The following is a 144179-nucleotide window of genomic DNA, read 5'->3' as shown; positions in this document are numbered from 1 at the left end:
TCCTTTTAAGATTTATTGTGGTTTGACCTCCTTCACTTCACTAACCACCCACAGAACTTATATATAGATTCGTTAGGCCGTGAAATATCAACATGCACAATATGGGCTTCATAACTCTGCCCCACTTTGCTTTTTGGCTGGAGAAGAAAAGCTTCTTAGACTTTGTGGTTGAGCAGTCACTGAGTCACTAGTATTGATCAACAGCCTCTATCGACCTCAGTTCATTTTGTTCTATGGAGCAATAAAAGTCTAACTTGTTAATCCTTTTAAGTGGAACTAAATGATTTCAGGGAGGCATCTCGCAGCAGGACAGATCTGCTTGATTTGTGTCCAAGCATTGCAACTTTAGGTGGTGGGACGAGATGAGCTGCGGCCACTGCAGCCGTCCTTCAGTCTGCCATATTATGTGTAATGAAGCCCAGATTTTCATTCTTATTTGTCTTAGTCGGACTGCAGCCAGCGAGCAAGTCAAATGTACGTCACGTGTCGGTTGGTTAAGGTGAATAAAGTCTTTAGTATTCCTGGCGTGAGTGGTCTCTGCCTGCACAATTATGAAAGCCTGATCCAGTGTTGAAAAGAGAAAAGGCTCAGTAACTTGTCTGATTTGACTGTCAGCATGTTTGTCCAGCAGCTGGAGGGACACAGTGAACAGAGCAACACAACTTCAAAACGCGAATCAGGTTTTATATCATTGGTTAGTCCCTGTTTTATAATTGAATTCAATTTTAAGGCCTCTGTAGCTACCATGTTGTTTACATCGGCTCCTCTGTCTTCTGTTCGGGTTGTTTAGACTGGACCTTGGTGAACTCTCTCTTCATCATATAACTGAAGCGAGCCATTTCGCACACAATTGTAAGGTTAGTCAATGTTCACTTTTCTTTATTATTTAGAGGGAGAGATTATAACATTTATCTGCTAAACTTAAAAAAATAGCTTCCAAATCATTATGCTTACTTTCAGGAAAATGGAAAGTAGACACATTAAACCTGTGGCATCTGTTATTTGATAACATACATGAAATATCACCATCATTATTGGCCACCCAGCACATCTGACAGATGGCACCCATCTCAAAATGGCTGTTGTTGTCTTATCTGGGCAGTGGCAGACTGAAATGTTAATGAGGCCTTTTGATCAACAGCAGCCCCGTCTGTCAAGCTAGCCTTTAAACTGATCGGTTTGTTTGTCCAGAAGATTAAGAGAGAAAAAATAAAAATCAAACCTTCAGTCCATTGACCTCTTTGCTGAATTAAGAGATACAAATAGTTTTGTCTTTGCTGCCAGTGATTGGTTTCATGCCCCCTGCTGTATCCAGGTATTGACTTGGTCTTAAAAAGAAAGACAGAAGAACAAGAAGTACTTTGATGGGAAAAGGGATTTGTACAAGAAATCCCAAATGGAGATGAGTACTGGAGAAAACGCCAACATCAGCAAGCAGAGAGTGACGGAGATTTAAGCCTGAAAGAAAAGCAGAAAGGAGAGAGGAACTGCCAAGAAAGAAAAGGAGGAAATTGAGAAGGGAATGAATATATTCATCTGAAGTTGCGAAAGAACAAAGAACACATCTTTGATGTTTCTCATTCTCCACTGTGAAGATTATAACTTCATTATGAATCACAATAGAGATAGGGATGAACGGCTCTAGCTACGTGTCTATCATCATAACTGAAACCCCCAGAGAGAGCATCCGCTGGTCAGTGTTAATATCAGAGATGATAGCAAATCGGTCCCGTGGGACGTTTTTAGAAATCCTGTTTAAGCTGTTCTGTTTAAGCTATTAAGTTTGTAGAGTCAGGTGAAAAAGAAAGAAAGCTGCAGGGACTGAAGTCTGGATTTTGACAGCAACTTAATTTCTTTTTCAGCCATTCTGTTGATTTGCTGCTGTGTTTGGGATCATTGTCCTGTTTCATGACCAAATTCGGGTCAACCTATGGTTGTTTGACTGATGGCCTCACATTTGACTCTACAATACAGAGGAGTTAATCGTTCACTTGAAGTCTTCAAGGTGTCCAGGTCCTGTGGCTGCAAAACAAGCCCAAATCGTCACCCCTCCACCACCGTGCTTGGCAGTTGGTATGAGGTATTTGTGCTTAAACGCTGAATTAATTTTTCTCCATGTGTTGTTGCGCATTACTGCTTTTCATCTCATCCAATGTCCAAAGCACATTGTTCCAAAAGTCACACCAAGGAAAACTAGTCACATGGATATAACAGATAACATCTCTGTGCAGCCACAAGGATAATGGACAATATTTTGGGGTTTCCTGTCTGGTTCAAGACGTTCTGTTCAGTCCTCCAGCTATCATTTAAGAAAAGTTAATAAACTGATAATAGTAGACAATAGCTAGTGGTTGTGAGACAGCATTTTGGCAAATGCAACTCTTCTAATTCTCTCTGCATGGACTGTTTACCGGCATGCAAACAAACCCTGATCAAATGTGATGGATCTATAAAACTGGGTCTACAAGTAGGCCACGTTATAAACAAGAAAGCTTCCATACCAAAATCTTGTCCCTCACCTGTATATTCCACATACTCATATGAAAATATCTAATTATGGAAATGAGAAAAACCAAGCAAGATTAAAAGCCAATGCCAAGAAACTAGTGAAGAATTTTCAGACATCTGCATGATCTCCAGGAATCTTTAAAGACGCATTTCCAGTAAGAGAATTATAAACTTCCGTGACCAGCTTCCAATTACAACACCCAAGATGTCCTCGTAAACTGAAAACCAAGTCTGGAAATTAAATTAAGAAGAGTATTTGACAAACTTCTAATTAAATACAAAAACATAGTGGGGGATTGCCTCCAGTGGAGCCAGAAGAACAAAGCATTTTCAAAGCTTTAACAGGACCTAAACCTCAGAGAGAAAAGCAGATTTTACTGTGGGCAGAATACATTTCCAAAACAAGATTTGACATGTATCCAAGCATCCACCATGATATGCAACAACAGAACGTCACAGGGAGAAAAAGATGGTGCTACTGACTAAACCACAGGATCGACTTAACATCTTCTCTCCAGAAAAACACAAGTATGAACTCGCACTGGAGACACCGTGGAATTGGCATCGCCTTGCCATGCTATCAGAGAGCTCAGCCGGCCAAGTCGTCATTTGACAACATGCTGAAAAAGAAATTCAGTAAAACCTCTCACTTTGGGTGTAAGGTGAGTTACACGCATTTCATTTACAGCTAAGTCACAATAAATACTCAATGCAATCTTATTTTAACCACTAGACTAGCTGTGGGTTCCTATCATCCATCCATATTATTTTATTTTACAGGCACAGGTTTGCTTCATAGAATCTGATTTTCTTCTTGCAACAGAAATATTACAACATCTTATAAAATAAAATTTAACTTGTGCTAATTTAGCATTTTTCATGGACGTTGATCCAGTGGCTGAATGAATTTGAACCTTAGGTCATATCTCTATGAACCTCTGTGCTATCTAAATATCTCAGTCATATTTCATCAAGCAGAGTGCATTTTTCTAATTTCATTTACAGTCCCCCTTGTATATGCATAATGCATGAGCTCATATCCTTCACTTGCATAGACCGTATACAAAGTCCATGTTCATGTTGCAGGTTTTGAGAGCCCTAGAGTAGTGATTCACATATGAAAAGATACACCTGCCTCCTTTGGAAAAAGATCTCACAATTATTCTTATACTAAATAAATATAAAAAAGGTTTTCTACCTACATAGTACATACAAGGGAAGTATATTTCTAAATTCTGTATCCTTCTTTAACTATATCCTTAAGCTAATGCCTCAGTCAACAATAAAATACAAGGTTTTCTCAGGTAATTTTACTTATGTCCACGGCAAATTCTTCAACTTCATTTCAGACAAATCCTGTTTTGTCCCTGAACGTAGCTGGCTTTATAGATAAAGCCTGTCAGAGGCACGTGGCTGAGCAGCACAGATTAAAAACACTTCGCTGGTGAGTTTGTGAATAAAACACAGTGTCACGGTCGCTGGATTTCACACACAAAAAAAACAGAATCCAGAATTTACTGAAAATACAGGTTGTCATCACTTTTTTCAGCATGGTTATGTTCAGCTTTAACCGCGCTCCCCATTCTATAATAATACTATTTTAAGCTTTCCGTGTTTACGTTTTTTGCCGGTCTGCAAAGTTCATGACAGTGAGTTTAACACATTTAAGCACATTACACATCCCTCTTAGGGTTTTATTCAGTTGTTAACATTTTGCACTAATGATTAAATCAAGAGAGCTTCGCTTTAATTAAACTGATACGAGTACTCAGATGACTGGGTAGCACTAGTTTGGCTTGCAAGGTGCATTTATAATTGCTGCAACTTTGGCAGCCGAAATGTAAAACACAATGTAATTACTGGAGATATTGATACACTGACTCTTTGGAGTACAACTGAACAGCTAAACAACACAATGTCAAGTAATATCATCTATGGAAATAAATGGGAATTTTATTTTATGATTAAAAGACCCCCTAAACACTTCCTTCCACTTTGCACTTGCATTGTAGCAAAGTGTAATGATGGTTCTCTTTATTACTTAGATAAGCACTTACACATGATTATCTTTGATAGTATCTGAATAAAACCCATCGAAAGAGGTTTGTCATGTTTTATTGATTGATGTTTTCTGTACTTGATTCCTTGCTGGTAGCCTGTCAGTTACTGTCACCAGTACTGGTGAAGCTCTGCCCTAGGACTAGAAATATAGATTAGTACAGCAAGTTTGGTTAGGCTAATAGAAAATAATAGTTTTAATACAGTGTTTTAATATTTATATAGTAAATTACTATACTATACACTTTATAGAATCTACAAAAGGGGCTAAGAGTCTCCAGACATCCTGAAAGGCTTTTACAGGTTCCAGTTATCACCAAGTGTAACTGGGGAGGGGATGGAACGAGCATATCAACCCTTATTTTACATTAAAGGTTGAGCCAAGGCCAAGTTAGGCAATATTTATTCTTTTTCTGCAGTCATGATTTAATATTAATAAAGATTTTTTTATGCAAGCTGTGTGTTAAGTATATCAGTCTAGTTCAGAAAGTAAGTTTTGTTATGATTTGGTGAATTAACACACGATGGTCTGCATCTCATCTCTGCCTCCTACTTCAACGAACCAGTCACATCAGGATGGGCAGTCGCTACTTTCTTTGTTAAAACAAAACAAACCACAAGTGACAGTAAATGCAAACATTAGTAAGAGAAAGCTCATTAGCCTGCCTTATTAACTAGTTACATTTTTCAAATGGAGTAACACAATACCTATACACAACACTAACACAATACTATACACAGTCATGTGAATAAGAAAGTTTTGACAAGACCTGCGAAAAACTAAGCCCAACAACTAAGTAACTAGCAGCCAGGTGTTGATCATCAAATGTACGAGATTAACTGATGATCAGCAAGTATGACACCCTCTATTAGCGTTTTGGCACTTTGCTGGTGTGGAGCAGCAGACCAGGTATCTGCCACAGTTTTCACAGGAATCAACAGCTATTTTGCTGGTAATACCTTAAATGACCAAAGAAAATCAACAGCCTATTTATGTAAGATAATTCATCATTTTACTGGGGGGGATTATATTGGTTGGGTCTGATTATTGCGGGGGGTCATAACCCCCCTAACCCCCCTGGAAATTACGCCCCTGCTCTCAGTACAAACACCTCATACTAACTATTAAGCACGGTAGTGCAGGGGTGATAATTTGGGTTCATTTTACAGTCTCAGGAGCTGGGCACCGTTCAATCACTGAACTCATCTGTACACCAAAGTAAATGGCCATAGCTAGACCCTTTAGCTAATAGCTAAAGCTTTGCCCAAACTGGGTCATGTAACAGGACAGCGATCCCACACATTGAAGCAAAACAGAGTGGCTGAAAAAGTCCAGACCAAAACCTGAGATCTGAAATAAAATTCTGTGGTGGGACCTTAAGAAAGCTGAGCATAAACAAAAGTCCACAAACGTTAATGAACTAAATCGATTCTGTAAAGAAGAGTGGGCCAAAATTCCTCCCTAACAGTGCGACAGACTGGTGAAGTCATATAGAAAGTGATTAATCCGAGTTATTGCTGCTAAAGATGGTTTTACAAGCTACTGAATGATGGAGTGCAATAGAGTCCTGTGAAACCTCCCACTTCACATAACTGTATATGTTGTAAATGGACAGACATGAAGGCTTTATGAGGCTGTGTTAATACAGTTTCTTTTTATTTACACCAAAAAACCACCGAGAAGAGAGTCCAACAGTCCTCCAAAGTATTCCCGGCAATAAAATCAACGGTACACATGCTATTTGTGTGCTCCTGGTGTAGAAACTGGTACTGGGTGTTAGATTAAAGGGTGAGGTGGCAGTGTCACAAGGTTATCAAAACTGACACCATGATTCATTGAATTAGCCACTGATATCCCCTCCGAGGGTGCGACTGTACATTCTGCCAGCCCGGAGCTGCCACTGTCCCTGCTTATTAGACCTAGATTATACTCATCCACCACCACGGTGACACGCTGCACCTATACATAGCCTCACCATGTGTTTACGCAGTGAGCAACATGACTACCTCGTTGCTGTTGCCCATCACATTTCCTGCAAAGCTGGAGAATGCGCAGAGACATCCATAAATAGTAGCTTTTCATTACTGTGAAAAGCATCGGCCCATTTGACTGCTGTTACTAATGCTGTCGCCAGATGAGTACATTATGACTTAAAATTAAAGTGACATCCAATCTTTTTCACTGTCATTTGGTGATATTCCTGCTGCAGCTGGTGGGTGAAAAACCACGAGGCCATGAAGCTTGAGCTTTACAATTCCTTCAAACTCCACTATATAAATATCTTACGAGCAAGATAAAGAGAGAGTGGGAGAGTTATTTTTACGTCCCCGAATCGAACTTTTGAAGCCGAAAGATTTTCTTTTCTCTTGATGGTGACAATCTTTTATGTTTAATTGAAGGACTCTATATTCCCCCGAGGGTCCTGAACTTTGTTCAGCTCTTGGCTTTTGAAAACATTGATTCCCGGGATTGTTTGAAGCAGGAGCTGGTTTTCACGATAAACAGAGAAGCGAGAAGGCCACAGTACCTATCGCTCGGGTACAAAGACCTAATCAGCACTCGGGAAAGGGAAATGATAACCTCTATTATCCCCATTCAAAGAACATTTTTAGCGATACCTCTTCAGTGCTGTTGGGATGGGTGGAGAGGTCATGGGGAAAACAAATGCTTCAAGTGCCCCTCAACTGCACATCTAATGTCACTCTATCATTGTTCCAACATTAGATATACAATGTCTCATTTATCTCACTGTGCACTCCTCATTAACCATGCTAGATTCTGAGACGGTCTCTGGAGGCCTAATAGCTGCAATTAGCAAAAAGAGCTGCTCTGTAGCTTGAGTATCATGGCGCAGAACACCCAGGCCCTCCTCCACAGACACACACACACACTGAGGCTGGAAACCTGTCACTGGGAATTGTAGCCCTGGTGTGTTGAGTGAGAGTAAGACGGAGCGAGAGACATATCCAGGAGGCTAAGGCAGAGTTTCTTGTGCATTTGCTAATAATGTTGGGCTGAAGGTGCCAAGCTCGATTTCATTGGCTGTCAGGATGAGGAACACCGGGCCTGGATTAGCAGTGGGTGTAGAGGGTAGAAAGAAAAAACTAATGATGAATTAAAGCCTTTTTTTTAATAAGGGCTATTAAAATATTCACTTAAGTGGCCCCCATTAAACTGCTTTATCCGTTTATATATAATCTCAGCCCTGATGGATAAACAATTGACTTTGTGAAGGCTGCTGGCACAGATTTTCCACAATTTTAGTTTCATTAGTTAATCCTCATTTCATTAAGTGCTTCTAATTCACAATAAAGGGAAGTGACAGGTCCGGGTGAACAATATAATCCGATTATGGAAGCCATGACCTGACTTTTAAGTGATCAGCATAGTTCCAATGTTTTGGATCATTGACTTTTGATGCATTATTGGAGGTTTTTGTTTTTTTAAATTGTGAAGTTGTGTTTATTTGCAGATTGATCAACTGAAGAATCAACTACCAGGCATAGCTCATTTATTTTACCTTAAACTGTGCAGTGAGAAGCACACCAGTGTTAAACCCACAAACCAGTGTCTAATTAATGTGTTTCTAGCTATAGAAAATATTTACTTGGACAGCATTTGGACAGCATTAGAATTTTTCCTCTATACCACCACTGTAGTAGAATTTAAATCAGACAATGAAGATGGGATTGGAGTGCAATAAAATGCAATAGTGCAATAATTGCACTGCCTTATTGCATTTTGCTCTCTTTGAAGGGAAATATAGGGAAAGATGACATCCGCATGCTCACAATCATGATGTATCAGAAGTATACAAAGTGGCAATACAAAATGATCTTCCCATACCATCAGAGATGCAGGCTTTTGAACACTAGCGCTGATAAGAAGAGGGACCATCTCCTCCTTAGTGTGGAGGATGTGGCATCCATGCTTTCCAAAAAGAATTTGAAATTTCGATTAATCTGACAGCTCTTCTGCGGTCAGATGAATCATTTTGCCTCAGTCTATTTTAAATGAGCTTTGGCCCAGAGAAGACGGCAGCTTTTCATGTTCACATATGGCTTCTTTGCATGATCGAGCTTTAAACTGCATTTGTGGATGGCACGGTGAGCTGTGTTCACACACAGTGAGTGTTCCTGAACCCAGGACTATATAGCAAAAAGGGAAAAGCATAGTAGGTTCCCTTTAAATTTTTGATTGAAAAGTTGGGTTTTGAAAAAAAAAAAACTTTATATGAATTCAGAACATCAGCATCCCAGAATAAATTTACGATATTCTAAGAAGCTTCTTGTGTGAAGTGCGATGCTAGGCCTCCTCAGTTTGAGGTCAAGTGACTGTGGAGGAAAGTTCGTAACAGTCAGCACACGTTGGTGTTCTTTAGGTCTGAAGAAATTCTTGTAAACCTTTGAGGTGGGTGAGAACTCATTATTCTGCACCACAAAGATACAAACCAAAGGGTGAAGCAAGTCTCTGAGGAATACAGTTCTGGATCTCCTTGATCTGAGTCGGGTCAATTCACCGTAGGTGTCCAACTCCAGAGTCACAAAATCTGAATATTTCCACCACTGCGGTTCACTGAGAGTTTGCTGTGATGTCATTTTCTCTGGTCTTAATCCCCTTACATACACCTTTCTGTTGCTGCCATGAATTGCAAACATGGATCAGTCGATCAACCTTTTCTCTGGTAATCCACTGTAAAATCACATCATGTATAGTCTTATTTCCCCTCCTGAGAAAGTGTTTTATAAACCATGGCTCATGCTTTGAGACACTCTCTTGATTCAAATCTTTGATTGGAATCTTGGGTTGTTTTTTTTTTTTTTAATTCAGTAAAGTCTGTACCCGTGATAAAGTTGCTTTTCTAACTCTCAGAAAACAAAACCCATCTGCTGATGGTGCGCTCACGTTTGGTCTGCTTGATTGCGCTTTGGATAAAAGTGATCCAGTTTCCACAAAGTGTTTTAGAGGTCCATGCGCTGCCTCCTGAGAAGACCCTCACTTAGCCATGATTTGACACAGAGAAAGCTTTTCTTAGCTTAGAATAAAATGTTGACTTTTGATACTTTAACAGATGCAATGCCATGTTTCTCACTGTCACAATGCTACTTAGTGAGCATTGTTCTGCTGGGAACTTGAGGCACAGTCAGGTGAACAATGGTGGTTGATTTATTTGAACAAGCCTTTGATGAGTAGATCTGAACCCCATTAGTCTCAAAATGTGAACTTGTTAACAAAAAAGTTAACATTATCAGTGGCATACATATTTCTTCTTCATAATACATGTAGCTTTCAGCGAATGTAAGTGTGAGTGTTTGTCTGGCTTCCAGATGATAGCTGAGATAGGCTCCAGCTCCACAGTGTCCCTAAGCTGGATAATGATGGGTGGAAGTCCTCAACCTTTCTGATTATTCTCATCTTATACGACAGATCGTTGATGTGGTCTCAGACACCACTATATATGATACCTTGCTTAACTCTCGTAATCACTTTTGTGCTCACCGTAATATGTAAATGGACTCCACAAATTAGGGAGAATTACACAAGATTAAAATTAATCTCCTGTCTAAGTACCGTACGGGCTTAGATGCAGGCGCAAGTTAGCTTAGCATAATGCCTGGAAGCAAAGTAACGTGGCTCTTTTCAAGTGTCTTTTAGAGGTGTCTTTTTTTGGTGGTGTTTTTTTAAAAACAAGTGGCCGACTCCGGGGCTGAAAAGTGTAAGTCAGTGTATAAGTGCCAAAAACTGCAGTTCCTAGAGTGGCTCAAAGAGCAAGTCAGTGCCCAGAGACTCAAATATCAAACTGCCTGATTTAACAGCATTAAAAAAAGATGCTTACATGTTCTTAGTACATTAAATGGTTTTTGGTCTCTACAGATACTTTACCTCTGCCTGACTTCCTAACGTTATTATAACTTATCTGTTTGATTTTGCAAAGGCTTAATTTAAATTTACCATCACTTTGATTGACAGCATTTTACTGGGCTCCATCTCTGCTAATTCCAGTCTCTGAATCTTTCAGTCAGGTTTGTGATATCAAGACGTGATATTGAGAATATCACTTAGCACAAAGTAGGTATACAGTACTGGGTCAACTACACATTACACCTGCACATGGTTTTTGCACTGATGTTAATGCTAGAGAAGGTTTGGAACGCTGCATTTATTGCGTCACCGCTTACAGTTAATCGTAGAAGAAATTTCACAAGCTCACTTATTACAATGGTGCCATCCTATTACAGTACATTCAAAGTGAGTGAGCTCTTTAGAACGACCTGTTCTTACAGAAATGTTTGTAAAGGCAGACAAGGCTAGGTGCTTGAGTTTATATGCCTGTGGCAATCAGACTAAAAACACTTTAATTAAAGGATTAATAGTTACTCAACACTCTTTTGTCTGTATAATCTATTTGTTTCTGCATGTTTCGCTAATCAAGATTGCTAACATTAGCACTACACCCTCTTGTTTTAAGATTATAACCACACTCCCCCAAAAAAGGTTGGAGTCTTACCAATGTGGAGTCCACAAACCCGTGGTGTTACAGCCATCTTTTTTATGCAGTCTAGGGTTAAAAGCCGACCACATATTTGCTGTTCAGTGTGTTACACAAATACTTTTTTTTTTAAAGTTATGCTTATTAAACTTTAATATATGACATAGCAGCAGTGGACATTACCAGACAAGCTAGTTCCCTCATTCTTTCTCTTCGACTATCTTCCTGCCTATGTGATATTTGACCCACGCAGCTGTGATCAGTCAGGTGATCTCAGAGTTCATCAGTATGAGTAATATCTTTCACATGTAATTAGTCATGTGACTAACTGAAAATGTAAAATTATGCATTATAACTACTGAGCATTCTCCAAAAGCAGCAGAGTAACAATTTATGGGGTCCTTTTGCTTTAAGTCTTAGACACAAAGTGCATGATGGAAGTTGCCAGCATGTGTATTTGTCTCAGTCTAAGCTGCAGCTCTTTGTATGAGGACAGCAGTCAAGGTCTGGCATAAAGGAGAAGGATAGAGAGGGAGCGAAGGGAGAAAGGGATGATAAGAAAAGGCAGAAGAAAAGGAAAAAGATGAGAGACTGATGCCCAATTTCTCTCTATCGGAAACCTTTACAAGTCTGTGCACAGGTCCTGAAACTGGAAGAAGGAAAAAGGTGGAAGGGTGAGCAAAGGGAGAAATAAAAATAAAGGTGACAGGGGCAGTGACAGGAAGGGGATTTAATTGCTTGGACAACCTTACCAGTCAGGTTTAAAGCAGGAGCTGGAAGAAGAGGAAAAACTAAAAGCTTGATGGGGACAGAACAAGGCCCAGTAATTTTCCATAGAAGCTCCTATTATCTGCCATGCTGTCTCAGAGCCAAGAGTCCAATCCCTGGGGTATAGCTTGTGCCTCCCTTTAGACACACATGTGCACACACCGGGAGAAAACTCGCAAGCGGACAGACAGATAATCAGAGAAACACATGTGCAGCCATACAGAGAGACAGGCAGGCAGGTAGAGGCGGGCAGGTGGACAGACAGACAGGAGGGCAGGCCGGCAACGCTCAGGCACCCAATGTCCCCAAGCAGCTAGAGATATTGCTGCTCCACTGAACAGCATAATGACAGTCTCTTCTACTTCACATGGGCTGGCCGATGCGAAAATCTACTCATAGTCGTTCTTTGCTTCAATTCCATCAGGAGAATAGACTGCTGCTGCTGGCCCCTGAAAGGAGCAAATATGGCAGCATATGACTGTATGGCTAAATAGAGGGGAGGGGGGTGCCTAAGTAAACTTATTTGACGGCAGGTTAGTTTGGATGGTATCTACATTGGGTTAAATGAATAGACAATTTTTGTTCCTGTGTTTGGGCAGTACTGCTGGCTGGGCAGCCAATAAAGGATGAGGGTTTGTGCGGTGCAAATGAGCTCAAGAAGCACACTGCTCTCCACGGGGAGCTCGGAAAGGAGAGAGCTGTCTGCTAGTGAGGCCCCGCCGCTACACGGCACGCACACACTCGCTAAAAAAACACAACTCATCCTCGATTAAGACTAATGGGTACTTTGTCAAAGCAGAGGTTTGAATCACAGCTCGTGATTCCTTCTGCGTTCCATCGTACGTGCACACACCCACTCACATTTATGTCAGTCACTTCCTCGTTTCGTTTTCCAGATGATTCACAGGGAAATTATATCATCTGGCGCAATGATGCAGACTCCAGGGTGCGATAGCGCGTTTTATTTGGCCTGATAGGGTGGCAATTAGCCGCATAATTGATGGGCAGCCTATCATACAAGGCTAATTAAACAGGCATTCACAGTATAGAAACTGGGCTTTGAGTTCACAGAGGTACCCAAACTGGTTAGCGCTGGTGCAAGGTGTCAGCTTTCATCATTTTTTCAGTGTCGTTTTGCAGTGTTTTTACTTGTGGTGACTTACCTGAATGCAAACTAGTCACAGCAGCCCTGTTTGATTTGCTCCTGCCTGCTACTGGCTCATGGTAATTTCTGTGTTTACTTGGACGTATATTTGCTTACAGTATGTTTCTCCGAAGGAAAGTGTGAACCCGCGAAATGACTGAAGAAGTGTGAAATGAATCAATTAGGCTGCGACCACAGATGGGTAAATGTTACTCTTTCTTTGCCTTGTTTGAAGAAAAAGAAATTTTATGCACACTGCCCGAAGGCCTTTATTTTTCATTTTCAAGATTGCATAGAGGCTATTGTGGTTTTTAAATTACAGGAGTTGCAGGATAGTGTGTGCGTGGTTTTTTTTTTGTGTGTGTGTGCAGGACAGACTCAAACTTTTAATGCACTATTCATTAATGTGCTTCTTCAGCAGATAGTGCGCTGAAGATAACCTCAGTCACTCACAGCTATGCCTCCTGCTTTTGGGAGGGAACCGAAAAAGACAAGAAAGCAATTATATCTCTACCACCATACTCATTTTCAGGTACTCTCTCTCTCTCTCTCTCTCTTTGTTCTCCCAGGCTGATGACAAATGGAGGAAGAGGAGCAGAGCTGAAGGTGATGGTGTGTATGTGTGTGTGCTTATGTGTGTGATTGTGGGTGATGGTAAGCGGCGGTGGTGGGGATCATGCTTCATTTCAGCTCATGTTATGGTGGGGGGAGTAGTGCTGACCAAGAGCACTGACAGTTTTTAGGGCTTTTAGCTTCCTCTCTTCCCTCTTAAACTCAGACTTAATGGCTACATTTTAGAGTGATGTAATGATGTGGGGGCCGTCTCTGTTTGGTGGTCAAGCTCTGCTTTCTAAGTGAGAACTTTTTCTGGTTATGCCGTGTACCTTTTGTGCCCTGCATCCCTGTAGCTGTGACTGCTTATCCCTGGAAATAAACCAATTAAAAGGAATGCTTGCCAAGAGATGTGCAGTGGATAAGAATTACACACCTACATGTGGTACTTAAGGTTACTCCACTGTTGCCAGTTCACAAGACGGCATTACTCAGGCATCGTATTGCACCTGCCAAACAAGACTGACCAGTATGAAAAAATCTGATGTGTAATCACATGATTGCACAGGGGACACAACCCTGACCTTATTATCACTCTGTTTCCTCTTTCGTTTTCAACTAGTATTAAGCACTTAAGTCAGGACAGGTCATTCAAAGACGTGAAGGCTATGCAATCTTCACAGAGTAAGTCTTCTGTTGTGTACATTGTAGATCCCTCTGAGAGGATCTTGTGATCTGAGCTGCAAAACGCTGACAGGTGATACTGTGTGTGCAAAATGCTAGAAAATGTTCAATGTTGTTTTCAAGCCTGGAAAAAGTACTTCTTTTTTATTTCTACTATAAGCAGTTCCTGACACACTTTAAATAACTATTCAAATCTTTAAAGGTACAGTGTATGAAATCTCACCACTAGATGGCAGATTGCAGTCAACTGATTTCTATTTTCTTTACCCCTCTCAATTCAAGAGCATAATCCTAGCTACAGTGACCGCCGTAGCACAATCAGTTGGTGTATTTTAAATAGCTTATGAAGGCTTAAAACAGCTTTTTGTTTTTTCTATAAGCCCACACAGGGTGACTCCTGTAGCTGCAAAAACTTCTCAGCTGATCTATAACCTATGAATTCTCTAGTTAAGCTTCCTGTCTCACTTAGTAAAACTTTTTGTGCATTATATAAACTATATATAGGTCAATAAATAGATAGATAGATAACATAGTTTCACTTTGTAGGGTAGGATTAACTGTGATCATCAGTGTCTAACACTTCTTCACCTGAAGCTATCAACACTTTAACATGATTTTCGTTTTTTTCTGAATAAACCTGATTTACTGCAAATGTCTAAAAAAATAGTCCTGAGAATTAGTTTTCATTATTTCTTAATTTAACTGATCTAATTAGGTCATCACTGCAGGCATACACGGGCCAACTCTTGCACGAAGTAATGCAACCTTGCAAAATGGTCTAAAATTCACAAAAAGTTGATCCTGACTTCAAAGATTAATGTTACTTTTATCTGAATTTGGTGATGGATTTACACTTTTTTAATACAAAATTTACATTTTAGAAAATGTCAGCTTGAAACAAATTTTGCAACAAATCTGCAAGTTTGAAATGAAATAACAGAATTAAGCACCTAGGTGCTAGCTGGTAATGTGTGCCGGTGACAGTTCTCATTTCATGCAACAAATTCCACCATTGTTCGCAAGAAATGAGAACCTTGCTGTCTTTTCAATAACATTCAATGAAAACAGAAAACACTGAAAACGCCCGTGATTGGAGCTTTTGTATACCTTTGCTTCAGAAGCTCTTAAAACCAGAGTCAACAATGCGCTGCTGCTCTTGAATAATTTTCTGGCGGCTTCGGAAACATGAAAGATGCTTGTTGAGCTGCTTTTGTACCCTGACTGAATGCGAGGCTCAGCAGAGAAGAATCGGCTTACTCCGTGCTTAAGATGCGGCACATTTATTTTCACAGATGTTGTACGCTAATGCAGCATTCACTCGACGACGATGCCGCATTGTTAGGAACATAAAGAAGATGCAAGATATCATATACTGGTACACGTAAGGGGAGCTGATGGCTTTTCATATCCGGTGTGACAGTGCAGTGATACTCTGCTCTTTGCTCAGAGAAGAGAGACTGAGAGAGAAAGAGAGAGAGATGGCTGGAAGAGAGCCTTTCATCTTGAAAAGATTTAGGGAAGCTTAGACAATGACTAAATTAAAATGATTTTTCTCTCTCTCTCTCTGTCTCTTCCACTCACTTCTTCTTTCTCATTTCTATCTTTCCTCCCAATCGTCTTTCAATCTATGTCTCTGTGTGTTTTCTGATTGATACACCCATTTCACAAAGATTTCATGCTTGAGGAATCCCAAATGGGTCTGGTCTCATGACAAACAGATCAATTTTTATAGACTTGAAAGTTGCTGGTCTTGAAAATTGTTTGACTATCTTCAAGACGGCTGCAGAATTTTGTCGCGCTCTCTCTCTGAGTCATGGGCTTCATTTATTGTTCTTGTTGTTGTGTCGTTGTCATAAACCATGTATGAAGGCGCTAATATCCGGGACTCTGCAGAACCTTTTGTGCTAAAAAGAATTTGCCAAGTTGAACTACAAAATGTGTCAGAGGTTGGGGAAAAAAATTAAAGGTTTCATTTTGAGGAGTCTGAACCATTGTTAAAAATGCTGATACAAAGACCTGCATGATGTGCTTAATGGTCTGGAGGCTTGTAATGTAAACAGCAGGTGGCAGAGGCTGTGAGCATGGTGGCTGCTCCTGGGTGGGGGAAGATGTTTTGAAGCGATCCACCTGCCTCTTTGAGATACCATTGGCAGCCTGGAGTTACACTTTAACCCTGTAACTTATGCACACACACATGTGCACCTGCACAGTCAGTCACATACTGAATGCTTTTTAAATGTTTTTTATTTTTTGAATAAAAACACATTCATTTGCATGCATGTGTGTGCAAGCACCCGCAAACAATGTAATTAAAATGCCCCGCGTCTCCACCTGCAGTGATATTCTTCAGAGCAGATTTTCACAGTGAGCAGAGCAGTCATGTCTCTAAAAGTGCTTTGATCACAGCAGGGTTTGCAGTGGCAAGGTGAGCAGCACATTTACATCTCAGAGTACACAGCAAGGTGAGCCTCCAAGCCTCACTGCTCCTTTGTGTGTGTGTGTGTGTGTCCGTGCTGGCTTTTTATTCTCTTTATAATGTCTCCTTTCTTTTATTATTTGTATGTGTGTGTCAGGACCAACGATTATATTTTATTAGGGGGATTTTTACAGTGGGATTTCAAGCATATCATCAAGTAGTTCCTGTAGAGTTGACACTTTTTTTTTCTGCTACAGTAGTCCCAAAATTTTCCACTGCTTCAGACTGCACGCTTTTAGTTTTCCAGTCAAATAAAGGACTCGACCAGTGCAAAGAATTCTTGCATTCTTCACCCGGTGGGCACAGATCAATGAGTAACCAAAAAAACTACAAATTTTAACCTGGACTTCTCCCAAGTGCTTCAGCGACAACAATGTAACTCTTAAACAAAAGGAAACAAGAATGAATACACTGCTCAAAAACATAAAAGGAACACTTGATCATCACAGTACAGCACAAAGTGCAGCACACAAAGTCCTGTACTGTAACTTAAGTGATTCCATTGTGATTTACTGTGCAGTTTAACTGGCATTTACCCAAGAAGGTGAAGCAGGTTCACACTCATGGTGCTGGATGACGCCTGGATATATACCTCCACACCATCCAGCATGATCAGTTTGGCACGCTGGATAGTGTGGAGGTATATTCTTGCTGAACGCAAGGATGTAAACCATCAAGGCCACCCTCATAAAGTCTGTTTCCATAAGTAGCCTGCTGCAGGTCATTTTGTAGAGCTTTTGCATGGCTCGTCCTTCTTGCACAAAGGAGCAGATACCAGCCCTGCTGCTGGATTGATGCCCTTCTACAGCTCTGCACAGCTCTCCTTATGTAACAGCTGATCTCCTGGTATTTCCCCTACACTCTTGATACTGTGCTGGGGAGAGACAACAAACCTTCTTGAGATGGCACGTAATGGATGTGCCATCTGGGATAAGCAGGATTACCTGTGCAACCGGAATGGACTGCACATACTGCCTCATGCTTTCAGCAGTGACTAGGTCATTACCAAAAAGCTAAATTAAAGAAAAATCAGGAGGAGGGATAAGGAGAGCGTTATGAACTGTAGTCACCACCCGAAAAAACATTCCAGTTTTGAGGGTTTGTTTGATGTCGCCTCTTCAGTAACCAGCTGTTACTGTCTTTTATACCCAAGCAAGTGAAATGGATTCCTGACTGGAGAGACTGATTCCCCAGAGTCCTCTCTCAGCTTAATTTTTGAGCAGTATAGTTTTTTTTCCAAAATATTAACAGCAATAAAACACTGAAAAAGAACTTTTTAACATGTTAATGTTTTAACTGTTTCTAATCTAAAGTCTAAAATTCGAAATCGAAACTATTGCAGTGATAAGATGAAGGAATAGAAGTTAGACAGTTAGTGGCATTTAGGAAAAAGTGTAACATCTGGACCGATCAATTCGTTTTGATTGTATTGATTCGTATTTCTGTACCTCATTGCATTTTCATTTATTCCTCGTGGGCCAAGTGGCAATTCAAATTTTACGTCAATTCCCGACAGTTCATGGAAGATTTTTGCGCCACCTACAAAGTCATGTGGACAATCGTTAAAACTTCCACGGCGACTTGCTCTGATGCTCACTGGCAAAGAGGAGCCTTTAAGGGGCATTTCTAGCACGACTAATTTCTGGCGTGCTTTTTCGTTCAGGCTCCGCTCGGGAGCGTGTTCCCAATCTTCAGCGCTGTAATTCTCCATCACTCTCACTAACAAGACTTTTCGACGCGACAAACAACAGAGGCCTTGAGTGTGTGTGCTTGTGTACCGTGGATGACAACATTTACCAGTCTACTAAATCCTGAGCGGGCAGCCACATAAGCAGCCAGAATGGTGGATTGTGCTCCTGAGAGCAATGACTCGTAACACTGATGGGGGGGCAGTAGGTGGAAGGACAAGTTGAGGTTGATTTACTACTCAGTGGAGTTGCTCTCCCTGCTGAGATGCTAGCATTCATTTACAGTGTATGCTTTCATCTTGCTTGCAATCAGGTAAGTTTTTTTTCTTTCTTTGCTTTCATATAGTGCACAATTTGGACGCAGTGGTAAAATTTTAATGATTTTTGAAGGAAAAACAGGTTAAAGAGAGACAGAGGTACACAAATGAATCAGCTAACTTGCAAAAATAAAGGAGCAGAAAGTCCTAACGCTGGTTTATAGAGCAGAAGAAAACAGGTGCACGGTCCCATGGTGGGTATCTGCAGCCAACCAGCTCTAATCAGACCAGGTAATCATTCTCTACTTGGTTTGTCCAGTCCCAGTTGGGGCCAAAAACAGGTGAGTCTGATTAATCAGGAAGCGGCTACACATCTCTGACAAACAGCAAGCAGACACAATTCATCTATCACCGCATGATTGTTCTCAGCTGGACGGGATGGAGTTTATTCACCTTGAATCACTTCCATCCCTTTTAGAGTTCGAGGATTTGTTGTGGTTGAGATTTTCTCCTTTGTTTGAAACGCTGCACTGTAGACACTCGAGGACATTTTAAATATTTTCACATCATCCAGGCAAAAATCTCATCAACTGCTTCACAAGCCACTGACATCCAATACTACCCTTCAAGGCCAGTGGCACCAGAAAATCACACAAATCTAACTTTTAAATACATTTCTTCCAAAAGAATAAGCAACGACATACATACGTTATCAGGGAGAGGCTTTTTCATACTGAGCAGGTCTCCAAAGGCATATCAAAGGTGTAAAATATTGTAACATAATTCTCTGTATGTTCGCTTAATAGAGCCAAGGCAGTGCACAAATATGTATCTTGATATAGAGCAAACATCAATATGCTTAGTGGACATGCTTCCTGATTGATTTTCAGCTGCAGTGGATAGATGTGCACGCAGGCACGCAAGGTTATATAGTCAGACAACTGAAGGAAACATCAGTCTGATGGCAACTACTTTTAATAGGAAACAAGAAGAAAAATTCTGCAGGTGCTGTTGAGGAGGAGGAGGTGTGGTTTATTTCCTGAATGTCACATGCCAAACAGAAGAAAATCCAGATGATAAAATACTGCTTTTAATTAGATGCACTTCATCATAGTAACAGCCCATGGACTAACTTTGCAATGCTCTGTCTCCTTATATAAATTACCTAAGCACATATGTCCTCCCTTATGAACCTCAACAGGAAAACAAGGTACAATTTATTTCCTTAAAGGTACCATGTGGAGTTCTTGGCCTTTACTTGTGCAGTGGATAAATCTCTTTGCAGTGGGTACCCTGCTTTGTTAATGTTATGCAAGCACATGAGGATATATGTGCAAAACACACTACCTGATGTTTTCTGTTGGCGGTGGTAATGCACAAAGAAAAGTAGCAAAGGAAAACTGAGGAGAGTCCAAGTTAACAAATATAAATATGATATCAAATTGAACTGAAGCACGGCAAAGTGTTACACAGCACATGTTATTTAACGGTAACATAATTTTCATCAGTTTCAATTAGGAAATTTTAAGAACGCATTCTGCTTGACCTTCTACGATTTCCATAAAAATTTGATGGTGCGAAGTTTGAACATATAACTGTCAGAGCTGTGAAATTTTTGCTTCATATATCAAAAAATGTTCAAGTCATTTTTTTATATTTACAGTTATTATTTTATGTGTCCAAACTTTACCACAAAAGTTTTATGTAAAGTGGAGCTGATTGAGCAGAATTCAATTCAATTTTATGTATATAGCGCCAAATCACAATAACAGTCACCTCAAGGTACTTTATATTGTAATCTAGACCCTACAATAATACAAAAAGAGAAAAACCCAACAATCATATGACCCCCTGAGCAAGCACTTTGGCGACAGTGGGAAGGAAAAACTCCCTTTTAACAGGAAGAAACCTCCAGCAGAACCAGGCTTGGGGAGGGGCGGGGCCATCTGCTGCGACCGGTTGGGGTGAGAGAAGGAAGACAGGGCAAAAGACATGCTGTGGACGAGAGCCAGAGATTAATAACAAGTATGATTCGATGCAGAGAGGTCTATTAACACATAGTGAGTGAGAAAGGTGAGTGAAAAAGAAACACTCAGTGCATCATGGGAATCCCCCAGCAGTCTACACCTATTGCAGCATAACTAAGAGAGGATTCAGGGTCACCTGGTCCAGCCCTAACTATATGCTTTAGCAAAACGGAAAGTTTTAAGCCTAATCTTAAAAGATTAGTAGAAGGCACATGTTGATCTAAAATCAGCCTTTCTCTGGCCAACCCAGACTCTTTTCATCATTTTTTAAAAAAATGGTACGCTTTCATCAAAAAGTTTTATAAATTCAGAAAAATAAAATCTGTGCCATTTTTTGCTTCCTTTTTATATACTTTAATTTTAAAACTTCCTTTTCTGTCATTAGTCGGTCAATTTAAAGCAACAAACAGAAACCCCAAAAATAAATATAAAGAATTATTTTTCCCAAGTGGAACATGCTGGTTACCGTGGTTATACATCCCACCTTAATGATGAACAGAGGCCTGTTGGCTGCATTCACATCTACTTTACTACACGACACTACAGGAGTCCCCAGTGTGTTATAATGTGATGCCTAAGAGCACAATGAGCTACACTCGCTCCAAATTTGGAACCATGTCAGTGCCCGCTTTTCATCATCAGCAACAGTTTCTGTTAAAGATTTGTCTCTGGCATCGAGCTGTAAATTACATACATGCACACAGCAACAATAACATAACCAGGTAGTGTCTCAAGTAGTAAATTGTCCATATAGTATAGTATACTTCTTTGTCCCTTTAATTTCATGTGTGATATTGTCTTGTGGTGAATAGAGGATGATGAGCAGCCTGGTGTGACAAGTAACATCACCTGAACTCCCATTACTGCTGTCAATATGAAGAGCATATTCTCCTTAATGTATGTCAAGACATAGTAAACTAGAAAGACTAGATAACTTGGGGCTGTGCCACGGCTAACAACATATTTCATAGGTTGCATCATGTGTTTCAACTCTAAATATATCACTGCTACTGGCAGCAGTGGTGAATTCACTGCATTGCTGCATATTATATATACATCGCTGCAAAAAAAAAGAAAAAAAAGAATTGTAGAATTGGAAATGGGTTTTTTTACATGGAATATTTTAGGTTCAAAACTTCCATTTAGTTAAGCATGAAAAAATACAGAAAGAGATGCCATGGTCAAAATCACATAAAGGTAGGATTTAAACACCAGTCATGACTAATACTGAGGCGCTCACAGTCCTGCAGAATTTTAAGCTGTCCATAAAGGGATAGGATCACTGTGCGGATATGATCGCTCTCCATTTCCCAAAGATTTTCTGTCCAGGTTGGTGGATAACACAACTTCCATTATCTCCTGAAACTCAAGAGCACCACCATAAACGACAATTTTGCCAATCAATACAGTAATTCCATACAGGAATATACAAAGAGTTACAAAAGGGGTTGCAAAGGAGGGGGTGTTCAGGGAGCAATGTCACAATTTATTCCCAAGATGCATCGGATAAAAGCAGACATCAGTGCATCTGTCTGGCAGCGAGTATCAGTAGGAAAATGGACAGTTGGACATTTTTATCTCCTGGCTTTGATGCTGGTGAAGAGGCTGATGGAGGTTCAAGGACAACTGCTGCACCGAGGGAGGGGAGGGACTGAGAAGGGGTGGGACAGCGTTGGGGGGAGGTTAAAATATGGTTGTGTGTGAGAAGAAAAAGAGCAAGGAGTGGATGGGATAAAAGAGACACATAACAAAGAACGTGAGAAAGGAAGACACAGCTGCCTCGACACCTACTGGTCTACATTTACCTGTGCCTGCCTGTGCTGAGGGGGAGCAATGGCTGTTTGATTCCATTACACTTCTATTACAGCTGTAGTTAATGGCTGCGTCACAGTCTATTAACTGCATTCATCTTTGCCTCTGATATATAACAGGACATCAGCATTGAACAAAGACAGATGACTGTGGCTCCCTGCTACACCATTACCCTACATCCATGCACATGATGAGGTGGAGGACATGTGTGCGCACACACACACACACACACACAGAAGATTTACTACAAACCAAGAGGAAATGCACATAGACCAAACACACATCGTAATATACTGTACACTGTTACAAATGCTGTAACACAGACATTCATCTTTCTGTCCTCTCCTCACTAATGTAGCAGTGACAGCCACGCAGTCTAGTGTGATAACAGGAAATGGAGCGAGGTACTTTGAATCTAAAAGAACTGGCACAGATACGTCTGTATCTGTGAAATCAGAAGACGCCAGTGTAAGCATATATTCAGTTTAGCAGATATGGCATAAACAAGAGAGGGGGGAAAAACAGAAGGTATGCATGAGTGAGCGTGTTAGCGTGTGTGGATTTGAGTTTTCATTCACGGCTCAGTTCCAAACTGCTGCCTCTATCTGACCGATCTGAATTACGGAAATGAACGTATCTATTCCAGGGTGTAACCTACTCCATATCACAGCATATTAAAAACATTACAATGCTGATAAGAGGTATGCAGTGAGAGAGTAAAAACACAAATTTAAGCTTTTACTGAACTGAATAACTGATATTTTCCTCTCAGTTTGCTGCTCTGTGAAATAAACTGAAAATAGATCGGAGCAATACGAGGACAGCCCAGCCTGAAAGAAATCCTGACAATAACACTGTATATGTAGGATAAAAATCAGATTTCTGATATGACATATATTACATTTTAGCTTTTGCCCTTTATTTTTCATGTACTGTGCCATGAAAAAAGTATTTGCCTCATTCCTGATTTTTTGTAGTTCATATTCGTAAAAGTTAAATGTTTCGGAATAGCAAAAAATTTAATATTAGACAAAAATAATCTTTTTTTTCTGCAAAACTCAGCTAAATTTCTGTAGCCACACCCAGGCCTGATTGCTGCTGAAGAAACTCAAGAACACCTGACAAACAAAATCATTAAGGGTTACAAAACCATTTCTAAGGTTTTGGGATTCCAGTGAACTACAAACGGAGAAAACTTGGAACAGTGATGAACGTTCCCAGGAGTGGCTGGCCTACCAAAATAACTCCAAGAACTTATTGATGACTCATGCAGGAGGTCACAAACAACCCAGAACAACAGCTAAAGAACTGCAGGACTCACTTCTCTAAGAAAAAGACTGGGCAAAAACGGCATCTGCGGGAGAGATCCAAGGAGAAAACCACTGCTGACCAAAAGGAACACAGAGGCTAATCTCAAGTTTGCCAAAACACATCTTGATGATCTCCAAGACTTATAAAATATTCTGTGTTGACGAGGCAAAAGCTGAACTCTTAAAGAGGTTTGTTACCTTTGATGTAAAACTAAAACAGCATTTAATTAAAAGACGGTTAAACATGGCGGTAGATGGCCGCTTCCTGACCTGGACGACTTGCTGTAATTGATGGAACCATGAATTTTGCTCTCTATCAGAAAAAAAATAAGGAGAATATCCAGCCATCAGTTCCTGAAGCTTAAGGCCATTTTAGACAGGACAATGATCTGAAACACGCCAGCAAGTCTACATCTGAATGGCTTAAAAAATAAACAAAATAAACATTTTGGAGTTAAAGTTTGGAGATGCTTTGGCATGACCTTAAACAGACAGAAAAAACAAAAAGCGGGCCAAAATTCCTCCACAGCGATGTGAAAGACTCATTGCCTGTTGTTGCAAACGCTTGATTGCAGGTTTTGCTGCCAGGGTGGCACAACCAGTCGTTAGGTTTAGAGGACAAACAGAGTCAGGTAGGTTTGGATGCCTTCATGAAAAGTGGGCAAACACTTGTACACGATGATGAGTGAAATTATTATAGTTTAAAAACAAGTGGAGCAGTAATGAGTAGCTATCACTGTCAATGCACCTGTACAGCCTTTTGACCCAGCTTGCTAACCAAGCTAGCTTGCATTAGCTGATGACTTAGGCCTCTAGTGTATCTGCTAAATTTGGAGCGTCAAAACCTAAGCCGACAAATCAATAGATTTAAAAAGCTACTGCCATCTTTTATATACAGTTTATGATTGCGTGCACATTTAACTTTAATACACATTAAACTTTAATATCAACTATCTTTTTGCACTGGTGAAAATTTTTTTAAAAATCCAATTAGGAGTCAGATTGAGGCTTTAATTCTTAGTTGACTTAGTAGCAGTGTTCACATTGTATATGTCTGCACTCAGGTGAGACAAAGGTAGATCAGGAGCTCCCTGCACGTTTAGTTAATTTCATAAAGGGATTATACATGGTCTCAGCAGTGCCTTAACCGAGCCACTCTGAGATGAGACTCTCATTGCTTCTCTCCTCCCTGCTGGTTCTCGCTCTCCAGCATTAACCTATTTAGGGGAGCTTTCAGACCTCTCCATCACCCCTATACTCTTTCACTATTTATGAGGCCTGATCAATACAGAGTGGAGCACCTACATGAAAAATGGTTCTGGAGAAACCGCAGAGGAGAGCACATCAAAGACAGGCCTCCCTTGTTTCCAAGAGATACCACTCTCCAAATTAATATAACCTAATACACAACGTGAAGAGCCCAGACCCCACAATAAGAAAACAGAGCCCGGAGGCTAACACCCTGATAAAGCAGTTTTATTTTACCCTTCTTCTTCCCTGTCTTCGTCTACACACCCCCTCATAAAGCTTTATCAAAAGCTAATTAAGCCAAAAACAATGAAATAACTCATAGGATGTCAGCCTCTACAGAGCTCATTGTATGAGCCTCTTGGCAATAGTACCCCACAAAAATTATATTGTCACTTACCTATTAATGAAGACAAGTTTGCATGCACTCTGTGGTCTATTTTAATTTATATTAATTCTCTGCCAGCCCTCATTATGAGCATTATTAAGCTGCACCCGGAAGCAAAACAAGGCTTTTGACCTGAGCAGGAGTTGGAATAAATCTCTCTTAATCATTTAGCAGCTCTGAGCAGGCAAAATACCTTAACAAACAACCTGACAGAAAGAGGTATGTGAGGAGAATTTAAAGGAAAGTGTTTCTATTTATTTATTTAAAAGTAGGTCCAAATGGCAGAGAATGAAGCAGAATCTAGAAGACAGCTATAGCAGGGATGATAAGTGAGCTGTGCTAATTTACTGAGAATTTCTGCACAAATTTGGCCGGAAAAAAAGGACTCACTCAGTACATCAGTGAGTATGCCAGATCCTTTGGTTTAAAATTAAAAAATTAATTTAAAAAAAATTGATTGCACCATCAGAAGTTATACTAGGTAGATAGGTAGCACTGCAACTTTGCAAGCTAGCAAAAGAGAGAATTTAACTGGCCACCTTTTTGTAAATGCAAGCATGACACACGTGTGGTTCAGAGTCTACAGTATTTATTAGGTCTCAAAGCAAAATTATGCAATCAAAATCACAGCTTTGCTTCAGCATTTATCACATGATGCTCACTGGCCTGAAATGCATTTTCCCTTATACACAATCACGGGAAGAGGAGCAGTGAAACAGCAAAGCACATTTTCTGAGACTGACAAAAACATTTTCAGTCTTTTGTTTTCATTGTCAGAACTGGGGCCATTCTGTCTGCTGGCATTTGAAATGCCACATGTTTTAGGGTGTGATTCCTCTAGAATTAAATAAAATTTCTGCACATTTGATCTGAAATGATGAGGTACAGATATGCGACTACACCCCTAAAAGTACAGCATATTTTATACAAGATGGGAGCAAGTTTGCTTGTTTTTCCACTAAATCATCTAAAAGTTAGACATTACTTAAAATTACTTATGCTATATTTATTTCTTCTTTCCTGTAAAATTGTAATTTTAAAATACACTGAAACTCCAGGAGAATCACACCCCTAAGTTGCGGTCCGATTATTTTATTTATGTTGAAGCTCATTCATGTGTGTGTGAAGCCAAAAGGAGGTTCCTTATGTATCTCATAAGGAAGTTAAAGTGCTCTGTGAGGTGCAGAACATCACCACGCATCACTGAAAAAAACTTTTTATGCAATCCTGCAGAGTGATTTATGATTTTACAATATTGCAGTTTTACTCACCAGTCTAAACAGGACAGGCAAACTAACATTCATTTTGTCATGTTTCTAGTTAACTCAGCTCTGCTGCAGTTACATCTGGTGGTACAGCTGGCACAGCTGGGTGCAAAAACTGTAAAACATCTGTGCAAATATTGCAAATGTAACAACCTTTTGTACAAAAGACCTAGTTTTGGGGTGTTTGAATCCCCCACGCGCTAGTAGCCTTAGATCTACTGCTTCTGTTTCTTTCTAATCTTGCTTCACTGAGGAAACCTAATATATTTTTATATGAAAGCCTGATCATTAATGTTGTTGACAGTAAGGTCACAGATAATGTCCACACCAGAAACCTTGCATCACAACACAGATTCTAAAAGAATTAATGGGCAACGATTGGCTAATGAGGCTGAAACTGCATCATTCTAGTCAATTTAACCAAACTGTTTTGCACTGTGATCACCCAAACTGCAAAATGCACCTCAAAGTGCACTCGTGATTTTCAGCAGCCGATTCTTTTCCCTAACCGAGGCAAGCCTCGCAGACGCTCTTTCCTCCATCTTTCACAGCAGTCAAATTAGTGAGCCTACCTCCATCCACTACAGGAAGAGGAACCTGTTGTTAAATGATCCATTCATTCTTTGTGGGTGTCTGCTGTTTCCAGTCAGTGAAGAGTGTCTATTCTGCCCTGCTTTCTGAGTCTGTGGGAATGTAACAGGGCTGACTGAATGCTGGTGCTACTCTCTGATCAGAGCGCCTGCATGTCTCTCTGACTGGCACAGATATCTGCACTGCCCACCTAACTGGTGAATTGGCTGACCACCTGTCCGAGCACCTGATTGTGTCTAGTCTGACTGCATCAATGTGGAATTTCCTAAATGTCCGTCTCTCTGTGCAAAAAATTGAATTTCTGCCTTAAGGCAGATGTCTGTGACCTGTCTGTCTGACAGCTTGACTGCTTGACTCCCAAAAATGCCTGAATATTTGACTACTCGCTTGCATGCGAACACCTGTCTCGCCTCTCGCCTGCCACTCTCAATAGCTGTTTGCCTGCGTGAGCCAGAAAGTCAATCACAACACAATCACATCAAGTGACAGGAAAATTGGGATGCAAGGAACAGCCATTATTGATGGTTTTATTTTTGCGAGTGATTAACACATTCCGCAATCACCCATCAAATGTCAGAAATAAAATATTACAAAGCGTCTGACAGCGCATATGCTATATGGCTCCGTTCAAATCGCTTCCAAACTTTTTGTCCTTCAAGCCAAAGTCATTAACTTTTTACATTACCTTTTACTGCAGATACCAGTGGACATTCAAGGTTAAAAGCTCAGTGCCACTATGATAATCAGAGCAAGGGTAACTGGCCACAGAGTGGGCTGAAATAGATCTCTTGCTGAGCAAAAAAAAATGCATATAGTACAGTATTATTTTTTTTATTAGGTCAAAAATGCTTTGTAAAGCATTTGCAATGAGAGACAATAGCAGGATGAATTTCTTACTGGGATAATGTGCAGCGGAGCTTCTTCCTCTGCGTGTCGTCTCTATAAATATTCAGAGCCACAGTCCCGGGGTCATGTTTGGTGCTAGGAAAGCAGTGGTTGTTCAAACAGGGTTTTGCTGGTGTGTTGCAAAAGGTTGACAGAGGTCATGTTGACTGAGTGGCCCTCTGGCCTGCCTCATTTCTTCTGTACATAATATTTAAAAGTTTTCCTGTTTCACTGTCTCTCACGCTTTACTTGGCTAAACCCTCTATCTCTTTATCTCTATGCTCATCTTACTGGCTACACTTTTTCTTTTATGTTTTCCCCTATTAACACCCTCTCAGTGCTTATTCCTAGAATTCCACTTTGCCTTATGAGAGAATGCTTGGACAAACCAGAAGCATGTGAGTTTAGCACAAATAGTCACCTGAGATGTCCCTTTTTCCAGTTTGTTTCTTTCATTAATCTCTTAATAATACGCTTCAGAGGTGCAAGTTGCCATTATTTTGTTGGACTGTACATGTAGCCACTGTGATGTCACCCATGTGTTTGTGAAATCCTATTCTGAAGCCTCAAGCTGAGAATTTTGGTCATGGACATCCAGTTTGTTTGTTTTTTTAAACTTGATGTGAAGAACAGGAGCATGAAGACACTGCACTCACGGAATTTCTCCGTCTCTCTAAAGCAGGGGTGGCGAACTTCAGGCCTCGAGGGCCGGTGTCCTGCAAGTTTTAGATATCACCCTGGGTCAACACACCTGAATCAAATGATAAGTTCATTAACAGGCCTCTGGAGAACTTCAAGACATGTTGAGGAGGTAATTTAGCCATTTGAATCAGCTGTGTTGGATCAAGGACACATCTAAAACCTGCAGGACACCGGCCCTCGAGGCCTGGAGTTTGACACTCCTGCTCTAAAGCATAACGTGTTCATTATCTATTTGACATGAGATCATAATTTACCAAACAAATATAAAGACGGCTTCAATAAGACTTGAAACTAGACTAAATAAGACTTTAGGACATGAACTCCTGAACTCCCAGAAAAAATATTTACTTATATCGTAAAGCAGCTGTAAAGTAGAGTAATTTCCCATATATTTCTATATATCCAGAGGAGTCACCCTCTGCTGGCCATTAGAAGAAGTGCAGATTTAACTCATTTTGACACTGGTCATGTATCTCAGCTTACGTTTTCTATAGGTTCAAACTGGTAGAAAGATCTAAAACATCACCACACATCTATGAAAAAACTTGGACTGTAAAACTGAATAAGGCAACATCTTGAAATTTATGATCAGTGCCTGTTTTAATGACCAGTGTAAACAGAACAGGCAAACTAACATTTTGTCATTTTTCTAGTTAAGTCAGCTCTTCAGCAGTTACAGCTGACAGTACAGCTGGAACAGCTGGGTGCAGATACTGTAAAAGTCTGTGCAAATGTTACAAATGTAACAACTTTCTGTAGCAATAAGCTAGTTTAAGCTAGGGTGTGGTGCAGTCTTTATCTTTATTTGCTATCACAGCATCAAGTCGAGTTTTGACATCAGCCAAAACATCTGAATCCCCCACATCACAGCGGCCTCAGATCTGCTTCTATTTCCTTTTAATCTAACTTGACTAAGGAAATATCTCTGAAGTGCATATTTTCCCATGTTATTCACTATATCCAGGGAAGTCGCCCTCTGCTGGCCATTAGAAAAGGCACACTGACACACTGACTCAAATCTGGCACCTCATCAGGAAGCTAAAGTGCTCGATATGTTCAAAATTGCTCTTTAACATTGGCTTAATTTTCACTGACCAGAATTCTACGTCCATCTTTTATTTACAGCCTGTTATTAAGCTATGTGGTCCTTCTTAATATTGCTGCTGAGCTCCTGTAAAAACCTGCACTCTTTATTCCTTCATTAGTCCTCCCTCTGGCTATCCTTTGTCCCTCCGCTTCTCTTTTTTTCTTTTTTTGGTTTGTTTGTTTGTGTGGGTATTTTTTTTCCCACCCTGCTATCTGCCTTCTGAAAGCCTTGGCCCATTCAATTAGCCATCTGGTAGCCTGGCCGACAGCAACAGCAGCAGTGAGACCGGCCGGTTTGATGATGCGACCTCTGGGTTCAGGACAGGTGAATGGTCCACAATCAGCCACTTTGATTACTCCCTTAACCACTGCAGAGCAACCAATTTACCACAGGGTTACCACTGAACCTATTAACCTGTTAGCCCACACAGCCACAGCGAGGAAATTGGATGCTGAAGGAGAGGATGTAATGTGGTGTTTTCTAATGGAAATCCTGTTTGATTTCCATTAGATTTGCCCTTCAGCTGTAGAAAAATAAGAACAGGAGCCGGTTTGTGTCCATGTGATACACGATTACCTGCGCTACAGTCACCAAATCTGCAGTCAGGAATCCAATAGGTTACAGTCATTCATTCAAACACCACTTTTGTCCTCACGTTAAATGATAAACACATTAAGTAACGTGGAATATCTTCAGCATGGATCAGGACACAGCCCAAGAGTTTATCTCTGTGTAAGCGTGTGTGATATTAAGGTCAGTAAGAACAGGAACCAGTTTGATTATGCTGCTATTTTTTTCCAATGTGTTTTCACTTTTCAGTTACATGTTTGAAGGATTATTTTAGTGCTCCTAAGTACAAAATTGAAGATAACACCAATGCCCCCTAATAGCTTTACAATGATAGTTATTATTACTGCGAAGGATAGACTGAGACTGGCACTAGGCTATAGCTTAAGCTGTTATAAGATGAAACATTATAGAGCAACCATTATAAAACATTCCTCAAAAGCTGCAGAGAGCCAGGAAGCACGCACATCAGGGAGCCAAACACACTGTAAAGGAGATGAAATGACCAAAAAAAGGAAAAATAAAGAAAAAGGAAATTAACTTCTGGGCTTTCGCCTGCCTACAGTAATACTGGAAATTGTAGCTCTACTGTGAACAATTTCGGCTCTACTTTGCACTTGGAGTCAATTACACTAAGCTACACTCCAATAGGATAAATGAGCCCAGAGGGGAAAAAAGGAAAGCATGTCGGCGGAGATGTGCATGAAAGAAGGGACGGATCTGTTAGTTGTAGCAGGCGATCAGTGCTTTGTGAGGGATTTCACTGAATGCCAGATTAAGCTTTGAATGTTGGAAAACAAAATCCTGCTGTTACACCGTTCCAACGGGGTCTTTGAGTGATGCCGCAACTTCAGCGACACATTTTGGGAAATCTCGCACATAAAAGTTTCAGAGCGGCAGAAATATGATTGTTTGAAGCGACGACAGAGAGAACTTGAAAAAGTGGGTTTTTGTAATCACTGAGACAAAGAGTGGCAGCAGCACCTGCAGAAACTCTGAATTCAGGACAAATTTCAACACAAAGAAGCAATTATGTGGTATTATGTGGTATTATACTACTGGCTATTGTTTTAATGAGCGGTCATGTACCATGCATTTAAATGCCCTGTAACTTCCAAGAGCTCCACACAGAATATGATAAGGTGGAGACATGACACATGGATATCCCAATCCGTCAAAGAGTTGGTTGTCTGTTCAGTTCAGATTCAAATGTAAGCTGGTGCACATATCTACTCGTTACCATAATAAACACGCACGTACGTACCCTTACTAATTATCTGTATCCGTGATGTGATGTGGCATTTGTCACATCCTCCGGAGTGTGAGTCACAGAAACTGATATTTTTGGCACTCATAACATCAGCAAGTGGAGGTTTCTTCCTCTTAAAAGGGAGTTTTTCTTCCCCACTGTCGCCAAATGTTTGCTCATAAGGGGGTCATCTAATTGGGTTTTCGCTTTATTACTATAGGGTCCGTTCACCTTATAATATAAAATGCCTTGAGGAGACTGTTGTTGTGATTTGTTGCTATATAAATAAAGTTGAATTGAATTGAAGTTAATCTGTGGAGGTGGAAAAAGCATCTTAAATCTTCTTTTTGAGCCCAGGTTGTGAAACCTTTTTTTTTTTAACAGATGATGATCAGTGAGGATTCTTTGTGACCAGTTTAATATCCCAGTGGAAGGTAAAGTTACATTGCTGTCCCCATTCATTTAGACTGGAGCTCGGTCTTCATAACCCCTAAAGTTTCTGCTCAGAGTCACGAGGGTGACTGCTGAACAGCCAGACGTGTTTCTAAAAGCCTTTTGATCCAGTCCTCTTTAAAAGTGTCAAATTATTGACTGGAGTGCCCCCCACTAATATGTATGCAAGTGAACTTCAACACTTGCTAAATATAACTTCTATTTCCTGATCCTAACTATGTGTCTTTGATCTCTAATCAGAAATAGATATTTCAACGTCCTTAAAACACTCTCATACATATCCTATCTTGGCAAGTCGAACTTATTAACTCTAAGTGTCCTGTTTTTCATATTGGTATAAAATTTAGAACGACACTATCCACTCTGTGCATGTCATGAATCCATAAGTGTCTCTAATTTAGGACGGAGGAAAAGGAGGGCTGCAGGAAGGTGACCCCAGCTGTGTTCTTAATCATCAGCTGGTCCAGATGAGGTTAAGAATGGAAATTGGCTTGGCTCTGTAGTGAATCTATTATCATATCTCCTCACCCTCATCTACCCTTCCTTCTTTGTTTCTCATCTCTGTTAGTCGCTGTTTTACATCTTCACTCCCTCGCCCCGTCTATCTGCCTCCTCATTTTCATTCACTCGTTTTCTTTACTCTCATCATCTTTTTTTTCTCTTTGATGTTTAAAAAAAGGCCTCAGCATATTGATAATGGGATTTATTTAAATTGTCTTTCCTAAAGCGAAGGACATTCTGTGACATCTGCAGTAATTACGTTGAATCATGTTGGTGATTGTCCCGCTGGCCTGTGTAATCCTAGAGACACTTACCGACCAACAGTCAGACTCTCGTGGTTTACTTTGGCTCCGAGCCGCCGCCAACTGTGGTCGGCATTATGTTGACCATGTGTTTGATACTTCTTTAGGGAATTTTGGCACCAGGAATGATAAAATCTTTAGAATCTGTAAGTTAGAAGGTCAAACTACAAGGACATTGTGAATTCATATGTTTTTAGTACATTTGCACAATACATTTGATCAATGGTCATGAAAATTTGCATATTAATTATCAAGAGACTGACCTCACAGCCCATTGTTCGTTCAGGAGGCTAGTTTCAGTCATTGTGCAAATGTACTGTTTATAAGGTTGGAGAAACCTGCAGTCAGCTGCGACTGAAGAAGTCACTTGTACGAGTGATGAAATGTTTCTCCCACTGAAAACGCTACGTCCAGATGAACCGAATCAACCTTTTGGGGACTAACAAAATGATAGTGATATTTTTTATGGGTAACATATTTTTAGGGTGTAGTGCGCTCTAAGCCTAAATGCAAAACTTTTTCATTTTTCAAAAAGCCTTTTGATTCATTGTATTGTATCTCAGTTGGCCTAAAGAGTCGCTTGTTGTTGTTTTAAGGCAAAAAACAAAGAAAAGTATTTTTAAAAAATAGTAAAAGAAAAAGTTTTCTTAACCTCCTAAGACCCACACTCTGTCATGGCATGCAATTTTAATTTCTCTTTGCTATTTGGCTTTATAGTGTTCGATAGAACATTATAAAGTCACAATTGAGTAATGATACCCAAAACTATTTGGTGTCTGAACACAGCAGCATTTTACCTGAGTACAAAAACAAAATGAGAAACAACAATTGTGCTTCTTTGAGCAATATGGCTCATTTGAAAGCAATTTGAAAGAACAAAATTTTGTATTGTGGTCTAGACAACCCAAAATGTGATGTTCCCATATGTGGACACCAGATCCTAGGAGGTTAAATCACTGATGAGGTAGACGACTGAAAAACGCATGTATCAAATATAATAGTTTTGGTGTTACAGGTCTAACTATATGTGCCGCTGTAGTGAATCAATTCGAAGGCTAGATTTTAGGAACAGGGCTCTAAAGTGCAAGACCACAAGGTAGAAAATGTTCTTTTCTTCCTTTTTTTTAACAGCATAATCTTTGTCAATCTTGTTTTTCAGAAAATTCACCAAATTTTCCAGAAAGTCACGCCGCTCCCTTCCCCCGCTCAGAGGACTCAGAGGCTGTTCCCACACAGTATGAGATTTCCTTTCACTACAAACACTTGTTGGTTCATTAGGAACCTGTTGGAATGACTGACTGCAGCTTGTTAGGCTGATTAAAACATCACGTTTAATTAGCGGCTGTATCACGGCTCACTTCATGGCTGCTGTAGCATCAGAAAGATACAGGATACACTGGAAGTGTTAAAATCCCTGCGCTCTGTCTGCCATGTCGGCATGAAGCCTGACAGTCACGAGAGAAGTGAGTGACAACACAGTCTCCTCCTTGTTGTATGACTGTGCTAATAATCTATCCAGGGATTCCCAGAAGTCTGGACCTCCGGTTCTTCCTATTTAAGGCTGATTTTTCCCTAAAATGAGCAGTTACTAATCAATTACCAGTCAGATTTTCTGTAGGAACAGAACAGGTTCATGTATGAAAAGTTTGACGCTTACAAAGAGGATGAACAATCAGGCATACTCATTATGTTGTAGGTACAAATTTTATTTACTTATCACTTTTTACAAATTCTTATTTTCCAAGAAAACGTGGCCCTGGTGGCCCTACAAGAATTACCATTGGTTACATTGTAATTAAAAAAATATTGAAAATTGCCTTAATGCAGGAAACTGCATGTCTGAAAGTCAACTGTAAATCTCATTTAAACCCTATCTGTCTGCAGCAATGCTCCAGGATACATATTGATGATAGATTAATATTCAACTCCTTCCCTGAAGTTCATAGCTGTAGGTCAATCCACTTTATGTAAACACTAAATGATTTTTTTTAATCAATAAAGCAATGTAATCAAGCAGTGCTACTAATTAGAGAGAGTTAGGGAAATGAGAAGCTTGCTGCAGGAAGTAAATAAAACATTTGATTTAAATAACATTTTAACCTGTGGGGCTGCGTTAATTTGTTCACACCGATTATCCCTATATGCAGCCGGCATAGATTAATGAAAACTGTGGCAGGAAGAATGTGTTGAACTGGAAGATTAGGCAGATAGCTTGTTATTGTATACTGAAAACACTGAAGGTTTTCAGGAACACAAAACATATCCCTCCATTGCATTCAATATTATTAACTATGTGTTTGTATTTTCCAATACTGATAATAACACATGTTCTTGTTCTTGAGCAATAGTTCTCCAAACTTTCTGAAGGTCCTTCTTTGGACATTGGCTATTTATTCAGTCATTTTCAGTCTAGTCCTTGAACCAGACCATTTTCAGAGGAATGTGTTATCACTGACCTATGAATTATTCAAAAATGTATCTAAGTCAAGGAATGGCATTTTGTAACTAGCAGCCTGTAACAAAAACAATTTGTTTGTTCCCATTTTTTTCATTGAATCTATGAAAACTATTACAGATAACACAGTTTAAGAAACATAAAATACTGTTTTTGCATTAACAAGGAAATTTACAAAGAGCAAATCTCAGCATGGTGCGCAGTGTGCCCTTAAAAATCTGAGGAAAGTGGACAAGTGAGGACAAAAGAAGACTTGACATGTGATCTTGAACAGGTGAACAGTATTTTAAAAATAGCAAGTAATATCATCTTGAAAGCCTCTGATTGACAGTGTCAATATAGTAAAAGCATCAATCAATAGAAAATCACACAATACGACACTATCAGTCATGGACTGGCCTCGTCAAAGCTCGGACCTCAACATTGTTGAAGCAGCATGAGATCATCTCGCCAGAGAACACAACAAAAAGCTGCAAACATCCAAAGAAGAGCTTTGAATATCCTTCAAGAAGCGTGAAATTACAAGAAACCTTCCTAAGAGAGTTCAGGCTGTGTTGAAGAACAAAGGTGGTCACACCACAATATTGACTTTATGGTCATCCGAGGCACACAGCTCTGGATGTGAGCACAGAAGCCCCACCCACCGTCACATGTTCTAATGTGAGGGGCAGCCAATCAGAAGGAAGTTGAGTTAAATAGACAGGTGTTAAGCAGTGCATGAACTCTGCAATTAAACTAAAGTGTATTATAAGTAACTCTGGTATTCCAAAATGACCATAATTGATGCCATTTTCCCTATGATTCCTAAACACATCCATTTCTTTAAAAGCTAAAGGTCAATTTAAATAAGTTTTGACAATGAGACACTGCAGCTCTGCTCATGTGAGAAAATAAAAAACACGAAAAACTTTGACATTTTTCCTTTAACATTGCTGAAACCACTAAAAGATCATTTAGAAATATTCATCTATCATTCTTCTAACTGCTGGTCCTGTGATAGCCTGTACCACCTCTTGCCCGGTGACAGCTGAACTGGATTTTAATGTGTTCCTAATTATTTATTTGAGGCAATCTTCAGCCCACAAGCAAAACCAACAATAGCAGATGTGCAGAGGATAAAAGATCCTGTTAGGACTAAAACTGCAGGTGATGAGCGAAGACTAAAAAACTGAGTTTTGTGCAGCACCAGTTTCATAGGAGAAATGGACAGCCCTGTCCAAACTAATGTTCTACTTTAAAACAGCAAAGACATTTTCTGATCTCACCTTCTTTAGAAGTTTGTTTTCCCCACAACATCACAGGAGTTTTCCCCCAACTTTGCACATGTGATACTCACCTAATCGGACATTTTGAAAGCTCTGTTTTTGTTCACATCTATTGCGCTTGAGCTGTGAGAGGTTTTGCGGTGGTTTCTGAGTAATCGTTCTGGAGTCATAGTGTCAAGTGGAGGTGAGATACAACACTGACCTTTCGTGGCCTTCGCAAACACAGTTCTGCAAGGTGAAAAGGTTGCAAAACATAACTCAAAGATTGTTGGTACGCACACGGCCAAGGTTGTTTTTTTTTTTCATTTGGAGTCCTCGGGGGTTTTTGACTGTTAGTTCACCTTAAGCCTCGTTTCTGAAACCAACAGGAATCCAAAAACAGCTAAAATTGTTCACATTTCTAGTTCAGAGTACAGCTTTCGACCAGGCCCCCGCAGCATGATAGCTAGTTAATCAATATATGACCTGATGTTAATTGTTACATTATATCCATTGATTTGGTGAGAGTTTCTCAGCCTCGACCAGCATCTGATACAAGTGCAGAATTGATTCAAAAGTAAGTCAAAAGCAGCGAGTGAAACAACCTGAACAGCTTCACAGCAGAATGACACTATAAGTTCTGCACATACAAAACATCTTTGACTGTTCAGACATGTTATAATCCAGGGACGTCAAATTCATTTTACATAGTGAGCCACATACAGCTCACCTCGATCCTAAATGAGCCAGACCAGAGAACTCCCCTTTCTGTCTGCATAAAGATGTTTAATTACACATTTAGAAAAAGACAAAGAAGGAAAAAAAACTGAAAAAAAAACTGAACTCAGTAGATCATAAAAACAGGAACCTTTCTGTCATTTAATTGTTTATCTATTACTTAATTACTTTGGAGTCGGTGGCCGAGGGGGAGGTTTTTGTCAGTAGGAGAAGCTACAAAAATACAATTTAAAATACAATTAAAAGTTCAAAATTTATGCCCTCCAACTTATTTTCCAAAGCTGTCCCGTGGAGTCTTTGTCTTTGTATAATGTCACTATCACTGTGAGATCTGTGTGAGTGCAAAACAGATACCCTTTTGAATGTGATTGTGCTGATGTCACATGTTTTGTTTATTACGTTGCCATATGTTTCCACTGTGAACAGCAGGATTAACCAGTGACTCAAGGTCCGTGCATTTCTTATGTGAAGATGGAAACTCATTACAGGGAACAGACTTACTGGTGAAAAATAGCGGAAGAAAAAACAAAACTTAAAAAAAACAACTGATGAAATTTAAACTGAGCTGATAAATTTGATCTTAAAGCGGGAAGTGTTTTGATAAAGGCCTGAATGGTGGATTAAAAGACAAGTGATTTAGAAAAAGAAGATGCGATGTTTGATCAGAAGCAAATTAATCTGGAAAACATCCTTATCTGAAATCTTTTCGCCGTTCATGAGCTTTAAATGTTTTTGTTGGTATATTTATGATCATCTCAATGATCAGATACTATCACACAGAAAGCTCCTGTTAATATGAATGAGCTAGGGCCACTATAGTTAAAAGGACAAAAGAAATCTTTCCAGCCACAGTCATTTATTCTTCATGGTATGAGCTTGTAGTGGACTGCTCTGACCTTACATGTGCAAATGTGGGAAGCTAGAGGTGTGGAGAGTGTTAGCAAACAAAACAGAGCAGGCATCAACGTACTAACCTGGCATCTTTTAGTACTGCCTTAATTCTTCATGGCACAGATTCAACAAGGTGCTGGAAGCAGTCCTCTGAGATTTTGGCCCATATTGACACGATAGCATCAATGTAAATCTCCCGTTCTATCACAACCTATAGGGGCTCTGGATTGAGATCTAGTGACTTTAGAGGCAATCGGACTAAAGTTACCTCACTGTCATGTTCCAGTCCAATTTTGAGATTGAGCTTTGTAGCATGGGGTGATATGGTTTGAAGCAGACATCAGCAGAATGGCCGATATCGAGACTCATCTGACAACCAGAACATTTTTCCAAGCGTCTGTTGTCCAATTTTGGTGAACCCGTGTAAACTGTGGGCCCTGTTTCCTGTTCTTGAGCTGCAATAATTCATATTCAGCGTTTTTTCTCAGCTCCACGGGGTGCTTTAGTGCCTTTGAGCATCTCACAGATCTCAGAAGTGTTGTTTTCCCTCACAGTGTGGCAGTTGCGTAGTGCTGACGGCAGACAGGCAAAATTACCAATTAGGTGGTGAATATACTGCAGCACATTTTTTTCAGGAGCTGGTGATGGCTTAAAAATAACTTTAAAAAATTTTAACAAATGCACTGGTAACAGTTTACATTTTTCTTCTTCTTCTTTAGCATTTAACACAACGGACCATCTGCCTCTGTCTCACCCTATCCCTAGCATCCTCCTCTGTCACACCAACCTTCTTTTTTTCACCTTCACTACATCCATGAAGCTCCTCTGAGATCTCCTCCTGGGTGACAGCTCCATATTCAGCATCCTTTGTTCAGTATATCCACCATCCCTCCTCCACACATGTCCAAACCACCTCAGCCTTGCTGCTCTAATTTTGTCTCCAAACCGCTTAACCTGAGCTGTCCCTGTATTTCTAATCCTCTCCATCCTGGTCCCTGTCAATTAAAATATTCTCACAAATTATAATTATAATAATTAATAAATGGTAAACTGATAGCTAACCGAACATTAGAGGAGAGATGAAATAAAACTGTATTAATATTGTTTGATTGTGGGATCATAACTATTTGCTGGGAATGCAAAAAAAGCCATTACTGGACAGTCAAAAAGAGGAGAGGGAAACATTGAGAGCAATAAAACACAAAAAATGGAGCATCACCAAAATTAAGGACCACATGTGGCAGTAATAGTGAGGCAGACCCCACTCATTTTTATCTTATAGGGAAACCCGGCCTAATCTAACCAAGCAGAATGTGAAAGTAAACAAGTCAAAACAACAACAACAAAAAACAGAACACAAACCAACAAACCACAGTATTTTGGTTGAACGTCTTTTAATTTCTAAAGTGGAGACTGATGCCTCCAAACCCATCTCCTTAAACAAACTCCTTCATTAGGTACACATCTTTAGCTGCTCGTTAACACAAGTATCTAATCAGCCAGTTACATGGCAGGAACTCAGTGCATTTAGGCATGTAAACATCGTCAAGATGACGCTTTGAACGTGGCATGCTTGTTGATGCCACAGGCTGGTCTTAGTATTTCAGAAACTGGTGATTTGCTGGGATTTTCACAACCAGCTCTAGAGTTTAAAAAGACTGGTCTGAGAAAAGTAAATGCCCATTGAGCGGTGGTTCTGTGGGTAGTTCTCTGCCTTGTTGATGCCAGACCGCTTCATGCTGTCAGGAAGGCAACAGCAGCTAAAGTAACCGCTCACTGCAGAAGAGCAGAACTGGATGGACAACACGTCAGGCGATGATATGGCAACAGAAGACCGCACTTAATAGCAGTTACATGTGCTTTCAAAACATCATTTATTACCTTAGAATTTACTACTTTACTGTTGCATCCAGATAATGTTCACAGACGCCTTACAAACCAAATACAAACAATTAAGGTACATTATTAATTATAATAATGGTGAAATAATTCATCTAAACTGGAGTTTAATCAGCTATGGCAACATTTATTATTAGAAACTGTCACTGATGCATTTACTCGATGACTTTGTGTGGTCGCAATAATAGAATAAAAATGTAAACATTTTCACTTTATTATAACACACTGGGCATTTTTAGGTCCGTCACACACCATCCACACAAAAAAAGAGCCAATCAAATGACAGCAATCCCTCTTCTTTCTGCACTTCTTTCTTCCAAATACAATTTCCTTTTTAGGAGTGAATGAGAATGCAATTGCAGCCCATTCACAGCTTCTCATTTCACTTTAGATTCGAGCTCACAGCTAAAAAAAAGTTGAGCCAAAATTATCCTCGGAGAGCGCATCACCTCCTCTGGATGATAAAAGGTAAAAATAAAAGAAGTTCTGAAAGAAATTTTTTGAAAAGCAGTCATGAATAGCATGTTTAAAAAAAAAATAAAATAAAAAATCTCTGGACCACATGGATGCAATCAGAGCCTCTCACACCTCCCATTACCGTGCATTACAGCAACACATTAGGGAAGAAGTGTGAATGCACAGTAAGAAATTATCACAATTAACGCATTCATGTCTAAACCACAGTACAACAGCTTCATTAAAGTGTTTGATGCAAAGTGCTTCTTTTGCCTTTGAGGGGGATAATTTCCCATTATGCTATCTTGCTAGCATAGCAGCTAAGACACCCTGCCAAAATAGCCACGGTGAAAAAAAGAGAAAAAAGCATGCAGGCTGATAATACAAACAGATGCCACATGAAAGCGATCACATCCCAAACATCAGTTAGACACAATTTACTTGATTTCCTGCAACTGCCTGATTTTGTGAATAAGTCAGTGAGAATGTATCAATAGGAGGAAATAACATGATTCACTGCACTCTAATTAGAGATTCAGTGAGATGAAAAGGGAAGATTTGCTTTTTGACATGGGTCACCCACAGAGAAACACAAATACTATCTAAATGTCATCAGGCTCACTGTAGCCACAGAGCCTTCGCGTGATAATGTGCGCGGTGAATTCATTATTTTCATCTATTTTCATCTATGTGCCATTATAACTCCGTCAAAGGGAAGTGACTCACACGAGAAAGTGGAAAAGCAAAGTTAAAAGCCAGAGTCGAGGAACGTCTCTCAAACAAGATATGCTCTCCAGAATGAACGGGGTCTAATTTTAATGTCTCCTAAGACTTTTTTTCCCCAGGTGAGATCAAATGAGACAATCTCTTTACTGCATGTGACGATCTGGTAGCTATCCGCTTCTAAGACTCGGTGGCTAAAGCTATCGGAGCGCAGATCAGTAATTACTGCAGGTTGTCACAGTGGCCCCATGGGGCCCCCGCACGGAGAGGCCTGGACGGTGCTGCACACGTGCACGCCGGCGTTAACGCTCGCTCGTGTAACGTGGCACAGCAGAGGCACACAAAGTCACCCGCATGCATGGAGCCTCAAAGACACACAGTTGTCAGCGTGACAGGACATTACCTTCTGTCCTTCATGATAACGCCGAGCGCCTTCAGCGTGGTTTTGTACGGCTCTTTCAAACGCTCACACTCACACACATAGCAGGAGCCATTCATTCATGCAACTGTTTATAAAGCAGGAGGGGAATTGTTTTCTATAAATATCCTTCTTTTTTTCTTCTATTAAGGTTTCATTCTGCAGGTAAACAAAGCTCTCACTTCTCTGCATTATCATAAAAACCAATTAAACAAATTGTCTTTTGTCCACTGATTTGTTTTCAACCTCGCGGGTTTATTAAGTGTAGCACGAGTTTGGCTTTTGTTCCTCAATGAGCAAATCGAGGCATTACTTAGCGTCTAGTGGCGCGTCAATTGTCAGAAACTTATCGCAAACTATATAACAATCCGTCATCAAACAGCTAAGGTCATGCTGTAAGTTTACCCCGCTCAGCATGCACACGAAAAACATGAAAATGCATGCTGACACCTGCATGCATAGCCTCCTTCACCAGACTGTTAAATGTGATTTATTAAAAGTGACAACAGCATCAGTGTTTTTAATTATTAATAGGGAAGAGTCCACGGGAGTCATCTCTCAATCCTCCCCACAAAGGTAATGGGGTTATTTGTTGTGGCGGAGGCCCGTATACTATGATTCATTTGACAACCGTCCCTTGTGTCAAGTGGAATAGCAACGGCACATAGATAAGGAGGCTATTCTCGGTGATCCAGTGACATTGACCTGCCTTACAGGAAGGCACACACACCTGCACACATCCACATTTACAAACACAAAGCCACACGCTCACACACACGCACATTTAAACTGATTTGATCTGCCAGCCAGTATTACGCGTCCTCTTACCGAGATAGAGACACTATTACACAAGCTGAAGGTTAACATGTGACCCCTTTTAAATTGCACCTCGGCCGGACGGAATAAAACCAAACACATTAAGAGGTTAAATGAAGGTTAAGTGATGTTAGTCTAACTGTAATATCCGTGTGTGAATCTGAATGCCGATGCCAACGAATTCATATTTATTCAGATTTTAAAATGTGTCCATAAATGCAATTTTGCATGGTTGCACACTGTGTTTATCATTCAAGGCATCTGTCATGCTGCACAGGGGTAGGCGCAGCGTTTCAATCTGTGCTAATTACAACCCTCCTGTGAAGGAACACTGTAGTCTGAAACCTTTTCACTGCTCTTTTTGCAGGACTGCAGGAGCCCAGAACAAATTAGTCTAATAGCCAGAAAGTGCCTCCGACGCAGCAGCAGAGGTCAACTAGTTGGGAAACGTAGCCAGCTCAGCTGGACAAGGACAAAGCAGAATGTTGCTCGTGTCACTTCATTTGGATCGGCCTCAAAGATGTTTCTGAACACCGGGCAAATGCAAATTAGAGGCGTAACATAAATATTTCATAAAATCTTTATTTAAAAGAGGAGCTAGTATGTTCATCTTCAGATCTGTATTTTAATTCTGCATTCTACTAAATAATTCAATTCAATTCAATTTTATTTATATAGCACCAAATCACAACAACAAGGTGCTTTATATTGTAAGGTAAAGACCCTACAATAAAAGGAAACTACACCCTGTGTCTATTCTAAATCTTTTACATATCAGCACATAATTTAAAAAAAAAATCACCAGGCCTTAAAAATTGGTAAATACAATCTGAGATGAACTACGACACACATGCAGCGAAAGTTCATGGAAGAAATTCACAAATCGATGGGGCTGCCTTCCCTAATTACCCATGGAAAACTTTGATTTTGGCAACAGTTTGGAGAAGAGGTGTAGCTAAGAAGTCCAGTTAATAGATCCTTTTCATCTCCTACAGCTAACGTCAGTATACAAAATTAAATAAATAATTACATTACTTTCCATCAACTTCCCTCAACCATCAAAGTATAAAATTTCCCATATTTTAAGCTTTAAAATGTAATTGGGATGGTTTTACTGCATGCTACATTAACAAATCTAAAGTAACCAGGAAATCCATCAGTGCCTGTGTCTAAGATCACGCCCCTGTGTATTTGTTTATCCCTCCAAATCCATCAGCCAACCAAATTAAAACTGATATCTTGGTGTTGCAGGCTTCCCAATATTATATCCAATCAGGGACAAAATTATTCAGCAAAGGTTGTCTGTTATAGTTGGGATAGGTGAGGTTGCATTACTGGGTGGGTACAGTGAGGGCATAATCAACTATAAAATGTGTAGTTATGTACTTATATATATATTACATTATGTATTGCACATTCATATTTATCTTAGCTGCATGCAGTCTGGACAGGAGTCGTTATTTATCTGTGGTAACCTGAAATCAACCCAAAGAATTTATCAGCACTAAAATTATTCTGCAGCCAGTTTAAAGTTTAAAGTATTACAGTTATCTCTCATGGAAGCTACAATACATGCTTGGAAAGGCTCTATCTTTTAAGCAACTATACTGAAATACCAATAAAATTTTAAAAAATAGACTATGAATTAATGAAAAAACACACATGTATGTATAAATATACATATACATTTTAAAACTTTCTACTTAAAAAGAGTTCAAAAATGCAGTCACAAATGTAACATAATTTCACAAACATGCAAAGACCCATTCACAGTCAGAGCAGTAGGCACAGTCGTAGACATTGCATCTGCAAGCCAAACACACCAACCTCAAGCTTAATCGCATTAGTTTGATAATTCACCACACTAACTCTACTCCAGCTTGGCACTAAATCTTTATGACCAGACATATTGCATATAGTTAACAGAAGCGACAGCTACTTACTAAACTGTTACCCCAGTCTTCCCTCTTATGATAGATGAGAATGAGCTTGGTAGCAAAGCTAATGGTTGAGGCACGGTTACCTTTTTGCACAATAGTTAGCGTTCAGCACACGTGCTTCTTTGGATATGGGCAGATTTATTTATTCTGCTGTCAGATAGATTTGGGGTTATTGGGGTTATTGTTTTGTTTTCCTTCTCTGTAGAGTCATTAAATGATTCATTGATGTCTGGGCTACACAAAAAGACGTACATATTACCACTGTACATGTTGTATTGCATGCTGTAAGTCTTTCAAGTGTCATGTTTACCATCATCATCTACTGTGTCTCACTGTGAGACTTGGTAGCGAACCCTTTATATTTACTGTTATTATACGATTATTGTATAGTATTGGTCTTAACAGGGGTAGTTCATGTGCGGGTTAAGTTCTCCAAATGAGGTATCGGCATTCAAGTAATTACGTTTTATTTATCCAGCAGTCCACATTTAAAGCTGAGAAGACCATAAATGCATGTGCAAGTGCAAAAGGCTGTTTACCTAATAAAATGCACAGCTATTACATAGCTCACTCTTAAGTAAATATAATACAATTTAAAGCTACTTTAGAGCTACATAACCTCTTTAGACATGCACACTACTCTGGTACATCCAGACACCGCAAACATGCTGTTTGCAAATCCCGCTAATTTACTGCTTTTATTGTTAATATAGAAGATGTATGTCACAGAGCAGTCCACATTTAACTACTCATTACTGATTGTGTTTGTGTTTTGTATCCCAGATTCTTTTTCAAGGTAAAATCCAGCAAAGCATCAAAAGTGGAGAAGAAGACTTGCAGAAAGCATCTGGCCATCAGTCTTTACTGGATAACAAAAAATGTGTGAAGCTGCTCTCATCTGTAAAGATAATGGGGTGCCAGTGGCAGACCAGCCACTTCCTGTATTCTCTGAGGAACGCCAATTGATCTGCATGGTGCTGGGCTGTGAGCAAAAGTCCCGCTAAAGGACACCGGACCCTCATGGAACCCTCAGGGAGTCTGTTTCTGGCAGGCCGGCCATAAATATACAGATGAGTAGCCCACTAGAGGTCATTTTGCAGTGGCAGTGGATGTTCTGTTCCTGTTTGCACAAAGGAGCTGTTACTGGTCCTGCAGCTGGGCTGCTGCCCTTCTACAGCCTCATCCTACTCTCCTCGTGTAACGACCTGTCTCCCAGTACTTCCACCACATTCTTGCTAGTTGCTAAATTTTTTCATTTCATTTTCTGCTCTCTTTATTTGGCCCCTAAAAAGCCACATTTTTGAATGTGTTTTGTTACAACATCAAGAATGTTGAAAGAAGGGGAAACATTTTCTCTTCCGTTCTATTTGTTAACAGGATTAAGTGTTGAGAACAGTGATCGGTAGAGAGGTCAGTGTGTCCTATGATTGTTTGTTTTTTCACTGAAAAACTAAATCTCATCATTCGGTGATTTATGTCATTCAACCACGCTGTTGGTGTCAAAGAAAATTATATGAAGTGGAGTTACACTTTTTTTTAAAATTTTAAATTATAATATGTTTTCAGAAAAAAATACTGCTTATCAACATGCTGTAGAAATTCTAATATTATATACATTATTATTTTTTAAAGTCTTTAAATATCTATTGAATGCATGACTATGTGAAATCATATCTGAACAATCAGTTTATACTATATATGATCTGCAATTAACAGAACATTGAAAAGGTAAAGGTATAAAGGTTAAATTCATACTTTTTAACATTAAAACTAGATTAAATATTCTAAATTGTTACATAAAGTAAAAAATGAAATAAACATGGCATATTGCAGTGGATACAATCAAAAATGAAAAGTACAAAAGTAGATAGAAATGTTAGATAATTTAATTGTTTTTACAAATAAATAAAAGGTATGTGGATAACTTTTATTGATTTGTAAAACTATAAAAGATCTTGTGTAAATTAAAGCTACAAAGCTATATTTTAATTGCAGAAAGTGCCATGCAACCAAAAAAAAGCTTTTTAAATATTTGAATAATCTTACACTTGACATCATGAGTTTTATGCTCTCAGCTATAACAAGTCTCACTGTCACACTAAAACAAAGCTGCTTCACATTCATTTACACATTTTCTAATCATTCCCTATATTTCCTCTCACACTCATCCCTCAGCATCTTCAAAGTTGAAATGTTTTTTTTCTTCTGCAGATGTCACGGTGAAGAATATTGTCACCAGCTCCTCTTTCCTCCTACCCTGCCTCTGTCTCCATCTCCCACCGTGCTGCTTCGACAGGCAGCTGAGCCAGAATTACACAGGAGGTGAGGACTAATGAGCGGGTTTGGAGCATTTTCTCATATCTATCCAGATGAACCTGCAGGTCTCCTGCTTCTCCAAACCTTCTCTCTTATTCTGTTGTTGTCTCAGGCTTTAAAAGGGGTTTCTGGCTGTCCTTGCTCTCACTCAAACTACTTCAGACCTAAATGTCAGACTCTTAATAACATTAATAATAACATAACATATTTTGTGTGTAAAACTAAGAGGCATCCCGAATCCTGAGTCGAGCCGTGACCTTTTAATAATAGAAGCAACAGCAGCAATTGTCACAATAAGGTAAGGGGTTTGGAAAGGACTGCTGCCTGATCATAGATTAATAAATAAATATCAATTTCAGGGTTCCAAGTCTGCTTCTGAACATTTTGATATTAACATTTTTTTATTCTGGCCCACTTAATAAAGACCTACAAACCCCTTTTTCCTCGTCAAATGAATCACGCTTTTCTCTTTTACCAGCACTCTTGTGGAAGAGACATCATTGACTTTCAATTACTGAACGCGGGATATAACTGGCCTAATATGGAAATCTTGTAAAACGTTTCACTGGGGACTGCAAAATAGGATTTGTGCTAGATGTGAACATTGGACTTGCAAGGTAATGGAGGATATATCCTTCCGAATATCAGGCAGACAAAGGGATTTGCTTTCACAGAAAATCTTTCCGACCTTGTTCCAAACCCATTTGGAGGTGTAAATTCACCACGCTTCACTCTCACAAGTCAAATTTACCCCTACTCCCTTGATAATTTCTTCCGATCCATCACCCAGCATGCTGATGTGTTGTTAGTGTTTGTAGCTACCGTGCAGCTGTGTCTGCTGCAAAACATACAATCAACCGGAGGCAGACCTAACAGACACAGAAGAATTTATTTGGTAAACAGGGTTTTATTTGATTTCCCGTTGTGCTGCGGCATACAGTGCAGGGGAACGATATTGTGTTCATTACTTTGTGTGCATTAGCAAAGGCATCTAATGGTTTATGCATACAAGGCCAACAGCGGAGGGCTCGGATGATTTAAGATGATGCTCATTTTATGGAAATCAAAGCAAAAAATAAGACTAATTCTTGTAACGCACAGACGCCTCCCCTCCTTCTAGTTTTGTGTCTTGCGGTTGTCTCTGTCAAGACAATTCTCTGCCTTCCTCACCCTCTTCCTCCCCTGATCCTTCCTCACCTTCCCTCCATCCCTTTCTCTTGTTGCTGTCAGAATGCATTAGGAGTTTGCTAACTAGTGACTTAAATTAGGATCCCCCACAGTCCTATCCAGGTGCGGGTAATGAGGTGGGAAGACAGGAGATTGGGGCTACCCCCCTAGTCCCCCCCCCAACCACCCTTCCACTCTTTCACTTGCTAAACAACAGAATAAGATTTTTCACTGTGTTCCAGCAACACATCAAAATATTCCCCCATGTCCCTTAACAAGGTTATATGCTGGTGATATGACAGACAAAATGAGCACGCCACAATTTTGGACATAAACTGATGAACAACACAAGCACTGACACTGGCGCATTTGTGACAGCCATTATTTGTTATGTATTGCTGTGGATTTATGGAAACTAGCACGGCAGACAGGCTTAATGATATGGAAATTGAAGTCGTAAGTTTGGGAAATGCAGTCATGAGTTCTCTTCTCAAGGCCATCAGTTAGATCTGAGCTCCGGTGGCTGATTGGCCGTGATCTGTTATCGTCCCTGTGGCCTGGCCTCTCACAGACAGGCTAAATAGGTGGTCTCCCTCCACTGGAGGTGGAAATGAATCTGGCCTCAGATCCCCACTCCTTTCTGCTCCCTCTAACACCCTGCTTGTCTCCCCGTCTACCTATCTAGGCCATCTCACTTTGTTTGACGTGATGGGTCCAAACGGGGAATGTGCGTGTCTGTGTGTGTGTGTGTGTGTGTGTGTACCTGTGAGCCAAAGCTTCAACTTTCTAAAAGTACAGAATGATCGACTACAGCACAATTTTATTGAATCCAATTACCTTCAATTCTTTCTCAGGCTGATCTGATGCTCTGAAGCAGCAGTGTCAGCTAAACATTCAGGGACTCACATTTTTCCTGCTCTTCATCACTGTCCTTCAAGCCGCCGTGACTTATCAGAAGCAGCAGAGGCCTTGACAGAGTGACATAGTCGCAAATGATGGTCATGATCTGCCTTGCATGAAAGTTTTGAGAAAAACTAATCTTATTACCATCTCTCCTCGCTGCCTCAGCATGTTTCTGGTCTAGGAGCTTTTACTGTTTGAGTTACAGCAGGAGAAGAAGAGACGTGGAGCTGGACTTTCCATATATATATATATATATACTAAGGTTCACTTGTCTTTCTACCGGGTTGCTAAGCTGTCACTCCATATACACGGCTTTGCCTCTTAGCCTCTGCACTCCTTTATTAAACTTTTTGCAGAATGTCTGCTGTGTGGGGATAATAATGTTAAGTCAACTTGGAAGGTATCACTCACAATAATGCAGATGTCAAAGCTGAGAGCCCTGGATCTGAAGGAAGCTGCAGAGAAGTGGCCAAAAAAAGGATTAGCCAGAGAATAGAGTACTTAGAAGCACACTTGTGCATTTACATTAAGCTAGTTCCTAGCTGTATTGTTACTGCAGGACCACTTTGTCAGTAATTAGAATTGCCATTGTTTTTGCTTTATTAAATTAAACTAGTGGTTCAGTAACATTACTCAAGTGTTGTACCGATTGGAGGCATCAGTACTTGGATTTTTCCAATTTGTGAAACTTTACTCTTCTATTCATCAGGCGCCATGTTATCTTGGCGCTCTTTGCTCTCAGACTGCTGGCTTACTTGCGGTTCCTAGAGTATCTCAAATTAGAATGGGAGGCGGAGCTTTCAGCTTTCAGGCCCCACCCTCAGCCTAGTTCTGCCAGAGGTTTCTTCCTGTTAAAAGGGAGTTTTTCCTTCTCACTGTCGCCAAGTGCTTGCACATAGGGGATCATCTGATTGTTGGATTTTCTCCCGTTTATACCTTACAATATAATGTGGCTTTGAGATATGTGCTGTTATTATTTGGTGCTATATTAATTGAATTTAATTCCCAATCACGCCCCTCAAGTTAGCACTGTTGTTGCCCACATGAGCGTTGAAGTCTCCCAGTAAGACGACAGTTCCCAGATGGAGCACCCTCAAACACCCCACCCAGGGACTACAATAAGGCTGGGTACTCTGAACTGTCATTTGGCGCATAGGCACAGTCGACAGTCAAGATGCATTCCCCAACCCGAAGGTGCAGGGAACAAACCCTCTTGTCCACCAGAAAAAACCCCAACCTCAGAAAGCTGAGGGGATACTAAGATACCCACCCAAGCCCACCGCCCCACCAGACGGAGACAGAGTCTAGCCCCTCTCCAGGAGACTTGCTCCAGAGCCCAAGCTGTGTGTTGAGGTAAGCCTGACTATATCTAGCTGGTACCTCTCAACCTCACGCCCTAGCTCAGGCTCCTTTCCCACCAGAGAGGTGATGTTCCATATCCCAAAAAAACCTGGCACACATTACACCTGACCTCTACAGAGCCTCCTGTGGGTGGTGGGCCTATATGAGAGTGGGCCCATGTCCCTTTTTTGGGCTGTATCCAGCCAGGCCCCATGGGCTAAGCCCTGGCCACCAGGTGCTCTCCTTTGGGCACCTTCTCTAGACCTGGCTCCAGGGCAGTGCCACAGTAACCCTATCCCGGGAAGGGTGAAATGTTACCTAGATTTTTCTCTCATAGGGGTCTTTTGAATCGCTCTTTGTGTGGTCCCTCACCCAGGACCAAACTGCAGGAACTATGCAGTAGTCGTCCCAGTTACAGAACACTGAGCCAACTCTTTACCTTCTTGAGGATACTCAACTCGGGAGTTTGCCCAACCAGTCGAATGCCGTAGACTTAGAGACGGTATTCGACCGTTTCCCTCTGTGTATTTTGTGGGAAGTGCTTTGGGAGTATGGGGTGTCTGGCCCATTTGAGGATTTGATCCTTATACAACCGAGGCAAGAGCTTGGTCCTCATAGCCGGCAATAAGTCAGACTCTTTCCCGGTAGGTGTTGGACTCCACCAGGCTCCTCATAAATTCAGCAGGAGAGTTTTTCCAGAGGTCATGTTAGAAAATCGTAGTTCAGTATACCTCTATGGAACCAAGGTCTTTTTGCAACCACAGGTATCACCCCTGCAGCCATTCAACAGAATGCAGGGTTAAGTCACATCTGTGTTGTCTCCACTTCTCAGAACAATGCCCATCTTTTATACTGTCTATGACCAGGACACAGCCATTTTTAAACATCCACAGGTTAGCTGCTCTGCTCTTCAGTTCCTAAATGAGGAATTTAAGCTGGGCAACATCTCCAGGTTCAGTTACATATTGAAATTAATATTACTGATATGATACGATAGCGGTAAAGAATTGCTACCATGCTTTTCCAGCTAGTTTTTATTGTTATTTTTTCTTAAATCTTTTCTGTCTTAACTATCCACATCTGCTAGTAGGTGGCGGCTAATTACCACCTACCTCCTGCTGTATGTCATTTGGAATATTATTTAAGCTCACAGACACATGAGTGCTATTAATATCATCAATTTCCTTGTGAAGAAAAAGAAAACATGTTTCCAAACAGTGTTTTTTACTATAATCAGTCATTAGTGATATTTAAAAATCCTCATAATGGATCTGACTCAACCATGGATAAAAAAAATCGATATCTGCCACCACAGAATGCGAAGCATTGTGGAAATCCTTAAATAAGCCCTCTTGTCCATATACTGTGATCTCTACAATGCAAAGATTTGGACCTGATCAAATAGATATGAGAAATCTGTCACAGATAGAAGTAGATCTATCCATCTGTCAGGGTCTCATTGGAAGCTGACTGGACGTACTGGACAAGCTCCAGCATGCTGTTGTGTAGAGAGTTGGTCCCCAGTAGCACCTGGTGCTTTGTCTTCACTTTGAACAGCTTCCGTCTTTGTAGCTGGCTCCCTTCCTTGACACAAATCTCCCCTGTGGAAAAGAGAGAAGTGAATTGGTGTCTGCCTTCCTCTCAGGTACATCCTTCTCCCACCTACACACTTCTCTTCTCTTCCCTCCTCCTCCACTCTCCTGCAATCCGCTGCCCACTCAAGCAGCTGTCAAGGTGAGGCTGTTTTACATGGTGAGGCTCCAATGCCCTTGTCCAATTTCACTTTAGAGTGAAGCTGGGCTGAACATGCCAATCCTGATATTACCAAACAAATTAAATCACGCGGTTGGGCGCAGAGGAGAGGGAGAGTGCTGAGGATGCTGGGATGAAAGAGGGGAGGGAAGGGAGGGAGGAGGGGGAGCAGTTGTCAACCGAGCTGAGCAGCTTTCTGCCTGCTCTGATCAGGACATCCTATGAGGAGACTCACTAATTGGCTTAGTGGAGGGAAGCACTGGAGGGAGACCATTCAGGTGCTGCTGGCCTTGTCCGTAACAAATCCATGATGGTCAGCAGTTAAAAAAGAGCAAACTATTTCAGCTTGAGGGCCATAATATGCTTTAAATACCCTTTTCTATCAAATCTTAAATGTTTACTACATCACAACCTAAAAAGGTTGCACTCACATTGCGTGTGCAGTGCACTCTGGGTTGATGACATGAACCGGCTGCACTCCAGAGCTATCATGACAAGTTCTCTAACAGTCGGGATTATAGAAAGTATGAAAAAATGTCACCGTGCACTGCTCTTGGCTGAACTTCCAGGTTGAAGGAAACAAGTCCTCATAGCTTTCCTGTCAAGAAGAGCAGAACAGAGCAGGGAAGAACTTGGGGAGGGAGATAACTTTCAGAAAAACTCTTGTCTTCAGACATCGACTAAAAAATGGCTGCAAGAACTATGAATTTGACTAGGATTATTTTTTTTAAAATGGAAGTATTAGTAGAGTCCATGCTTATTTTGGAATTAGGATGTTTTATCGAAAAAAGAGAAGTTAGATCTGTACGAAAACCTGCAACAGCTGCTGCCAGAAAGATGAGCTCTTTCTAAGAGACACCAAGGGTTTTGCGCAGCGATCAGCTCTTTGCACTAATGATGTTCTTCTTTTTCATGTGCTTTTTCCTAAGTAATGTAAAGCTTCCTCATCGGGTTAAAATTCAAAGGGCTGAACTAATGTTTTTCCTCTCTGTAGGGTCCAGAGATTCCGACCAGTGCTGATCCAACTGTGACAGATTTTATAAAATCTTGGATATACACTTTTTAAATTAATAATTATTAAATGGGTGTACATTCATATTGAGAGCCTCGCCAGAGATAAACAGGAAGTGCAGGTAAATTAAGGATCAGGTTAGTTACACTCATTTAGGTGATGTCACTGTGCTAATGGAGGCAAAACCAGGCAATCCATCGACGGAGATGACCTGATGTTTCCATTTGGGTCATTTTAAGTCCCTACCACGGCTAAAAGGCCACTTTTAAACTTTTGCCATCAAAGCCTTTTAATCCATCCTGCAATCCATTAAGAAACAGAGTTGTCGATTTCCCCAAGAGAGTCGCGTTCGACCGGTGCAGAGCTTCCTGACTTCAGTCCTGCTGCTTTTTTATTTGAAGTGTCTAAGAGGGAGTGAGTTAGAACAGGAACAGCAGGTGTGTTCTATCTCTTATTAAAGGGCTGATTCTGGGAAAACAACAGGATGCGAAGACAGGCCATCACCACGTGCGAGGCTGTCTCTTGACTGGAAAACACGCTGCTTTGCCCTTACAACTTATCACCTATCATACAGAGTTTGCTGCCTCCTATAAGACACATACCAGGGTTGCTTATAGGAAAGTGGCAAATGTCTAATTTGAACTTGGAAGCAGATAAAACTGATGCACCAAAAAGTTTACTAAGACACAGAAGAGCTCGTCTGATGACTCGATTGTAAGCTTGTGTATTTGGGGGTGAAATTTTCTTCAAGTAGATGTGGTCTACTTACTATTTATATATTTAAAGAGGTAAATGTATCTCATCACAGGACCATATCTCAAAGCTGATTATTATGTCTTCTATCCTTCTATTGTCTTTCTGCCATCCTCATTAACCTGCTTTCTCCTCTGATTTATCCCTAATTGGCTGATTGGCTTCAGTAAATGTATCATTGAGAGGGTCACCGGGTCACTGTATGAGGCCAGACAAGGTGATGAAAGTTTGATCCCTCTTGTTTCCTCTCACTTCTCCATCAGCTCTGGCATTATCTTTCTGCTTTTGCATTTTTTGTTTATTAGTTAAGAGTTTAATGTTCATTTCCAGCAGTGCTGCTTTCAGTTTTGGTCCTATCAGTTGAGTTAACTAACACCACGACCACTGTGTGGTTGGTTTTTCTTCTTATTTTGTTTTCTTTCTGTATAACCATATTTTCATTATTAAAGATTTGTTGAACCACAGCAGTGTTGTGGCATCTTATATGTTAAGTTCCTCTGAGCCATGGATTTAGGGACTGTAACACTGGAGAAAGTGTGAAGGACTTTATTGGAACATTTCTCATTGCTATAAAAATAATGGGAAGCCGCAGACTTTTCCATTAATTAAAATAATAACTGTGGTATGGAGCAAGAAAGGCGTTTGCAGAATCTGCAGCACTTGTTTGTGAGTATAAATGTGTTCATTCATAGCACTGTGGAATTTTTAAAAAATAATAATAATAACTATATAAAACAAGTCTTATGTTGCCATAAAGTGTACATCCGCTTTTTTGCTACTGGAGCATTTCAGGGTTCACACAGTCACCAAATCCATCACCACAACTTGACTTACAGGTCTGAGAGCCTTTCTAGTGCCTTTCATGCCGCACTGCCAAGGGCAAGCACACTTCTAGCTTTGTACCTAATCAATGTGTCCAGCAGGAGCGGGACACCGATCGCTACTGCACACAAATTGATTTCTGAAGCAGTGTGATGTGCTAAATAGTGTTTGACACCAGGAATCATGTAAACGCCGGTCAGGCAGTCACTTGCTTGGATTTAAGGAGAAAATGGGCTTTTCTATTAAATGAAACTGAAGGGACACAAGTAAAGACAAACTGAGAGTGAAACAGGATTGAGTTAGAAGAAGCATGTTTAAAGGGAAAAGGCTCAGTGAGACTCATTTTAGCACTACTACAAGTTCAGACAGTAAAAGAAATAGAAAAAGTATCAAACCAGATACAACAGATAAACCTCCACCAAGGCAGCTCTCTCTCTGGGCAGTATTTACTTTTAAGGGTATTGTGTTTTGTATATATTCATTTTGGGGGTTTTGTTCTTTTTAGACCTACTTTATGATATTTGTAGAGTTTAGACTTTTGTTATTTGCACTGTTCCGACCCACTTTAACATATTTGATAGTTTTGAGTATAGTTAATTATTATTTATGTGGCTATAGCACATGTTATTTCATTATTTAGTAAAACTCATTTAAATGTTTAATAAATAAACTGTTTATGCAATGACAATAAAAAAGTCAGAAAATTAATCCACTTATAATTAATCAACTTATTATCATATTTAAAATAGCTCTACATAGAAATATACAGCGCTATTTAATGTCACCACCAGCAGCCTGAACCATAGATGCAGTCTTTTCGGTGTGGTCTTCTGCTGCTGTGGTCCACGTGCTTCAAGGTTTGATGTGTAGTATGTTGAGAGATGCTCTTCTGCATACTGTCGTTGTAACTAGTGGCTATTTGAGTTACTGTCGCCTTCCACATCATATTCAGAGCCACTTAGGTCACCTTTCTTAATCATTTTGATGCTCAGTTTGACTTTTAGCAGGTTGCCTTTACCATATCTACACGCATAAATGCATTGAGCTGTTGCCATGTGATAGGCATGTTAGATACGTATAGCTAACAAAGTGGCCAGGTACCCTGAATAGAATAGAATAGAAATATATACAACATATAAAAAACAACAGAAAGGCTCACAAAGTGAGAACAAAGTGCTTGAAAGTAGTGCAAAGGAGGGTAGAGTCTGTATGTGGGTGGGCAGAGGTGGGGTGTATGTTAACACTCTGAATGTCTCAGGGGAAAAAGCTGTTTGTGAGTCTGGAGGTGTGGGACCTGATTGACCTGCAGCGCCGACCAGTCCAGTGGGTGAAACAGGTGGTGGGAGGGGTGCAAGGGGTGACCTGTGACGGTCCTGGTTTTCCTAGGACGGGAGGATTATGCGCTTCATGTCTGAAGTGTACCTTCCCTTCATGCGCACTTGTACTAACCACACTGAAGTGTGCTATTCAGGGCCAAGCATACTCCAAAATTAATCTTCTTCTACTTCACCACACCAGCCAAAAGGCTTGTCTGTACTCCCTTTTTACTTTCAACTGAATTTTAAAAGAAAGTTGATGCTGAGGATTCACAATACAGCACGCTGTAAATATAGAGCAAGATGAAACACAGCACATGAAAAATTACAGACATTTTAAATAAAAAAACAAGGAATCAAAGAAGGTTTTGGACCTTAACCTACTTTAAAAAGCTTGAAATTCCACATACGTGCACCTAAGAGAACCTAGTTGATATTTTGTTTATTTATTTCTTTTTAATCAAAGATGATTTGAGCTTTAAAGCTAATATAAGGTTTTTTTTCTCTGAGATGAAGCCAAGTTTGTGCTGATGAGGCGAACTACCTACAGGCTCCCAGTTTCTATGCAATTTTATTGCCAAAAAAAGCATAAAAAAATGTTGTTGTCACTTAACACAGTTCACTCCAAAGCCCTCCGCTGTCCCTCTCTGCAAAATATATCAGAGCAAGTTTCATTCACAGAAGTGAGTCGTGGACATGCCGCATCACTGTCACCCTGACAGAGAGAGTGACTTTGATTGCATACCATACTGCTGTGTGTACAGCTTGTGCAATTAAAATCATAATGGCAGATTTTCGAAACACAACTAATGAGCTCAACTCCTCTGAGTGGAAATGCCATTAGAGGTCCTAATGGGGCTCATTCTCCGAGCAACAAAACAAATCCTCAGCTGTTAGATATGAGCTGAGCTGCTTCCCTGGCTGGAGATCAGCACACAATCGTTTTTTGATTAATACTGTTTGTTTACATGAAGATACAAAGAATCGTCTCCCCCCACTGCGCTGCAAAGCCTGATACATTGTGATATATAATTGAATGCTGGCTGCGAATCCTGTTCTTGAACGATAAATTGTGCAGCGAGGCAAGGAGTGGATTAGGCTGTTTGGTGAAGTACTTTTTCACCTCTGTCTTTTTTTTCTTTTCTTTTTATGCTCAGTACAGCTTCTCCCCAGACTCAACATCTACTGTACGTTTTCATTACGCCGTATCCAAATGTGTCTCTTGTGAAATATTATAGCGGCTTAGTTGCGACTTTGCTGAAAAATTTCCCTTCTTCCACTTCTCCGTTAAGCTCTTTCCCCTTCCCCTACCCTCCCTTCAGCCATCCTCCACGGGGCTGAGGATCATTGGAGAGGGGAAGATTTCATCATCTGGTCCTGCCAGGATCTATTCCTGCTTTGGCATGTCCTTTGAGAGATCTGTTCTGTTCCAGCACTGATGATGATCCAGGCTCTACACCTCCACTCCCAACGGAGCACATCAATCACCTCCACTCCTCACGGTTCTGGGGAAGGGAGGGAGGCGAGGGAGATTTTGTGTGGTGGCGGTGGTGCTGGTGAAGCCTTTGACTCCACTTCACTCATATGATGCGCAGGAAAAAGGGAAATAAAGGTGGAGACGGAGGTGTGGGTGCCGCAGCCGTCACCTCTGCTCCTGTGATGTCTGCCTGCACTCGCAGGATGCCGAGAAAAGAGCCCCAGGAGGCATTTTATGACACATCGCAGGGGTGGTGGTGGGGGCGGAGGGTGGTGGGTTTCTGTATGTCTGTTGTGGATTTCATATGTCACGTAATCTCTTTAAAATCAGAACAGACACCTGAGGCGTGAAATAGATGCCTGTCCCTACAGAGGACACCCACAACTGCACACACACACAATTGTTCAAAGAGATTGGACCCACCCCACCCCCCGAAAAAAAAACGATTGAATGCGAGCCTGTCTCCACCTAAGTTAATCCTTTCATCATGTTTAGCATCTGAGACTTGACATAAATATCATTTTGTTTTTTGGAGAGTGGGATTTGTTTCAGGTCACTGAGTCCTGCCTGGATTCTGCCGAAACGTGAGTCTGCTGGGAAGTGACGCAGCAGCCAGTGAGATGATGCAGCCGATGTTATGAGCTCTTATATCTAGAGATATATATCTTATATTCTTATATAAAATCTTATATCTAGATATAAAATATATCTAGTTGCATATCAAATACAACTGTAATGAATATATATGCTGTGGTTTGTAGATGCACAAAAGCAAACATAGTCATTATTAGACCTGTTCAGCTCCTTTTTAATGCAAGTATCTGATCAGTCAATCACATGGCTGGAGGTCAAGCATGCACTTATGCATGTAGACATGGTCAAGATGACCTGCCAAAGTTTAAATTAAGCATCAGAATGGGAGGGAAAAGGGTGATTTAGGAGTATTTGAGTGTGGCATGGTTGTTTGTGCCAAACAAACTGGTGTGAGGATTTTCCCACACAGCCATCTCTAGGGTTTCCAGAGTCAGAAAAAATATCCAGTAATTGTCAGTTTTTTGAGTGAAAAGGTCAGAGGAGCATGACCAGACTGCTTCAAGCTGATCGAAAGGCAAACAGAAACTAAAATAAGCACTTGTTACAATCAAGGTATGAAGGTCTGGATGCACAACATTGACAGCAAAAGGCAGCCACACCGGGTGCCCCTCCTGTCAGCTAACAACAGGAAAGTTAGGCTACATTTTTTATAGGCCAAGCAAAATGGGACAATATAAGATTTGAAAAATGTTGCCTGTTCTGATAGGTCTCGATTTCTGTCGCAGTACCAACTGAGCCACGACCTTTTAGCACCTGGCTGTGGCTACAATGTAGCTTACCATCACCAGTGTGTGAATGTGTGTGTGAATGGGTGGATGACTGGATACGTAAAGCGCTTTGGGGTCCTTAGGGACCAGTGAGGCGCTATATAAATACAGGCCATTTACCAGGCCATTTACATACAGTATTGTTGCTGACCATGTCCATCCTTTAATAATCAGAGTGTAGCCATCTTCTGATGGCTGTATATAGCAAGATAATGCACGATGTCACACAGCTCAGATCAGCTTACACAGTTTTTTTTGTTTACTCTGCTGTGCAAATAGCCTTTGTAGTCACCAGATCTCAATACAATAGGGTACCTTGTAAATGAAGATTCACATCATGGATGTTTCAAGCTGACAAATCTGGAACAACTGTGTATCATGTCAATATGAGCCGAAATCTCTGAGGAATGTTTCCTCCACTGTGTTGATTTTATGGCACAAAGAATGAAACCAGTTAATGGTAAAAGGGGGTCAAACACAGTTGTAGCAATGTTTAACTAATAAAGCGAGTCAGGCCCAAATGTCTTCTATTTGGGCCTGACTAAGACGTCCTATGGAATTACCTAAAATATTTCAGATTCATGATACCCAAAGGACAAATCCTGTGCACTTAGATGATTGTGGCATACCAGATCAGTTAGACATTCATGTTTCCATGTGATCTATACTGATACTGGCTCAGCAACTATTGAATAAAATGCTTATAAAACTTGGTACATATATCCATACTTACCAGATGATACGCCCCCATTCATCTAATCCAAATGAATTACTCCAGTTTGCATTTTTCCCCTGCAAAACTAATTATGTAAGGATGCTAATTACAGCATGGCAAAGTCGGGTTTTGTAATGTCTGGGAATTTGTGCTGCTGCATCAGGAGCATCAAACATGTTACAGTTATTGTTTGAAAAGGAGAAATGAATTTTTCCTTAAACACGTCCTTTATCATGTTGTTAGCTTGACAAAAACTTAGCCATATTTGAGGGTTTGGGGGTTGAAGCATGGTTAGGGTTAGGGTAGTTGCAGAGCTAGATGACTCCAAACATCTGACTCACAATGCGAGGAAACAAGACAATCTGAAATGAAGCTTCTTCAAATTTGAAAACATTTCCAAGAATGTGCTGAAGCCAAGAGAAATCCAAGAGGGGGAGGACAAAAAATCCAACATTTGTATAAACGATCACAGATGCTTTCTGTATGTACAAAAGCAAGCACCTCACAAAACACTACAGCCTCTTATCCACCGGTAAAGACGCTTACTGAAATGACAGGTACAAAGAAGGATGTTCACGGTGAATGTTGGAAACTAGCAGCTGCTGCGACTCACACACCAAACGCTTTTCTTTTTCTTGTGTGGATCAGAAACCTTTGGAGGAAGTGTGTAAACACGTTGCGAGGCAGAGACTGTGTTTCTATAGAGGCAAACAGAGATATAACCTTTGTTTATGAGTGCAGGCGGGCCGGCTGACAGTGTGTATAAGTCAAGCGAGGCCAGCCCACTCGGAGATCTGCTGGCACGCATTAATCAAGCACCGGCGGTGGGACGCCTCGCCACACCTCTGCAGGACTTTCTAACCAAAGCGACCACAAGGTTATTGTACCTCCACGAGACAGAAGGCACGCTCTGATTCAACACTGCTGGGAAGAACTGCCTCCCCATAAACGTCTGCTAACTGTGAACGGCGAGGATGACGGCAATAGACTTTTTAAACATCGGAGAACGGTTCGTCTGGAGTCATTTCACAGCAAGAGTTATTACAGCAATAATATCCAAGAGTGCGTCCTTCAGGGTGATTATGGCTGTGACAGTGATGCAATAGATGTGAGGCACAGAGGCACATTACTGGCTCTTATTGCTGTTTTACAACTCGTTTAAAAAAATGGGGAGAAGACTAATTGTTAGTTCTGCTTTATGGTAATTGTGAACACAGTTAAAACTCATTTTTGAGATTCATTGGTTTCTTTACAGTGTAAAGAAAACTGCAGGAGATTACAGGCAAAAGGAGCAAACACAGCTTCTCTATTAAAAAAAAGAGCATTTTATTACAATAAAATGCTTATTTACAAGGCAAGAGAGAATTCTTCTGTTGGAAACGGTACAGTACCTCTAAAAAAAATAAAAAAAAAAATAAAGGGGTGGGGGGTGCGAATAGCATACACAGGCAGCTTGGGAATGACATATTTGCATTACAGTGGTCATATAGCTTATTACAGCGCCAGCTGAATCCAAAAAAAATGTGGAGAACAGAAGCTTTTTAGACAGGAATCCTCTGACATCTTAAAACAGTTCAAGCAGTGGATGAAATAAAAATCAAAGAGCAACATCTGTTATTCACAGGACAACAATACTCCTCATTTAGAAGGTATAGCAAAGAAGCTAAAGGTTTGGGAGGACACATGACCATCTGAGAAGAAAATAAATCAGTGGAAACGTTGCAAGATCTTGATGTGTGTAAAACACATTAAAACACTTTATTTGTTGTTTGCAATTAGAAACTTCCACAAGTCTAAATGAGCGGGTACCTAAACAAATCCCTGTAATACCACTTTGTCACAGTAAAGAAAAGGGCCACTGACATTATGCAGGATCCCTGTCATTCTGATACAAAAATAAATATACAATGAAGGAGGCTTGTGTGTTTTTTCTTCTTTTAAAATAAAAATAAAAACGTAACTGTTGAGAACACAGGCAAGCTCTGACAACCAGGGCTTTTGTCTCAACGTGAATTCACTTTCCAAAGAGCAACATAGATGTAACGACCCTTGTCTGTTTTAATCAAACTAAAAAAAACTGTTTCCCCTTCATCCCGTGAACTCCACTGTGCCTTTTCTCCTCTCTCGCCTCCGATTTCTTAGAGCCAGGGGTGCCAGGCTGGATCCATGCGACACAGATTGTCGAGGCTGTTTGCTGCAGCCACCAGAGTGTTGACCTTACTCTCGCCTCCCTCGAACTGAGCCAGGTTATGGAGGCGAGTCATGATGGCCGTGACGGCCTTCTGGACCAGCGAGACCAACTGCTGGGAGTCCATGTTCTCTGGCTGCCCGGCTGGGGACAGGGGAATGGACGTGTCCTCCTGGGTCTTTTTGTGCCACGCGATGATCTCATCACGAAGGACGGCCTTCAAGATTCCGTCCACCTATGAGAGAAAGGAAATCAGGAGGTCACTTTCAGGAAACCGATTCGTTTTTTAAGAAATATATGAGGCCTAGAATTTAAAACATCAACATCCTGATGATAAAACATTCGATTACTAAGGATTGACCACATCAGGATGCAAACAGACTTTCTCTTTATATATTGCAATGCAACAAATGATGTAAAACTGAAGTTTTTATGCTGCAAACTACAGTCACAGAGTTTATATGAAGCTCTCAAATATATGATTATATGCCAGTCTCCTGGGCAGTGTGTTCAAACAGTCTGCCGTGGAAATGAGAGCAGTGAAACGTGACAAAAACCTCAGTTTATTTAAAGTCCCTTCTAATTTCAAACATACATATAAAACAAAGCTGTTAACTCCAATTTAGGGCATGCCAGTCATCTGCAGGGAAATCTCTGAGATGTTAACAGCTCATTACGGTGACACAGATCTGAAACGCATAACCATCAAAACCAAGACCTGGCAATCATCGGCTGACTATGTACACGCCGTTCCCTACCCTCACCTAAAGTGTTTATTCGGTTTCAGACAGCACTAGACTGTTTAAATAGTTTAAGGCTTCATAATATTTGAGTGGATGATTGTTAAGTGTTTGTGTTTTCCTGTGCTCTGTGGTAATGCCTCTCTGCTCTGGCCACAAGCAGCACTGGTCTCTGGCATTTGGTCTTAACTAGTTCACATTGTCAAGTGTTCTGTTTATTTGCATCTTAAGCGCTTCTGTGTCTGGAACATCAGTCAGACTTTAAGTATGAGCTTGACCCATACACAGACACTGCAGGCCTGTCATTACTGCCCTGCTTTACATATATTACACAACCCAATGACTGCTACTGTTTTTCACTGCTTTGTTTTTAGTTAAGCCTCAAACCTAAACCCAGAGGAAGTTCACCAAGTTTAAGTGCCAGGCAATATCCGGAGAGCGCTGCAGGAGCTTAAATTTGACAACAAACCGCAACGCTCGAGTCACCGCAAGCAACAGCAATGGCAGTCGACTGACCCCGCTTCTTCTAAAAGCTTCCAAGACTCATGTGAATAAGTTACATAAATTAAACAAATGTAATTTTTCAAATATATCTGAGATTTAAACGTAAACTCAACATTTTTGACAAGCTCGTGTTACTGAATGTTTTAACAGTGATGTGCTCCTTAATCTAAACTAGCCTAAAACTAACACAATGAGAGAGGTTTACAGTTAAGTCTTTTGTGCGATGGTATGTAGAAGCCAATCATCTGTGTCATCTTCTGTGTTATCTCATTAACAAACTGCAACTTCTAAGGCTGAAAAATGAGGCCAACATTGAAGCGACAAAAAGTGTAGTTCCTCAAACCACCACTTGAGGTTTGCTGCAGAAGTGAGTAAATCTCCTCAGGCTTGCATTTTAAAACAACTACCTTCAGGGATGAAGTTGACATGTTAGCCTCTGGAGGTCATTTTTCCCCTCATAAGAACTGATTAAGGCATAAAATTAGGGGCATGGCGGCACTAATAAACAGGCCGAGGTTGTAGCCAGAAGCAATGTGATAGACCTCACCTGTGCTGAATCACTGAACTGGATCTCACAAATATTATTCCAAGCCCTGAGGTACAGACCATCCAAAAAGCAAGTAGTCTTTTAGTAAGTGTGTCCTTGTACTGAACCCGTAGTGATTATGCGTACTGTACCGTTTTCAGCTCATAATTTAGCATTTTATTAGTTTGTCCAAGTACGGTCATCCAGTCAACCTGGTTTGGATATGCATCATAAAAAGTGAAAGTGATTCAAAAGTGTCCCTCTCACCCATCCACTAAAGTTAAAGCTCCAATCACAGGCTGTAATCAATCCATTTATTACTTGCTAAAGTACAGGATTTCAAAATGCTTTAACTCCATGGCCAATCAAAACACACAGACTGTTAGAAAGAGCAGATTCATGAGTTTCATGTCGTTGGCAGGCAGCGTAACAGCAGCAGCGGCTGCAGTGACTCCAGACATGCTTGCAAAAGTATGATTATCGTATGGATGCATGCCGTGCGCCTGGAGGGGGACACAATGAGCACTAAAGTTTTTGTTTTCAAATTTACTGCAAGCTTCTATGTCTATTACCCATTACTTTAAGAAGCCTTTCTGATACACTATGTAGTGTATTTACAAAAAGAAATTTAAAAAAAGGAAGCAGACGTGGTACCTTAAAGTTTGGCTGTGCAAAGCACCGAGCCACAGCAATCATCGAGGCGGTGAGTGGGCCAGAGACGCCGATGGTGGTCAGGAACTCGGAGATGTTTGGCGTCAAGCGGAATGGAACGGGGCGATTAGCATCCAGGTCACCCGTGGCGTCATTGATGTCGAAGCGGAAGTAAGAAACGTTGAGCTTTCCTGTGTCCTGAAATCAGAGGAGGAAATAAACAACTTTTATACAATGGCAAAAAACAAAAAATAATCAGGAAACATCATGTTCTGCAGTTTACTCCACATTCCTTTAACCACATTAGCACCAAGAAAACAACTCATCTTCAGTAAAGCTGGGAGAGCTACAAAACAAGCTCATGCCAACAAAATGGCTGCCATTATTGATCTTCATGTCCCAGAAACAGTAACATGTCAAACTATCCGCAGCACAGCATCTATAATCCTTAACTCACCTCCCCTGCCCCGTCCCCCTCCCCCTTTGCTCTCTGCTGACTTAAATATATACGGCCGAGTTTCATCTTTTAAGCCTGCATTTATGTGCGAGAAGGCCGCTACACAAGCGGCCATTCCAGGAAAGATAAGCTGCCTTATATGAAAAAGTGAGTAGCTCTGACAGCTTTATAGCAGAGCATTTCATTCTAGCTCGTGCTCGCTCTCCTCCTCCTCTGTCTCGCTTTCCCTCCCTCCCTCTTTCTCCTTAACACCCCCCCCCTCTCTCTCACCTACATTTCATTTGCTCCTCCAAGCCCCAGCAGAGGGCCTAGAGGCAGTGGGCTGAGACACCAGCAACTCCCAGAAGGCACAGATAAGCCTGCAGACTGTTGGCTGTGAAGGCAGCGCTCAGAATGCTAAAGCACCAGACTAGTGGTCAGCGATGGCTTCATTTAGAGGCCGGTGTGAAAGGAATGATGCAACATTAGTGTGCCAAGTGAAGTGACTCCGGGCTGCGGGCTTGACGGTGAGAAATCTCAGATAGTGGACAAATTCCACAACAAATGCCAAAGAGTGAAGACACTTAACAATGTAAGGAAATTCAACTAATTCTCAAGACATGCTGGGATGCTTTTACTGAGCCGTTTTTTCACAATGGTGTAAGAATAAATGTAAAGTATCATACTGGATGATTTGTGTTGCAAAATGAAGATGAATGTTAAGAAAAGGAGGGTTATTGTTGATATTTTGATACAACATTTGCCTGCAAACTATAAATGATGAAATAATGCCTCAAATGTCATTAAGACTGGCCCATTGTTCGGTGTTCTGCCGATTAAATGAAGATGTTGGATAAAAACGTTGCCACTGACGTCCATTTCCATCGTCACTGTATGAGCTGAATAATGGCACACGCCCACTGTGCTGCTCTGCACCATCCAGAAAATAATATAATTTCCTTGAGAAGCTCCTGTTCATTTATTGAGCTGTTGATGTCATGTGTCATTGTGACTGGTGGAGCTGTTCCAGGGTGATGATACAAGTGATCTGACTGACAAATAGCGAATTTATTAAGCACCACGCCCTCCAATTTATATTCAGTGTCAGTGAAGATGCCACACTGCCTGTGGTCTTTGTACTTGTTGTTGATGTGTAGTTAAACTTGGGCTTATAAATGAATTAAGGACCTATAAACATTGTGTAGCAGTATGCTTGGTGCTGATTCCTAATTGAGCTCTATATGAGTCAACCTTAAGTAAAATACGGTCTCTATTTAGTCAAGATGAGGCACTGCCGCGGGTTGTGATGTCCCGTCCTTGCACACACACTCTCAGTTTGTGTGTGTGTTTGTATGTGCATACACTCTTCGCAACAAAATCCTCCTGTGTCTAATGGGATCTGTGGAGTGGAACAGGCAGAAAGGGGGCTTAATACTAGTGCTTAGCTGCCCGGAGGAACGCCTGTCAGCAAAGGCCGATTAGGATCAGAGGGGAGGGGTGGCCGACTGACACAATCATCTTTAATAATGACTTTGAGAAAGCCGCCTGCAGACCCTGAGCAGCAGACAGATGTGTGGAAGCGCACACAAACATGGCCTCTTCAAATTGAAACGTCTTTGATAGCTGAGCAGTGGGACTGAATATAACGCTCTGTCAAAACATCCTTTGCATTGACAGCGGCTGGCTGACTGATAGGCCTAGCGTGAATGTCATGGGGGACAATGGTAATTCATACAGCCTGATATGGAGAGGGTAATGGAGATCTATTAATGCATCTAAGAGTGTGTATATCTATTGAATTTGCCCCTGTCAAACTGATTCCACTTTCTCCTTCACAGGAAGTCCAACACATGGCTGTTTGTGTGTGTTTGTATGCATTCCCCACCTGTGCTATCTGCAGCATCTCAGGGTTGAGTCTGTTGAGGTGGAGCATGAACTCTGCCAGACCAATGAGGGCCAGCTGGATGGTGAACATCTTTCGGAACGTCCAGTAATCAGTGGCGTTGGGGAACGTGTGGAGAGCCCACTCCTTCAGCATGCTGCGGGGAACCATGTTGCCCTGCACCTCTTTGAGAATGTCCCTCAGGACCTGGAAGTATACCATGAACAGGGATTGGAGGTTAGGTGGGCAGGTTCTTCTTTATTTGACACATCAATTGTCTTTTGCCATCATTATGAATTGCACCAGAGGTTTTGGTGGGTTCTCTTCAACAGCGTTATCTGACTATAGGAACATCTCCTGTGTGATCCCATCAGGAACCTCAGCGATACCCATGTTAGGAACCCCCCTCCCCCATATAACAGAGTGACATAGTGTGGGATGTCTTTGAAAACCACTTCTTAAATCTCAAGAACTCTGTTGGCAACTGGGCACTAAACTCAAGGTTTTGAGCCCAACACTAGGACACTAGTGCTTTGTTTCCAACATTTCAGTTCTACACTAGCTCACAGTACTGTTACTGTTAGTGCTAGTAATACTGCTAGTGCTAGTGTTAAGTGGCAATGCTTGCATCCTGAAGAGCAAAAGATTTCCCAAAGTGAAGCAGCAACACTTTGCTAATTCGGCTGCAGCTAACAACCCAAACGCAGGCTAGCTTGCCCGGCTAACCTGTCATCATTTCCCCCCTTAGCTGAGAGGGAATGGCCAGTGAGTGGTTCAGCTTGTGCACAGCTCAATCAGGATCACAAACCATACTGTTGCAGTGGGTCTATGACGATTACTTTGTCATTTCTTCAGGTCTTGGCTTATAACTCAAGGTGTATTTGGCAGCTATTTCATAAAGTTACAGTGGTTTTGAGGGGAAGACCATAGGCTAGCATTATGTGATATGGCATTTCAAGAATACTGCATGCCTTAAATTACTCACAGAAACAACTGGCTCCATTGTGAGACCTTCCCGTAGTATTAGCTGCCCTCTTCAGTTCCCCATTTGAACCCCTATAACAGGTTGATTAAAAATGCTTTCCTTGAAGACAGCCCTATTGATTACTTTAGCCTCAGCTAAGCGTGTTGGGGGGATCCATGCTCTCTCAGTGCATCAGACATGAATTCAGTTCTCCCTAGATAACACAAGGGTCAGCATGCAGCCTAACCCCACCTTTATCTTCAACGTTATAGGCGTGCTCCCCTATAGATCTGCCTGCCTTTTATCTGCCGGCAAAAGGTGGCAGCTAAAAGTGCATTAAGCTCAGCAGGTGTAGGAGAGAGTGAAGTGAACCAAGAGCTAACAATCTAATATTTTTGCAATTAGATGACATAACAGCTTGCAAAATCAATTTGTTCTTTTCACTTTATTTCATCACTTTTTAGAGAAAATCCTCCCCATCCAGGGAAAACTGAAATCTCCACAATTGCAGATTTTCAAATTAACTTGGGGTTTGAGGGTTTCTTTTCAGGCTGAGAAATTAGTGCATTTGTTATGCTACATTAATCATTTAATATCAATTATTTAAAAATACCCACAGAGCTGAAAACAATTTTCCCCTTAGATGATTAAAAGTTAAGTTTAGCTCAAGTGTGATGTGAAATTTCAAATCAGACACTCTGGATGCATGTTAATGCAGAACAGTACCACAAAGCAGTTACCTGGTGGCTAGCTTGTGTGCCTCTAGCCTGCACAGTGGCCAGGCGATCGTAGTACCGGGAGATAGGGTTGTCATGTTCGATGCCCTTCTTGGCACAGCGCTGCTTGTAGATTTCTACCAGTGACAGAGATGAAGGATTGTCCTCAACCAGCCGCATCTGAGGCGACACTGCCACCACTCGGGGCACTGAAGAGATGGAAGAAGGGAGAAGGAAAAAAGGTGGAAAACAGGCAAAGGAGAGCAGAGGAAGGAAGTAAAACAGAAGGAAGCACAAGAGAGAAAAATAAGTAGGGAACACAGCCACATGAGTGACACAGAAACTGTAAATATTTGTCTCTGCTTGCTAGATAAACTCTGATTTGCCATTGGAAACCACTACCTTAAACCTGCAACTAAAATACTCTGGAGTTTGGGAAAAACAACACTGAATGCATGCCTTCAGTCAACACCAAGCAGGGTCAAAGAAGCTAAAAGGCTGTGCACAGGGCACAGTAGAAGCAGTCCAAACACTTACATACAGTGACACCTCAAATCAAATCAATACCAGCCATTCATGTTGGAAGGAACTGGGTTGGTATGGGCTGTTTAATGTTGTGTGCAGATTTCCCCTTAAAGAAACCAGCGAGCATATAAATGTATAAAACAAACATCTGCAGAGAGGCAAACCTCTTATGTAATCTCCTCACATAAAGATACACTAAGAAATTGGTTAAAAAGCAGTATTTTCCAATATTGGCCATGTTGACTGATAATGATATACCGACAAGACATAAGATTACATGTTTTTATGGCTCAGTGTTCAAAAGTATTTATATGAAGGTCATTTATTTTAAGATTGAAGATGTCTTTGTTTTCCTGGCATTAAGGAGGAAAAAAACAACTAACAGGAAAAATTACTGGGATTAGTTACCAGCCAAAATATTATTTTAAACATCAGTATCAAGCCACAATTTCACAATCAGGAAATCTCTAAAGAAAATCATCCCGATTCCCTTTCTATTCCTAAAATGCGCCCATGCCTCATTTTAGTCATACCAGTAAAGAAGAGGTGCCTCTTGGTGGTCTCCTTTCTCTTCTCAAGACAAGGGTTTAGGAGCCGGAGAAGCTGCAAGACTCTTTCCTCTCGACGTGACTCAGTCAAGCAGGCATCATTCATCACCAGGTAGGGGTAGATCTTTCCATTGTGGCCGCGGATGTAGAGACGGCGTGCCGCGGTATTGTGTTTCTGAACAATTTCCACTCTGGGCATGAATCTGTAGAGCGTTTCAGAGGAACAGAATCAGAGCATTAGAGTGTTACAGTGTGGGAGAGAGGAAGGGTAGGACAACTGTGATACAAGAATGGCACTGGAGTACATGTGGAAGCAGGAATTTAAAATGAAAGGCTTTAAGATCAGGATAAAATCCCCGGGGGGGAAGCTCCAGTAAAAGCAGGTCAATCTGACAATCGTTAGCCACTTAAATAATTTACTAAGTACCAACCATGACTACAGCAAATTCCACATGTGCTTATTAGCCCGGCTGCACTCGTGTAGAATAATGATGTACCTTGCAATCTTGATGTAGTAGTGTGTGGGTTTGGGCATTAGGAATTCGCCCGGAATCTCAACTTCAGCTGTCTGTGCAGAGAAATTGCTGAGGAAGCGACACTTCTCCTCAATGAGGAAGAACTTGGGCAGCTGTTTGGTTTTCGCCTCCAAAATCTTGATCCACTTCTTTAGCTTGGAGATGAGATTGTGAAGCTTCATGGAGCCTGGCACACTGAAGTCAAAGTCTGTAAGGATGGAGAATAGTTATTTCCTTTACCCATTCATAAAAAACAAAACACAAAAACAAACAAAAAAAACAGAAAAAAACTTGACTTGTAGTGAAAGCAGCTTTTAAACAACAGGTCCTATGACAGTTTGATGTGAAGATAACTGTATAAAACCAGATGCAACCTTTGAAAGTTGTCAGATATAATCTGCATGTGTGCATGGGGAAAAAGGAGTATGTTACAGTTGTCCCTCCTAAATGAACTATCCTCAAATTGCCCTTCGGCAAGACATTAATCCCCTAAGTGTTCCAGTGGACCTGCTTTACATCACCAGCAGGACAAGACTGTAAAACTGAACAGTTTCCGTGCGTGTGACCTTTAACCACCAAGCTATATACACAAAATTTAAAATCATTTTTAAAACTAACTTCGCTAAAGCTTGAAACCTAGAGACCAATCTGCAATCTGAGGACATTCCTACTCAAAGCAAAGTAAAACATAACGAAGAATAAAAAAGGAAAATATATTTCAAAGCTTATAGATCAAATGACATTTCAGTGTGAAGTTTGCAAAGTCTCTTTGAAACCACATATTAAGATTAATTGCAGTAAGATCTGGGTGTTGTTCTAATCCAGTAACTAAAAACACCTTGTTTTTACTCTTATGGCCTACGGCACGGCAGCGGTAACACAAATTTACATCTGGGAAACGGCCTTTTTAAATATTATGTTGCACTGTTGCCCACTCCACTCCAGCAGTGCCTTGCTTAAGGGAACGTCACAGATAAGTTATTCATGGCAGCACAAGGAGAACTGTTTGCTCTATTGACTTAAAACTCCCTGTCGGAGGCCAGGAGCTGATTAAATTAGTGCTATAAAAATGAGAGTCTTAAAGTATTAAATTCCTGTTTCAAGTCACAACTCATATTCCACATAACATATTGAGATGAGCTGCAGCAATAACAACGGAAGGAGGGGAAGTGAGCCAAGCAGGTTTTCCATTTTAGAGTAAAGCCCCTAGGACAATTCTGAAACACGAACACACACACACACACACACACACAGATGTGCACTCGACTACCTCTCCTATTTCAGTACACCCTGTTGTGCCGCCTGTTATAATGAATCCATGAAACTGCAAGGCCTTGCCATTTCAAGCCCGTTCAATCTCTCCCAGAGTGAGACCTCCTAATACTTTAAATAAGCCCTTTAAAACAGCCAATGTTCTTTTCGGAGTGGCCCTATTTCGCTATCCGTCTGCCTGCAATTCACCTGCCTTGATAGCAGAGGTAAAATTGAAACAGTCCTGTGAAAATTGCAGCCCGACAACAATTCAGCACCATAAAAGTGTATAATGCTTACAAATAGAAAAGGCGAGGCATGCGCCACTGTTTCAAAGCCATGAGGCAATACAGTAATATCATTCCATCTTCATCAAATATAAAACGTTCCCTCTGTTTAAAACTGGAGAACCGTCACAATTCATTTAAAAAAATAAATAAAAAAGCTTAGCGTTTAACATGTTATCATACATGAGCTATCTAATACTTTTCCTGATAGAATCAGAGATTAACAGCTCACCTTTCATCATAAAATTTAACTGCTTCAGTGTGGTAGTCATATCTATTATGTTTAGGACTCAATGTGTGAAGAGAGACTATACAACCCTGGGCCACTCACAGTAACTGAAATCGACACATTGCTCATTTTGACTAAGATCCAAATTGGAAACATTTAGTGTCATTTGCAGGCCGTCATTAAAAGGCAAACAAGATACAAGTTGTACAAACTGTGGTTACGTCAATTTTAAGAGAGTGGACATATTCTCTCTTTTTCATGTATTTAAATCCTGCTCCTCAGATGTGTGCCAACAATGTAAGTAGAGTCTGTTGCTGAGAAAAAACTTCAGGATTGCTCTGTACCGGGTGCAATACTGAAAGTGAGTGGATAAGGGAATTATTTTCAGTCCCCCTGAACTTATATTTGACCCCTGCTTGGTGGGGAATAGGATGCTGAGAAAAAGAGTGCAGTGTGGAAAGTAGCCAGGCTGTTCTCTGACCTGTGTGTAGAAATCAGTGCTGCTATTCTGCCTTACCTGGCCGTGCCAGATGGTCTACACTGCTGAAGCCAGGTTATAGATTGTGGAGCTGGAGGTGGGCCACCTTTCTATACAGAACCATCATTTCTTCATGTACTGTCCTGGCCTTGGCTTGTGCCTGGTTGACTTTTCTGTACCCAGTAAACTCTGCTTTCTTATGGCAGACTGGTGAGCTAAAGTTTTAAAGGTTTCAGAGGTCGCCAACATGCAGCATGTTTACATTTAAGACTTCTGACTAAAGACTATATAAAGTTACACAGGTGCTAAGCCAAACTGTTCCATTTAATTATAACACTTAGATTTAACTCAGCAAGACAAAAGTCTAACCAAGAGGCAAAAAAATCAAAATCCAGGAAATGTGTCTGTTTTTGTTTTAAATATATTAAAAACAAAAAACCTTTTCTAACAAAGGTCTCTGGAAGAGATCCACTGCTAAAACAGTAACTCATGCAAATAGCATTCTTCGTAATTGGATTTGAATGCCTCCCTGCTGCCAAATGTTATATGTGCACACATAAACCCATATTTTCCGGCCCACAAACCCTGTGAAAGCGAGTGAGCCACTAACGTGGTGCAGGGAATGGGAGCTTGGCTGCTCTGCAGTTCCGTAAACCCTGTTTGTTCCACTCTGGAGGGCTTGTGTGGTTTCGGTCTCTGTCGGCCCTGCTCCCGCGTAGCCGTGGGGACAGCTGCCTAGTGACGGTCGGCAGGCACCCTGCGAGGCAGAAGCCCTGGTGACGCCTAGCTGCGTGAGCACAGCTGGCGCCGTAACATCTGGTAAGATTCATCATCAAAGTGCTCATTCTGAGTCTCGCTCTGTCTTGTTTGTGTTGTTCATTCAATCAGTCTGTATGCAGCTCCCCAGCTTTTACCCACCAAAGCCACCACACCTGTCTTCATGGTTTCTCACCGACTTCACATTAGCTTCCTCCTCTCTCTTCTTCCATCATGTATATTAATCTCGGTCATTTTCTATGTTCATCAGGTCTGGTTAACCTGCATTACTACTTCTTATTCTGTTTTAGTAAGGAGACATTTTCCCCCAGCTGCTTTTCATTCACTCGCTCTCCTTGTCCTCCGTCTCAGGGCCAAACACATTAGCCGCACTGGCCTGGCTCAGTACTAGTTAAACGGGAATAGCAGATGAGACTAAAGAGCAGGCAGGAGGAGTTGTTTGGAAATGCAACAAATAAAAGGAGGCGCGAGTTTACTGTGGATGCAATTCAGAAAGAAAGCAGAAGAAAACACAAAGGTTTATGTGAACACTGAAACCTGGAGGGGACTTGCAGATGGTCCATGTTTAAACTGGGTCCAGTGAACTGTGGTTCAACTCCCTTATGTAACGCGGGAAAACAGACACGTGGCTTCTAAAAAAACAGGAGAATGATTGTTTTGAGGTAACGTCTCAGAGGGAGTCTTGGCTAAACTAAAACTGCACCTGTCTTGCTGCATTCCACAGCTTTCACATGAATCTGAACACGCAGGCCAAAAACTAACCACAGGTTTCATTTACTGCCTTATAAGCATACACAGTGCATGACAGGAATTCTTCTTTTTAAGTGTGTTAATCCAAAACTGGGAACAGATCAGAAACTTCCTCTTGTTGCAGAGTCTCATTCAAGCCATTAGTGTCCATGTCTAAGCACTGCAGAGAAAACATCAGGAAAGTAGAAAGAATTTTCCAAGGCTCCAGGATATAAAAAAGAGGGAAATTCAAAGAAATAAACTACACGCTGTCTAGAATTCAACTGTTAATGGGCCATCTCAATTATGGCATTCTATTTGACATTAATGTGCCTGACACTGGAGGTCTGCCATCAAGTAAAACAAAATACAGACAAAAAAAACCAAAAGATTAAAAAAAAAGATGCAACTGGACAAATTCAGTAAATTCTTTTCATTGCCGCTGTATCTGAGGACTTTAGTGAATCCACACTGACAGTAGTTGTTTATGTTAGTAATTCACAACCAAATCTATTCCTCGGTAAGTTTTCTATAATAAGAACAAAAATGCCAACCATTATATATCAGGAAAAATATTTTATCATTATGCTACAGCAGCAGAAGAGAAAGCAGACTTTTTAATTCACCTACTTCTGCCAATACTGTATGAGCTAGATTTGGTTTTGGCACAGCAGACACCTGGTAAACAATGCTCAACAACAACAACAACAATACAGCAAGTACAAGTTTCAACAACAAAGCACCTGACTACTTACGAAACATTTACATTTCAGTAAAATGCCTCGTTTAACCAACACAATTTTATGGAAAGAATTTTTACTCAACTTTTTGTGGTCTGTAAAACCTGAACTGAAAACCGGCTTCACCCTCATATAAAACCTCGCAAGAAATAAAGTTGTTCGTTACAGGGTATTTCAATAAGTTGATAGAGGGTTTTACAGACTTTTGAAAACCCCCAATGAAACCAGAGAGAGCTTGAAATGTTTTGCAGCTTCCAAAAGAGCAGGAGGAAAACAAGTCTTCTGCTTTACATCATCAAACTTTGACTAGTTGTTGATATCATCACCGCAATGCTGCACAAGCTTAGAATAGAAATGCTGCTGCCTTGTGTATAATCAAAACCGGCGTGGGCGTGTGTACACGCAGTGTAATAAAGGCACAGACAGACACACATGCAAACACCTCTTTCTGTCCAGTCACCAGCCCCAATCCCTCCCTAAAATCCAATCATCTAGTTGGAAACTTTAATTACATTGTAGAGAGCCAGTGCTCCAGCTGCTCCAAGCGACAGCGGCAGCCTGCTCTAGCACAGATATGAGCTGCACGAGTGTCTGTGTAGATATAATGTGACCGGTTCAATATATTGTTACAAAGGCCAGCCGTACACCTGACTTATCATTTAAATGAGTATAGACGTACAGTCGCACAAGTGCTGCTTTTGTTTGCTGAAAGGCGGCTGGTGTCTGGTGAGGGGCTTCAGTGAGAAGAGTTAGGTGTTGTTGGTCTCACTACGTGGCCACTTGTCACACCTTGTCATACTCTCACAAAACAGCTCCCCCCCCACATTTTATGTCTTTTCATATTCACTCAATGGCTCTGACGAAGCTTGAAAACTGAAACTGAATGTAAACATGGAGAAACAACCTCAAACAAAAACTTCTTCAGTGCTTTGCCTTTCTGTATAGCTCTATTTGACAGTATTTATAAAAGCCAACCAACCTGTTGTGAACTGCCCCTTCATCTTTTGGAAAACAGGATCCTGGGCTGTGGCCTGGGCCCGGCGGGCCAGAGACTCAGAGGCAGCGCTGGAGAACATGTTGGAAACATTGGAAACGTTCTCCAAGCCGACGCCAAAGGTGCTAACTAGCTTCTTGACAAAGTTGAGTGTGTGGGGTGTGATCTTGGCATCAGACACTGCACCACTCTTTTCAAAGGCCACTGAGTAACATTTTGCCAGGCCCTGCTGAAGCTGCCTTAAAACCTGCAGAGAGAAGAAGGAAGAAGAGAGAATAAAGAAATGCTGAAATGATATGGGAATTATTAGAGATATCCTTTCCTTCTTACAGACTTTGACATAAGTCATTTCCTCAGGAAAAAAAAAAGATGTAGCAATGTGACCAAATTGAGGGAAAGAAGGAAGGCAATGACTATGTTTCCCCTGCTTGCCCAGTGGAATGATGCATAGAGCCTGCAGCTGCTGCCCAGTGCCCCTGATCATCACAGGTAATCACACAGATACACACACATAACATCAGACTTCCAACCCTAAATCCCTCGCCCCCATCCTACACGCTCACAGCACCCATCCATCACTTGTCTTCTCCCCTCTTACTGCATCACTGTCTGCCAGACTTCCCCCTACAGCACAAAATAGCTGCTGTGGTTGGAAGCTGCTTAGCAAGGCTAAAACTATTTAAAAGTGCATCAAGTTCAGTTTGGACAAACGCACCTCATTATATGATGCATACATGCTTAGCTTTAGAGTTTCACATGACCCTCATATACAGAAGATGTTCGAACTGTCATACATGAAAATGCTCAATGGCAGCTGTAATATTTTCTCACCTTCTGATCCTAGGCTGCACATGCTGCAGCAAAATCTGTTCTGCACCTTTTATTACTATTTTTCCTCACCTCTTCATGCCAGTTCTCTCTGAACCACACCATCTGGTCTACAATGCCCTCCAGGGAGGAAAGGAGTGTGGGGTGTAGCTCCCGCTGCATGTGCATTATACGGCTGCAGCGCCACATCGGGGCAGTGGCCCTGATTGGCCCTGGGTCTGAGGCCCCTGAGTGAGGCTGGGCCCCAACTGAACTGGGCTGCTGCTGTCCAGATGAATCTGGGAGAAAAGAGTGGAAAAGAGGAGAAAGCAGTTGAGAAATGATGGATTAGAAGAATGCAGAAAAGCAAAAAAGCGGGAAAAACACAAGATGAGGCCAATTTAACACTGTCCTGATAAATTATTAATAGATAAATGTGAAGGTAAAGTTACACCGCTAAGCATATTCCAAACATATTTTCTGCGCCTATACGTGCTTTCAAACTTCACATGTTAAAAAAAACAACAACCAACAAACCAGACAAACCAACAAACAAAAAAACACTTTTTATTGTTCAAAGTGTGCTAAATCAGGCAACACACTACACGCACTTATGTTTACTTACCACTTTTGTAGCGTTCCCTCTGCTCGATCTTGAGAGTCAGGTAAAGGGTGCGGATGGGGAAGTAGACAGCCTGGGGGTACACTCGTCCCACCTAGCAGATAAAAGAGGGTCACAGATTACATTTCAAAGACTCCCCCTAAGGACTGCAAAGGAGAGAGAGGGGTGGGGGTGTAGATAGAGGTAAAGAGGGAAGCGATAGAAAGAGAGACAGTGAGAGAGGGACAGAGAGATACTGTATATGTGTCAGGGTGAGAGAGTGAAAGAGAGAGATCATACAGATACTGCCAAAGACCTGTGCTCTTACAGAGGGGGTGTTTGAAGCTTTGAGTCAGTGGAGTTAGGGGAGTTAAAAACATGTCATGGCTGAGCTACAAAACTCAATGTGACTGATGATGAAACTGCCTTCAAGACTTCCAAGAAAAGTCACCGACACCACTGGAAGAGTTAATGGTCAAAGTTGGGACATAAGAGGTTATGAGTTTTAAACGCACAGCAAATTTACCTTTAAGTTACTGGAGTGCAAATCCTTTGATAAGTAATACACCAGGTGAATTCAATGGTCATCTTTTATGTATGATTTATGTATCTGTACTAAGCAGTGTTGGGTAAGTTACTTTAAATGAGTAACTGAGTTACATTACTAGTTACTTCCATCAAAAGTAACTCAGTTACTTCAAGTTACTCGTTACTTTCAAAGTAACTAGTTACTAGGGAAAGTAACTTTGATTTTACTCTTGTTAATTTCTTTTGCTTTCGTAACTGGATACCCAGCAAGATTGCCAGTCTTCTAGCTTGCTTACTTGCCAGAAGTGCACTGTGCCACCTACCAATAGAAAGGAAAAGATAATGTGCATATTTCCATGAGAGAAATCCCACACCTGGACCGTTGTTGACCGCCGTCATGATTCTAGCCTACGTCACAGCGTCATGTGCGCTTTTTACATCCAACACAAAAACTGTCAATCGTTTATTGTAAGACTCAGATAATTATTTTTTTAAAAGCTAAACATTTTAAATGAGAATAAGAAAGAAAAGTATTTCCTTGTGCCCCCCTTTCCCTGTTAATGCCCTACCTGGCCCCCTCGCAACACTTTGCTAGACCCGCCCCTGCACAGTTACCAGCTGTCAGCTACTTAGAAAAGGATCCTGGTGTTATTTGTCTCTCAGAAACAGTTGATAACTTCCCTTCAACTAATTCATGTCACCTAAAAGGTAAACCTGTTTCTCCATCACCTGTTCAGCTCTGATGATTCAGTAAGGACATCTCCTGGTTTCATCTTCATGTTTCCCTCTCACCAGATAACCAAACCAACATCATGACCAGCAGCTTTTACAGCTGTGGCTCCAGCAAACACCAACTGATACTAGAAGTTAATATTAAATAAATTCTAACAACAGCTGATCAAGCTTAAACGTGCTGCTGTTGTTTAGCGAGACATCCGCTGGTTTCCTCTTTCTGGCGCAAAGTGGGCGATAAACAAACTAGAGAGAAAAGCCGATCAGCTGATCATTGATCAGTTTCATGATTGAAGTAGAAACAGGAGAGAGAGGGGAGAGAATGAGAGAAGAAGAGGCAGCTGTGCAGCTTCAGCTTTGTGTCCTTTTCGTTGTAGCTGAAGTCCGGGACAAACTGTGTTCCTTTTCACCTCAGTACGAAACGCGTAATATTTTCTCTGAATACCAGACGATTCTGTTTTTTACGGGACGGTTGGCAACTTTAATAATTAACCTTATGAACAAAATAAAGTTCAACATCAGTAACATAGCACCCACCCAGCTGTATAGAAACTCCGTCATGCTAGCTAGCACGCAGTACGAAAAAGTCAGCATAACGAAAATAAACTCCACCTAAACTTGGTTTATATCTGACCCAGATAGACTGCAGGTCATAACTTCTTACCTGAAGTTCAGTTCACCTGACACTCGGACGGGCGGCCGCTTCGGGTCTCTCCTCTTGCCTCCCCTTTCTCTCATCCACCTGCTGGCCTCCACCACTTGCTAATGTTACTGAATCTGTGGAAGCTCCGCGATATCCACCACACGAAGTAACGAGTAACGAGCCTATCTAAATCCCAGTAACGAGTAACGCGTTCCTGATTTTGGCATAATAACTAGTTACCGTGCTCGTTACCACAATAATGACGTATTTACTGTAACGCGTTACTTAATAACGCGTTAGTCCCAACACTGGTACTAAGCCACTGAGCCATCCATTCTACCATCAAAGTATTGTGTTTTTAAAAAACAAACAATCAGTGAACTCAAATTGTTGGTATGTGGGATAAATTCTTCTTGATGTTGTATTTTTCTTATATTCTTCCATTTATAATGAAATTATATGATTGGCTGTTTAAAGTAGCTTTACATTATTCAGAATTCAAATAACCCATTATAATCTTCTACTGGGCCTTAGGGCAGTCCTGCAGTTCATCTTCAGTCCGAAACAAGCTGTTTTAGTTCCCGTGCCCCTCCCCTTTAAGACAATTTTCTTTTAAGTGGCTGCCCCTTGTAAACAGAATGTTTTAACAGCAGGTCAGTGGGACTATAATTTGGTCATCTAACATAACTGAGATGACCATATTATAGGTGCAGGCATCATAATTTGACACTGCCCATCTTTAATATGAACATCCACCATGTTATCAGGATACATTGGAGAGAGAGAATACGCATGACAGATGACAAATTATTGGGGAAAAAAAAAAAACAAGTCAGTGTTTGTGAAAGGCTACGATGTACCAATGTGACTGAGCTTCAGTTAGCTTTTAAAGTTGGTCACACTGATTCTCTTAAGACATTTCCCTCATTTGGTGTTTTAATAATAATGGTAGGGAATGCTGTCCAAGAAATTTAAAAAACCCCTCCACCAAAGGTGTTAAATAGGGTGTAAGAAAACATTCAGTGACCCCTCATACCCTATGGATGGGTGACCGTACTCCCATCAGCATAGGAATATTTCATCCTACGATAAAGGCGATCACTCAGAACAGCTCTGTATTGATTTACTTTGACAACAAGATCCAAACCATGCCAGCAAAATACAATAACAAAGCCACCAGGTGCCCTTACTGCAGGGGTAAAGAGTTCAGCCTTTCCTTCAGCCTTCAGTTTGCAAATACAGTTCGCATTAACTTGTGACAGAAGATTCAGGTGAGTCTTCAACTAAAGAATCTTATTTTGTCACAGTTGCCCTTTCTCAGGCAGGATGTAACACATATATTGTCCACTCGCTTGCAGTTAATGCACTGAACCTTTAACTGTACACAGGAGCCATCGGACATCGCACAGACTTTGTACTAACAAGCTGGCAGGTTGGACACTTGCGCTGTCACGTGCACCTCTGCTGGGCGATATGTGGAAAAGTTCAGGACTGTGGTGTGAATGTGCAAACAGCATCTGAAAGCTCAGATGGTGATATGAAAAGTGTTTGTTTACATTCACACTGTTTAAACCCTAAAAGTCTTGAACATGCAGTAAAACCTCTGACCAAACATCCATCCACACATTTTCCCGTGGCGACAGTCTAAATTCAAGTCACATTTCACCAAATAACACCACAATGAATGACAACCCGTGCAAATTGCAATGTAAAGGAATCTCTCTTTGGATGAGCACCGTAAACTTGACACTGATATATGACATATATTCCCTGTCACTGCAAAAAGTGAGTGCTTCAAGGCAGAACACGAGTTGTGACAAACCTCACTAAATTTTTTACAATATTAAAAACTGTATGCCAAAGTAAAACAAGCCTGGCCACAGTTTTGCTGAACATTTCAAATACGGCCAAATTGGAGAATTGTTTTAAAAGTGCAGTGTAGCTGCCTGCAGGGCAGAAAAGGATAAATCCAAAAATCCAACAAAACTAAGCTCAATGTGGCTAACGGTGGGCCGTGGATCAGTGGTTAGAGAGAGAGGGTTACAGTAGTGAGACAGAAGACGACAGAGAAGACTGAGGATAAATGGATTTTGGAACCTCTACACTTTCTTTAGCTTGAACCACATTCCTGTGACATCTAGCTGTCTTTAGAAAGATTCTCAGACTGTACCAAATCATGATTACATAAAACTGAGTTCAAGTTGAAAATGGATTAGCCTGTGGCTATGTAACACACACTTGTACATCTCCTTAGGTTACCAAAAGAACTGTTCCAGATCTCAGCTGGTCTGAAATTCTTCAAGAGACTCGGCTCCCAAAAGGAATATAACTCTATACTGGCCCGAAGGTGGGGAAGACAGAGAGACAGGAATAACAAGGTAGTGAAAGGCTGTGGCCGCTTTGGGTTGAAGCCTAGACATCTCAGAAGTCTCATAAAGTCAAACAAATGATTATTTAATTAGGAAAAACTCTCCACTTCCTCTACTTAATGCGATGCTTGCTCTTAAACAAACACATACATGGGAACTACATATACTATACATATCTAGCAACATTAGTGTACCCATTAATATTTACTAATTTTATATGTTGTACAAAGAGTAAATATGCTGTTTTCACATTTTTCTTTTTCAGTGTCCCTAAAACAGAGAAAAGGACTTGAAATGAAAAGTACAATATGGAGCTGACAAGTGAGATGTCAAGAGCAAGTGGAAGAGGGAGTGCTAAGTGTCAGCTAACAGCTGTATTAAAGATGAAAGAGGAAGGAAGGCAAAGAGGAAGAGGAGGAACCAGAGATCACCGCACTAATGGGAAGATAAGAAATGTCATAATTTGGCACGGCTGAGGTGAGCTAAGGGGAAGAGGGAGCACGCCAGACACGGTGCAGGCAACGAGGGAGGGAGCATGTGTGGGAAGGGGTGCTGAGATTCTCTGCTAACTTCTGATTCATCTTCCCGCCTGCCCCCAGGCGCTCTTCTCCTCACCTTCATCAATATTTCAACATACGTTTTTTTAAACATCCCGCCGCCACAGAGAAACTCTAAATAATTCAGTCAGGCGAGAGAGATAAAGAATGCCATGCATTAAAATGTGGTTTGTTCTTTACACAAAAAAGGCAGAGAAGAAACGGGTGTCAACCTTTTACACTTCAGTCATAATAGCATGAAAAGGCGGACCAAAAGGAAGAGTCTCTATGGAAGGAGAATTTGTATAGTCACAGACTGACATCCATTTTATATACGTATAGAAGTGATTCAGGTTAACTGAGAGATTAAAGCTAAGCTTTTTATCAGTCATGTGTCATGGTCTAATATATTTTAAAAAGATTTCCAAAAACCAAAACAGGAAAATGAGGGTTTAAGTACTTGGGATTTCCACCAGTTGTTCTAGAACTGAAGAAGCCAGTTGGGCCCATATTTAACTCTATAATGCCCCTTGTATCACAATTGATACATGAGTTTCTGAGACCTCTATCTCATCAACATGATCAATACTTGCCATAATTTCAAAATGTTATGGACAAAACCCTTTTTTTGTGTCTAAAATTAACATTGTTGTTAACAAGAAGTTGCCAAAAACACCCAATGTATCAAATGCGATAAAAAAAAATTAATAAATGTATAATAAAAAATATATTATACACAACATGATATAGCAAAAACATTTTTGTGGATTTTGTCATAAGGGTTAATAAACATCTCAGTTCCCAAAAGAAATCAGAATTTTCTGGCTATTTTTTGATGGGTTGGGTCTTACAGGGTTAACGGCTAACTTTCATAAATGCTATTTCTTAATGGGCTTAACAACCAGCCATCAGTGACGTTTCCTTTTAATCTGCATACTAAAAAAGTAAGAAAGACTGCTAAAGTAAAGTAATCTTCGCTTCTTCACACTCACATACACACAGTGCTTATGATGCTACTACACACGTACCCAAGGGCTAGAGGGGACCTGTCAATGTAGGCCCATTTAAATTCTAATAAAATGCTTGGATTTGGGTTTATATATTTTTTTTTATTATATTTTCCTTCTAACCTGTAAGTATGATTTTTTTATTCAGCTCTCCAATGTGTGACACTTTTTAACTTTATCCAAGTCACTTTAAAACCTCGCCTTTTCACTCTCGTCTTTTTATCCTCCTCCACAGTTTCCCTCATATCCTCCATACAACATTCCAGCTCTGTTGAGAGGATGGCTGTTTGTTATAGCAGACTACTCTTTGAAGATCACCCTCTTCAAATTGTGCGGAAATAATACTCCATTAAGCAAAGCAAATTAGTCCTTGGTTTAATTACTAGCTCTGTTCCTGCAGTGCGGATGCGTTCAATATTAACTTTATAATCATTTCTTGAACAAATAATTTAAAAACCAATTCACCAGGGACTAGTGGAAGCCAATAAATTGTTGTAAAAGGGGACACTAAAAGAATCTGGATGCTTAATTTGGTAAATAGAAAGCAGGAGAGAGACTACTTTGGCGTGAATGCAGTTAATTTATCTTGATTAGAAAGACGTGCATAAGGACTGACGCTTACACACTAAGCCAGATGTGCTGCCCCAAATGCATACAGAGAGCCAAGCAATACTAAGATTGATGGGTGCAGCAAACATCCAGACCCACTGAGAGCTGACCACAAAGATTTTTGACTTAAGCACAAATAGAGTTTTGCAAAAGCCTCACCTGACTTATTAGGTTAAGCAAAGGCTTTCCTTCTGATCCAACCAGGCAGGTCAGAAGCTGTGGTATCCATGCCAACCACTGGATGGGTGGGACTCCAATACAGTACTTGTCAACAGCATCGGCCAGAGTGTTCTTGTCGTCAAAGCTGAGGAGCCACAAGACCTATGGGTGGGGAAAAACAAAAAACATGTTAGAAGGCGGGATGAAAGTCAAAGATAGTTGGGGAGAAAGGACAGAAGCAGAAAGAAGAAACAACAAATGTGAAAAAGGTCACATAAAGGTCAGTAATAACAGTCACAATTATTCACCTACTGCAAGACACCAAATCGCAAGATGCAACATTGCTACCACTAACTAGGCGATTGCTGTGCAGAGCAATATACGAGTGCATGTTGGCAATCCTCAGTATGATCAAAGCTGAGCCATGTGGTGGTGATCTCTCCTCCCCTGGTAAGCTTGTGTGTGTGCATTATGATGAAGACATTATCCCCCCACCCCCCTTCCTGTTTCTGAGTACACAGATTGTGCATAATTACTGATAATGACTGGTCATCTCGCTTCATCCATCAGGAGTAAGCGCTGCCAACCCACTTTGGCAGTACAATACTTATGGGTGGGGTCACCAGAAAAAAACAAAACAAAACTAAAAACCCATTTAATATGAAGGTGAAGCTGGCATTAAATTATTTAAACAGAAATCGAGTAACAGCCGATCTACACCCACACCAAGGTGGCTCTGTGCTGTGGTAACTTTTCGAGAGGCTACACTGAATGAGATAGTGTCCATTTAAGAAGGTAGGATGGTTGTTAGCAAGAGGTTCCATCTCTTTACCTCCTAGGCTCTGCCTGCAGAGTTGCTGTATGGGGGAAATCGGTCAGACTGTTAGAGAAAGGTCAATTCATGTAGAGGGTCATGAGATTGGAGTGTCAGGGGATGCCATTAGTCTGTTGACCCCAAGTGCCAGAGGATGGCCTTCACTCCACCATCGATCTACTGTGGGAACCCATCCCCGCTGCCTACCTTGCTGCTAGACTGTAATCGATCAAATTACTACTCTACTTGTAACCATGGCTAAGCCTGAGAGGTGGAAAAAAGAATGGCTTTCTTCTCATTGGCAGCAATAATGTATGGGGTACATGAGGTCAGGAAACTAGAGAATGAAAAGTGACCCCCTCTTGGAAAAATAAAAAAAAATCATGGCTTTAGGCAGGAAGGTTGCTGGTTTCATTATCAAGCAAACAAAACATTGACAACTGAAATCAAGAGATAAACAAGCAACCACAGAAATGTTGCCATTATCAGCATTTTGCAAGGAGTTTTACCAACCATGATGATCATACAAATCCCTCCCCTGCATCCCACTTCTCTTATCACCTTTGCGAGGTACTTGCGGGACTTGCTCTCATTTTGGTGGCGGCAAGCATGGAGGTAACAGGTGATGGCAGAGACTCCCAAGTGGAGCTGACGATCTTTAACGAAAATGTTCTCCAGGTAGTCGCCCCACATGGCCCAGGCTTTCACCAGAACGTCATGCATCTGTACTGCTGCTGAAAAAGCCTTATTTGCCTCCTCTGACCTAGAACAAGAAAGAAGGGAAAGGAAAAGTGTTAGAGGGTGAAGGGTATATTACGGTTAATGAGTGTCAAGGGCAAGTGAGAAAAGGGAGGTAGCTGGGGGAAAGGAAATAAAATTGAGTGAAAGGTGAATCAGAAGAGAAAAAAGAAAAGGAAAATAGGTAGAGATGCTGAAGAGAGCAGCATGTAAGGGGAGAAATGGTGGGAGGCGATCGAACAAAAGAAAAGGAAAAAGAAGGAGTGTGCGAGAAATGTTGATCACATCTTGAATTATTAACTAAACATCAATAAACCACAGATTTTCAGCTGCTGTAATCTTCAGCGTTTTTCCTCATGGTACTGTAGAATAAAAATTCAACCCAGTATGAATTAACAGTTTTGTTTTACTATGTGGCTGCAGTATGCACAAACACGCAATCGTAATATTCATCCACACTCCGCTTTCATATAAACCAGATACTGAACCAAGGTTTTACGCTCCCACATCGCTGCCACATTTAAGTTCTTTTTGCTGTCACTGAAGTTGTGAAGCAAACAATTAGTTTATTTATTTAATTTGGTATTTGGTGTTTACTCTGTATTCAAAATCATGACGCATTCAAATTTGGTTTATATTGACTTGAATTTCCCCGATGGCTCCTTAAGCAAAATAGGGCGCTAAGAGAGGTTTAAATGCAGACGCCGGCCAAATGGACAGAACCATCTGCTGTATTCACATGAGGAAGAATTGGTCTCTTCATTTTAAAAATAAGATAGTTTGGTGGAGTTGTTTGTCATTTGACTTGGTCAGGTTATTGGGTATGGTTTTGTTAACTGTTATTTTTCAGTATAGTTCTGTTTAGGTGACCTCTTTTATGGGGCCACTTCTTAAAATAGCTTATTTTCTTGATGATGGACTCTTGATATCATCTTCGGGGCTTTGTTTGTGTGAGTATAATAAAATCCACATTTTTTGATAATTATATCTGTGTCTGCACTTATATGAACTATTTGGTCTCATGGTATTATGTAATACATTTTAAACCTAACTGTACAGATATAACTTCATATCTATCCATCCATCACTCCATCTTAATGAATTCTTGACAACTTCTATTGTGGTATTGCGGTCCAGCAATCACACACTTAAGATTCAATACACAAACTATTAAATAGCAGGCTATGAAACAGACAAGTAGACCCAAGTTTTGACTGCAACATTTATGCTGACAGGGAAATATATTCTGAATCATCAGCTATTTTCACCATGCCAAGAAGCTTCTAACCGTTGGCACGCAGTCTGAATAATTTTTACACACCTTTCAGCCTCTGATTAATAAATAAGATGCAAGCGGCACCCCGAGACGCACTACCCTGCAGTCAAAACAAGGAGACAGGCCTGTCAATGAAAAAGTCTTACTGAGCTGAAGTTGGTGAATGGACCTCCATTTTAGGAGTGCTTCCAAAACAGCTCTGCCACTTACTTGCAGTGAAATGTCTCCCAAGCCAATCAATTAAAATGTGTTATTATAAAAGGCATTTGGCATGTGATTAAAAAACGGGAGCTTGATTGCTATGGGAGTCAGAGCCGAAGACCCTCCAGTAATACTTAATGGGGTTTCCTCAGTCGCTTTGCGAGTGTTAAAGTACATTAACGCTTTCTGCTAGCCGGCTCAACAGGAGCACAGTCACCCAACAGACTGTCAAATATTTGACACCCGTTTAATTGACTGATCCCAAAATCCTTAGCACATGTGGTTGCACATGCACACGCACACACATAAGAATCTCTGAACCCCTCACCCCCACTCAGCTGTTAATTCTCCCCTGGTGCAGGGGAAACTTAATGATTGCAATAAACCCTGCTGAGGTGGAGGCAAGTTTTGCTGATCCCAGAGATTCCTGTAAATTGCCTAGAGTTAATTATTGAGCTGCATATACATTTAATAAGCGTTCCTCAATTTGTCTTTCACCCCTCAGGACGCCATGTCATGACAAAATGACGGGCAAAAAAAAGAAAGAAAGAAAAAAAAAAGCTGGTGCTGAAGAGGAAGGAATGTTAAAGAGTGTGGCTGTGGGTGTGCAAGGCCCAGCTACACATGGAGAGAGCAGTTGTACACTCCACAGGCAAACCCTGCGGCGAGAAACAAATTACTGACACCTGATGACAAAGATCTCATCTAAGCCATGTCACATGGGTTACCTGCTAACAGAGCTTTAGAGGTGGATTACTCTGAGGCAAGAATTGCCAAGTAAACATAACTGCTATGTACTGGCAGGATGAAACACCCACACAGTGTCAAGGGACCACTGACACAGTTTCAGGGCAATGTGATGATGAATAAAGGGAAGGCAGCGGCAGAAATATAAACTTGGATGTTGACAAAAAAAAAAAAAAGCACAATGCATGAAAGGCCATCAAAGATGAAACATCTGGTTAACATACTTGTTGATTTGAGCCAAGAACATCCCCTTTAGAGCGTAGAACTCGGCCGTCATCTCCTTGGTGAAGTACTTCAGGTTGGTTGACTCTATCACTTCTAAACCCTGACAGACAGACGCCAGAACAACAAAAGTTTAACTTCAAACAAAACTGCAGCAGGTAAACTTTCATCTACGTTAGGCCGAAGATTTCTCAAGAAGTACCACAATGTTGTGTTTTAGACAGAGCCATAATCACAGGTGAAGAACAAACAAACTGCTCACTGTTCATTAAGAAGTAAGAGTAGAGGTGTTAAGGGAACTAAACTTCCATTACGGTGAGCCTCTGATTAGGTGTCCCCTATGTACTGCTGTGACAAACGATGTGTAGCAGGAGAAAGAGACAGAGAGAACCACAGATGAGATAGAAGAGAGAAAGGGAGAGAGGGAGAGAGGGAGAGAAGAGTGTCTACTGGCACTTTTAATGACTTGTGGTGTGTTGAACTACTTCTATTAATCAGAGCACTCCATGGGCTTAAGAGCAAGCTCCTGAGTTACACACTCTCTTATAAGTCTCACTGCTATAACTTGTCACCTAGAGCCACCCCAAACACTTATTGCTCTTTCTATAGCTCCCACTCAAAGTACCCCTAACTATGCCTCGAGCTACTGCTGACAGATATCAGCCCAAATACTTAAATTACTAACGCGTCAAATGCTTCCATGAAAGGTGAAAATGATATATGCAGAAGGTAGCAGTCGCTTCAATTTGATATAGAAGCAGAAAGCAGAACACATGGAGCTTTGTATCTCACCTGCATGCACTCATTCTTGCCCATAACACCTGCCAACTGCAGATAGCACTTGACCTGCTGCCTGATCTTCTGGAAACAGTCAACAATGGGCACTGTGGGGATGGTATGGATACGACTCAGAATGTCCAGAGCCACATTCACCAAACCCTGTGGGAAAAAAAGTGCGATAGGTTACAATTTTTTTTTTTTTTTTTTACAGATGGATGCTAAACGTGGCATTGGTCTGATCAGACTGCATTTATTCATTTTAATAGAAGTCAGTTTGTCGGCTTGAACCAGTACCTGTTTGCGAGCTATCTTGCCGTACTGAATGATAGCAGAAGCTGAGGCATGAACTCCCAACATGGCGTTGTTGTTGTTGGGATCGTGTTGTGTGTTTGTCTCATATGCGGTCACAATGGCTGTGGACGGACAAAAAGACAAAGAAGCATTTTTTTCCCTGCACAACTGATAAAGTTGATAAAGAAAGCTAAAAGAGGGGCGCTTAGGGCAGTCTGAAGGGTGGGGAACTTCTAGCACTCTAAAGGCTCTGCTGTCATAACGCAGGGGAGGGCACTGGGGACACTAAACGTATTGAACAGTAAATGAGCCATGGCGATGAATTTCATCAAGAAAATTCCATTTCACTTTAAGTTTGAAGGCTGTCATGTATAAATGAAGTGGATTTTATTGGCATGGTGCTGCAGAACCACCGCTATCATTATTTCAGTGCCTCTCAGTAAGAGTTGAAGCTCAAGTTGCTTGAGACATCACATTTTGCAGTGGCTGCCTTTCTGAATGGTTTCAAAGTCACTGCGGGAGAGAGCTGAGCACTGAGCAAGGTAAACATGTGTGTGTCTGAGTGTGTGTGTGTGTTGTGTCCTGCAGTGAAAGAGAGAGTGCTTTAGTGGGCTGACATTTGGCAAGGTACTGAGACCCTGAGGGGGTTCTGCACGTCATGGCCTTTTCAAGAAGAGCCCTTCCTGGAACTAGTGGACACCAAAGCAGCAATGTGAAAATGTGTCTGCATGAGTGTGGCATCCTGTAACACATGTACAATGGCTACATTTATGTTTCAGTATATCATGGTCTTGCATTTAGATGCAGTTGTCTTAGAGCACGTGTCATACCTTGGTAGTGATGTTGGCGCCACATGAATATGCTGCTCCAGTGCGACAGGTCGTCAGAAACAATAGGCAGTCGGTTCCTCCATGTTTTCACCACAGTCTTCATGTCGTGGAGGCTGGTGTTGCGGCCGAGGTTAGCCGTTTGAAGCCCTGCATTAATTTGGGCGGCTTCTTGCAGCTCAATGATCTGCTGTGCAGCCTGGAGAGAAATGATAATTAAAACTCTTTTGTATTTTTTATTCAATATTCATGATAAACTTAAACATGCCTGCCTGATTCTTCGACTATTTCTGCTGAAAGTTTTATAACTAAGAAGCTTTCAATAGGAACTCTTATCTTATGATAAAATAAATGCTGACTGCACGAGAAAGTAAAGTTAAAAGTAGTTGAAAGCAATACTTATTTATTTAGCAAGGACAATGACATCAGGGTAAGTAACCCTCGCCTATTGTTAAGACAAAAAAAAGCCAAAAATCACATATTCTGATACCATGGGGAGCTAGGGTTACCTCAGAGGGTTCAAATAGAATGAGAAGAGGTTTGAGTAAGGGAGGACTGATTGAGCTGTACATTGCCACTTTAAATTGAACATGTAGAATTTTATTTGAGAATCTGAAGTAGCAGAAATATATCAAATGGTTGTCTTAATTGCAATAACTTTTTCTTTGATGTCGAGTTAAAATTTTGTGTTGCCAGGTCTGCTCCTACAGCCGCCGTTAGAGATTTGGTCCAGAACGTACACCAGCTGATCTTAATCTTGTTAATATTTTGTCTACACACCTAAACAAATGTAAACATCCATCCAGACTTCCTTGCTTAGTTTGCTCTGCGAGATATACACATTGTCCATCTGCCATCAATAACCGTCTTGTCAAGAGAATGTTTTTGGGGGGGGGGGGTTTCTCGTCTTTTCCTACTTTTTTAAAAATTTCACTTATTAGCTGTTATAAATGTCATGGTGATGGATCATTAAGTTGGAAATATCAACCCACCGATATACTGACATTTAGAATTTTGTTAACAGAAAGATACGAGTAGAAGCCATAGCTCGAACAAGAAGGGTGATGGCAAGAAAGATGGTGTGACTGCTGTGTTAACGGAAAGGAGACGTTCATGTAAAAGCATGGAGATCATCCTATTATGAACTTTTACACTATTTATTCGTACATAATGCTTTCACGCCAATATGCCTCAATTATTATTGGTCAAAGAAACCTTGTGATGCTGCAGATTGTTAAAATGTCACAGGAACAATAACAAAAACATACTTTGCAATGGAAATACAATGCAGCAGTAACTTTTTTTTTGTGGCAACAAAATTATTTTGCATGCAAAATCATTATGCCTTCCTACATTATTCAATAGCTAATCTGCTTGGATGTGGCCAAAAAAAAGAAGACACGGAGATGGGGAAAATGTGAAAATGATAAGCGAGGGCTTCTATCTCATTCTGTGAAAAGAGGCCTCATTGATTGGCCCAAAGCAGCATTGTGAACATATAATCAATCATTCCATTATAACTACTCATCAATCAATATTAATGCCAGCCCTCGTAATCAATAGCGTGGATGATAATCCATTGATCGTCAGCCACTGCTGAGAGCTGGGATTTGATGATAACTTGATTCAAATAGTAGTTGAACCCTACTGTATTTGCAGAGTCTGGGCTTCTTGGTCTGTAAGGCTCATGGAGTCGTGAATTTGAGATATAGAGTTTGGAATGGAGATTTACAACAGGCCGCTTGGCTGGGCAGAGGAATAAATAGCTTGTTTTCCCTCGGCTAGGCTAAATAATTGGACTCCACATATCCGAGCACATGCACATGCACGTGCATGAACACACACACACACACACACACACACACACACACTAACGAGGAACATAGTTGCACAATTCAAATACCCATTTTGAAAAGATAAATGTAGTAAATCAGAGCAGCGCTGAAGACTTAACCCCCCATTCCGGAATGAAATCTCCCAAAACAAAATAAATTAGGCCGTACAATATTTTTCACAATTATCTGTTAATATCAGCTGATGGCCCATTTCTAACCTTCATTCAGACTATCCCATTCATCATGTAAATGTAATTCTGCTGCAGGTATTTAATCAAATAGTATCTGATGGCAGGGAAGTAATTACAGCCGTTCTAAACTAACTCTTTATTCTTCACTCTTTCTCCCCGTGTTCCTCCATTCTGTTCACTCTCCACCTTTTTCAATTTTCAGTGCCTCAGTCTGCCGTCTTTTTTTCGACTCTCCTTTTTCATCTTTGCCTTGTCTATTGTAATCTCTTGTGGTGGAATCAGAGAGGCTTAAAGGGTTTTTGATTTTTTTTTTTTTAATCATCCGTCTCAATTTTACAAGAATGGAGTGAGAACTTGGGGAGGGGGCTTATCAGCATTTCTCAACAGCACAATGTCTTAGGGCCACAGACGATCGCTTGACATGCATCTATTCAAGTGCTTATCACAATAAACTTATTTTCCTCGGTACCATTCTTGGTCATTTGACTATGTTTTTGGTCTAAATCCAAACTCTTCATGTGTTGGGTATACTGACCTGAAGCAATGGCGTGTGCACATGGGAAACAATGTGAGGCAATCTCCTCCACTCACGAATGGCCAGACTGGAGGCCATCTCCACCAGCCGTTCTATGAAGTTGAGCTGCTGCTCCTCTGGGTTGCAGATTGCCAGGTAGCCACGGTGCATGTTCACCTTCCAAGCCATCTCCTTAGGGCAGCTCAGCTCCACCTGGAAATTCATACAGCAATAAAATGAAATAATTAAACAAAAGTTAACAATAGCAACTTAATAGACGCTTCACAATTTTGATTCAAATTAGCATACTTTTAACGATGACAGGTAAAAGATGAGATCAGTCTCGTACAGCAATGGACTTGTGTTTTACTATCATATACCTGCCACAATAATTTACAAGAACACTGCTGTTGTTGAAAATCTATACATTTCCTTTGTTCATCAGCATAAATGTGTAGTTTGAATCCATCTTATCGTCGTTCTATAATCTACTATCTCTGGAAAAAGACAATGAGAAACATCCTTCTCTTGCATTTTTTTAATGTTGAAAATAAATCTACTTTTCTTTCCCCCCCCCCAAAAAAAAATCATGGAGGGAGAAACACAGGAAAAAAATCTTGTGAAAAGTGAGTGTCAATTTCATTTTAATGTCATTTTCTTACAAGAGGTAAAACACAGGCTATGTGAATAACAAGTGCACAACGTTGTGCTTCAAATATAAATATACATATACAATATAAATAGTTAAAAGAATTTCACACATGAACTTTTGACAATTTTGTGTGTTAGGCTGGGAGGTTTAAAAAAAATTTACATTCTCACATGTACTGCTTTTAGGTAAATCCCAGAGGAGTTCATATTGAATTGCTTGTTTGTTTTCCTGTGTATTTGTCGCCATAATGTCAAGTAGAACAGCGCACACTCTTCACAGTGCTGTAGCAGTTTTAATTACATGAAAACATCTAAGGGGAAAGGGCCTATGACATTTTCCTTGTGCAATTTAGTACTTAGACAAATGTACAACAATATTGGTTGCGATTTATTTTGTGAATGGGTTCAGCGGAACTTTTGTACTAATGACTAATAAATTTGACACGCCTGACACAGAGGCGAAGAAGCAGAAAGGGCCTTGCTATTGATTAATAAGCTCACCGCATTAGCATCAAACAAATAACACCCGCAGGGAGCCTCCTACGTCACACCTGTGGTCTGCTGTTGTGCGTTTATAAGTGAGCAAGAGACACAGAATGACAGAAGGCCAAAAGAGTGAAAAGAGCAAGAGAGTGAGGAGGTATAGGTGTGCGCATTTGCGAAAGCTCTTCCGATGCTGGAGAAAATTACAGTGATCGGTCAAAGCGCACTTATCGGGGGTGACGCTTGATGAATATCCTGGAGACAGGGCCGCCCTTATCAAGAGCCAGCTTTAATTGAAAGCAGGGACATTTGGACTTCGCCTCTGAGCTGGTGAGGAGTGGGCATGCAGGCAACTGAAAGCCTTGCTCCTCTCCTCCACCATAAAACAAATCGCCCTGCAGCAGATGCTGGGGTAATTATTCACACACACAGCTGTCGTAAATATTAGCTGTTGTAGCCAGAGCTATGGAGCGAGGGATGAAGAGATGGGGGTGAAAGTAAAAGTAGGGTGGGCAGTAATAGTAGAAAGAAGACCAAGTAAAGGAAAGAGGTTGGGGAGGCATGAGACAAAAGAAAGAGGAATGAGTAAACAGAGGAGGCAAAAGAATGAAACAAGAAGGAGGGGATATAGTGAAGCTGGTGTTGGCATCCAGACAATTTAATTAGATGTCACCTTCGGACAGAGCTGCTCAATGGATTGGTTCCAAGTCTCCTTGAAAGAGCAAAGTAGGAGTATTTGTTATGTGTCAAGTACTATCACACGCCCGCCACCCATCTATACTTTGTTTTAGGAAAACATGAGGCCAATAAATTCATGGACTAAACAGCTTAACTGCATTTCCACAGCTTTATGGCCGCCACTCTTATTCTTCCAGGGTGTGTGAGGTTACAGAGAGGTCAGACAGCACCAATATCAAGTTTCTCTACGTCACGCTAACATGAGGCCTGGGTTTAATATCCAGGACTGCACTAGAAACAGGAGTAAAATGAAAAAAAGAAAAGTTTAGTGGAGCTGTCTGGTTCACCGGGTTCATGCCTACAGGCTCCACTGTGTCTGTGACTTTGTTAGTGACAACTTGCGGTTACTGTTTCTATTTCCCGTGAAACTGTTATTGGTACCTTTTGAGGACAGTGAGAGAAGAAATCTATGTGAATGTGTATAGAAAGAAATACACACATATATATAAATACTTCTATATTGGAACTGTGCACCCCTCACCTGCACCAGAGCCTCCTTCATAGCAGTCCAGTTGGAAACCCTCCAAGCACACTCGAGCACCAGATAAGGGTTTGAATGGCCTTTAGACTGGCCGTATTCAGTCAGTGGTTCCCACTGGTTCAGTTCCTTAGAACAGCTAAAGACAAAGGAGATGAGAAGTTTAGCCAAGATTACATTTTCTATACTTGACGATAACATTTCGTCACATTTTTTATTTGCTCAATCTACATTGCTATGTCATTTTTAGGCCATGTTTTTAGCATCAACAGGCTGCTTTGCAACTCACATCCTCGACAGCTCCGCTTTTTCTTCCTGTCTCTCACTTAATCATCATGTCTGCTTTGTTTTCTACAAGTCTTTTAAAAAGTCACAATGTATCATTTAAAACCCTAAACATACTTTCCAAGCGTTATACATTTCTGTGTCCTTTTCATTTTAGGAATGATCTTCATTGTAAAATGCAGCAAACACCACGTAAATTCACTAAATTCACAGCACATTTTTTAAACAAGCACACATAAAAACACAAGAGAAAGCTGGATTTGCAGGGAAGCATGAGGGTCATTTCTTGTCATGACTCTATCTTGTATGGACTTAAGAAACATAAATCTTACCGTATCCAGTGGTCCTCCCACAGCTGGTACTCGGGGAATACTGCCGGGGAAACATTGCTCCTCTCGTGCTCTTTTCTAGCCTTCTCCATTGCTTTCTCGTAGCTTTCCTGAGCCTGAATGGATGTGTTTTGGGTTAACAAAATATACATTACAGTATAACAGCACCACAAATTACTACCTCAGTGAGTCTACTTTAAGCTTCCTCTCACCTGTTCAAAGAAGCCATGCTGCTCATAGGCAATGGCTGTTGCTGTCTCAGGAAACTTGCACCTCTTTTGCCACAGGCCTGCCCACATATCCTCCTCTTGGAGTAGAGAGTAGAGCTCTGCCAGAGAGTCCAAAATCTCCTATACGGAAGAAGAACACAATGTGGATAGAAGCAGAACAAATTGGATCATCTGCAGTGATCAAACTGTAAATTTAATGAGAGCAGATTTGCTAATGAGTCTAGTTCAGACAGGATAAGAGGGAGATTTTCCAGCTTCAAAGACGAGGCTGCAGTGACGTTACAAATATATGTTTAAACCCTCCACTGTGGAAAAGAACCACTAATGAAAGGAACAGCAGCAATAAGCATGAAAGATTTTCTTTAGTTTGTTGGCCACGGGAGCTAAGTTCATTTTATTTTGTTTAACGCCTGACTCATATCAGTCCACCGACTGTTAGCCTATGAGAGATATCTCTGCATATCTGTGATCCTATATAATTATAGACCATAATGGAAAAAAGATGCTTGGGTTAGAAATATACTTTATAGCACAATTTATCCAGCAGAGCAAATATCTTTGGCACATGTAGTAGAGCCTGCACAGCTGAGAAAATGGCAATGACTTCAGGGTTAAGTTGATCGTGTATCGCAATATCGGAGTTTATTTACTCAGTAGAATTCCTGATTTTATTGGACTTTTCTTTGTCTTACAGAGTCCTGATTTTTTTAAAAGCCTTAAAAAGTCAACACACAGTCTAAATGAAAACCCATTACCTGCTGAGGTGGCGTGATGCTCTCCTGTTCGTAGAACTCTGTGCTCTGCTTGGGTTTACTGTGCAGACTAAGACCTTTTTCAAAGGCCTGCTGCTCCAGCATGAGAGTGGAGCGTAGCCAGAGGTTGTGAGTCTTGCCCAAGTACTTCAGGACACAGGGACGAATGGGGATAGGAGGTACACACTGGGACATGGCTTCCACAAAGCAGTTTAGGGCACTCGGCTGGCAGTCCCTCTGGGCCTGGTGGCTGCCACTACAAAGGAAAGGACTCATTTCTCCGGACAAAGCCTGGAGAGGAGAAAAGGCGAGATCATCAACTACCCAGTATTACTTTAGCAGCAGTGCACTGATACGACATATTGACAAAGGCATTGAATTGCATGTACGGGATGCAACATGATGCCATTTTCCAGTAAGAGAGTGCTGTTCAGAAACAGGAAAAAAGAGGCAGACAATAACACATAGGAGGAATGGGAACTGTATGCTGCTTTTCTGTATCACACCACATCATGATCAACAAGTTAGTCAAGACCAATCAGTGAACCATGTTGCGCTTTTACATACATATCTACGGTATTTTCTGCAATACTGCAAAAACATGGTTACTGCATTAGTATTACAGCATTTAACCACTTTGTCCAGCTCTTTTTAGAAGCTGTCCTTTTTTAAAGTAATACAACTTTGTAGGAGTTGTATATTTATTCAATACAATGTGAAAATCAGTGAAAAATGCATAATATGCTAGCTTGAATTGCACGCTGCCACTCTTTGCAATCAGAGACTCGCACATTTGGACAGAATAGACCTTGAGTATGATCATGGGGTTAGTGCTCTGAAAATCATGACTGACACACTCTGATGTATTGGTAATGAATGCAATTTTCACTGCCCGATGACAGCATGGAGTAATTTATGCCTTAATGGTCACTTTAATTAGACTGGTGGTGAACGCCAACGTGTCATCAAAATCCTTCCGATGGAAAATATACTTTTCTGTCATTCCCTTGTAAGAGTCAACCCAGGGATAGAAAGCCTCAATTGCAGTAATCTTTCCATTTTTACCATAAGTTGGCATAATCACTACATAAAATGCAGAGACAGGCATCAAAACAAATAACTTAAGTATTTGTGGCTTGAGGTCTGGCATAGGAATAAATTATTCAGAATCTGACCAGTGACTGCATCTCGTTTAAAAGTTCAATCACTTTAAATTATTTTGAGACAGAAATAAGACGCTGCCTGTTTGCACAAGTTATTGAAATGGTACAGAAAGGCACGTGTTTGTACATGATGACCACAAAAAGAAAATGTACACGTTAACTAGAAATAACATCTCTTGGTTTTAAGCCTCTACCTGCTAGTCGAGCTGCAGTTTAAATCTACTGACATTTAATAATAATGTGAACACTTCGAAGGAATTTCATAGCGGACACAACAAGCCTAAGGAAGCATTTAAATAATATTTCTTTGTGTCTTTGGATGAGCATATTGCTATTGCTGAAGCTAAAACGAAATCATCATGCAAATTACAATGCAGCATGCATGTCTTTCTCTTGAATATTCACAGAATATCGGATGGTTTGGTCATGCATGTCACACGCTGTTTTTGTCCATTCTTGCTCTGGGAGCAAAAAAAAAAAAAGAAGAAAAAAAAAAGAAAGATGCTAATAAATTATACTCACATGCTGCTGTCTGTCAGACAGGATCTTCCAGAGGCGAGGGAAAAGCTGGACCCAGGTCCTTTCAGCCAGCGGTGTGGAGATGTGACAGAGCTGAACCAAGGCGTTTAAAAGTGCCCCCGTCTAACACAGAAAAGAGACAAATGAAAGCTTCTGGCTGCTGATTCTGCAAGGCACTGACTCTTAATTCATGCTTTTAGGGCTCAAGAATATTGCTGACATATCATCTTTCTTGGGGGTTAATGAATAATGCCACTAGAACATGAAAATGTTTTGAAACTATAATTAATTTAATACATAAAACATTGTTTTTGAACTGCAAGTAGTCAACCTTGGATGATCTCTGTAATTTTGCCTGCACTCTATCAAAGTTCAATTCATTTCATCAGCCGGTCAAAACTGAAGGAATGCCTTACCTTGACTTCCCGTAATGAGTCAAGAAACTTGTCATGGCGGTTGGTGAGCATGTGCAGCTGGTTGCCTGTGTCTCTCTCTGCTTGCTCCTTAGTCTTGGGAATGGCTGTCTGGTCACCTGGTGCTAATTCTATGTCAATTTCTACATCCTACCAGGGGGTAAATGAGGAGAGGAAAAACATGTATTGTTGTTCAAGCTTTGACATTTAGTCTTCGTGTTGGGCTGTTTTTGAAAGAACATTTTATCAACAGCTTCTTGATAATGGACGAATGACGACAACAGAGACAATTTTTAAGACGAGCAAAGAGGCACAGCATTAGTCTTTTCTTAGACCCACAGTATGTAAAAACTCCTAATGGGATAATGTGGCAATTTATGTGAGACACGTTGCGAGGCGTTGTGCGCCTGTCTGTGTATCTCACCTCCTCCTTGGTCTCGGTGTTTTCCCTTTCGCGAGGCTCCTGCTTGACGTGCGTTGCCATGGCAAAGGCGGCGCGGTCGTGGCTGTCAGCCAGGTTGATGACGTTTGTGATAGATGGCAGCATGGATCCCTGGCAGCTGGTGCCAATGATGGTGTTTCTTTCGCAAACTGCCAGTAACAACTATCAAACACACACACACAGGTGCAAAATACATAAAAGAAGATTGGTGACGGTTGGTGGCAGATAACCAGCACGTAGATGCCCGCAGGATAAAAACCTTACGAAGCCGGCAGAAAGACCCGAGACCCACCGCTTACCTCTATGCACTGTTTGATCCAGAAGTGGCTGCCCATGGCCTCCCAGTTCTGAGAACAGCAGATGTACAGTAGTCTCTCATAGACGCGCCGCTTCATAGAGGCATCAAACACCTCAAAAAACTTGGCTCTGATCATTGGCTGAGTGCAGCGAAGCCCTGAAAGGAAGGCTGGCTCCAACTTTGATGTGATGTCGCTTCCTGAAAGGCTCTCATCCCTAAAGGGGCAAAAGATGCCTGTTATCAAAAATGTTATAAAAAAAATGGGGGATGTGGGGGTGGGGCGATTAGCGCCTGACTTAGAAAATGTCACCATTAACTTGTAATACAGAGAACAGCACACACAAATAACACTCGGTGGCCCGTGCAGCTGAGAGCTGTTGGCAAAACATGCATATGCCACTGAAACAATGCAGGAATTTGCAACTTGGAAAATACTCTTTGTTTTTACAACTTTTTGAACTATTTCTTACGTTTGGTGTGGTTAAAACTGAATATTGGGCAAAAGTCTGCGTCTTTGAAAATAAGCCTGCTGTAACATTACCTACCTAACTACTGAAACAACAAATGCGATCGTTTCCACGTCATTCTACAGCACCGAATGTGCTCCGAAGCAATGATTCATAAAACAGAAGGAGTGAGAGAGTAGGTGGGATGAAAAGAATAACACGGTGCCACAGCTGCATGTTGCTCGTATTTACACCGTCCTCCTAATCACACTTTGTGCTGGCACAGCTGCTTTATCCTTCCATTATCATTACTTGCTGTCCATCATGGCTTTACTGCTCATTTTAAATCTTTTGGCATCAGGATGCGGATACACTGGGCTGATTAAATGTGTATGTGTAGAAGATGGAAAGGTGATGAGGGCCACAGTTTGATGAATAGCCGGCAGAGGCGGTCTCTCGCCTTTGACCACCACCTGCTGGGTGTCCTGTCATGAGCTAGCTGAATACGGATAGTACTGTAACCCTATTATCAATCTTCATCAGTCGATCTTTCATGGCCATCTTAAATTTTCCAGCTTTTAATTGTTTTGTTTTGTTTTTTTTACAACTACAATAATTCTAAATTAGTTCATCCAGTTCCTGAGTTTAACAATCTTATTATAATTATTACCATCTTTAATAATTGATCTTTTAGTTATAAAAAAAAGGAAAGGTACACTTCTGGTACTTCAAGCTCTTCCTCTTCATCTTTATTTTCCTATTTTCCCCCTGACCCAACCTTCTGTGTCTTTTCCCCGCCTCAACCGCCCCCGACCTTCACTTCTCACGTTAAGATGGATGCAAGGGCGGTGTGGCGTCAGTGGCGTGGCCATTTAGCCATGTGATGAATGACGGTAATTACCTGTAGACGTAATTAACGAGGTCCAGGAACTGGGCGTTTAACTCAAGTTCATCAGGGAAACGCTTCTCTATGTAGGTCATCATCTTCACCAGCAAGATGGATTTCTCACGCAGGTTTGGCATCTGAAAGGGAAAGAAGAATTGGGTAGAAAGTAAGATAAAGGAAAAAAAATATTATGAACAATAAACAGACAAATAGAAAGCGGCGAGGAAATAAAAAAAGAAAAATAATCTATTCTCTATTCAGTTGTTTTTCGCAGCTGCACCTGTCTAGGTCAGCTGTGTACTGCTTGCTCTTCTTCAGCTTAAAAGAAAATGAAGACCAGAGACTCCTCTGTAGGTATTATGCTAATGCTAACCTTACTAGATTTAGAAAATGTGCTTCGCTTGTTGTTTGTCCAAAGGTTTCACACCTTTCAAAACTTTGCTGATTCAGTTCTTAATTTACACCTGTTTTTATGAGAGGAATTATGCCAGGATCTCTTGAATCCCGCATTTGTTTTTGTTTTTTCCTGACTTAATACTGTTTTACTGCCTCACACCTCAACAGTCCTCCTCCTTACCTGGTTGGCAGCCATGGGAGAATTGTTTTTCACCCACTCTTCCACGATCTTGACAACAGCACGGAGGATTTTGGGGTCAGCAGACTTCTCAATCAGGGAAGTGAGGATGACCTGGATAAAGTTCTTCCTCATTTCCATGCTCATGACGGACAATCGTGTCTTCACCAGGTCAAGACTGAGCATTATCAGCTCGCTGGTCACTATCAGAACAAACACATGAAAATATTCAAAGGCAGGGCCAAGACAAACTACAGAACAGATGCATTTATCTGTGCATTTATCCATTTTCTTTCTATTGCAAAATTTCTGGCCTTCAATAAATTGAATTTACTTATCTATTTTTAAATGGTGGCAGCAGTCAGAACTTCACATTTTCAATACAATCAGGATGGAACTACTACAGTTAAGCTTATTAGATTACTGAAACGTGAATAATCTTTAGAGGAAAAAGCCTAATGGTCAGAAGGCCTTTGGTCTTAGTGACTAACTGTTCATGGTGGACAGTTAATGTCTGTGTTTCCCGATACAGTCATTAGGGACCCATTTAAAGCACTGATAGCATCTTACAGTCATTACCTCCTGACTGAAGAGTAGCAACAGGAATTATGCACTGCCAGACTTCCATAAACTTGAAGTTCAGAAAAGTAAATGAACAGGAAACCTAAACAAGTGCTTTTTTCCCTTTCACCCCCTCACAGATTAATATAAAGGGCAAGTTGTCAAGAGGTTCTGAGTCAAACTGTGACTACCCTTTCAAACCCCACAGCAAAAGAGCACAAGGTGACCATCTGTTGATACAAAAAGAGCAGAAGACAATACAGACTGGGAACCAGAGCTGAGGAACATTCCCCGAGAAAGCATACTATCTGCACAATGGATCTCTGCTGACCACAAGAGCTATTGAGAACACAGCTGGGGCCATTGATATACAACTTTTGATACCGTCTTTCTACGGAAACAGGCACTGGTGGGACACCTGGGATATATGAGCTGTAACAATCTGAGAAAGGCTGTGATGTGAGTGTACATTCATGTCTGTGTTGTGTCCACCTCACACACAGTTAGCTCCTTGTTGGACGTGGGCTGGGGGAAAGTACGAGCAAAAACTTCCCCGATAATGTCAGCCAGGTGTAACCGCAGCCAAGTAGAATAAGTTCAGCTGAAATAGTAGTGGTTATCCGGTGCCAAGTTTGGAGAATAATGGTGACTAATGGTGACTCAGATGTTGTGAACTCAAAATCTGAGTTAAATATTAAGCAACACTTAAGAGACTGTAGGCAAGGAATAAAAAGGGATAAAAAGCAAACCTTGCGAAATTGTGAAACCGCATGAATTTGCACAAGAGAGCATGTAACTGTTGCTCATATAAAATCTACTGAATATACATGGCATACTGCACATCTTTCCTATGTGATTACGTTTTAAATTACATTTGCCACTGGCTTCCTCACATCTTTCCACTGTATTTATGTACCTGTGCTGGTTTCAGTGACCCCTGGGTTAGCCTGCTGGGGGCTCAGGTGTTCCCGCACCATCTTCTGTAGTGAGCGCATGAACACCGAGATGAGGCGGTCAATGTAGCTGGCATTGTAACTGCAGGCTGACTTCAGGATCATCAGTGTCCCTGTAAGACAAATGAAGGCAGAGGGATAAGAAGTATGGGAAATGGAACAGTTTGACAAGAAGCTTCACTTCTCTGGGGAGAGGTAACAGACACAGACACCTGCAGTCAGCTTGTGTTCATTCACGCAGCTTGATATATATATTTTTCCCCCCCTCAAGAGTGTAACAGAGGCAGAAATAAGAATGAGTAATGTTCTTCTTTGTTGCTGTTCCCTGGAGAGGAGACAAATGTTAAAATGTCACCCCCTGGCCAGAAGGATGCATCACATCACTGTGACTTTACTGCAACAGCAGGATACAGAATGCTTTTTTTTTTTAATTTTATTGACCACCACTGTAATTTTAGGAAACTGCATAAAGCAGCATTACCTTTGGACTGCTCTCAAATAGCCATTTATCACCTTGAATGGCCTATATTTTGAAACCTACTATATATTTCCTCTAAAAGAAAAAAAAAGTCTCCTTGAAATAAGCTTTAATGAAAGCTTTTTCTATAAATACTCTGACATCTGGGTGGATAACAGTAATGTTTGTACAGGAAGAGGGGCTGAAAGCAGCAATCCTTCCCAAGACAATCTTTCCCAAACCGCTGGACTGTGGCCCCCATTTAAATAGACCAGATGTTAGCCCGAGCAGCAGAGCCCATCGGCTTGCATTTTAACGACCCACTCAATGCCTTAACTGGTAAAAGTAACCGAGGGGCCGCTTGGTGCTGTAGTGAGAGTAGGAGATTGACTTTTTTCCCTTCTAAGTATATATACGCAACAACAGAAGAGTAACCGAAAGCAAAAAAGGAGGAAGAAAAAATAAACACGAGAGCTGGTCTTACCAAAGAGCTGCGTGGGGTTAGTGTTGGTTGTTGCTTTTTCATAGTTGGTAAGCCCCTCGTAGATGACCTTGCCCACAGCAGCATATAGACACTCGAGTTCCTCATACTTAGATGCCACATTTGATGTGCCTAGAAAAATAAAGCAATGTTTGTTTGAAACAAAGAACAGCTGAAAATCGAAATCACTGCCGTGCAAAGTGACGCAGTTATATTGCTGCAAGGAATCAGCATCATAATGTATTGATCACACTATGTTTCAAGCCCCTTTAGGCCTTTGTCGAAAGTGCTTTAAAACAATTCATACAATGATCTAAAACAGATGATGCTCTATTCATTTTGTATGGAAAGATGCGGGACAGTTATTCTCCCGTAAGCATCTCTACATATTTCAAAATGACACACAATCACATTAAATTGCACATATATGTTAAAGAAAAAAACACAACCAATTATAACGCTACAACAAAACATTAATTTAAACAATTACTTACAGAAATGGCATGTCTAATGAATAAAAACACAGGACTTGCAGCTTTTATAAGTCATATTTTTTTTGTAATTATGCAAACAATTTTTGTTGGCTGTATCATAATTAGGTTTATAAAATCCCCAAATCCCATGCCAATGAGTCTCATCACTTAATCCTTTTTGGGGAAGAAAGTTTGTAAATTATATCGCCAGTATAATTCACTTGTATTTATAATTTCATCAGAGTGTGGCATGACGATTTCTCAGAAAGGAATCAGATATATAGCGCTTTCCTGTGTGCAGCTGGTCTGGCTTCTAGTGAGAATTTAGAGATAAATCATTGCCAGCTTACTAGGCTCAGTTGGGAAGATGCTCATGAGACGAGAAAGGAGGGAGTGGACAGCACGCAGCACTTTGGTATTGCCACAGGTCATGCACGCAGCGATGCCCCGCTGGAGCGGCTTGAAGTGAGCCAGGACGGCTGGGGGCTGCAGCACTGTCAACAGGAAGCAGAGAATCTCCAGTCCTGTGCAGATGTTGGAGATGTTCGCCTGGGCTGGCTGCTCCTGAGAGGTCAAAAAGGAGTAGACACTATAAGTGGAAGGTCAATGAAACACATTTTTTTTGTATTGCTCTTAAAACAGATAGAAATCTTAGGCACCTTTTAGACTTTTTAATAAAAGCCTCATATCTAAAAAAAAAAATATTGATATTTATGTTTTTAGCCAAGCACCCAATGCTAAAACAAAGCAATATAGACAATAGTGCAATTTCATCTGCAGACAGATGAAACAACCGAGTCTTTTTATTCCACTCAACTCAGAAATCAATACTGCTCACAAACACACACAAAAACAAGGTATTGTGATGGCTGTTAAACCAAAGATCAATGGGCAGCATCGGGTCCTAATTTTGTCTAAATTGCAAACAAGGTTTACAATAGCAGGGCCAAGAGGGTAATCTGGGACAGATCCATGGCACTAATCTTGCCTAATGAACAAGGTGACTCTGGTGATAAGGCTCCTGCTAGATATTAGGCTAGTATTGACTTGACAGTGCATTAACAGAAAAGGAACTTGTCGCTGCAGGAACCATGCAGATGCAGGCGTGCCTGTGAGACTGTACATGTTTTGTGTGTGTCTCATGTTACACTCCAAATACGACCTCCTCATGCCACTCCCCCAGACTCTTAATCACTGCTGCGCCGAGACAATGAGATGATAAAAGGTAATCCGATTTACAGCATTGTTCATTAGTCTGAGTAAGGCGGCTAGGCAGGTAGAGCGAGGTCCCAAGGGGTGGGGCCTGCGTACATCTGCATAAAACCTACAGAAGGCCTTGTTTGTTAGACGATCCCCAAAGGGATATGGAAGGGCCGATTGAGTTTGTGTGAATGTGTGTGTGTAGGGAGAGAAAAGGGTGCGGCCGATGAAGTGATCCCCAAAAGAGAACAAGGGCAATACGTGACAACTGGCAACGCGTAGTGATAACCTTGTCTGAACAGTGACGCCAAATCAGACCAGAGAGATGAGGAGGAAAGGAGACATGGATAAAAAGAAAGAAAGAGAATAAAGGCTGTGATAAGAGGCTGGATGGAAAAGAGATGAGAGGAGGAAGCGGTTAGACACAGAGGGAAAGGCGAGGACAGACGAACAGAGTCACAGTGGGGCGATACAGAAAGCAAGGATGAGGGCTTTAGGATGTAGAGGGGTTTTGGGGGGTTTGAATGAGAAGGCACAGGCCAACCCGGATAGAGTGCTGTTATCTCACCACTGTCATTATTTTGTCATTATGGTGGTTGGCGCCTCACTTCATGCATTACTGATAACAGACAAAGGACTCTGAGGTGTTAGAGCAAACACTAAGACGGAGCTTAAGCGGGGACAGGGAAAACTTCTCTGGGAAGCTATTAGTTATCCTCAGCTGTTTGCTGCTTATTGCTTGGAGCTTGAACAACAACACAAAGATTGAATATTTTGATTTTATTCAGACTAGTTTGAATGAAGTACTTTGAAAAATTCTTTTACTAGTAAGTCCAAATAACAAACTAACATGAATACTCTACACTCCCACCCCCTTTTTCTTTTTTAAACATACCCCAAACAGTAATATTCACCATGGTTAAATAGTAGAGACTTTCAGACCAATTATTACTTAGACGGGTCTGAACACTGTCAATGACAACTGATTACTCAGGAAATGCAGTGCAGAATAACAGCAGTACTGACAGGTTTCGCACCTAAAATATCACCTTGTATGGATCTGGCAATATGAACCATGCATGAAGTCTAATGTAACAATCATTCTCAAAGTATGTGCCATCTTACCACTGTCATTAGCAGCTTGTCAAACCACTGTAGCTTCAGCTCAGCACGAGGCCACATGTCAGGCCTCAAGGCTGTCTTCATCAGGCTGACACAACGGCGAGACAACAATTCCCCTGGAGATCCAGCCACATTGGTGCTATCGTTCACCTAGAAAGGAGAGGAACATATTTGTCTAGGCACTTAATTCATGCAGCTGGAGTTCAAAAGAGGCACAACCAGGATGGAGACCATCTTTCAATCAACATTCCCCGTGCAAACCTTTATAGTGATAAGCATCCACTTTAGAGAGGTATCCTTGAAAAACACATTGAATCCCTATCAGCGCTAGGTGTGGTGTCCTTTGACTGATCACAATCCCTCAGCCCAGCGAGGACATAATTTTTCTACTGGGATCAATTCAGTATCACAATACGCTGTTATCAAGAGGAATACAAAGAAAAGATTATGTTGCTATAGAGTGTTCTGTGAGCACCGAGTGATCCCCAGCGGTTATAGGGAAGGTTATATTCAACAGAGATGCTTGGCTGAACAGTGAGAATGAAACTTGGCCCAAAAAAATAAAGTAGGAAAAGTCAAGGTGAGTGAAATCTCAGCAGTCTATTTCAGGCCTAGTAACCAAGGTCGTCAATGACTCTAGAGTGACTCCATGTCTGTGTGTGTTTGTGTGTGCGTTATCCTCATCCAAACGAGTGGTGAGAATAATTGTGCCTACTTGGAAGGACTAATGGATGGCAGAACACATGTATTGGGTGCATGGGTGGGTGTGTGTACATCTGTCGTGGCTGAGGTCTTACCTGGCATGCAATCCTGATGAGGAAGTTGACCACAGTGTCTGTATGTTGTTTCTCAACAGGTTTGTTGTGCATGCTCTCTGTGCCTGGCATGGACTGGCTGCGGCCAAATACCTACAAACACCAACATTATAATCTGTCAAATATATAAAAAACTTTTTTCTTTTTTGACAAAAGAATGATTACAGAAAGTAGTCAAAAGGCAGAAACGCTGTACAAAGGGTTTTTAGGTCTACAAAAAGGAGGCTCCAGCCACAATAAGTCTGATAACTTTTCTGACAACTTTCTGAGCATGATTTCCTTAGCTTAAGCAGAAACAAATTCTGACAAATTAAAAAGGTGCATTTTTATCCTGACATGAAAAGAAGAGGCACAAAAGAACAGAAATTGTAACACGAGCACAACTATTTATTAAAATAACCTTTAAGTATTTGTTTTATTTTTGTAAGTGTCATTCATCCTTCCATCCTCTTAAAAGTTTTTCCAGTTAAAGGTTGTAGCTGGGCTGGAGCCTATTCTAGCTGTCACTGAGTGAGAGACAGGTTTTCACTCTGTTGCAGGGCTAATAAATCTGTAATCTGTAAATCGACATACTTTAAAGGATATTTACATTTTGGAATTCATTATGAACACTTTAATACATAAAACAAGCTTTATTCAAAACGTGTAGTTACTGCCCAATTATGCCCTCTAATCTACGACATGCAGACATTAAGCTGATTGTGGCAGAACTCCAGATGCAACATCACGAGGCAATTTCAGAGTCTTTAATCTAAGTATAAACTGCCTTTTGAAAGATTGGCATTAGCGCAAATTAACAAATTTGATTAAAATTTTGAACAGGCGCTTTTTACAACAAAGGTATCCCAAAAGACCTCAAAACAAAAGACCACAGAGGGATATGACGAAGTATATGTGGCGCTGCCATACTGCTGTAAGACAAGCTGGATAACAGCAACAACTCTGCTGTCAATCCTGTTAGCAATTTTTCCCCCTCAGACTCATTCAATAAATGACTGTGGAGACAAAAAAGTAAAACTGGCTGTCTTATTAGTACCTTTCAAGCTGCACAACAAACACCCTTAGAGAAGCAAGTAACACAGGGATATCAAGTGAGAACTCTGAAGGTAAGATATCCTGTCTGGGGCACGAGGGCCCATCAGTCACAGCCACATTCATCTGGCATCTGACTAATTACTAACTGAGCTCACCGTGGAAGCAGCTCCAGTTGCTGTACGGAATCTCTTGACGTCCTGTCCAGCCCCGGCGGATTCTAGAGACAGGCCTCTTTTCACAGCAGCCCCACTGGTCCCTTCACCACCAGGACCTACTTCAGCCTCAGATTCTGGCTGTTGTGCCAAAGAAAGGTACACACAAGAAAGGAGGAGACAAATCCAATTGTTAACACAATATAACCACAGTATGTCTCTTTCTGTACAATGCAATAATGCTGAAGTTTGTCACTAGCTCATATAGCAACATAAGTAATGAGCATTTATGGTACACGGTTCAGGAAACGCTTTAACTGCTATGATGAATAAGGTTTATTTTGTGACTTAATGAGCATCTTCAGTCTGCAGTAAAAAGATTTTTGTGAGAAGTGAGAAACATAATTTGGGGAGTCTATATGTCAACATCCTAGATGTCCATCCGAGACTGGTACTCCTGACATCAACAGAAGTCAGTAAAAACAATGTGGTTTACCTGCTGGTCTTTGATCCTCTGCAACTCCCACTTGATGACAACCTCAGCCAGGTCCACAGCCAGCTTCCTTTGCTCTATAGTCACACTTGGAGTGAAGCCCAAACGCTGCATTGCACTGATCATGTGCTGCACCAGGTGGTGTCGGACAGGGTAATACACCTTGAGGGGGAAAAAGCACCAGGTATAACTTGCAAAAAAGCATCAAAAATGCTGAAGTACTATAAACAAGCAATATTTTCATATCCCTTGTTCTGCTAATAGTCAATTGACATCATCCACTTTGACATCAGAGGACTGCAGATTACTCAAAACACAGGTTCTTTTTCACTTTTATTGTGTTTGTATTGGTTTTGTTTTTTTGGTGTATGTGGGGTTTTTTTTTTTAATTCCAATTATTTTGTAACTGTTAGAAAACAATTACTGAAGTTCTCCTTAAGTCCAAAAGCCTCATAAGCCATTATTTCACCACAATACATTTGAAATCCGGCAATTACCATGTGATTGAAGTGGTGACTTAATGCAGTGCATCTGTTAAATCCCTTCAATAGTTTAGAAATTGCAGACAATTTTATAAACAGTCACTCCAATTTTAGAGTTTTTAAAGAGCTAAACTTGTGTTACTGTTGAATAACCTATGGACCTAACTGTATGATTAATAGATAGAGTGTCACAAAAGCTTATGTTTAATATTCTATACAGAAGCTGTCAGGAGGGACTGGCACTTTTTTTTTTTCCCACAAAGCACTACAGACAGATAGCACCAATGGTAGAGTTTAAAAGAGGCAGAAAAAGTGACTACAATAGCCCCTAAGGCTAACCAGACGAATTTAAACGTCAGTATAAATTGCGCTGTGGCTTGGGGCGTGCGTTCCTTTCATCTGTATATCTCACAACTTGAACCTTTACTCTGTAAGAACCAGATGCAGTCTGGAAGAGTGGAAAACTAGTGTGGATGACAAGATTACGGGTTTTAAAAAAAAACAAGCTTGTTTTGCATGAAGTGGAACCACTTAAACTCTGAGGCCAAAAAAACCCCCATTACTCATACAAAAACAGTTCTCTGTCGTACCTGCAGCCCAAAAATGTGGATTCAAAGACACGTTCCTCAATAAATTCAGAAGATCTTGTCATATTGTGTTATGTTTGACACTTTGCTTGGATTTAATTAAAAATGGGAATAATCATCCCTCGAGTTAGGTGCCTTTTGTATGCTTGAATATTCATAGGTCAGTGTTAAGAGGCTTTAACTTAAAAAGAAAAAAGACAACAGAAAAAAGGCAGCCAATGTTGAAAGAAAAAAACCTTCAGAAAGCCTGGAGAACTAATGCTAAAGCCCACTTAAAAAAGAAACAGGAAAATCCAGCTCCTTGGAAGCAAAAAAATTGAAGCAACGACAAATGCCTCAAGACTTCTGCACAGTATTGTACAAGACCTTCTTCCACTGCATTAGCAACAGAAGCAGCAACCAAACAATGGCCTACATATGTCATTTGCTGCAGCATCTTGTTCCTATGCTTCTACTAGAATAACACAACGATTCCCAGGAAGCTTATCCTTGTGCCAGCTCCATCTGCTGCAACACATTTGTTGTATACTAGGGTGTCAAACTCCTTTTACATGCCGGGTCACATACAGCCCACTTTGATGTTAAAAACGGGCTGGACCAGTGAAGCTCCCTTTTCTGTCAGTGTAAAGAAGTTACATATTTAACTGTTTTTCTATATGATGAAGAAAAGCTGCTGCGACAAAGAAAGAAATCTGTCAGCACATGATTGAAGTTAAATTGTAAGAAATAAAATGACAGAGAAAGTCCTGGTAGCTCGTTGCCCAGACTGTACAGATTTGTTTTTTGTTTTTTTCCCCTTTCTTTTTTTTTTTGTTTTGCCGAATGTGGACAGCATACGTTTGACACCCCTGGTCTATGCACAATGCACTAATATATGGGAGGCGGACAAAAATAAAGACAAGTCCACACATGTGCAGGAAAAGTTTGTTTTTGTGTACTCCAGACCCACCAGTTTAGATTTTAGGGTGATAACACATGCAAAGTTAAATGGGGTGCTCAATCACTTTGAGACTTTTAGTCAGAATAGGCAAACTCTGACATCAAATTCTTACTTAGTCTCAAGGACATGATGACACACACTCAGCCCCACTCAAGTGTCACGCTCAAGAGTCACTTAGCTTCCGAAAACTGAACTGGGACTCTCAAACACACATGCAGACAAAGGAGCTAGAGATGAGATGTCTATCTGAGGGCTTTTGTCAGTGTCAAAGAATATTAAAGCTTCTCACTTTGAGGGTAATTATAGTCGATAGAGCAGGACTTCACAGCCCCTTAATGACAGAGTGGCTAAGCCCTGTCCATCACGTGTGCACACAGACAAACACGCACACAATCTCTCCATTTCTTTATCAAACGCACACGCACAAAGTCTCTCATCTGTCTGTCATTATCTCCTCCCCAGTGTAATTATGCTGATGTGATTACATTAGATTAGTCATCTGGCCCAGTGAGAGCAGCCTGTCAGTGAGATAGAGAGGGAAGCTGAGGGAAATGTCAGTCTTCTGCTAAAAGACTGTCGCTCTCTGACTGGTGAGGCGGTGAACATCAGCTGAAGAAGCGAGAGGGCACAAGTGTCTTTCAAGTTTATGGAGGAAAGCGAAAAGCAAGCTCGATGATCATTTGCTTTTGTTGATGACGAGTCCACATAAAATGCTCTTTGACTCTACTGATCACTGCTGTGAAGGGTGTGTTTAATGCTGTATCTGCATTAAGTCAACTGTGGACAGCAGGCGGTTGACATAATTAGACACGAGAGTCCAGCTTTTGACTTGATAACAGAGCAAAGTACAAATGATCTGGCTACAACCAATATAAAACTGAAATTAACAAAAAATCATAAACATTTTTAATTGGTCTGCATAAGATCATCTACATTTTAATGAGTATGCTCCTTTCCCATTAAGACTTATTAAGATGTGTCATGTAATTCAGGGCACTTAGATAATCAGTAAAATTAGCGCCTCAACAGCCTACCCCCACGTGGTTCCCTGCAGTGAGCATGCTGAGAGGAGAGCCGGCAGAGACACTAAATGGATGTCTATGTGTGCACTTGAGTGGCACTTAACCTCTCAGTATGTGTGGTGGCAGCTTACCTCGAAACACGAGAAATCGTAAAACAGAAAACGCTGATATTTTACTGTCATCCTCAGAAGAATATGACTTTTGCTATTATTAAGTGGTCTAACAAATCTGTCATGGGTAATTTAAATGACAGAAGGCAGTGCTCCATCCATCCCAGGAGGATATCATGGGTCCTCAATACTTTTGGTAGTGGTGGTCTGACATATGGAAGTCTGCTGCTGCCTAAGTTGCATTTATGTGTGTGCTTTTTTTTTTCTTTTCGTTTTTTTAAATCTACTCACCCTGAAGTGTTGCACAATGAGATGCAGTATGTGAACCAGCTGTGGTACAGTATGCCCCTCCTCCACAATGATTTTGCGAGTCCAGTGCGTCAACATCTGGTGGCCGTCCTCCATGCGTGCAGGCACTGCCGGAGTCAGGATGGCCATGGCCTGGCGGACTATGGCCCGGGCCTCCATTGTGTGGGCTTTCAACAAGCTGTGGAAGACCTGTACAGAGCAGAGATCGCATGTCTAATTTAGTAACATACCAAATACTTGGCTAAAATTTTACTGCCCCTTAAAAGCGCCGTTTTCCTGCCTACACATTCAGAGAACATAGAAAAAGCACACAAACCCCTTTCTCTCTCACACACACACACACACACACACACACACTGTTATTTCCTAGAAGAGGACCTTTAATAACCCATCACAGAACAGGGCAGGCATCAATAATAACAGACATGAACACCAGATACAAAATTTAAAAATGGAGTAATCTAAGCAGTGATTTTTTTTCTTGCTGCAAAGGCAACTTAAGAGATGTAATTTCATTCTACCTTTGACTATTTCAAAAACTCAACATAAAACAAGACACACAACTTATGAATAATAATATGGACTTCTAATCAAATAGGGATTTAACCAGCATTCATGCTCATCTGTTAGATGCATGAGAGCAGGCAATACATTAAGTAACATAACGCTGGATATCTAACTCGAAAAACAAAAGAAGATCAGGCCATGCAGATGGCACTCACAGCACTCAAGAGTGCCATCTGGATGGCCTGTTCCCGCACTTCTTACTCCCTTGCCTCTTTGCTAACCCAGTCCTTTATATTCCCTCCACTTCTAGACGAAGACAGCCTTTGATTAAAATCTCTGTCCATGTCAGCCACAAGCCTGCACAGGATCTCAGAAGTCTGCCGATGAATGGATTTCTTTCTTAGTTCTTTCTTACATCAGTACATCATAATCTTCTGCAGGCTTGCTCTTTAATGTGACTGCATGCAGTTCAAGCTCCTGCAGCACTGAAAGTGATATGTAAATATTACTAAATCTGACGTAGTAAGACTGTCGTCTGAAACTTTTACAGAAAAAACATCGAGGTGCTCATTCGGCCATGAAGCTGACACATTCAGAGGCCGACAGATTAATGGAAGTGCATGGCTGAAAGGGACTTTAGTGAACCAGGGGCACCCAAAATAGTTCCTCTGACTTCACAACTACACAGCATCATTTTCTTCATAAGTGTGACTCAGAAAGCAAGTGTACCTTTTATAAGTGTACGCCGTTTTCTACTGTGAATTCATCTCCTGTCTTCCATTTTCAAATCCATCTTTTGTCATTTTTCTGTCGTGTCCTTTCAGCATCGAAACATTTCCTAATCTAATTAACCATTTACATATTTGCTGTTCAAATTTCCCACATTTAATCTTTGTTTTCTGTACTGTTTAAATTCCCGCCTCACTGAGTTCCTCTTTTCTCTTTTATTAGCTCTCACCTGCAGGACAATCTTCTTGTGAATGGCAAACTTTGCGATGATGTGGGCCAGCAGTAAGTGACCACTGTATTTACAGGCAGGATCAACGCAGGCTTTGGGCAGCAGGCACGGCCAGGCAAAAGTCATAAGACGACGCAGCTTGCTGTTGCGTGACTTGTTGTTGTCGTGAATATGGTGGGGAGCGTGCTCCACTAGCAGGGTGGAGAACTGCAGCAGGCAGATTCGCAGAGAGTCCAGCAGGTCAGCCTGCTTCTCCGGGTCCAGAACCTTGGAGAGGGATAGGAAAGAAGTGGCATTAAAAATTGCTGGGCAATACAGAAAAATTATACTGTTTTTGCAATCTATAGCAGAATTGGCACAGAACATTTTCAGGAACTTGACTTGGTGGGATGTTGTATTAACACTACTAAAAACATATCACAAAAAAATACTTTAGCCCTGTTATGCTAATTCTTAACAACTCCAGTTGGAGATCAATAAGTCTCCTCATATGTACATAAACAATAAGCCGAAACTCATTCTATTGAATAATCTGTACTTAAATTTCTAGAGTGTAACACAGTTCATTGATTCTGAATGACACTTTACAACAACACAATCTAATTTTACATATACTGAAAACCTTGCATCACTCAAATCACCCAAATACCAATTCCCCAAAGAGAATGTACAGAAGACAGCACGGTACATAGGGAGACAGAGAGGTGAGGTAGGAAATCAGTTTTATCCAGACTGTAGAGGAGCTATTAGCAGCCATTAGGATTGGTGTTAGTCAGTGATGAGATCTGCCACAGTACAAACAAACATGCCGACCTTTAGCATGGTCACAATGTGACATTTACACCAGAAATTATAGTCTGATGAATCAAACGTGATAACAAAATAGAGAGGAGCTTCTGGGAGGAAGAAAGAAAAATCAAAGACATGTAGGGGAAAAAAGGAAGAAGAAAGAGATGAAATGACAGTAATTAAAGTGTAAGGCCATGAGAGAAGAAGATGACTAAATAGGATGTAGCTGATGATGACTCAGTAAGGAAAGATGTTGGGCTGATAGGACATTATGAGAGGAAATGCAGCAGGTAATGAAATCAGAAACAGGAACACAAAGAGACACAAAGTCATGGAATAAACAGGCAGCAAGGGTTGTCTGCTGACTGTGAGAAGAAAATGGTAAGAAGAAAATAAATCCAAATTTTTATCTATCTATCTATAGATATATATATATGTATAGAGAGAGAGAGAGAGAGAGAGAGAGAGAGAGAGAGAGAGAGAGAGAGAGAGAGAGAGAGAGAGAGCTAGAATGTGTACCTTGGTGATGAAGACACTGGTAATGCTTTCAGGGTTGTCTCCTTCAGGGTTGGGCGGTCCAAGCAGCTGCTCACCTTCTCCCTTCTCAAAGCTATACAGGAAGGCTGGATTCAAGATGTGCTGCAGCACCTATTAAAGAAGAAAAGTGGAGTTTACAGCTTTGACCCTTTCGAGAGAGATTACAATGGATGATTCCACTGATAGCACACTTTCAAGAAAAGAGAAACTAATCAGTGAAATCACCTAGTGTACCCTTTTCAAACCTACATTAAAGAAAACCCTGCACACAATCAGCCCTCAGTGGTAAATAAATAAGTGATGACACAGGGAAAGGGGTAGAAACAAGAAGAGAATACTTTTCAGACTGATAATAACAGCAGTAAATAAATAAATAAATAAATTAAAACAACTGGATTGTAGAGAGAGAGAAAAAGACACATTTGACCACAGCAATGTCAAATGTGGCACCAAATGATTGCAATAAATAATGTAAAGAGCAAAAAGAAAACAATTTCCTCTCTGAGGCAAAACTAAAGAAACAATGTATTTCCTTAATTAATCTACAAGCATTTAAAGCAAAAACAAAAGTCAATAAGATTTAGAGTATCTTAACAGGGAATGTGAATGAGGGCTTGATTAGTTTGTAAAATCCGACTAACCCAACCACTATGCAGCTAACGACTGCATTTATTAAAGAAGCTGCTATCTATTAATGAACACCCCTATTCAATCCATCACTGGGAGGACAGGGCATCGCTCAGTGGAGAATGAGCTGTGGTAGCATATGTTCCATCTCCTCCATTAGCACAATATTCACTCTCTTTCTCACACGCTGAACACACACTGAGCATTACTCTGTTTTTCAGTGTCATCTGTTCCTATTAATTCTAAGCTTCTCTTATATCAATCATTGTACGATAACAGCATCATTTTGTAATGCCACTGATGATGTGCTCCTGCAGGAATTCTGGGCGAGTAGCCTAGATCACATTCTGCAGGTGTCTTAATTATCTTAAATTTCATTTTCAATTCACATATAACAAGTGTGTGTGTGTGTGTGTGTGTGTGTGTGTGTGTGTGTGTGTGTGCGTGTGTGTGTGAGTGTTGCGGTGCCCATAGATTTCCTCTCTGAGCTCAATTAAGGGGAGCTGTGATAACTGGGGTGGTGAGTGGTGGGTGGTTGAAGGGGGGTCTTTTAATGCCTTTATAGAAACCAGAAAAAAATGAATGGCTCGAAGCCACAATGAATGTGTAATGACAACAGTCACTACTAGATGTAAACAGTATATTCATTTTACACATGACTAGATAAAGAGATGCAGTCTCCCTTTGAGTGCACATAACCAAGGAGAGCAGATGATTTTAAAAACTTGGCTTCAATAACGTGATTCTCTTAAAATGGTTTCATTATCTGTTTGAAGAGTAATTATGTTAACTAAAAGACAATATATGCTAGTAATAGAGTTGCTCAAGAACAATATTTTGAATATGAAACATCAAATTAATTTTAAACAATCGTCTTCCTTCATATAATTGATGTAACTGTCTAGATCCATAATCTTCCTCATCGCTGTTTAGATTACTGTGCCAGACAGGGTACAGGTATTAAAAACTTGCACACGTGCTTACTGTTTAATGTCTCTACTCGGGGAGGGGATTAGTCGTACATACTGTAGAAAAATGTTCTGGAAAATCCTACTACACTCTTTCTCATGTTGGAACAAAGAAGCAGCAGAATGCGAAACAGATGCACAGCACATCATAAATTTCATATATTTGTTTGTTTGCTCGTCGACTGGAGATGGATTCCGCAAATAATGAAACGCCTTTGAATAGAAGAGCATCACAAAAATGGTTTTCTGTAAGAAGTGTTTGGATAAAACAAAAAGAAGGAACACAGCAGCAGTACCAGCAGCTCGGGGTCAGTCTGCACTACCGTAGATGATTCATTGCTGCTGTCCCATTCTGCTGTCTCTCTCCTTCTCTCTCTCTAGACACTCCTCTGTTTGAAATACTCTCCTAGACCTTTCTGATATTCTATACGAACCTGAATTTCTAACTCCCAGATTTCCTGAGAAACTGCAAGCACACAGACTCACACACTTTCCTATGATAAATGCTACAGGCAATTATTTAAATGTCAATGGAGGCAACACCCACGCTCATTCTCATGCTCACTACTCGTACACCAATCAACACAAACATATTCGCACAGAAACACATCACGCCTGTCAGTCTGGGTCTCTGCCTCATCTGCACAGCCAGCATCTGCTGCACACCAGCGGAGGACAATTAAGGGGGAAAAACAACAATAGGAGCAAAATTTTGCTGGGGGGGTGGGCTGAGCGTGGTGGGGTGCTGCAGCTCTGCTAGCTAAGAGAGTAAACCTTGCTGAAAATTCTAATGCAGCATTTCCATCCAAAAAGAAAAATACAGAGAAATGAGTTGGCTGAACTCTCTCCTCTGCCTTTATTCTGCCTCTCATTTTCAGAGCCCGTATGCGGCTCAAGGAATGCAAACTGAATACAAGCAAAAGGGACAGGTGCAGTGAGCAGCATCAGAAACACAACTGTTTGTCCTTGGATTTTAGTGGTGTGTGTGCACATGGCAGCCTCTGGTTTGTGTGCCTGTGAGTCTACAGTTGTGTGTGCCTACCACACAGCCATTTGGATATGTGCTATTGTGTGCCAGGACAGGCCTTCCCCACTGACCCGTTTGTACTTAACAGCAGTGCCGTTGCTTCTCTGTGCCAGGTTATGTGCCATTACAGCTGTTCGAAATATGTGTTTGTGTGTGTGTGTGTTTGTGCCGATGCCTGCATGCGGGAGAGGGAGCTTAATTAAAAAGCAGCCTGAATGACTGTAATGCTTGCAGCAGCAGCAGGTCAGGTAGAGAGTACAGAAGCATTCATCTGTGAGCCTCTGAGGTCCTAGAACCAGACAAAATGACCTTCCCCACTCTATCAAAGAACTTCTGGTACAAAACACTAACCATAAAAGTCACACAGATCAGGTCCCTAAATGCTGCATGTCCAACAGTTGAGAAGGAAAGTAATCGAGCCGTGGAGATGGGGAGCTTATGATGAATCTGATATTATTAAATCTATCTTTCTACAATGAAAAAAAGACCAGAACATAAATCTAGTCTTATTTTCAACGGGGTTTTTTAATTAGCATATTTATCAAATGTGTTTTGCTTTATTTTTTTAAAAGGCTGCTTTATAGTATTAAAATTGCTGCATCAATGACAACAAAATGTCCTTAGAGTCCCATTTTAAACAGAAACGTCTTGTTTTTCACAAGCTTTTGTGGACATGCTAACCCGAAGAACTCCGCTACATAAAACAAAATAAAGTCCATGATTGCCTGTGCAGACACTGCATCATGAAGCAATAAAACCAAAACATGACACATAACATGCTGCAAAATATTTGCATTATGGCTCGATATCTTTTATTCTGTATGCGTGCCCACACATAATCAGTGTGTGCTATCCAGCCGTGGTCAGTATGGGCCACAGATGTTAAAGTATCTGACAGGAATGGTATTACATATCTACCATCATAATAATCCCTCCACAGACACCGCCAAAGCACCTTCCATCCATCATTCGAGTGCCTATTCTACACCAGGCCAAAGGGGAGCTGCAGCCTGTTTCACTTCAGCACGGGGTGGGTACATCTGGATGGGTCAGTCTTTCACAGGGTTAGCATGATGTTTGGTCAACAAATGTATTTAAAATGTGCAATAAAATCAAAATAGTATGAGATCTCTGGTCAGAGGTGGAGGGATGACTGTTTAAAATAGTCTTAATTGAATCAAACTACACCATTCAAAAAAATATCCAATGAATTTCAGTTGATTAATCATTTATTGCCTTACCTGCAGGTAAAAATGACTACATAAAATTCCAAAATGAGCTTATATTTTTTTTTAAAAAAACAAAGTACCAGTTTTAAAATCAGATATGCTGTCTTTGCATGATTTTCAGGTAAAATAGAGGAATGGACGTATTTGCAAAATATTTAACTTTTTGTTTTTTTTGTTTTCTTTAATGGGTTGTAAGCATTTATCCTCATGAGGCACAATATGTTGTCAGGAAGCGTAGGCAGAGGTTGGGATAGTGTGCATCGTGCTGATTATAGAGACAGAAGTGCTGACCTGAAAGGATATTTAAGTGCACCATCATCGCTAATGTGAGTTACTACATCTGGCCTTGTGGATGCAGCTCTTGTCGTCATAAAAGAGTAGACAACCAGTCAGATACTTTAACTACAAACCAGTATACCAACAGTATAGTGCTTGTTGTTTTGATGTTATTTTATACATTTATTGATCGCACTACATGATCATTTTAGGCTGCACTGCTTCTTCAGCATGTCATAAGCAAAACTGTATTCTACCTCCAGGCATCGCTTCAATGTCAATTTCAAAAGAGGGTAAGAAGAAAAGTACAAGTCAAAGGGAATTTCTAAATATCTGCAGCCTGTACTTATAAACTAACTTTTTTCCTCCGATTGGACGTGTACATACCTTTGCTTTAAGCTCATCATTGAAGTGGGGATCATTAAACTCAACGAAACGGAAGAACAGGGCACGTTTCTGAGGAATGGAGTAGTTCCTGGGAATTTCCTCCTCCATATACTCCTTCAGGAAGGTCATGTTGCACAGGAAGCGACCCGTAAAGGCCCTCAGCAGCTGGAACAGCAGCTCAATCTCCGAGTAGTTACGCCTATTGAGAAGAGAGACAGTGGATAAGTTCAGTGCACAGACACAAAGAGATGTGGCTAATGTTAACAACGGGGACACTATAAAACACAACTTTCAAATAACCTTAGAAACCAACACACTGTTAATTAGGCAGTTTTATATTTTTTTTCTAAGCAGAACTTTGTTTGTCAAAGGAAGGTTGACTGAACTCACTACACTAAGCTAAAATTACTGGCTGAAGTGTTTGGGGGTTAATTGCAAGGTCTGAAATAAACATCTGCTAAATGCCTAGTGCACCGAGTGTGTTAGCACTTTCTCAGTGCTCACACCGAAAGGAAAGGGTCAGAAGGTCATTTGTGATTGGAATGTCACTTGAGTAAAGTTAGAAAATGCAGTAACTTTAAAAATGTGCATTATTAACCTGTAGTGCTCACACTACTGAATCTATCAACTAACACTCTAAAGGGTCACCAAGTCTTCAACAAAGCTCATTAGCACTGCCTGGTTGCTGTTTTGGGGGTTTCACATCAGTCCACCGACAACATTTCATATCAACAGCCAAATTCAGTGTGCAACATCTATGAAAACTGCAACATTTTGTTTTCATTACAATTTCAGCAAATCTACTTACTTGCAATAGCTTAGCAAGCAATAGGCCAGCAGCTTTGGCTCCTTCCAGTTAGTGGCTGCCATGTTGTCTTTGCGATGTCTTTCCTGGAAGGCCTCACTGACCCAGACTCGCCTCAGCTGGCTGACCAGGGAGTGCTGCCCTGCAAGCCAGCCCTCATCATTCTTCACTATGATGCTAATAATCTGAACAGATGTGAAGATGAACGTGTTAAATTAGTTAAGGATAAATAACAAAAATACAAGTTAAGCTGTATATAGATTTGGATCAAAAACTGCCAAGACATCCCTGAGTATAACAACTGTGTGAATGTGTCCACCTTAAAGAACAGACTGAATTCTGCATACCTTAATAGCTTGAAACTGCAGGTCTAGTCTGGCTGTGGCAGTAGAGGGAGATCCAGGCCGAACAGTTGCTGCAGTGCCAGCAGAAACAAGCAGGGGGACGAAGCGGTTGGGATTAGAGGCCAATACGTCTCGTAACGGCTTGGCATCCTTGTGTTTCAGAAAACTCTGTATGTGAACAAAAACACATACTGTAACTATAACACAAAAGAAAATATATACTATAACAATAGGCTACAAGGTCCACCCCATTCAATCACCAACAGTGCATAGCAGATATACAGACTTGTGATACTGAACGATGAAGAAAATTAGGAAATTTTACTAGAGTGATCCATCTCAATTCTGTGTTAATAGGACCACTGAGGCTCGAAACACTCAATACAGTTCCGAATATAGCCCATTGCAAATGCAACAAAGAAGCAAAATACATTTTTAATGGCAAATGTGTCAATGAAAAGACTGAGGGGACAGCTACTAGAGCTCCTATTGTCTGACCATGAACATGCGGCTCCACTGGGGGTCGTTGAGCGTAGCCTCCATCATGAAAAGCTCCACTGTCTGAGATGGGTGACGCGTCAGGAACTTGATCAAAGGCTCCCTGAACGGGCTGCCAGCCTGGTGAGAGACAAAATAATGAGGAAACTGAAGGAACATAAGCAAAGGAAACAGTCTGAAGAAGAAGGGATGAGAATTACTTCACAGTAAATATGGACTCCATCACTTCCTTGTGAAAATTTAGATTATACAGAATAAGGAATCTTAGCCCTGGTGAAAAAAGGGAGTGTAATCAAGGGTTTCATTTAATCCTGCATCCTTTACATCACATATATAGCATTTCTTTCCCTCTTTTATTGTAATTATTAACTAAGACCCACCACTTATTTTCTGGCCCCATTCACCCTCCTACACATAACCGGAATAACTAGAAAAGCATGTATAATTTCTGACAAGTCTAAATCCTTAATGATAGATAATTTTTTAATGGAAGAAACAACTAAAGCCTCCTTCTTTTTGAACTGTTTGGGAAGTATCTAGTTGCAAATCATTCAACTGCTTTCACTGCCTGCCCGATGCAGTTTTCACTGTTAGACAATCCCTACAAGTCCATCTACATAATGCAGTTGGTTTCCTACCTCAATGAGCATGGCCCTCTCAGTTTTCATGACCACCTCTAGTAGAGGTTTGACTAGAGTCTGCGGTGCAGCTGGGATCAGGTGGAAAAGGTTAATGATGGCTGAACAGATCTTCATCTCCTACAGGAAGATTCAAAGACATACAACAAAGGGAACAAAGGAGTGGATGAAATTCTTGGACGGATGAGCTGCACACAAACATCATTCCTGACAGACAGTCTTGATGAACAGCCACTGTGGAAAGACGAGGATGAACCTCAGTCAAACGACTGAAAGTGCAATTCGCAATTAATAGGGTGTTAACTTCCCACAGGAAAGGTGCAGAGTACCACACACACCAGCTTTTGGATTAGACTCTGGATTAGACAGAGTAAAAACAAATAAAAGGAGCAGCACGGTTATTTTATAAATCCTAAGACTTTTGCGCTTCCAAGATGCCAGAGGGGAATAAAAGAGCAGAATTCAACATTTCTAGACATTCAAAATTAGAGTTAGAGTGAAGCTGAGATGATGGTAACAATTCTCGAGATGACAACAGACACATGGACACATAAATACAGGGCAACTCCACCACTACCATGACATTGGCTCAATTCACCAGCACGACACTGGATCAGACCAAATTTCAATCACTGACAAAGAGTTACCAACAGAGGGCGCAACACCGGGTCGCATCTCACCTCAACACCCTCCAACGCAGGCTGTGCCAGAATGGGAGACAATGATCAGAGTCAGCAGAACAGCATGTGAGCTTTTTTTGTGTGGCTATCTGTTGTCTGTCTTTGTTCCATATGGAAGATGAGCTGATAAGATAGGGTGATAATGGAGGGGCAGATTATCGCAACCTTTACAAGTGACCGCAGGAACAACTTTTCTCAGCCTCCGGTGAATAAAAAGGCAAGGGCCACATTGGAAATAGCGGTCAGCTAACATACTGATTGACTGATTTTTTGGCTTATCGAAGACATACAGATATCATATATGTTGTCAGATATACATGGACAAGACCATCATTTTTCAATTCCAAGATAACTTTAATATACTGTGTGTATATATTTTTTTTAATTTTAGTTGGGTAACACAGAATCAGTGGAATATGAAGGAAAAATACTTAAGTGGAACAAAGTCAAGAGAGTGAGGGGGAGAAAAAGTTATTTCATGCATGCACTCTATTTTTTTTCCCTTTCTTTCTTTTTTTTTTTTAAATCCATCACAAAAACTCCTCCTCGTTACTACACCCTGTCAAAACCCTCTTATGCCCACACATCTTCACACCATCCTCTTCATCCCTGCTCCTCCTTCCACACTTTTCTTTTTCCTTTATCATAATTGACTCCCTGACCCTGGTTCTGCTTTCACTTCCAGGTCTGCTGTCAACGGGCACAAAGACCAATATTTGGAGGGCATGAAAGACAAAAGGCCAATTTGCATCTAATTAAAACAGAACATTTTCAGATGGGTTAGGATGAAGTCACATAGAGTAGGGGGCAAAGAAAAAAAAAAAAGGAAGGTGTTTTGCCCAATCTTTCTGTCACCTCTTCTCGCTGCCTTTTACAAGGTTATCTGCGGGGAGATAATGAGGAGACGGAGTACGAGGCCAACCACAGCCTGCCTGGTGCCTAATTAATCATTGATTGTAATATGGACACTCACAACTCATCTGGGAGGAGGCCACACAGAGAAGGTGCACTACATGTGACTACAGCTTTCTGAGAACAAGGGGCAATTTCTCATTCCCTTTTGGTAATGGTATTTGCTTTGGACATAACAGATGATTTGAACAAATATGGCGCCAGCAGACGACTGTATCGACATGGTCCTAGTGGCCATGAATGCATCTGTATTGCACTGAAGCAGGATTTTAAAATAAGACATACAAAAGAAAAGAAGACAAATACATGTCAAGACTGCAGAAAGATTCCCATCTGTGGTATCTTTGCAGTCTTACGTGTGGGCAGATCTGAAATGAGTTTACTTACGCTGCCATCGCTCCGCTGGCCTCCTTTGTGTGTTATTACAACTACCTCCATCCATTTCCGCAGGTGTTGCTGAGAAAGAAAAAGGAATAAGATTGAGCCTGTGTTTAAGTAAGGTTTTGATAGCTGACTAAAACTAAACTAAAAGCTAAGTGCCAAAAATTTTTAGTCAATTAAAATAAAATCAAAAACTAGTCTTTGACAATAAATAAAAGCTGATGCCTTAGTATTAACCTGCCAGTTTTAACGAAGATTTTGATTGAAAGAAAGGAAAAAAGAAGAAGAAAGCGACAACAGGCTGAAGAGGCTTAAGTTTCTCACCATCATCTGGTCACAGAATTTGTCATTGAAGGAGTTGGGGAAAAGTCGTGTGACAGAGGTCAGGCGGTTCACCACATTGAGAGTCAGGCTGCGGTAATCACCCAGCATCATCAGTAATGGGCGCATGTGAGTGTGGATCTGATCGACCTCAATCGTGGCACCTTCCAAGAACTACAAGAGGAGAATGTACAAAGTAGAAATGTTCAACAAGTGACAAGTAGTTTGTTTTCTTTGATTAATAATATAACACGTATACAACACTCAAATATTATTCAGATTTGTGTGATGTTTACTAAAGTTTTGGACACAGTGATTTTAATTTCACCTCTTTATTTTTCCCCCTAATCATGAGACTTTTCAGGTTTTTTAGCCCCGTGAACTGGTCACTACCCCTTGTGTCTCCATTAAAGAAATAAGGCCACTCAAATGACAGCATGGTGAGCTGTAAACGAGCACACATGCCAGCCAAACACTGATGACGCACACCCACACACAGGGGAGGGAATGATGCATGGCAGCCACATTCATTTTCCTCTCAGCGCTGAGAACAAACACTCCATCCTGTATCGATCTGGCCATGGCAACGCTCATTAGTGCTAGCAGGGCAGAGATGAAAGAAGGGAGGGAACAGAAAATGGCAAGGAAACAAAAAAAAAAATCACAGGATAGTGAAAAGGAGTGATGGTGGCAGAAAAAAAATTAAAAAAATAAGGACACATAAATTGATAGGAGAGGGGACAAAGAGCTTGGAGTAAATAGATAGAGGCTAAGATGGTATGGATACTTTAATGAAGTATCCAGAGCTGGTTCAGGGAGAGTGTGATAAAGCTGAGGGAGGTCCACATGAAGATGGAAGTGGGTGGGGAAATGATATGAGGAGAGAATTAACAAAGACCTCACCTTACAAATAAAAGAATGGGAGGAATGGAAAACAAGATAATATACAAACAGAAAAATAAAATGGTGAAAGAGAAAAAGTGACACAGTAGAAGGCCATTTCAAAGGTGCAGAAAACCTGATTCTGAAATCAAATAAACGATTGTGACTACATTTAATTATCGGTTCGTGGGTAGATCACGTCATAGCTTAACCACACAGATTAATGCATATTTTAAAAGGTTACGGCTTCAAGTCTAAGCTCTGTTGTGGCTCCAAGGGAGCTGCAGTTAAATTAGGTGCTGTAACACAGATACAAGCTTTCTAAGTAATCGATAAAGTCTTGAAATTAATTCCAAACAATTCAAAAACAAAGCAGTCGCCAGGATAAAAAGCTTTAAATAGAGGAAGTTAAATAAAGACGGTCTCACAAGCAGAAAAACACAACTACAAAGTAGGAGACATTATGCCTCGCTGAAAATTTCCACCACATTGTGATACTGTAAGTTAACAACAACAACATGAACCTGTATATTTATCTTTGAGGCATCATGATTTCTAACAGCAATATTGAGAAAATAAAAAGTTATTCATCTCTTAGAAAAGCATTTTTATAACTAAAACTACTACAAAAAAGGAAATTCAATTGAAGTGAAAAAATGAACATGACACAATGTAACACTGACCTTCCTCATGCATCCCTCACCCGCCTCCTGTAGCTCATTGTTGGTGGAGTTGAGGGCTTTGAACAAGGCAGCAATGATCTTCTCTCTGGACTGTGGCAGGTAGTTACAGGCTGCCAGGGCATCTAATGAGGATAAAGAATATTAATGACACTCTATACTTGCATGAATAGACTATAATAATAGTCTTAAGATGTGGTCTACAGTAATGATTCAGACAGGGATTTTAAGAAGGTTTAAATCTGACACGCACACTCACACATGCACACAAACTCAAACTCAAAAGAAGAGTAAGCATCTCTGGTACACTAACAAACAATGCAGAATGGGGCCTACTTACTGAGGGCTGCTATACGGAGGGGAACCAAAGAGGGAAGGCTCTTGTAACAGGGCAGCTTCATCAAAGCAGCATCCTCCGCCTCACATAGGTTCAACAGCTGGATAGTGCAAAAAGCATAAATATGACATAAAGAGCAGAGGTGAACAGGTCAGTGATCCATTAAATTAGATCAAGCTTATATGCACCATGTAACAGGATAAATACTTAAAACAGATGAGCCAAAGCCAAGCAGCAAGTTTGAACCCACAATATTGTTTCTTTCAAGGTCAAAGTCCTAACAGTTGCATTACTGTGCAGTTCACAATTAGGGAAGTCAAAGTGCTCTATGTTAATGACTCACCTCTGTGTAGAAGACCTTGTGTTCCATGACATTAAGGTCCATTGTAAAGAGGCGGGGCTGCAGAGTAGTGCAGAAAGTGTTACCCTCCATCAGGCCGATTTGGGCATTGGCAGGCTGGTGACGCAGCAGATGTTTCTTGGGAGGAACCATATCTTGCAAAACCTAAAGAAAAGACAAACCCATGAAAAAGGTCCTTGTATTGTCATTACATTTATATTTTAGCACTCGTCTTTAGATAGAGATAAAAATTGGCAATGGGTACACCTACTGCTGACAGAAAGTAATACTGTAGCTTTTTACTGGAGGTCCTGCAGTGCATTTAACAAGCAACAGCAGCAAAGTATTAATCCAAATTTAAGGTTTAGAGAAAACTGTTAAGACTTTTACCTCTTTGTGTGGTTCCATGATCACAGTAACACTCTTGCCAGTGACCTGGGCTAGCACCTGCAGGGAGTGCATTGCCTGCTTTCTAACAGTCGAGTTGGGGGAGGTGACCTCTCGGACCAGGTCATGGGTGACCATGTGAAAAGACTTGTCCTGTGCAGCTAGCAACTCCTCTGTCTTTTCTTCATCTTTCAGTGGAGTGGCACAGCGCACCAGCAACTGCTCCAGGGTGGTCTTCGCCATGGCTACTGCTCCATTTGACACCTGTGGATAAAAACGAGGGGAAAAAAAGAAAAATCAATAACTTAATAAATACAAATGCCTGAACAGGAAGAAGAATGACATGACAAGTTATACAGCATATGCTGAAAGCAGGTGACAAAAAGCCAAACCAGGTAAATCTTTGCAACCACAGTTATTTAATAAATAAAAATGTGGCAAAACTTTAGTTATACTCCTTTTAAATGCATAACAAGTAGTAGATTACACAATCAATTGCTCTCACCTCTCCTGTAAGGTCCATCATGACAAACAGCAGTGCTTTGAGAAAGGTGAGCTGGTTTTGTAGCACCCAAATCAGAGGCAGTCTCTCCATAAGGAACTTGATTGACACAACACCACCAAGCTTGGCATACCAGGCTTGTTCATAGCAGCAGGCACACAGACGCTCAACTATGTAGGAGAAGAGGGGCAGCTGGCATGCCTGGGGATGTAGAAGCCAGGATAATTAAGGGTGATTCCCATTTAAAAACTATACACATAACACAGAGTCATTATTGCAAGATGCTGAAAAATGAATTGAATTTCATCAGAGGCTAGTTGGATATTGAGTTCAAATTTCAATATGAAAATGAGAGTAATCAATTTGAGTATTCATTTTTACGAGGATGACAGAATGAAGTCTTAGCTGGGTTAGTTTACCACAAATTTCAGAAAAACAATTCATGAACCATATAATGAACTCCTCTTCGTAACGTACCCTCTCCTTAGACCCAAGGATGATGCTGGCCACGTCAAAGATTACGGCCAGGGCCACTTCCCCGATCTTACACAGCTCCTTCTCCTCGTAGGCCATGCAGATAGCTATGGCATCAATCAGAACAAGCGGATCCATGCCCTGTGAGCCATTCTCCTCGCTGTGGAACATTGCTGTGCTTGGCTGGCTGCCCAGCTGGTAGCACGGCAGCAGGAAAGGGCCTGGGTTGAAAGAGTAGGACAAGAGGAAAGGTATCATGTTTAATGTCAAACATAAGAATGCTACAACTTTACGATAAAGTATATGTAGATTTTAAACTTCAATTACAATCATATGTATTACAGGAAATTGGAAAGGAACTAATTTATTTGAACAGTTGAGAATAAAATACTGATCACAGGGCAAAAGTGAACACTGTTAAATATTATATCTATATTATCTACTATTAGATCTATAGTACAAAGAATACCAGTCCCTTACCACACTGCTGAGCCACAGCAACCATAGTATAATGGCGAATCAGACTGGCTACGAAGGGCAGCGCACTGGGCCTCAGGTCTTTTATCACAGCAGACATGAATGCTCCAGTCAGGGCCTGTTCAAAAGTTCGGCGGGCAGGTGTGTCTTGTGCCTTATAGCGGTGAGAAATGATGACACTGGGGATCCACTTCTCAGTAAAGCTAATGAGGGAGAAAACCACACGACGAATGAGATGTCTACATATTAAAAAGGATGACATATTGCGGCAGTGGCATGCAAAATTTCTCAAAAAGCCCAAAAGTAATGTAATATGCATTCACGCAACATTTAAATGTATATATCAATATCTATTGCCTGTCTGCAGTCAGTCTCTTTGTTCCTAAATTTTCTGTCTCCTTTCTGTTCCTTCTGCATTCTTTTTGTCCCCTGTTGGTATTTTTGTTATTTAATGCAGCTGAAGGCAACTGGGCCATGATGTGATTGAGCAGCTGCTTTCTCCATGCTTGAGCTTGTGTTTTATAATGCCACACGCCAGGGGCAGACCTGATGGATCGTCTCATTTTATTATTGCCATTTAAAAAAAAATGCTCTTTGGAGAACGAGGGAGAAGGAGCGTATGATGCTGTGGGAGGGAGGAGGGGTGAGAAAATGGCGGGGGGCATGGTCTACAGAATGTCAGATCAATTGCCCTTCACTCATTCTGGGGCATGCCACAGTATCACTGCTTCGTTCTTCCAATTTGGCATTTCATGAATTGCAGTGGGGGGGTTTTCCCCCCCTTCTTCTAAATTTAGATTGAACAAACACTGAGGCAAAGAGAGATGTTTGAATGATGATGAAGGGAGGGGGAGAAAAAGAGAGACAAAATCTTTCAAGTGAGAGAAAAGACAATGCAAATCGAGACGACTGAAGAGGCGGCGGGCACAGCCCCCGTGATCGTAACTGACACACTTCATTACCCCCATGTGCGCAAAGACGTATTTGTGGGCATATGTGTGTTAGTGCATAATGACAGGAGAGTGTAAGGGGCATGGTGTAGAATAAACAGACAGGGGAAAGTCAATTAGCCCCTGCCCGGGGATCAATGATGGTAATGTGACTAACCCACCCGACAACAACCTTCTTTCCTGTTCGTCTGTTCATATATGGGTTTCCGCCTTGCAGCAGAGCCTGCCAGAGGGTGTGTCTGCAAATGTGTAATTAGCAATGCCTGCCCTTGAGAGGGAATTGATGAAGCAGTGTGGGGTGAAGACATCAAGGAGGAAAGAAAGCGGGACATGTCAGCAGGTAGCAAGACAGTTTGAGGCGGTGGAGGTAATGTACATAAAGACCTCATGTGAGTGGGAGAGAGGGCAGACAGGAAAGGTGAAGTAGATGGCAAGGTCAACTTGTGCCAAGTGAAGGCAGAAAAAGGTAGGTGATTAATCAGAGAGTCTGGCTGTGCATGTACTCGAAGGTGCAATTTTATCACTTAAGTGGAAAACCAGTGTAGCAGATACAGCACCGTTTGTCAACTCATTGCAGCGACATTTATCCTAGATAAAACTAAGTGAATGTAAACACTACCTAAGGTAGTGTCAATGATTTTTCCTTGGTATAAATTCTAACACATCTATAATAGATTAAATAATGTATCACATCAGGAATGGTACCCAGGTGTCATGGTAGCAACAATATTGAAGCGTATGCTCCAGTCAAATCAAAGCAAGAATGTTTACTCACTTGGGATGAGACAGAAGCTGGTAGAGCGAGTGCTTGTTGTCATCCAGACTTGTCATGGCCACCAGGAAACACTTAATGACCTCCCAAGCCTGTCGTCTGTAGTATGGCTCAGTGTTGGCACTCTTCAGGCAATCTAGGGCTGTCTCAATCGCCTTAGAGGAAATGCAGCAAATGTTACTTCAAAATCTTCACCATTTTCATTCAGAAACTGCAGATTTCTCCGACCCACAATTCCAATATCCTTAAAATTATTAATATGGGAATTAAATTGCATATGCTACATATGTGATTAATTGGGAGAAGTAACACAGAGCACCATCTGGTTGAGCAAAGGTCATTATCATTTCTACATTATGGGCTGTCAAGCCACGGCAGCCAGGCACTTAAAGGGAGAAAATGAACTAATTAATGCCACTCAGAACAGGGAAGAGAACATGAGGAGGAATACAACAATTGAGAGAGCATGAGAGGAAATGAGGGCACAAGCAAAACTGAACTGTCGACCTGTCAGTGGATTACTATAACCGGATGTGTTAGTCAGGACTGGGCCTCTAACAAATCCTTTAGTGATTAGATATAACTTTTAACAGTATAATGTGTTAGAGAAGATTTCTCAGCTGATATGGTAAAAGACAGTTGGACAAGAGCTAAAGAAGACAAATAAAAGCTAGAAAATTAAAATATATTAAATTAAGTTCCACTGTGCCATTTCTACCTGTTGTACCACACCAAGTTATGCATATTTCTGTTTTTTTCTCTCAGCCTATATAACAGCACCTTCAGTTGCCCTTCCCTAACGTGCCAGCAAACCGCATGGCTGCATCTCAAGCCTGCCACAGATTCATGCCTTTAGCCATAACATGTGGCTGTGCAGCATGTGACAGTCTGTGTGGGTTTCTGTGGGCTGCCTGCGCCCGTGATGATGATGGCAAACACGCAGACTGATAGCCAAAAAGAAGGAGCAGCCATTAGTGAGAGTAAATAATGCCGTCATGGTGGCCCACACTAGATTGATGATTACTGACTGGGGATGAGGAGGAGAAACAAGAGATGAATTTAATTACCTGGAGGACACACACATCTCCTCACTCACTTTCTCTTTCACACACACAAAACTGTGACAAAGACATATTGCTCCCAGTGGAGAACAATAATGAGGAATATCAAACTCTTTCACGTTTAATTCTTTCCTTCTAAAAGTAAAAGAAAAAAGAAAAAAAGGGGAAGAAAGAGTCCAACTGGTATAAGAAAGTGCTATAAAGCGAAATACTCCCAAATCTTTTCTCTTTAGCAAAAAGCTAAACGACATTGAGGATAGCATAAGGCCTTTTCCTTGCTCAAAATCGACCTGTGTGGGGTAATTACGCACATAAAATGCATATGACATCTTTTAATGCAAAATCTTTGCATTTTCTTCACATTATAGTTATTGGGGTTGATGTTTTCTGCTGTTTTTTTCTGACTAAAGTCTCTTTAGAAATATCTACAAAGAAGAAAAGAAAAGGGCACAAAAAGACCTGATCATATTTTACCTTCTCCATGGGTAGCTGTATGGATGCTTTGCAGTCAGTGAATTCAGCTTTGATGCTGGGCCCCTGGACCTCAGTCACTACATAATGTAGTCTCTGAGACTCTTTGAGCATCTTCCTGTTGCTGCCTCCAAACTTTCCCAACACCCGATACGCTACGTGGGAGATGCTTTCTGCTGGATTACGGAGAGTACGCCACAAAGCCTGGAGCAAAGAGTAGGAAGGGAATAAACTATAAGTTTAAGAGAAAACACCAGGTACACTGAGGGGGAACGTGGCTATATGGAAGCTGCTGAGTTATCCTTGTGTATCATCAATAAAACATTTTCTTTCTCTTCTGTGAGGAGAGAAAAACTGTAGCTGCCTGCTTGTAAATGAATCGGTATCACAAAAACAACGCCCCACCTGCATGAGTTCAGCCCTGACAGGTTGGATGTGATCGTAAAGGAAGTCAGGTTGTAGGTTGTCCACACACAGCTCCAGGGTACGAAGGCCTTGGCTGACCAAAGTCTGAGAGCCGTTGAGTGCAGATACCAGTGGATCCATTAGCATGGGTAAGTATGGCAACAAGGAGCTCAGACGCACTGGCACTGTCAAACAGAGCTCCACAAACAGGTCCTTCATGTGCTGCTTGTGAAGGCCACTCTGCAGCATGTTCAGTCCTAATAGAAATGGAAATAGGTGCTTACAATATTTCATACATGAGTTGTCTGTAATTCAGAGTAATGCTGTGTGTGGTTTGCTACCTTGTAGCAGGTTAGGCAGAAGGGGTAGAAACTCTTGGTAGAGAAGGTCGTGGCTGCCTCCACCAATGGAACGGAAGAGAGCACGGAGAAGCAGGAAGTAGTTGTAGGGCTCCTTAGCTGATTGAGCCAGTTCCATGGAGCTGTTTACTATCTTGTGGAGGTGCGGCTGATGAAAAGGTAAAGTCTTATTAGTAAAACATGGCAATGGTACAGTGAAATAGTCTGCCACTACCCCCCCCCCCAAAAAAACTAAGAAATATCTATTTACCTTGAGCATCTGCTCATTCTCAGCAGCAAACAGTGATACTGAGCCAAAAACAAGTTTAAAGAGCTTGAGGTAGAGGTTTGAGAGCTCAACATTGGAGCCCATCTCTGGCAGTCTTTCAAGAAGATACTCTACTAGGATCGTGGCAAACAGAGCAGACGTTGAGATGTTGGCCAGGAACGAATTTGCCACGATCTAGAAAACAACAGAGAACAAGAAATGGAATTTGAGCAAGTGATTAATCAAGATCGAAGACCTTATCCCATGTTATTTTCTCTTGATAGGTGAGACAACACATACCTGCAGTGCGTAGTTCTTCGAGATCCTCTCCACCATGTAGGGAACGGTGGTCTGAAAAATCTCTTTAAATGTAAGAGGGTTCATCATGGTGAAGACCCCAGCAAAGTGCTCCAAAACTTCCTTCTCCTCCTTCATGCGCACAGTCTGGCAGTTAGCCACCCTGATGTATGTCTGCTGATTATTTGCCACCTGCACCTGGTCATGATACACATGAATTATTATACTTCATATCATTCTTTTTTAGAGCCTTCAAAAACTACAGTTCATTAAAAAAAAATTAGAGGGATTTCTTTAATGCCACTATTTCATGATTTTCATTTATGAGACACCGTCACTCCTGCAGTACAGTCAGTTTTTATTAGGTTGTACCTGGTAGATGTCCAAGGCCTGCATGGCATATTTGACCAGCTTAATGTAGATCTGAGTCTCCTTAGGCTGGAGCTGCTTGTTAGGAATGAATTGAGCCTCTGTTAAGGGAAAAAAAATTACACATTTTGAGATGATAAAATCTTGAATTTCCTTATGAAATTACTGTTACATGTCCATTTATACATTTTTCTAGATGCTTTTTAATCAGGCAAAAATAGTCGAGCATGTGGGATTTTATTAGATATAAATAGGTTTGCAATAAGTGCCACTTGTGCACAAAGTTACTTCTATTCCCCATTTTTGTTTTGTGTCCCCACTCACCTCCAGGTGCCTTGCAAGAGGTGATACCCCAAGTAATTGTCTTCACTCCACACACTAAGGTCTTGACCAAACTGCGACAATCCGACACCTGAAAGGTCTGCTTGTCTTCCTTCTCACCACCTCGGTCAAAGGCCGTTGCAGGTGGTTGAGGTGTCACAGCAACAGGAGTTGGAGGAGCAGGTGGTGGAATGGCAGGGGTGGTGGATGGAGTGGGTGTGGCTGGCACCCCAGGTATCGCCCCCGGATCAACAACACCCATCTCTGACTGAGGTTTGCATTTCTTGAAGATGGACACAAGCTGGTAGCGTGCAATGGTGTGAAATTTAAGTACAAACACCTGTTGATAAAGATAAGGAAAGAGGGAACATTTTCAATATTTCTCTAGCCATGTCTATTGAAATAAATAAGACTTTTCAATTGATCTTTGTGCAACCCACCTCCAGCATCCTCATCAGGATGTCTCGCCCATTTCCGTTTTCCTGCTCTGATTTTGAGCGGATACAATCCACCAGGTTGAGCAGCAGCTTGCAGGACATGGTCTGAATGTTACTGGGAAGTGACTCGTCATCAATGTTTTTAGCGAAGAGCTGCACAGCTAGAGATAAATCTGTCAGGGTCAAGTTCTGACGCACATGATGCACCAGGTCTGCTAGTGTGCTGTAGGCCAAGGGTCTAGAAAATAAGACAGACATGTAACTGTGACATTTGGAGGTGAGTCATAATCATATTTCATTACTAAATAGTGGCACAAACTGAACAGACTGGCCTAGTGAGGAAGCCGTATTTTCTAAAAGGCAGAGAAAAGCAATCAAAGAGGCTGAAAGAAGAAAAGGATATGGAAAGTAGCTTTGGGATGAAGAGAGAAAGGGAGGGAGAAGACAAGCTAATGACTGACAATGATAATCCTGCCAGATCTCATCCAGCTGCCGTGCTTCCTATGTATTACTAATGTGAAATGACAGGCATTTTGTTGATGAGGTGAGCTAGTTTGGCAACTGAGGCGGGTCAAGGAGGTTTTGCAATCGAACTAAAGGAGGATGTGCAGGCAGCCTGCACTCTGGAGATGAGGGTGTACATGACAACTTGACAGTGCCTTCTGTGCTGCAGTGTTTTCATTCAGCTTCCTTGAGAATTTTGCAGTACTGAGTACTACCTGATTAATATGCTAGGACACTTAACATGCACCTGGCTGAGAATTCATCCATGAGAAAGAGGCTGTTCTGACACAGAGGAGTTCGAATGATCGTGACTACACATACAAAGAACTTACCTAAGCGTCTCCCGAGCGGTGTAGCCTGAACCGATGAGGATGGACTCATCAAAAAGTTTGTCCATACATGGGATAAACTCTGAAACACAATGAAGTAGATATTGTGAATTCAGAGCTGATAGTTGCACCTGAAACAGCAGCTGGTGGGTGACAGAATGAAATAAAAGCAGTAAAAAAATATCAAGAGGGTGTTACTGGAAATGCTTTTATTTGTGATTAATACAAGGGAAAAAAAATCTACATGCCATTTGGTTTGTTTAATATTATAAATTATAAAAAATCAGCAGGAGGTTAACAGCAAACCTCTAACAGTGTTGGTAAATCTGTCACAGAAAATGAGCCAAAATCAGTAAAAATGGTTTGACCCGCAGCAGAAGAAGTAACTTGCAGTAAAATGCAGAAAATCATCCGAAATGTGTCGTGCTGTGTCAAGGCTTCACTGATGGATGGTTGTGCTTTCATTCCATTTCATCTACAGTCTCACTTTTAACCTCTCAGTCACCAATTTAAAATGAGATTTTACAGCTACATTTTGACAGCTAATAAAATGTTATTTTGGAAAGGGTGAAATGTGTAAGCTCAAGTATGCCTTGGAAAGGATCCAGTCTGCTGGTGTTTTGACTAGAACAAACACATTAAGCTACACTTAGCATTAACGTTTTAGAAAAAGGCAAAACATGTCTAGTGCCAAAAATGAAAAAAATGAAAAAAGAAGAAAAAAGACTTTAAGACTGTAAAAAATATTTTCAAGACTTCAAATCATTCTTTGTTAGGATGGATTATATGGACTGTGTTTGCGTCAATATACGTACGGCTACGCAGGTCAGTTGTGAGGATGTGCTTGGCTGCAATGAGCAGTTCTTTGCGGAGATGAGCAGTCTCAGAGGGGCAATTGGTCAGCAACTGCAGCATACCCTTTACCATCTGTTGAGAGTACTTCGCTACCAGGTCCTAATATGGTAGACAAACACATACAGTATGATTAATGATTAGGATTATTTTAAAATTGATTATTCTGAGGGCAGTCACCCCCCCCCAAAAAAAACACAACCATATAGAAGGCAGTAATAATACAAGGCAAATCTTTAGACTAGCACTCAAGGTCTTTCGTTGCAATGTGGACAGCCACACACACGCGCACACACACAGTAAAAAGCTTACTAATATAATTCCTCTAGGTGAGTTCTAATTTCTGCCAGTATTTTTTAAATCAGTCCAAGTTGTCTCAGATTTTATTGTCTTTAACATCCCTTCTGGATGTTATAGTACACCTGCCAATCACAACAGCTATGTGCAGAAACAATATCCAAACACGTGCAAATGATTCACTACATCATGACACATACAAAGATGCATCTGAAATTACATTTATGTTACTTCACTCAAATGACACGGTTTTGCAGTGTCATTAACCATCAATAAGAAGTACTACCTGGTAGATTCGAATGATGTAGGCAAGGAATGACAGTGTCTTGATCTGGGCAGCAATGAAGTCTGCATACAGCTCCTTGTTATAAAGCTTGTGTTGCCTAAAAAAAGAAACAAAAAAGTCATTTAGTCCCATCAAAACACTGATGACAGTGTTAATGATGATGTATGCCTGCAGTAATTACAGAGGTTAAAATCGTGGGAGTCAATTCTACAAGGGTGACTTATTTGCTTGCGTCACAGCTATTACTGAATGAAGCAGAAACTGTTTCTCTGCACCTGCTAGAGACTGCTGAGGTATTTTGTTTTAAATTAATTCTGCTCCATTTGCCTTCTGTTCAGAATGCTTGACAAAACCTTCTTCCCACCAAAAAGGTCTCGCCTCTTACTAAAACAATTTTAACAATTTTAACTTCCCTAAATAGGTTTCAATTCTGGTTTTAGCAAGCAAAGAGCCAAGCAACACTGTCAGCTAACTTGGCATTAGCAAAAAAAAAAAAAAACCCAAAAAACAAAAAAAACAAAAAAGGAGGAAAATGAAATCAGTTGCTCAAACCCATTTCAAAGGCTGTAAATTGGAAATAATTACTCAATTGGACATATTACTCAAACTGGTATCTGAGATACACTCCCACAGCTCACATAGATGCTTTTAGCCGGATATACTTTACCTGGCCTGGGGAGACACTTGAAGCATGATGGTGTTCATGATGAGAGGCACAAATTCTGACACTACATTGTGAATGTTTAGTTTGTACAGCTGAGGAGACAGAGCAAACATACAACCTGAGTTACTACACCAAAAAACCCCAACATTTTGATATATACATTATAATAGGTGCAAGGTAATATTAATATTCGCTGTTGTTTTGTGTTTCCTTTGCATTTAGATTACAGGTTTTAAACATAGTATATTATAAAATGTTTTAAAAGCAAGGAAACATCCCATTTTGTAGCAACCTTCATTCTTTTTTTCCTCATTCTAGAACAACGTCACCATATGTTCCTGTGTGAACAGATGTGTACACTACAAAAGTTCAAGAGTATTACACTCACTTGATACATCAGCACCACTATGATAGGCAGCTCTGCTAGCACCTTGAGAGACAAGGACCCCCGCGGGATGATGGTGTGCTTGAGGCAGAAAGAAAAGGACAAATGTAAGTCCTGAGTGACACACAAGCTGGACATAAAAACTGTTTCCAGGAAATGCAATACTGCTGCATAAAGAGGAGGTAAATAGCTCAGTGGAGTAATAACAACTACCGGTGCTTTCACATTTTCTGGATTTTTCTTGCAAAGTTATGCTTCCACTACAGTTTTTGTCCAATGAAGACCAGAACTCATTTTAAGGAAAAGAGTTTATGAAATTTACATTTAATAATGGGCAAAGTTTCCCAGCGAGACAAAAATTATATGCAGCATCAGATTAAACTGACAAAACTGTATGGCTTATAAATGTTCAGTTTACCCTGAGCAGAGAATTCATTACTATAATAATGCTGAATCCTTGTGTGTCTAAAATGTAAAACAGGTCACAGCTTTAAAAATTAGAGCACAATGTATTATTTAATACATTTTATATTATGGTATTGTTGCAGTTGCTCTTATTGTATCAAAACAGTGCACTACTACCCTCCACTGGCTGCAGGCAGTACTGTAAAAAGTAGACAGTATTAAATAGAAACAACAGAGTGAAGATATAAATGGCTACAAAGGGGCGGTTATCTTACTGTTCGTGTTTCGCTATCTTCCCTCTCAGGTGCAGTCTTAACCAGCACTGATGTGATCATCCCCACCATTTCTGGTGAGGGAACTGTGTTCTCTGCTATCACCTGTGGATTCTCAAAATACCTCGCCTAGAAGAAAGTAGAAATAGAAGGAAATTACGACTTGATAAAGATACAGGTGGCAAGGAAGACGAGCAGTGAGAGAAAACAATGGTAGCTTAAAAGTTCTTTCACTGAAAACGGAGTCAAATCAGAACCAACACGTTTACTATCACTATACCCAAAACCACCTGCTGAAAAGCCTGTACTTACAACAACTTTAGGAAGGTCTTTGTAAATCTGCTTCACAAAGTCCAAAAAGTGGTGAATCTGGGAAGAAAAGAATATGGTAAACATGTTGATCTAATACTCACAAACTGCTTAAATGTTCTATTTTTCATGAAAAGTTACACAAGTACTTCTGCCCCCTGCCGTCTCTCATTCAGGTTTTGTTGTCCTAAACATGTTTAGTTTGATAGTCATATTTGTATTGATCACTGTGTGTTTTAAGAGATAAAGTATTTACTGTATTTATTAAATATGACTTGGTGTTCATCACATCTAATGACCATTTATAAAAAAGTGTCCTTTAAGAGATCATCATATTTCTTCATGAAGGACAGCATTTATGACCAGTGATCAGGTTTTTTTTTAACTGGTTATTAGTTAACTAAGAATTCAGACTGAAGACACACATAATATCAGCATCATCACTTTCTCAAATGTCAGTACAATGGCCAACAAACTTTAAACACAGAACACAGAGATGCTCACCTCCTGAGAGATTGGAGGCCGGAACTGTTTGTGTAGCTCAATAATGATGCGAAGGCATATCAGCACATTTTCCTCACTTTCAATCTAGAAAAACAAAAAACAAACAAAAAAACAAAAACAAAGGGGGAAATATAAACATAAAAAGCAGCCACCTGACTTCACATGTGCAATGCATAATTACATATATGATAAATTACTAATTCCTACTACTCACAGTGAGTGGTAAAAATCAAACATCAAGATGTAAAATATTTACAGTAAGAATATTGACAATATAATTTTAAAGCACTTGAAAGGCACAAAACCATAAAAACAAGATGTTGTTCAGATGTTGTTCATACCTCCAGGAAGCGGAACATCACAGAGAGGATGTTCTTGGTGTGTGGACGAAGGTGCTCATTTGTTGGAATGCGATGGATGATTTCCAGCACTAGCTTTCGCAATTGCTTAAAAAATTAAAATAAAATGAAATAAATAACAGGTAATCACGTTTAAGTTAACAATTCAAACTTGCATACACTCATATCATTTCAATTCAATTCAGTTCAATTTTATTTATATAGCGCCAAATCACAACAGTTGCCTCAAGGTGCTTTATATTGTAAGGTAAATACCCCACAATAATACAACTTTGATTAAATCAAACAGTCACTAAATTCATGAGATGTGTTATAATGAATTTCATTGACTAATATACCACAAACATTTAACAGCTCTGTAAGGGGGGAAAATCCATGCTTAAACAGTAAGTTTGGGTAACTCAATCAATCAATTCATGCAGCTCTCTCTGGTTCTGCAGTCCTGTTCATCCATCTACACTGTTGTGCTGTCAGGTGATAAGCTTTGTTGATATTAGCTGTAGATTTTTCTGCACCCTACTGAATATAATGGAAATAAGTTAAAGTAACTCAATCAATCAATTTATGCATTTTCCTCTGGTTCTGCAGTGCTGTTCATCCATGTAGATCGTTTTGGTGTGAGTTGATTAGCTTTGGAGCTATCAGTTGTAGAGATGTCTGCATTTAAAAAAACACTTTCCTTGTGGTGCTCTAAGCAAAACCTCATGACTCAATTACTGAAAAGAAAGGCACAAGTCATCATCTTCAGGGTCACTGAGAAGCAACTTTTTCTAATGTTTACGTACAACAACCAAAAGATGCAGCTAGATAACAGTACAGCTCAGAGACCGCTATCTAATTGATGGGTCTAGTTCAGTTATTCATTGATTAACATTTCAGTAACCATGTCCTGTTGATTTAATCAAGTGGTGCTTTATGTAGCAAAAAGATGTTCTATTAGTTCTATTATAACAAAGAGAAATCAGACACCTTTACAACAGGTATGTTAAAAACTCACACCAATCTAGATAGATAACACATCTTTTTAAAGTTACCTGTGTTGGTTTTTCTTGAAGAAACTGCACCTCTCCATCCTGAAGAAATGTAAGGAAGCGAGGGATGATATGTTCTAAGAAGGTGGAGTACTGAGGTGAAGAGGTCACATTCTGAAATAGTCAAGTACAAAAAAAGGGCAACTTTGTTACAAGCATTTTCATGTTTCTGCATGTTTACATTAGAAGTTCTCATCTGATAACCTAACATCTCATGGTAATGACCAATAGGGCTTCTGGTGTAGCCTGTGCATACCAAGCGAATAGACAATATTACCTATACCAATACTTTACTTTATACTCCATCTGTGGGTCTTTGTTTACAGTACAAATATGAAGGCAAGTCAATTTTAAAGAGCAAAATTGTGCTAGGCTATAGCCAGTTATTTAGAGATTTCCTTTCTCAAGGTTTGTTTACCTACATGCATCCAAAACCCACTCAGATATAATTTCTCATGACTAATGGTGCCACAAATAGATTACAAGTAAAGATCCAAAAGTTTCCTGTATTAAAGCATTTTCATCTTTGCAAATATTCTCGACATTTATAATACAAATATTTTTTAAGGTTAGGATTCCAGTTACCACTCAAAATCTCACACAATTACATTTTAGTAAGATCCATAAAATCTACCAAAAATCCACCATAATCTATCTTTAGAGACAAAGAAAATGAATCTACTCCATCACAGAGTGGAAACATTCATCAAACTCACCTCAAAGTTCTCGCTGACCTCCTGCATCATCTTCAGTTTAGTTTCGTCAGCTGGAAGTTGAAGGACAAGAGTGTCGCCATTAATCAAACTTGCTAATGATACAGTTCCAGGTGTCATTGTTATCTCCATGTGCTCAGCAGGGGCTCTCAGATCTTATCAGTTTTACTTTCAGCGTCCAGGCTAATCAAAAGGTACATCAAGAATCACACAGACACACACGCACACACTCACAAGCACTCTCCCACACATACGTACCTTTGACTGGACTAAAGCATATCGCTCTCATCACATCGCTCATGCTAAGCACAGGGACCTCATCTGAGCAATTTTGGACACACCAAACAGGAGTAACGAGCTGCATCTAATAACTAATGTGCTTCTTATCATTTATCACATTAACTATTCCCTTGCCCATCAACAAATGTGTACATTTATTCTTTCATATACTAATTGTAAAATTCTGGGTGGACCCTGAAGTTTAAAGTAACAATTTCGCCAACAACCACTGCCACTGATATTACACAAGGAATCAAAGAAATCTGCACTGTATAACATAACTGGATCTTTTAAAGTCGCTCAACTCCTCGTCACATTACCTTTGAACATTTAGCTTGTACAAAATTGATTACTGTTAACTATTGTCATTGGCAAATGTCACTCTCTTTTTGATTAATGGCAAATATCAGTGAACAAGGCCAAAATCAACTGACACATCCACAACACTTTTATTAAATACTAATCCACACACATTTTCCTCCTAATAACCATTAAATATGTATGCCAAGTAACTAAGCTCAAATTGGATAATGCCTCTAAATCCCAGCAACATATCTGTAACTGCTGGATTACTGTTGGATAAAAACTTTTAAACCCATAAGGGCATTTATGTGTTTAGAGGCTTAAACATACATTTGCAGCTATTCAAACAATAAATCTGCATTTGAAACAGTAAACTTCACAAAATCAAATTGACATTTTCCAAAACGAAATAATTTTTTCCAGATTTTTCAAACATCTGACACCAAAAATTACACAGCAAGGTTTATGAACTTACGTGTGTTCGCATCTGTGAGAGCTGCCACAAACTGCAGGTACTTCTTCATAAGTGTGGTCTGGTCCACCACAGTGGGACTGGGCGCGGGTACAAAAGCCATGGTGGCAGCACGGACAGACTGGGATGCAGTCTGCACAAGTCGACGCGATCACTTTGAGCTCATGTACACTACCTGCAAGAGGAGATAAATTACTTTCCTTATCTTTGCATGCAAAAAAACAGAAGATGTATCTGATGAGCATTCAGGTAAAGTTAGTTTTTAACAGGAAACCTGCTGCGTCCCACCAACAAACCGGTAACGTCCATAATAAATAACATGCCAAAAACGGGCGCAGAGTGATGACATCATTACGCATCAGCTAGCACAATTTCTGTTCACTCTAATAGCGTTTGAAAATTTAAATGAAAAAACTTGGGGTTTCGGCATAAAACGGGAACCAATGTTTTGTTAAGATGCATTACAATCTTAATGATTTACTCAATGAAACACACATTTACACACATTTATTTTAGAGAACCAGCTGTCGAACGGCAATGCTAAGCTAGTTTCGTTAAAGAAAGAAAGCGCTCACGCATCCCAGAACATTAAACTCCTTTAAAGAGACTATAAACAAGAGCCACAAAAAAACAAAGCACATTTGCTTCAACTAAAAACTACCCCAAAACACCAGTATGTAAGACTCCAAAAAAACTGCTCATATTTATCCAAAGTTTGTAAGAGAGAGCGAATCTTTCACTTACCAAACGCCACAGACAGGAAACTGTCCCTCGCCTGTATCCGCCGTGCTCGCGCTCCCGTTTGCGCCCAACGATGTGTGATATCTCTCCGCGTAATGCATATTATAGCTTCTTTTTTAACAATAACATATGGTATTATTATATCTGTTTAGCATTTATATGTGCATAATAGTGACAAATTCGTTATTCAGCTCTACACTAATACATTCTTAAAATGAAAAGCTGTTATCCTAGTACCCGCGGAAGAATATATAGTGTAAAACAGTAGCTATAAGACCATCATTTTCGATGGTCTTCTGGGTCTCTGGCTTCTACAGTAGAGAGGAAGTAGTAGGCTAAGTAATATGGTTCCTGGAGGTAATAGGCTTCCCAGTGGGGTAGACGTTTCACCTTGAATAAATATAATATCAGTGGTCTTTGTGCAGACAATATATATTCAAATATAAGCAATCATTAATAGAGGACTTAAAATAGAAGTTTGTACTGATGGCTTCGTTTTAAAAATAGGCCATTTGAAGCCCTTTTTTTTAGTTATATGGATACCTGGTTGCCATGCTATTTCACAATACTGCTGGGACAATACAATACAATAAATAACTACTATAATTAATAACAGGTCGTGAGTTTGCATTTTGGAAAACCAACACACATGTAGATGCCTTTCAAATGTTAGCAAAATAATGTTTTAAGGGATGTGTTTACACGGTGTTGAACAGATTTTGCATCAGTAGCACTGCTGGAGGACAGTAAACATTGTCCAGGGGGATATTGCTCTACATAGCAAAAGATCAATAAATAATATTAATAACTAATCACTAGTGTATGCAGAATTGTATTTAATTGGCCATGGGATGGAGTGATATTTAATATGAATTAAGTTTATTGACTAATTTGTTCCATGTCTTCCTGTTGCTTTTATTAGTTATTGTGAGCTGTTTTAACCACAAGATGGCAGCCTACTGAAGCTGTTTCTGGAGTCTATCCATGTTCTGAAATTACCAGTGCTCAAAGAAAAGTGAATGTGATGCCATCCTTTGTTAATAATAAAATGTCACAGACTGCAAAGTTTTGCAAACATGACACATTACTCTCACCTGATGCCAGGTTATGTGATTTTTACGGAGAGCAAAATTGGAATCTTATGCTTCAAGTTGTTTCTTTGTTGTTCTTCTTTTTTTTAATTAATTGAGACTGTCACATGACTGGGACAATACCAAAGGAAATATGTGCAACAGTGAGTTATGATTCAACAATATTCTAGGAAAACAGGCAAACAGTTTGATAACGTTATTTTTAAAAATGACTCAATTCTGGGTTGATGAATTACGTTGTTATGGATTTGCTTTATTGTGTTTTGTATTGGTTTGCACTAAATCCTAAGGTAAGAAAACAATTGAAAAATACAGTATTGTGCAAAAATCTTGAGCCACCCCTAATTTGCTCCCATGTGTTTAGTTGAATGTGCAATAAATGCCAAAAATACCACAGTATGACAGGCATGAAATTGTGTTTTTGCACCAACAAGGTGATTCCCAAAGAGCTATTAGCAGGAGACTTGGCATAGCTCAACATGATGTGCAGTGTGTCCTTAAAAATTTAAAGGAAACCAGACAAGAGGAGGACGAAAGAAGTGCAAAGCCTAAAAAAAGAAAACTATCTACAGCAGATGAACGGCTGATAGTCATGTCCTTAAGAAACGTGGGGAAAAAATCCAGCAATGACCTGACACTGACATGAGAAATCAATCTGGCCCTTCAGTTGAACTCTCACCTGTTCACTGAAGCCTCAATAGAAATGCTCTCAATGGAAGACATTCAAGCTCATTCGAATAGTGCAAACTCTGTTTTTGCCTGAATTCCCTTCGCCTATTTCCCATTTTCCCAGCAAAATATATTTAAAAAACTAAAGATGCCCCCATACTTTGGCACCTTACTGTATTAATAACTAAAGTTATACATTTTGCAATGAATATAACAATGTTCATTGATCCTCTTGACTCTGTGAAGTGAGTCACAAGCTAAACAGTTATTCTATGAGATCAGAGCATGTAACCCTTTCATGATCATTTTTAAAACAGCCCCCGACTTTCATTTTGACCACATTAAGTTGCTGTCATACACGCTTTTGTGGTTCACAAATGACAGTGTACGGATAAGGCTTGAGATTTCTTTTTTTTTCTTCATAATGCTTGTTTTAATAGCTCTGGAAATAATGAAGTCTGGTTGAAAGATGATCATTATTTATCTTGCATAATCTATCAAGCCTGTGTCCTACCCACAAGCTTTGCTAATGGCTTTTAATTCCCTCC

At 40.7% G+C, this 144179-nt stretch overlaps 1 protein-coding gene across 2 annotated transcripts; it reads right to left on the bottom strand.

Annotated features, from left to right (window-relative positions):
- Positions 1–60830: 60830 nt before the first annotated feature.
- Positions 60831–141938, bottom strand: trrap (transformation/transcription domain-associated protein). Of its 2 annotated transcripts, XM_025909677.1 has the most exons (73): positions 141875–141938; positions 141134–141305; positions 140080–140129; positions 139367–139477; positions 138315–138419; positions 137974–138057; positions 137473–137529; positions 137164–137289; positions 136487–136564; positions 136102–136190; positions 135435–135531; positions 134815–134953; positions 134003–134081; positions 133170–133404; positions 132733–133069; positions 132412–132509; positions 132043–132237; positions 131746–131937; positions 131478–131643; positions 131137–131393; positions 130735–130935; positions 129203–129354; positions 127481–127680; positions 127004–127221; positions 126530–126727; positions 126028–126288; positions 125641–125802; positions 125301–125397; positions 124964–125085; positions 123402–123572; positions 123084–123152; positions 121785–121805; positions 121105–121224; positions 120467–120586; positions 119972–120136; positions 119628–119809; positions 118820–119018; positions 114288–114416; positions 112980–113246; positions 111497–111703; positions 108068–108226; positions 107575–107712; positions 106367–106477; positions 105573–105719; positions 103598–103811; positions 102778–102906; positions 101800–101949; positions 100326–100525; positions 99764–99885; positions 98418–98631; positions 98101–98280; positions 97680–97826; positions 97267–97386; positions 95585–95872; positions 94812–94949; positions 94603–94715; positions 93989–94124; positions 91657–91848; positions 89099–89294; positions 88272–88390; positions 87990–88136; positions 87200–87300; positions 84575–84776; positions 83200–83361; positions 76641–76731; positions 76109–76314; positions 75194–75455; positions 69706–69931; positions 69194–69411; positions 68160–68344; positions 66459–66662; positions 64141–64335; positions 60831–61951 (listed from the first exon to the last, which is right to left on the bottom strand). In XM_025909677.1, exons 2-73 carry the CDS (start codon positions 141231–141233, stop codon positions 61667–61669), a joined length of 11553 nt encoding a protein of 3850 aa, XP_025765462.1. In that variant the 5' UTR covers positions 141234–141305; positions 141875–141938; the 3' UTR covers positions 60831–61666. The 2 variants fall into 2 exon arrangements, with proteins under 2 accessions (XP_025765462.1, XP_019218322.1); XM_019362777.2 differs by lacking the exons at positions 121785–121805; positions 141875–141938 and having other exon boundaries at positions 61667–61951; positions 141134–141233.
- Between the last annotated feature and the right edge of the window lie 2241 nt (positions 141939–144179).

This window comes from Oreochromis niloticus, linkage group LG8 (assembly GCF_001858045.2).
Source record: "Oreochromis niloticus isolate F11D_XX linkage group LG8, O_niloticus_UMD_NMBU, whole genome shotgun sequence".
Taxonomy (NCBI): domain Eukaryota; kingdom Metazoa; phylum Chordata; class Actinopteri; order Cichliformes; family Cichlidae; genus Oreochromis; species Oreochromis niloticus.
This window is presented reverse-complemented; position numbering and strand designations above follow the sequence as displayed.

Bases quoted from the DNA above. Each gene is read 5' to 3' on its own strand.
- trrap (XM_025909677.1), bottom strand. From the start codon at position 141,233: ATGGCTTTTGTACCCGCGCCCAGTCCCACTGTGGTGGACCAGACCACA. The intron at 137,530-137,973 runs GTGAGCATCTCT...TTTTCTTCCCAG, and splicing joins GGCCTCCAATCTCTCAGGAG to ATTCACCACTTTTTGGACTT. The intron at 89,295-91,656 runs GTCAGTATACCC...ATTTCTCTCCAG, and splicing joins TGCACACGCCATTGCTTCAG to GCTGCACAGCAGATCATTGA.